The following is a 144,179-nucleotide window of genomic DNA, read 5'->3' as shown; positions in this document are numbered from 1 at the left end:
GGTTCCTTTTTCAAAATGAGGAGGAAAACAAATGAACTGGGGACAAGGGAACAGAAGTTCATATCAAAGAAAAAGACACATCAGTATATAGCCAACATACAAACAACCTGCAACTAGTGACCCAGGACATCAGTTTCTTCCTCTTTAAAATGAGGAGGTTGACAAGATAACCTCTGGAGTTATCTGATAGCACCAGATTTAGGATCCTATAATGCCATTCTGTGGGAAGAACCCTGAATCACCTGGGTGTGGTCAGAAGGGTAAAAGGGTCATTAGTCAGTCAATGAATATTTATTAAGCACCTACTATGTGCCAGACACTGCTAAGAGCTGAGGATACAAAATGAAGGGAAAGACATTTCCTGCCCTCAAGGAGTTCACAATTTAATTGGGGGAAGGAAGGGGGAAAACCACAGCATCACACAAACTCAGCTAGATACAAATGAACTACATATGAGATAAATAAGATAAATAGTAAAGGTAAATAAAAAGTAAAAGAGAAGCAAGGCACTGGAATATTATGATTATAGTGACTAGAATAAATTATTTGGTCTATCAGTGTGTCTATCCATAGGCTCAGTATAAATGAGAGCAATTGAAGCAGATTGACAAAGTATTAATGATACATTTGGTGGGACTTAAGAAATAGAGGGTTATGTCAAGGATTATTCAAGCAAGCAACCACTCAACAGGCATTTGTTAATTGCTTCCTATTTGCCAGACCTATAGTGGTAGAGCAAACAAAGATAGACACAATTCCACCTTCAAGGTAATGAAAACAACTCAAAGACGCGTAAATATGCACAAAATATCTAAAAAGAAAATTCAATGGATAGAAAGTTAAAAGAGGACTTACTATGTGCTTAGTACTGTGCTAAACTCTGGAGTTAGAAAGAAAGGCTAACATAGTCCCTGCCCCTCAAGAAGCTCTTATTCCAATGGGAGAGAGAACGTGCATTATTATGTATCTATAAGATACACATAGAGTAGATGGAAAGAAGGAAATAAATATTAAGTACCTACTATGTGCTGAATACCTTACAAATGTTATCACATTTGATTCTCACAACAACCCTCCCTTTTTTTCAAATTAATATTTTATTTTTTCCAAATACATGCAAAGGTAGTTTTCAACATTCATCTTGCAAACCTTGTATTTCAAATTTTTCTTCTCTCTCCCCTCACCAAGACAGCAAGCAGATAGAGGTTAATAAACATGTGCAATTTTTCTAAACATATTTTCATATTCATCATTCTGTGCAAGAAAAATCATAGCAAAAGGGGAAAAACACGAAAGGAAAAAAAAAACCAAGCAAAATAACAAAAAGGTGAAAATACTGTGCTTTGATCCACATTTGGTCTCCACAGTTCTCTCTATGAAAATGGATAGCACTTTTTATCCCAAGTCTGTTGGAATTGCCTTGAATCACCACATTGTTGAAAGAGCTAAGTCCATCACAGTTGATCATCCCAGAATCTTGTTTTACCCTCACAGCAACCCTCTGAGAGAAGTGCTCTCTGTTTTACAAAGGAGGAAACGAGATTTGTCCAGTCACACAGCTAGCCAGTATCTGAAGCCGACTTTGAACCCAGACCTTCCTGACTTCAGGCCCAGTACTCTGTCTACTTAATTGCCTACGGTGCTTTCTGGAAATATAGCCAGAGAGGGAAGGCAGCAGCTGGGGTGGACGGCTCTGGTGATCATGGATGAGAATTAAAGGGGATGGGCTGGCATTTATGGGTTGCAATTTTCATTGTTGGAAGAAATTCCAGCTCCATTTTGATATTTTGAGAGTAGCTACAGAAGAGTGTGGAAAAATAACAGAAAAGTGCTGAGGATGTCTTTTGTTTTATCATTCTCTTCCTTTTCTCTCTTCCTTTCCCCCCTCTAAAATTATTGCTTAGCATAGTGCCTGGCTGGGCAATACAGTACATGCTTACTAAATATTTGTTGATTGATTGATGATTGAAAAGAAAGAGAAAAGGTACAATCAAACAAAGGTAATTAATGCATTAAATAAATCCAATCTTATAAATAATTTTTAGCTTCCTTAGGCATTTATCTCTGCAAACAAGGAAGACATATCTGCCTCTTCTTTGGGTCAAGCTTAGTCATTATTATTACCCAGCATTCAGTTTTGATTTTTGTTGTTCTTTCCATCTACATTGTTGTAGTCATCATATATATTATTTTCCTGATTCTGTTCACTTCACTTTACATCAACTCATATAAATCTTTCCATAAAATTTATTTAGAAGAATTGTATATATTTAACCTATAACACATTATTTATTGCCTCGGGGAGGGAAGAGTAGAGGAAAGAGGGAGAAAAATTTGGAACACAAGGTTTCGTAAAGGTGAATGTTGAAAATTATCTTTGCATATATTTGGAAAAATAAAATACTATTTTAAAATAAGGTATTCAATCTTTACAAACTGTTAAGCCATCAGAGTTGATAGAGACAATAATTATCTAATTTGGCATGGTTCAATATGATTGATTTGATCTTAGAAGGAGATATTTTGGGCCAGAATTTGAAACAAGGTACTAAGTACAACTGATAGAAATGATGCTTGTGTTCACACCTTTAGAGAGCTCATAGAAGCAAGAAATATTTAAGTACTCATTGGAGTTCACATGTTTGGAGATTTCAGGGTTTAGAAAAAGATATCTGAATTCACACCTTCCTTGAAGTTCTTAGGGCCAGAGAGCACTCTGGGAGATAACCCAGAATCCCATTCTCTCCAGAAGGAGGAGTTAACCTTTGGGAGATCATATATATGGAGGAAGCTCTTAGAGCTTGGAAGAATTTCTCCGGAACATTGACTGGGGTCAGAGAGGAGCACTCTGGGAAGAAGCCTACAAGCCCTCTCTTCAAGGCAAGAGAGATTCATTGCATCTTCCAACTTGGTGCTGGCTGGAGACTAAAGAAAGCAGAAGCAGAAGCCAAGGACAAAGCTGCAAGATCTCTTGGAACCAAGCAGAGAGATAGGCCTGAGCAAACCGGGCTATATTGAAGGACACAGTAAAAGATCTGAACTTTTACCAGCTGGCTGCGATTTTGGAGTAATTATTTATTTCAACTGAAACTAAAGCTGCCTCCAGAAAACCTCCTCGAGAAACCTGCTTTCTTCCAGAGAGAACGATCATCTTATTATATTTAAAGAAGAAAAACATCCAACAATAAGGGGAAAACTTTCTATATTTCTCTGTATTCTCCATATTCATTGATTCTTAGGAGCCAGTAAAAGGTCATTACTTTCCAGTACTTTTATAAGATTCCAAAAAGCTCAGGCAGAGATTCTGACTTGGTTTGAAGCATAACTGCTCAGGTGCTAGGGGAAAAAGCGGTAAATGAGATCACTTGGTGGCAACTCAATCAAGAGGGAGAAACCAAGGTTTTGGGCTCCTGGGGAAACCTTTTATGTGGAGAATGAGGCTGTAGGACCTGATTTAGAGTGTATAAAATAACCTAAAAATATTGTATCCTTGGGAGGGAAAGAGTTGGAAAACTACAGAGTTGTTCTTTCAATTACTGTTTCATTCTGAAAGGGCCGTAGTTCTCAAGACCGAGGGCCATTTCCTGGGACAATGTGAGGGGAACTCAGTTAACTGTGCTTAATTGAGGAGGACCTCAAAAGCGATGAGAAAGACCTTAGGACTCTGCCCTTTGAAGGTAGAGTCATGATGGTAAGCACCTGTAAAGAGTGATGAAGAAAACTGAAGCACCAGGGATGATGTCAGGAAGCCACACTTGAGTAAACATTGATGGGATTGGCAAACCCCTAGCATTTGGATCAGAAAATAAACCTTCAGAACCAATCAGTGACAATACAAAGACCAGCAGAAAAACAATGAGGTGAAGAGCCAAAGTGGAGGAGAGGTTAATGAAGATAGAACTAAAAGGGAGCAGCAAGCGGAGTCATTTATCAAGAGTCAAGGCAGAAGAGTTTCAATGTAGAGGAGGGAACTCAAAGTCACTTTTCCTTATGTGGACAGGCCGATCCAGGATACTACTCAAATGTCATGGGGACTGTTCAGATTTGTTAGAGGGAAATAAATAGCTGGCCCATCAGATAGAAAGGACCACTTGGCTCTTTAGCAAACCCTGAGTTATTTTCCCTTCCTGGGGGTACCACCCAGTCAGGACCATAAGTCAAAAGGACTCTACAAGTTTTTCAGATGAGTCAGGGGTCCACTGGCAAGGGAAAGAGGATTTACTGAGTCTTCAGTGAACTCCAAATTATTTTTCCTTACTAAGGTCATTATGTAGGATCATCCTTTAAGTTGTGAAGACTATATAATTAAAGGGCTAGATAGACAACCAACAGAAAAGGAAAGAAGTCTTGATCTTCTATAGGCTTGTGGATTTCCTTTTTCAAATATGGGTTGGACTCTATTAGATGAGATCCCTTTCAACTTTCAAATGTTTCTGTTCTCTGCTTAGATCGTATCACTGAAATATCTGAAGAGTTTCCAATAATAATGTCTACACTTTAATAGCATGTAAAAGTTTTTGAAATACTTTACAGACATGACTTCATTCCATTTTTACAACCACTCCAAAAGATAGGTGTTGGATGCACTAGGATCTCCATTTACTCATGAAGACATCGAGGGTCAGAGAGTTTGAACGATTTGTCCAGAGTCACTCAGCAGTGTCAGAGGTAAGATGGATAGGAACAGATCTTATGGGCAGATCTCATAATTTAGCACTCTTTCACTCCTCTGTGAAGCTTCTCAATTAGATCCAAAGGATTCTTTCAAGAGGTGGCTCAATGCTATTTCTATGCTATAGGAATCATAGATAGGGTTGGCCCTGATGACTTTTATCTCTTGAGCAAGTCACTAAAACTCCCCAGACCTCAGTTTCCTCACCTGTAAATTGAGAGATTTGGACAAGATGGCTCCTGAGGTTCTTTCCAACCCTAGATCTAGGGTCTATGGAGTCTGTCACCCCTACAGAGATCGAGTGACCTCCCCTAAGTCACAAAAAGAGGAAGTAGCTGAACTGAGATTGAAAGCCAACACTTTGATCCCAGGTCTGGAGTCATGATACTCAAGCATAACAGTTGTGTCATATTGATTATTTGTCCAACAAATACCAGGAACCCTGACTTTCCAAAACATGCTCATTCTTCTTTTCTTTTTCTTTTATACCAAATTAATAGGCATCTATTTTCTTGCCCACTCTCCTCCTTCTCCATTAGGAAACAACAACAGAATAAACTCAAACAAAAAATGAAACCCTTACAATAAATGTGAAGTTAAGCAAAATTCCTGCATTGGCCATGGCCAAATATATAGATCTTGTTCTGCATCTTGAGTTCATTCCCTCTCTTCTTTCATTCAAACAGGCAAATTAAAAAGAAAAATCCCCAAATCCCCCCCCAAAATCTATATAGTCCAGCAAAATAAAATTCCTGTATTAGTCACATGAACAGCTCCTTCTGCATCTCATGTTCTTCACTTCTTTTGTCAGGAGGTCTCCATCCTTTTGGATTCAATTTATAATTGCATCACAGTATTTCAAAGTCTTTCAAAGTTGTTTTTCTCTATAACATTGTCATTGTATAAATTATTCTCTTGGGTCCGCTCATTTTACTTTGTGTCAGTATAGAGAGCTCCCTCTAAAATTGTCCATTCTGTCATTTTTTATGTTATAGTAAAATCTTTTTTGTTTATTTATTTATTCATTTATTATAGCTTTTTATTTACAAAACATATGCATGGGTAATTTTTCATTGACCCTTGTGAAACCTTCTGTTCCAACTTTTCCCTTCCCCTCACCCCTTCCCTTAGGTGGCAGGCAGACCAATACATGTTAGTATGTTAAAGTATATGTTAAATACAATATATGTGGTATAATAAAATCTTATTTCATTTACAAATAACAATATGTTTAGCCAGTCCTCAATAGACAGGTTTTAACAGATTGAGCTCCATTCATTTAGGCCCTTTCCCATCACCCTTCACTTCTGCTCTGGTCCTCATATATATTCCTTGAAAGCATTTTTCAGGAGAAGCCTGGAAGAGCTTTACAGAATCAATATTTTTTTTTCTTTATTGTGAAACACTTGCTTTCATTTTTTTGTTTTGGAAGTCAGAAAGCACATCTAGATTTCTGGAATGAAGCGCACTTGGCTCACTCCGTTTTCCCCAAGAAGACAAGATTTTCAGATCTCTACATCCCCAGTGAGCATGCCTTTTATATTTCTACAGCTGGCAATGGTGGGATGGGGAGGAAGTAAAAAGTGTCTTTGTGTGTATGTGGGTATGGGGGTGAGTGTATGTGTAAGTTAGTATGTTTGTGCATATGTGTGCTCCCCTGTGTAAATGGGGGAAGGGTCATGTCAATCTAAGGGAGCCATTTATATTGGGCAAGGAAAACTCAAAATCAAATTGGGGACCTTTGGCCTTAATACTCACTTGGTGCTTAATAAAAACAAAACAAAACAAAACAAAACAAAAAACAAACCTTGACATTTATACAATAGTTGAAGGGTTGTAAAGCACATTTTTTTGAACTGGGCAAAATATATTTGTGTTCTCTAAATTTAAAAGTCCTAGCAAAAAGACTCAATCGCTTTGCCTCAGTCATATCTATAACTATCCTCCTACTTACACGTGAGGAAACTGAGGCTCACCAAGGTTAATTGACTTGCCCAGGATCAAACACCTAAGTGTCAATGGTGGGAGTCAAACCCTCTCCTGACTCTGGGTTCAGCCTACATTAATTGATTGATTTAATTAATAATTTAATTGTCAAATAATCTAGAAAATTGTAATTTCAGAAAAATGTACAGTCAGAGAAGATTGTAAAACACTCTAGTTCTGCTTTGTTTGAGAATAAGATAGTTTAGGGCAGGGCAGTTTAGTTTCAAAATAAAAAAAGAATCCAACCCCAGATACCTATTTATAGTTTAAATTCATTCCCCATCCCCATCACTTAATAGTGTTTTTTTTTTCTAATTACTTGTAGAGATAGTTTTCAACATTCATTTTAATAAGATTTTTGAGTTCCAGATTTTTCTCCCTTCTTCCTTTCCCTTCCCTCTCCCCAAGATAACAAGCAATCTAATGTAAGTTATACATATACAAAGGTTGTAATATGATTTTGTGATCCCCTGATTTTAGGGGGGCTTCAGCCTCAGGAAACTCCCATGCCCAATCTGTCTGATTCTGAATAGACCACTCCTCAATTCATTGCTGACTGCTAATCTGGTCAGTGACAATCTCTCAACGAGAACCAAATTTCAGAGACCATTCCTCCATCTTACCTATGGGCCATAGAAATATAAATGTGTCTCCTTGCTTCTGTTTCTCTGCTGACTTCCCTTAGAATTCAGTCTGCTTGTAATGGTATTACAATTACAATAAAACTTTGCCCCTTGACTTGGAATGGCTTCAAGCCTGCAAATTCTTTTGAGACACTTTGTGACATCAGTCTGTGATTCCAAACTTTTGGGGTCCCCTTCCCAACCTCAACACAATCATCTTAAACATGATTTCCTTATTAATCAGGTTGTGAAAGCAGAATCAGAACAAAAGTAGAAAATGAAGAAAAAGAAAAAAAAATCCCCAAAATAAAAAGAGTCTGTTTCGATCCACATTCAGACTCCATAGTTCTTTCTCCGGATGTGGATTTTCCATCATGAGTCTTTTGGAATTGTCTTAGATCATCATATTGCTGAGAAGAGCTAAATCTATCACAGGTGACCATCATATCATCTTGCTGTTATTTGTGTACAATATTCTCCTGGGTCTGCTCACTTCACTTAGCATCGGTTCATGTAAGTCTCTCCAGATTTTTTTGAAACCCACCCGCTCATCATTTCTTTAATATAAATGTATTCATTTACATTCATTTACCACAACTTGTCCAGCCATTCTCCAAATGATGGATTTCCCTGAAATTTCCAACTCTTTGCTACCACAAAAAAAGGTGCTATAAATATTTTTTACTTGTGGGTCCTTTCCCTTTTTTTTTTTTTTTATGAGAATTAGAAGTGGTATTGCTGGGTGAAAGGGTATGCACAATTTTATAGCCCTTTACGTATAGTTCGGGTAAAATTAGAAAAGTTCCTTATTTCAATAAGTGCCCATCTTTTCCCCTGAAAATTTCACTGGGTAGTTGATTCTTAGTTGTAAATCCAAGCTCCTTTGCCTTCTGGACTATCATAGTCCAAACTCACCAATCCTTTAATGTGGGAGCTGCTAAATCCTGGGTAATCCTGGTAACTTGATTTGAATTACTTCTTTCTGACTGTTTGCCGTATTTTCTCCTTGACCTGACAATTCTGGAATTTGGCTACAATATTCCTTATTTTCATTTTGGGATCTCTTTCAGAAGGTGATTAGTAAATTCTTCAAATGACTATTTTACTCTTAGGTTCTAGGATATCAGGCCAGTTTTCCTTGAAAATTTCTTGGAAGATACTGTGCAGGTTCCTTTTTTTGTTTGTTTGTTTTTGATCATAGTTTTCAAGTGATCCAATAATTTTTTTGTTTTTACAATGCACACTTTAACTTTTATTTTTATTTTTTTAAAATAATTATAACTTTTTATTGACAGAGCCCATGCCTGGGTAATTTTTTACAACATTATCCCTTGTACTTCTGTTCCTTTTCCCTTCCCTCCACCCCCTCCCCTAGATGTCAGGCAGTCTTATATGTTATAGTATATCCTAGTTACAATATATGTGTGCAGAACCGAACAGTTCTCTTGTTGCACAGCAAGAATTGAATTCAGAAGGTAAAAATAATCTGAGAAGAAAAACAAAAATGCAAACAGCTTACACTCATTTCCCAGTGTTCCTTCTCTGGGTATAGCTGCTTCTGTCCATCATTGGTGATCCAATAATTTTTTTTTTTGATCCAATAATTCTTAAGTGATTTCTTTTCTAGGTCATTTGTTTTTGTAATGCTGGAGAAACTGAACAAGATAGAGATTAGAGTATTTAATAATTTATTAAATGGAGAGATATACTGGGACCAAATGGATCCATGGTTTGGTCCCAGGGCTGAATGAGACTATCGTCTCCAAGAATCCAGCAAACAATGAGGGTTCTTAATGACATATATATATATATATATATTGCTCTGACTCAGGGTAGACTGAGGTGGGGGCAGAGTCAGGGTGCTGAGAGCAGGAACTGGACTCTGACAATCCAGTTCTGACAGGGCATGGGGGATGGGATGACCTAATGGGGAGAGGAACCCCGGAGATGGGGAGAGGCATTCTGATATTCTAAAACAAAAGATCTTTTATCCTTGTTAAATATTCTGATAAAGAGGGAGGGAAGGTTTTGCAGGACTGAGAAGCAGGGAAACTGAGTCAGGACTGGGTCAGGATAATTATGGAAACTGAGAACTGTAGCATAACATTTTTCCAATAAAGTATTTTACATTTTGTTTTATTTTTTCATTCTTTTAATTTTGTTGACTGATTCTTGATGTCTAATAGAATAGTTTCCACTTGCTCAATTCTGATTTTTAAGGAATTATTTTCTTCAGTTAGTTTTTTGTACTTCCTTTTCCCTTTAGCTAATTCAGCTTTTTAAAATTGTTTTCTTCAGTGGATTTTTTTCCCCCATTTGACCAACTGTATTTTTAATGAATTGTTTTCTTCAGTTAATTTTTGTCCTTCTGTAATGCCAGAGAAACTGAGGCAAGATAGAGATTAGAGAGTTTTGATATTTTATTTATTGGAGAGCTTAATTGATTGACTGGAAAGGACTTTTGTTTCAAAGTATACAGCGGTGAATGTGCAACTCCAAGGTTTTTTTTAATAGGACTCTAGTAAGAAAAGAAACAAAGGCAGGAAGCAAAGAGTGGGAATTTTCAGGGATGGACCATAAATTCGGTTCTAGCAGGATGGGGGTGAAAATTATAAATTCTTATTAACTGGGAGGCCAAAGTCAGGATGTCTGAACAAACAGAAGTAAAGATGTCAATTAGGTATCTGAGATAGTCTTATCTTTTGGAATATTTAGATTGGATAGTACAGCCCTAATGGACAGGAAAAAAGGTGGGGGTTGCACACTAACTCAGGGAAATGGAGATATAATTCAGGGAAACTAATTCAGGGAAACTGAGGTAAAACAGTTCGAGACTGTGGCATAATACTTCCTATTCTTTCCCCTTGCAGAACACATTTCCCACTCCCTACTCCAATTTTTCTGCCTCTCTTATTTGATTTTTAAAATTCTTTTGAGAAAGAAAACTTTTTGGCCTTGAGACCAATTTATATTCCCTTCTGAAGCTTTGCATGTAGGGATTTTGACATTATTGTCCTCTTCTGAGTTGGTGTTTTTGTTGAGGTGGAAGACACCCCAATGATATTAGGGTCCCAGGTGGGAATGACAAAAGGGTTCACAAACTCAGTTTGTCTCCAAGTTTAAGGGCAAAGATTTATTATGACAGTAGGCTGAGTTCCAAGGGAATTTAGGGAAGAATCAGGAGCAAGAAAATAATTTGATAGAAAAAAAAAAAAGAAACAGATCAAGTTCTTCAAATCATTGATGTGCTAATTTTATGGCTGAAATAAAATTGAGGAGTGTTAAGGGTGGAGTACCTCTAAGCCCTAGAGTCACACCCATCTTTTCATAAAAGTGAAGCCGCACCTCATTATTGAACTCTCAGAAACTTAGTACTGACCAACAGATTGTTATCTAACCTCCAGCTTTGTTTGTGGTACTCCCAAGGCCTGGTAGCCTTAGGGTTATTGCTAATCCTCCTTAGGAACTACTCTACTTCATTTTGATCTCTCTTGTCACGGTAATAGCTTTCTATGGTCAGGGATGGATTTTACTTATTTTTAAGTAATTTTCTGATTTTCAAAGTTGAGTTCTGCTTCTGGGACTGAGGAGACACTATCCCAGGCTTCCTGCACTGGGTGGGTGGAGAAAGTGTCAAAGTCAATTGCTTTCTGAACTGGGAACGTGGGTGCTAACTGATTCCCATCATGCTTGAATGAGCTAGTTATGCTTGTTGTGCTGGGGTTCCAGGACTGGCAGTTTGCTGGAAGCCCCATAGCTGGCCTGCTGTGCCAATGGCAGACTGAGCTAGGACAGAGGGACTTTATTTGCTAACTTATGTTGTGGCTAAGGGTTTACTCTGGCTTTTTAGGGCACTGTCTGAGCTGTGCTGGGCTCCTCTTTTACCCAAGTGAGACAGACCATTCTTGAAGTCCTAAATTATCCTAAGCTAGAAATTTGTTTCACTTGTCTTTTTGTGGATTCTGTCACTCTAGAATCCATTTATTTATTTGTTTGTTTAGTTATTTATTCATTTTCCTGATAGTGTTTTTTTCCTCCAAATACATGTGAAGATAGTTTTCAGCATTATTTTTGTAAAACGTTGTGTTCCAAATTTATTTCCCTCCCTCCCTTACCTGCCCCGTCCCCAAGACACCAAACAATCTGATATAGGTTAAATATGAGTTATCCTTTTAAACATATTTCCATATTTGTCATGTTGTGCAAGAAAACAAACAAAAGGTGAAAATACTCTGCTTCACCTTTCCACATTTAATCTCCATGGTTCACTCTCTGGATGTAATTGGCAGTTTCCATCAAGTCTACTGGAATTGCCTTAAATCACTTCATTGTTGAAAAGAGTCAAGTCCATCACAGTTGATCGTCACCTAGTCTTGTTTCTGTGTACAGTGTTCTCCTGGTCCTGCTCATTTCACTCAGCATCAATTCCTTTAAGTCTCTCCAGGCTTTTCTGAAATCAACCTGTTCATCATTTCTTGTAGAAAAATAATATTCCATAACATTCATAGACCAGAACTTATTTAGCCATTCCCTACTGATGAGTATCCACTCAATTTCCAGTTCCAGCCAAAAAGAGCTGCTACAAACATTTACAAACTTTTCCTAGAAAGTTTTTTTAATGTTGTTTCCAAGGGAAACTAGGGAGAGCTCAGGCAACTTCCTGGTTTCCCTCCACCATCTTGACTCTGTTCCCCCCTAGTCCAAAGATTCTTAACCTGCCTCATCGTTTAGGTTTTGATGACTTAGAATGAATGCAAAAAGCAATTGTTTCCTGTTCTGACCAGAAACCCCGTTGATCTTCCCCTCCCAGATGAATATATTTGGGATGGTAAACTACACCATCTTTTGTCTCAATTCTTACCTAGCCCATTGAATGGACATTGCCTCAGACAAACTGAGACCTGGGAAAGGTCTTAACTTAGAAAGACCTAAGTTACCCATTTCATCCTGGGTTATATCTAGGCCATAAATGACTTTTATTCTGCCTATTGAACTTGGATAATTCTAGAGAAAAGAATGAGGCTGATGACTGTGCACTTCTGCCCATCTTAAATCCAGTTCATTTGAAAGTCAAGAAATCACCTCATATCATTGGTCCTCTTCAAAATGAAGGATACACATCACTTACTCTTAAAGTGAAAACCTTTCCTAGACAAGGGATATTGGATGGGAAGGAACCAGAAAGGGGGGTGGGGATTGCAGAAGGGAAAGAAAGAGAAACTAGCCAAATGGGATCCAGAAGTTGGGTGGACAAGACTGATGCTAACAAATTGGATGAAGTGCTAGGGAGATCCAGCACTGGAGGTGGGAAAAGGATCAGATGAGTTACTGAGCCTTGACATTAAGCAATCTAGACTGGGCAGGATGATCCTGCATCTGGAACTAAGCATCATTTGGTTCCCTCCATAGATAGGGAGTTAGGGTTATGCCCCTGGGCCAAATGTGACCTCATTCTCACCCTCTCCTTTCTAAAGCACCATTCAGAGCTGGAGGGCTCATGGGGTTGCCATCAATGCTACCCTTTGACTGATACTGGGGGTGGAGTCAGTAAGTTCTCACACCTCCCCCAGCCTCCAACATTTCCTGAGGTACCAGGCAATTTCTCTGGTCCTTAAGGAATGGAATAAACCTGCTCTGGGGGAAGAAACAGGCACGGCAAGAGCTTTTGTGCTGCCAAAATCAGACTGCTTGAATTTTTAGTTATGTTGTTCAATCATTTCAGTCATGTCTGACTCTTCATGACTCCATTTGGGTTTTCTTGGCAGAGATGCTGGAGGGATTGGCTATTCCCTTCTCCAACTCATTTTATAATTAAGGAAACTGAGTCAGACAGAGCTAAATGATTTGCCCAGAGTCGCACAGCTGAGTATCTGAGATAGTATTTGAATTCTGGTCTTCTAGATTCTAAGCCCAGCATTCTATCCACTTTACAGCCTCACTTCTTCAGGAAACCTTATTATTTGATAATTTTCCATTTTAACCATTAAATGTTTGCAAACTAGGAGCTAAGCTCAGTTATTTCTACTTGTTTGAAAGAGTATAGTACAATCTATATTCTCTAGATTTGGGAGCCTGAGGGAAAAGCTCTGATCACCTTGTTTAATTTTATCTCCAAGTAGCCTCATACTTACAGATGAGGAACCTGAGGCTCTCGCAGATTAATTGACTTGCCCAGGGTCACACAGTGAAGCATCAGTGGGGGGATTCAGATTCAGGTCTCTCAAGACTCTAGACTCGGCCTTTTTCCACTTGTTCATTACTCTAGAAAACTGCAATCTCGTGGTGAATCAGAGTATCCCTTTTATTCTGCTTTGTTTGAGGATAGGGCAAGATAAGGCAGGGCATTTAAAGACTGTGACAGGCACTGACTTGAACATTAACAGGGCACTTCACTCTGGTACTGAAGCTCAATAAGGGAAGATCTTCTCACAGACAGTCCTTCCATTGATTGCCACCAGGCTCAGAAACATGGGAAGCAAGAAAGTCATCGTTGTGTTTGGGGCAACAGGTAACAAGAATTCCCTTTTTCCAGTGGGAGGAAGGCTGTCTGAAGAGTTTGTTCACACTTTCTTCCAGTGTGAGCAGCACAGGCTGTCTATCGATGAACAACTGTAGGAGCATGGTGATGAGATTGAGAGAGAGAGATACCTAGTTTAAAATAACCATGTGGCCATTCTCTTTGTCAAAAGAAAGGTTTGTGTAGGAGAAGAGTTTACAGGCAAAAATCGGAGGTAAAATAGGTACCAGGAATGGCAAATATAAAATAGAGTTGGGAGAGCTTAGAGTGACTAAGGAAAAAGACAAGTTCCCCTGGGAAACTACAATTCACCAAGAGAAAGGAACAACTCCATGGGGTAGGAGAAAGCATTGACTGGCAGGTTAGAGCCATAAGGAGCTTGGCAGGTTAACCAGAGTTAGCCAGAGTAAGGAGAAAGGTGCCTTTAGAGGGAAGGCACAATGAGGAGAGAGAGAGAGATGACTTCATAATAGGCTTAGTCCTGAAAGAAACTTAGCAAAGATCTTCAGTATAAACAGATCTTTTATAGGGAAATGTAGTCTTGGAGTTTTGAGGCCTAAAGGCTCATAATGAAGAGGGAGGGTCAGAGAGCTAAGAAGAATACTCCTGGCAGACCAGGTCCCAGACCTCCCCTAAAGATAAGCCAAAAAAAATGAGTCTGGGAAAATTAACTTCCTTTTCAGTTCCTTCCTTTGAAGTTATGGTTGATAGAGTTTATATTATGACTGTCTTAAGTTATACTAAGTCTGAGAAAGCCAAGTTCTATCAAGGTTGTCCTAAAGGTTGTTGTGAAGGTCTTTAAAGATATAAACTAGATTGGAGACAGAGTGAACAAATCAATAATAGACTCTGACTTTGCAGTATTCTATACCAACAGGATTTGGGGAAGAGATTAAGTCTTTTGTGGAAAGAACTGAGGCATAGGAGGCATAGGAGGCACAGGACTTGGATTCAAATCTTTCCTCTTCTACTTAATACTTGTATGATCTTGGGCAGTCTCCTAATCTCTGTGCTTCTAATATTTCACATGTAAAATGGGAATGGTTGGACTCAGTGTCCCTCTTCAACAGTGGGCAAGTGTTTAAATCTTCTTAGTCCTCAGTTTCCTCATTTGTCAAGTGAGAGGGGTTGAGCTTATTGATCTCTAAGTTCCTTTTCAGTTTTCAATCTGTGATTCTTCCAGGGACCTTTAACAAAAGAATCCACTGAAATTCCTTGTGTTAGCAGCAAGAAGGAGAATTTAATTTGATTTGATTTCAGGAAATGTTCTCTGAAAGAGTTTTCTGTTCTATTTTCCTCCTTTGTTTATTGTTTTTGAGGGTCATGTCTTGATTTGTGTAAGTCTGTGCTTTATTTAGCAATGTCTTCGGTTTTCTCCTTCTCTTCATTTTCTTAATTGGAAGAGGAATAAGAAAGGCATATGTGGGGGGTTGGGATGAATGGAAAGAGCTAGGAAATGTATTCTTCGGACAAGGAGCCACAAGAGACAGTGTGGAGTAGTGGATAGGGTTTTGACTTTAGAGTCAGAAAGATCTGGATTTAAAGTCCACCTCAGACATTACTGGTCTCTTGGAAAAGTCACAACCTTTCCAAGCCTCAGTTTCCTCATCTGTAAAATAGAAATGACCATAGTAGTGTCTTCTTCAAGAGATGATCACTTTTTATAGTAGAAAGGGAACTTAAAGGATATTTAACAGTGGAGGAAACTAAGGCAAACAAAGCAAAGTAACTTATCCAGGATCACTCCGCTAATAAGTACCTAATGCCAGGTGAAACTTGGTCTTCCTGACTGCAGGCCCCGCTGGATGGATTCCACAAATGATAAGCCTAATGAGCCTTGCTTTTCTCTCCTGGTTTTAAACCTGCTTGGGTTTAAGCAGGGATGGTCTGTGAGTATTTGGCGAAGGAAATGGGGATAGCTAAGACCTAGCAATCCTGCTTCTATGAGTCCTGCAAGATGGCAAGAAGCCTCTGCTCCAGCTGGAAAAGTTCAAGGACTTTAGATAGGGGAACAAGTAGTATCATGTGTGAGGGCAAGAAGTGCCAGAACAACATGAGAAAGGAGCCCTTTCACTATCACAGCATCAACAATTTACGGCTTGATCCCATTGCAGGGCCAAGTTTTTAATTTTGGAGTCTCCAATTTAAATACAGACCCTGCCCTCCTGCCTCCCAGTTGTCCTGTCTCAACAACTAACACCTAGTGGCTTCACAGTTTAGCAGATTTAGTAGGAGTTTTATCCTGGAGCAGAAGATATTATTAAATTTTCATTGTCAATGATTATGCCTCAGAAATCAGTGACTGCTCCAAATCAGGGCTTGGCTTAATTGTTTTGTTATTGTTCTAGCTTTAAGAAAGTGGTAGGAAAGATGCCAAAAAGGCAGATTAAGGTTAAAAGTGTGTGGTATAGATGGTTCTCACCCACCCCACCCAGTCCGGTTGTTAACATTTCTCAATATACTCCTGTATGGCTCTATAAACACTGCTGGAGCTTAGCAGGAGGCTGATAGAAGATCCAGGGAATGGAGTCATTGCCATAATGTGGACTGTTTGGTAGGCTGCTGCTGCTAAGAAAAAGAACTGGCATTTGGGTAGGGACTTACACCTGTGCCCATTCAGGCCCCATGACGCCCCTGGGAACTACTCCCTCCAGGAGGACAGAGCCGAGGAGGCGTGGGGACCAGAGAGGAGTGGGGTCCACAAAAGAGGACCAATACTTATTTGTTCTGTTCCCCATTGTCAGTTGCTTCCCGGCAATTTTTTTTAGATGTAGGGTGGGTAGGGTAGGGTAGGGTAGATGTAGGGTAGATGTAATAGGTGCTTTGGGTAAGCCAAGAGAACGATGTCTCATAGTGGGTTTCTCTGGCCTAAGTGACGGTAATCACTGGGGCTCTGGGAGATGAGGGTGGGATGGGAAGAGTTGGGATCATAATATTTCAATCTAACTCTTAGTAATGTTGGTATTATTAACTCCATTTTATAGATAAGGAAATGGAGGATCAGGAAAATGGAATAGTTTAATCCAAGTAGCAATTATGGGTACAAACACACTAATCCAAGGCTTTCTGACCCTAAACCAAGGGTTCTCAGAGCATTTCTTTCTGATCTCTCTTACTCACACATTATATGCACATACGCACTCATGCACATTCATTCATCAAGTCATTTATTTATTTTAAAATTTATTTTTTCCTCACCAGGTTCTCAGGGTGGTTCGGTTGCCAGGGCCCTTTTGAAGTGCCAAGACTTTGCTGTGAGGGCACTGACTCGGGATGTGACCAAACCTGCGGCTGTGGCCCTGCGAGACCTGGGAGCCGAGGTCATGAAGTGTGACCTGAATGATCAGGAGGCTATGAAGAGGGTGTTCAAAGGGGCCTACGGTGCCTTCGTGGTGACCACCTACTGGGACGACTTTAACATGGAGAAGGAAGTGCAGCAGGTAGGGAACAGGGCTAAGGATGGCTAGAGCTTGAGCAGGCTCTGTCCAGTGCTGAGGAGTAGATGGCCTTAGGGGCCAACAAAAGCACAACCTACTCTCCTAAACTCTCCGACTTCATCTATTGGTACCCAAAGTTCTATCAGCACAAGGAAGTGTTGATGAGGCCGGGGTCCTCTATCTGGTTAAGTATCTCTCTCTCTCATGGAGAATTCATGTATACTGGACTTTGAAAGGACAACCTCTAAGTCCTGATTGGTTCCCAATGAGTGGGGCTTCTCCCAAGATGTTGGCTGGCTGGGACTCATGAGAATGGTCCTCTTCAGGCCTGTAAGTGAGAGTGCCAGAAAGACTTTTCTCGTCCCTTTTGCCTTTTTCTTGGATGGCAGATTTTCAGTATATGGTATGGGAGAAAAGAGTTCTCTCCTATCCCACCAGGAGATTCATGGGACTTTCAGTATATAACCATGGCTGGAATTAATAGGTGCTTTGGGTAAGCCAAGAGAACGATGTCTCATAGTGGGTTTCTCTGGCCTAAGTGACAGTAATCACTGGGGCTCTGGGAGAGTTTCCCCAAGAGCCCATGGTGGGAGCAGTACTGCCTTCTGGGCCTGGGAAAGGAGCTAATTTGCTCTTGAGCAGCCCAACCTCCTGTGTAGAAGAGGAGGGACTTTAAATCATGGTGTCATGGTCCCAGAATCTGCCTTCTACCCAGAGATGGAAGATTTCTTGGCACCATCAGCCAGGAGTGTTGTCTTATGGGTGAGCCCAAGCTCACGTGTTCAGGGTATTGATCTTTTAGAGAAGGGAGCATAACTCCTGGACAACTTTGCTTCTGGGAAAGAAGAATCGGTTTACTCTTGTGATCTCTTTGGCTGGAAGATCAATGAAGGGGGCTCATGTTCTGGGGAAGCAAGAGAAAGGACCTGGTCATCCTGCTGTTATAGACAATGCAAATCTAATAGGAAAATAATCTTTTGGATCTAGAAGATCCAAAAAATATTTTCTTCTTAGAAAAGTCTAACCTCTATAGTGACAGCACAAGTTGTGTGTGTGTGTGTGTGTGTGTGTGTGTGTGTGTGTGTGTGTGAGAGAGAGAGAGAGAGAGAGAGAGAGAGAGAGAGAGAGAGAGAGAGAGAGAGAGAGAGAAAGAGAGAGAGAGAGAGAGGGGGGAAGGGAGAGGAGAGGAAGAGGAGAGGGAGGGAAGGAGGGAGAGAAAGACTATGTAGAACTTTGGGGAAGGGAGACATTTTACTTGGGTGAGATTAAGGCTTGATGTAAATTTATTACCTTGAGTTCTTGTGACAGAATTGTTGATGCTACCACCCATATTTAGGGAAAGTTGGACCTTAGCTGTGTCTAAACTATTTTTGGATCCCTTCAAGCAAATTTCAGGTGGAAGTCTAATAAATAAAAAGTAAGAAAAAGAAAATATACGCGGGTCAGTTCCCAGGTTTGGGATGTATAAGCCTGGAGGGTTTGAGGGGACTGTAGGTCAAGAATTACATGCATGTCATTACCTATGGAACAAAGAGCATATGAAAAGTTTGTTTCCATAGCATTTTAGTAGACCCAGCTGTAGCATCTCATACCAGAACACTTCCTTTTACTTATACAGCTGCCACCTTAATTTAGCCTTCATCGCCAAGTCTTCCCTCCAATCCAATTCATCCTACTCAGATGCCAAAACGATTTTCCTTAAACACACATCTGCCCATGTCCCTGCCCTATTTTAAAATTTAGTGACTCCATCTACTCCAAAATAAAATATAAACTCTTCTGTCTAATTCTTAAAGGCTTTTATACTTTGGTTCTAACCTCTCTTTCCAGCCTGATTATATATTATCCCCTCAAAAAAAAAGAAACAAAAAAAGAAAAAAGAATTGTGTGAATGATTAGAAATATCCCATAGGAGTTTGCTAGCATCCTTTTGGGATCCAGCCCCTTTCCAAATCCTGTGTCGCTTGTGGTTATATGGAAAAGAGGGCAACCAAAGACTTAGTGAGCCTCTATTCATTTAGAACCCAGAATAACAAGTCCTGGCTTGAGTGAAGGAATCAGAAAATGGAGTAAAATAATATCTCATTCATACAGAACAGAAGGGGGAAAAGCCACCTTTATTTTCATTAGCTTTCAATTGAAATGTAGCATACCCTTTTATTATTTTCAACATAATTCTGAGAAAGGATCCCAAGGCTCTACCAGCTTTTCCAAGGGGTCAAAGATACACCAAAAAGAGAAGGAACTCCCCAGTCATTTATCTGGCAACCTTAGTTACCTTGAATAGCTTTTAAAAAATCTTTAGGTAGCTAAAGGCTGCCCTGTTGTAGTGGATAGAGAAGTGTGACCTCACAGTCAAGAAGACCGGGGTCTCTCCAAGCTCAAGGAAACTCCCTAAGATTATAAATTGCAGAGAAAGTGCCAATTTGCATGGGTGGGGAAGATGGCCTGTCATCAACATCTTCACTGGTCAATCCTTGTCTTTCTTATTAGTAGTGATGGGGAAGTTGAGGAATCCATACTATCAAGTTTGTGCCTGTATTCAGTGGGAAAGCCCTCAGTCTTGCTCAAAGTCTGTCTGACTGAAGGCAGGGAGCTGTCCCTGAAGAAAGATGTAGATTCCCCTGCTCAGATGCTCCAGATCTGCATGGTCCTCCTAACTTCAGGGCTGGGGCTCTATCCACTGCGCCACCTAGCTGCCCCGGATGTGACTCTTTTCAATAGAGAAATGATTCCGGCTAGTCCCAATGGTCTTGTGATGGAGAGAGCCATCTGTACCCAGAGACTGTGGGGACTGAATGTGGATCACAACACAGCATTTTCCCTTTTTCAATTGTCATTTGCTTGCATTTTGTTTTCTTTATCACTTTTCTCCTTTTTGAGCGGATTTTTCTTGTGTAGCATGGTCATTGTGGAAATTTATAGAGAGGAATTGCACATGTTTAACATATATTGGATTATTTGCCATTTAGGGAAGGGTATTGGGGGAAAGGAGGGAAAAATTTGGAACACAAGATTTTTCAGGGGTCAATGTTGAAAAATTATCTATGCATATGTTTTGAAAATAAAAACTTCAATAAAAAAGAAAATAAAAAAAACATTTTCCAAGCACTTAAAAAAAAGAAATAGTTACATATATTCAAATTCATAGTGTGGGAAGTTATTAGTATGTAAAATATAGCCATTGGTTCCAGCCCAATTGAATTATAAAGGACGAATTCAAATAATGCAATTCATTTTCATATTTGTTGACTGGAACTTTTTCTTAGGCTTTCAGTTATCTGTTCCTTCCTGCCTCCCTTCATTTCTTCCATCTCTTCTGTTATGTTTCTCATGGTCCATTAAGATAGACCTCAGACCTGACATTTCATTGGCCCAGAGAATGACTCGGAGGAGGAACTCTCCACCAATGCGGATCATACCTGGCACCTGCTCTGAAGTTTTTAGTCAACTTCCTGGGACAATGAGAAGTAAAAACCACACTATCCAACCGCCTCATCATTGTTGCTTTTATTTAGTTATTACGCTTATTCTCTCTCTGATTTTGTGGGTTTCGTGAAAATGATAACAACCAGGGAACAGAGGAGAAAGCAATGACTTTAGAAAAGAAAAAATGAAAGAAAATAGAATAAAAATAATGAATTTTTTTTCTTTTTACATTTTTGGTAAACAGGGAAAAATGGTAGCTGATGTCAGTAAACAGGTGGGCTTGAAGCACGTGGTATACAGTGGTCTGGAGAATGTCAAGAAGTTGACCAAAGGGAAACTGGAGGTGCCCCACTTTGACGGGAAAGGCAAAGTGGAAGAATACTTCTGGGAGCTCGGAGTGCCCATGACCAGTGTCAGGATAGCGCCATACTTTGAAAACTTCCTAAGCCTCTGGAAGCCTGTGAAGGCGTCTGATGGCGACTACTACAACTTGGGTATGGTAGAAAAGGACTGTGAGAGTTAGCAGGGAACAGTGCTGTGCATTCATCATTCCTTCATCTGGTCATTCCTTCATTTCTTCATATGGTCATCCATTCATTCATTTCTTCATATGGTCATCCATTCCTTCACATGGTCTTTCATTCATTCGTTCAGATGGTCATTTATTCATTTGTTCATATGGTCATTCATTCATTCATACAGTCATTCATTTATTCTGTAGTCATTTATTCATTTGTTCATATGGTCATTCATTCCTTTATATGGTCTTTCATTCCTTCCTTCATATGGTCATTCACTCATTTATTCCTTTATACAGTCATTCATTCATTTCTTCATATAATCTTTCATTCATTCTTTCATATGGTCTCTCATCCATTTTACAGTCATTCATTCATTTCTTCACATGGTCATTCATTCATTCATTCATAGTCATTCATTTATTTGTTCATGTGGTTAATCCTTCCTTTATTCCTTCATATGATCATTCCTTCCTTCCTTCATATGATCATTCATTCATTCATAATCATTTATTCATTTGTTCATATGGTCAGTTATTTTTTCATTCTGTCATTTATTCATTTGTTCATTCATTCATGTATATCCAGAGAGGCGGGGTGAATGTTAGTGGATAGAGGGCTGGATCTGGACTCAGACTTGGATTCTGATTTTATCTTTGACACTTTCTGGCTGTGTGACCTTGGGCAAGTCTCATCACCTCTCTAGCCCCAGTTTCTTCATCTGTAAAACAGGGATGAAGGAATTGGACTAGACACCCCCTGGGGCCCCTTCTGGATCCCTTCGAGTCTGTTGCCATGCAAGGCCCCTGTGGAATGAGGAACAGATGTGCAAAGATGAATAAGACACTTGGGAAGCAATGTGCGGTAGTAGAAAGAGCCTGGATGTGGAGTCTGAGGACCTAGATTCAAATCCTGCCTCTGAGACCTTCTATCCACGTGATCGTGGAAGGTTACTTAACCTCCTGGGTCTCATAGGATGAGGGAATTAGACTGGAGGACTGCTGAGGTCCTTTCCAACTCTAAAGCTGCGATCTTCGGAGTCCCTTAAGCTCCATTTCCTCCTCTGTAAAATGAGAGGTGTTGGCCCGAGTCCCCTTCAGGTCTAGATCTGGGATCCTTAGATTCCATGTAACTTAATGGTCCCAGAGTGAAGCCAGAGCCAGACCAGGGCACTCAACACTTTGCTTAGGAAATAGTTTTGGATGAATGAATAAGAGGATGATCTGCTAGAGCTTTTTGAGTTACCCAGGACTTTGGGAACTTCCAGACTGTGGAGATTCCAAAGCCAGTCTCTAATCATTCAATCAACAAGAATTTCTTTTAAGTGGGCACTGTGTCGATCAATTTATAAATGCTAATAAGCCAGCATCTATTAAGCCTATTATGCTTCTATTAAGACATTAAGTATCTGCCGGACACTGTGCTGAGTCCTAAAGACAAAAGCGTTACCATAAAAATCATTGCCCTGTAGGGGCGGATGTTCTCATGGAGAGGACATGAACAATAGCTTCTGTCCCAAATGTGCCTCGGTATTATTTGATTAGGTCTCACTCAAGATGATGTAATGAGTTTCCCACCTCTGATGTCATGGGAGGGGCAGGTGGGGGTACCAATAAGCAAGGAAGATTCCCAAGATGGGAGTTTCAAAGAAAGAACTGGTTGGAGGAACTAGACAGGAACTAAAGTTGAGAGTAATCCCAGAGGCCATCCGGTCCTCCCCTCTCCCATTTTACATGGCAGGAAATTTAGCCTCAAGATGCTAAAGGGACTTGTCCAATGTCCTACAGATGGTCAATGTCAGAGGTGAAGACTTGAACCCAGGTCCTCTGTCTCCAGAGGCTGGATCCTTTCCCCTTTACCACAATGCCACCCTGAAGCTACTTGAGAGACTAGACAAGCTGTGGCCAGAAGGATTGGACCCAGAAAAATCAGGTTTCTTGGGGGTATTTTCCCTCTGCATAGGCTCTCCCTCCCCCTGCACTGGAATATATTCCCTTCTTCTCTCTATCATTCGTTTTAAAGCTTGGCTCAGGGACTACTTCCTCAGGTTCTCCTCATTAGCACTTGTGCCCCAACGTTCCCCATCAATCACCTCACATTTATTTTGTACAGATGTTGTCTCTTCCTCTGGAGGGCGATGTCCTTGGAGACAGAGACTTCATGCAGTCACAGGGCCTAGCACAGCCCCTGAACTAGAATAGTGATTAACAAGTACTCATTGATGGACTCTGGTCTCCCCCTGGTATGTGGCCTTTGGCCACTTATGGTGATGCCCGAGAAGCATTTGAACAGCCAAGGATTCTGGGAGGAGCCCTGGGAGGGTCGGTTTTAATTGCTTGTTCTGCCCTGTTGGTCAGTGTTGCCTATGAAGGACATCCCCATGGACGGCATCTCCGTGGCTGACCTTGGACCAGTGGTCGTCAGCATCTTTCGGTCCCCAGGGGAGTTCCTGGGCAAGGCCGTGGGTCTCAGCGCGGAGGCCCTGACAATTCAGCAGTATGCAGACGTTCTCTCCGAGACACTGGGCAAAGTGTTTAAAGACTCCAAGGTGAGTCTTGGTAGGGCAGAAATGACAGTGACTGTGGAGGCCTTTTCTGATACTTCGAGGAAGGCATCTGCTTCACCTGGGAATTCTGGGAAAATCCTTGAGGCTGGGGACAAGTCAATGGCAGTTGGTGGTTGAAAATGGGATTTCATCAGTAACGGGGAGGGATCCTTGCGCTTCAAAAATTAATAATGTTTACATCATAATTTAAGATCTACTAAGCATTTTACACATGTGATCTCATCTGAGCCAGACACTATTATAGTCCCCATTTTACAGATGAGGAAAATGAGGGAACTGGGTGGCTTGGCCCACCCTTCTACCTTTCTAGTCTTCTTACACCTTATGACTCCACCCTATGTACCTCTTATGCACTTTATTTATCCTGCACACAGCTTATTTGTATATTTTTATTTGCTCATTTTCTACCCCATTGGCTTGGGGGCTCCTTGAGAGCAGGAACTTTTTGTTTTTTACTTTTGTTTGTATTTCCAGAGTGTAACATAATGCTTGGCACATAGTGGGCATTTAATGACATTCATTAACTCATGTACTTTTTCATTCCTTCATTCATATATTCCTTTCTTCACCCTCCATTCCTTCATTTATTCATTGGCTCATGCATTTATGCATTTATTCATTCTTCCAGACCTAGGATTCAGCACCTACTAGGGAGCTAGGATGTTCCAAAGAAGTAGCCCCATTTGGCTAGAATACAGAAAGGTAGAGGGTAGAGCCAGAGCGTGAAGGACTTTTGTTACTTCAAGCACCAATGAGTGAGGCTGTGAGGGAGATTCCCATTATGGGAACGAGACAGGAATCAGAGTTGAGAGTGATCCCAGAGGCCACCTGCTCCTCCCCTTCCCCATTTCACATGTAACAACAAGTAACAAACAGGGGGACGTTTATTTGATTTTAGGGGCTCATCGGGATAGGACAGGACTCTGATGTTGGCAAAGAGTGAAGGCAAAAGGAGAAGGGGATGGCGGAGGATGAGATGGATGGAGGGGATCAGGAAGGACTTTGGGAGATGGTGGAGGCCGGAAGGACCTGGTGTTCTGTGGTCCCTGAGTCATAGAGAGTTGGTTATTACTGAACGACAGAACAAAGGCAGCCGGTGAAGGGATAAGAGGGGGACCACTGACCGCTTCGGAGCCTCCCAGGAGGCCATTACCTGACACAGGCGTTTGTGGATGGCTCTGAGGGGGCTGGACTCCAGTATCTCCAAACCCTTCCAGTTCTATGATCCCACAAGGACCCCAAGGGCTGAATTGTCCGTTTTTGTTTCTTTTGAATCAGAACTAACATTAGTTTCACAAGCTTGGATGTGGCCACAGGGTGGCAGCCCAGCCCCAGCAGTGAGCCGGCCTCAGGTCTGCCATTTAATGCTCCTTCTGGTGCCCGAGCTCCTCCGCTGGCCCAGAAATGGCGGGGAAGGATGTGCCGGCTTTCAGGCCTTCCCGCTGAGCCGGGCCAGGGGGCCAGCCTTGCCTGGGCAGAGCCTGTGTGTGGACAAGGGAGGCTGGGGGCCCGGCCCTGACTTCTTTAGGGCCCCCATTAGTCAGAGCAGGGCATTGTAGCTGACGGATTTAAGTATGGGGAAGACCACAGGTCACAGCCACAGCAAATAGAAAGAACATGTGACAGAGCGCTGAGAACATCAAATCCCTCTTTTGTCATTTAACTCTTTGAGACCTGGGAAAAGTAAGTTCACCTTTCGGGGTCTCAGTTTACTCCTCTGTAAAATGAGGAGGTTGAACTAAATGGTCTCTAAAGTATCTTGTCGGGCAGGATAAAATGCACGGCCTGCAGTCCGGAAGATTCATCTTTCTGAGTTCAAATCTGACCCTGGCCAAGTCATTGACCTATTTGCCTCAGTTTCCTCATCTGTAAAAATGAGAAGGAAATGGCAAATACTCCAGAATCTTTGCCAAGAAAACCCATAAAGGGGTCACAAAGTCAGACGTGGCTGATCCACAACAAAGAGCTCACCAGCTCTGGCTTTATGAGCCTATGAAACAGCTCCCCGTTTCCTCTTTTCTAACATGAGGAGGTTGAACTGGACACTACAGGCCCTGGGAGCTCAAGCTCTTGGATCCCAGTGTTCCGTGTCATTCAACCTTCTGGGCCATAAAATGGGAGCGAGTTAGACTCTGGCTTTTGAGCTCTCTTCCAGCTCCAGCTTTGGGGTCATCAGCATTAGGGTAAAATTCAAACCCAGGTCTTCTGCTGCCAAGGAAAGGTCCTTCCCTCTCTGTAAGTTGCCTCTTCTGGGCACAAACCTGGAAAGAGAATCTCACATTTTGATGTCAAGGGTGGGTGTTTACCCATTGACAGAGCACCAGGGGCCTGGCTCCCATCTTGCCCACAGGGCTGCCCTCTAATCTTTGACCTTCCATGACCCTGTTCCTCCTTCCATCCTCCAGGGTTCTTTAGCAACTTAAGCCTTTAGCCCACAGCTCTTCCAGTCTTGCCCTGCCCAGCTCTCCTTTCTCTGAAGGATCAGTTTCCCATCATCTTTTCTCTTCAGTCTTCATATATTGTCAATACATGCAGGGACTGGGTCCTCCCTAGGGTCTCTTCACTCCCTAGTACTGGGCACCCAGAAACCCCTCTGGCCATTGGCTAATTTGGTTGTGATCTGGAGAAGAGACCGATGGTCTTATTATTAATAAGCAACTGGAGCCACTGCAAAACTGGATTTTTAAGGGATGGCAAGTCAATGGTATTTGAACCCTTTCCCTTGCTTTGTAAAAGGATCTCTAATAGTAGAGCTCTAGATCTGGAAAGGGATCTCAAAGGCCTTCTAGCCAACCCTCTTGTTGTATAGATGGGGAAACTGAGACCTTGGGAGAAGAAGAAGAGATCTGAATCATGGAGGCAGAGCCGGAAGGGACCTTAGAGTCCATGTAGTCCATCCCTCCCATTCTACAGATGGGGAAACTGAAGCCCATGGTCATTAAGTGACTTTTCTGAGGTCATATGAAAAGTGTTGAAGGAAGGGATAGCGCCTTTCCAGACCAAGTCTGCAAAATGAGGGGGTTTGTTAGATCACTTCTAAATCTCCTTCTGGTTTTGGCTCTAGGACCCTTAGCAATGAATGGAGGATGCTGGATTTAGAGACTAGAGAGTCACTGGAGACCTCAGAGAGTGGTGAGGGCAGAGGCTGGATCACAAGTGGGTGATGTGGGAGCGCAGGGTGCCTGGGGAACAATTTTGCCAGAAGTTTATCAGGGAAGAAGAAGGGCGAGATGGGAGGAGAGGTAGACAGCTGGAAGGACTGGAGAGCCGGCCTGTGTATGTTTGCAGCTAGATGGGAAGGAGACAGAAGAGAGGGAGGAACTAAAGATGCAGGAGGAGAAAGGGATGGATTCTGGGAAAGATTCTAGAGGAAGCAGGAGGGGGGAGGAGCAGGAGCCAGGCAGAAGGACGGCCTTATAGAGGAGGAGCTGACACCTGTTCCTGCTTCCCATTATGTCCTGCCTCCCCTTATTACAGTGTAATCTCTGAGGATTGGTTTGTTCCTTAGCACTCAGTGCTAAGTAAATGCCGGCTTTCTCCTTCCCTCCTTCCTTCCTCTTTCTCTTTTCCTCCTTTCTCTCTCTCCTTCCTCTCTCTCTCTTTCCCTTCTTTCTGTCTTCCTCTGTTTTTCTCTGTCTTCCTCCCTTCCCTTCTTGTAAATAGTATTTTATTTTTTCCAGTGGCATGTAGAGATAGTTTTTTATTTGTTTTTTTAAATAAGACTTTTGAATTCCAAAGTTTTCTTTTCCCTGCCCAAGACAGCAAGCAATTTGATATGTTACATATTATACATGTACAATCCTCCCCTTCTTTCTCCCTCCACCTCCTCCCTCCCTCCTTCCCTCTCTCTCCCTTTCCCTCTCTCTCTTCCTCCTTCCTTCTCTCTCTCTTACTCTCTCCCCCCTCTTTCCTCCCTTTCTCTTTTTCTCCTTCTGTCTCTTTCTCTCTTTCCCTTCTTTCTCTCTCCATCTCATTCCTCCCTCCATCTCTCCTCTCTTTCTGTTTCTGTCTCTGTCTTTCTCTCCTTCTGTCTCTTTTCCCCTCTTTTTTCTCTCTCTCTTTCTTTCCTTCGGTCTCTCCCTCTTTCCTCCCCCCCTCTCCTTCGGTCTCTCCCTCTTTTTTCCTTCTCTCTTCCTCTCCTGTCTCTCTCTCCCTCTTTCCCCCCTCTCTCTCTTTCTGTCACTCCCTTTTTTCCCTCTCTCTTTCTCTTCTTCTTCTGTCTCTCTCCCTCTTTCCCCCCTCTCTCTCTTTCTGTCGCTCCCTTTTTTCCCTCTCTCTTTCTCTCCTTCTGTCTCTTTCTCTCCTTTTCTTTTTTCTCTAACTCCTTTCTTTTTCTCTCTTTCTGCCTGTTTCTGTTTCTCTTTGCCTCTGCCTGCCTGTTGGCTGAACAACAATCCTGTGTGTGAATGCTGAGTTGATGCACTGGAACCTGGCCAATAATGTTTCTAAAATTTTCTTTTTTAAAAAATATGTCTACCTGGGCAAGTCGCTTCTGGGCTTAGTTTTTCCAAGTATAAAACGAAGGGGTTGGAATAGATGGCGTCCCTTCTAAATCCCTTTAAAGGTATGATCTTGTGATCCCTAACTTAGTAATTAGGCATTTTTGGGCAAGGCAATGTAACCACTCTATGCCTCAGTTTCCCCAACTGAAAAATGCAGAAGTGGATTTCATGTCTTCTAAGGTCCTCTTCAGCCGTAAATCTGTTCTATGATCTTATCAACCAACACTGACATAGATGAACATTTCCATAGACAAAGAACAGAAAAAGAAAATTATATGAAACTCTAAATCTTGATTATATACAGCTTATTTTTTTAAAAAAGTGTATCTTAAATTTAAAAAAAAGTGTAACCTAAATTTGACATGATAGTAGGATAATAACATTTCCTTCCCCTCCCTCCCCCCTCCCTTTCTCTTTTCCTTTCTTTCTTTTTCTTCGAAGATCACGGCAGAAGCTTATGAGAAGCTGGGCTTCCCCGGAGCCAAGGAGCTGGCTGACATGATGCGTTTCTATTACTTGAGGCCGGACAGAGACGTGAAGCTCACGCACAAGCTCAACCCCGAAGTCAAGAGTTTCTCCCAGTTTGTCTTAGAGAACAAAGAGGCCTTCCAGAAGCTCTAGGGAGTGTTGGAGCTCCTCCGTCTGGCCAGCGGTTTGGCAACTTCCACCATGAGCGCAGTGGTCAGCGGCGTTTCCACGGAGCGCTGGGTTCAAATCTTAGCTTTGCTACTTATAACCTCTGTGACCTTAGGCCATTTCTTGACCTCTCTGGGCCTCAGTTTCCCCACTGTAAAGTGAAGGGTTTGGACTAACTGGTTCTTTCTAGCTCTAAATCATCCTACAATTCTCTTCTAGGTAAGACGGGCAAAACCTTGAGCTGACTTAAACCAATCCGGTGGAAAGCGATTTCTTTACGTTACAGAAAAATTTCTAGAAGCCTTCTCGTCAATGGCGAATATTGTTATAATCTGCATATATTTACCCAGTTACCCAGGGCCAGTGGGGCAGGATGGATGGATAAAGGGCTAGTTCTGTCATCAGGGGCTCATTGATTTAGACTTAGAAAGGATTTAGAGCTTGTCAGTCTGAGGCCCACAAATGTGGAAGGGCCGGCCCAAAGTCATACCGGAAATAAGTAGCAAAGCTGAGACCTGAACCCAGGTCTGAGTCCAAATTGGGCACTTCCCAGTGCTCCATGGCAGGAGGATTTGAGTTCGAATCCTGTCCCTGAGATCACACGTGGCTTCGCCTTTTTGAGCATCAGTTTGCTTTTTTGTAATAGGGGAATGATTATACTTGTAGTCCCTCACAGCTTTGCTGTGAGGCTTAGATGAGATTCATGTCTGTAGAATTCTTATTAAAATGTTTTGCAAACATTAAAGAACATATAGTTGGTTATTAGTCCTCTTCCTGTTTCTCCTTTTCTCTTTCATCTTCCTCCTTCTCCTTTTCTTCCTCCTCCTCCTCTTTCTTCTTCTTCTTCCCCTCTTCCTCCTCCTCCTTTCCCTCCTCCTCTTCCTTCTTCCCCTCTTGTTCTTCCTCCTCTACCTCCTCTTTCTTCTCTTCCTCATTCTTCTTCTCCTCCTCCTCCCTTTCTTCCTCTTCCTCCTCCTCTTCCCCTCCTCCTCCTTTTTCCTCTCCTCCTCTTGTTCTTCCCCCTCCTCCTCCTCTTCTGCTAGCTTTTACCTCACCTAACATTCAACTGCAACATGATTTGGACCTTGGAGATCTTCTGATTTTGATTTTGAGAAAGGTGAAACATGCTGTGTTGGCAAAAAAGGCCTGCATGTCCTTCCTCGAAGCACTCTGACCTTTCAGGAAAGATCTGCTAATTAATTAAGTCACCCTTTCATTCAACAACTATTTCACAAGTGTGGTTCTTAAGACTCGGTAAATGTTTAATAAAGGTATTTTCATTCATTTATTAAACCCTGTGCTATACTGGATTCTTGGAGAGAAGGGATCTTCCCAAGACAGCAGCAGGCCTGGAACAGATGTTTCTCAATATCATGGATATAGTTTTCCTAATCCTATATTTCCCTAAAGGTGGTTTTCTTTAACACTTGTGACATTGTGGCGCAGCCAGGTGGTACATGGATAGAGCCCCAGCCCTGAAGTCAGGAGAACCTGGGTTCAAATCTGTTCTCAGACACTTAACATTTCCTGGCTGTGTGACCCCGAGCAAGTCACTTAACCCCAATTGCCTCAGCAAAAACAAACAAAAAACACTTGTGACCTTGCTAAGTATAAAGACATGACAGGGTCCTTTTCAAGAACACACCTAAAAATACTTCTCTGCTATTTCCTGATGTTCTGACCACAGAAAAAGCGCTCCCTGATCGGGGATCTCCTTCTGCTCCTGCATCTGCTTCTTACAAACTGTCTGACGTTTAGTGTGTCATTTCTTTTTTCTAAGCCTCTGTTTTCCCATCTTTTAAATGAAAACAAAAGTGTTACCATAACATGGTTTTTGTGAGCATCAAACCTGAAGATGGATCTGAAAGTTTTTTGTCTTTTTAAAGCTTCAGTTGTGCCCCCCAAACCAATTTCTTTTACCTGTTCCCTAGGCAGGGTGAGAGGCATCCCTACCCTCCCTCTGATCTGCTGCCTGCTGGGCACATCTGCCTGCCCCATGGGCACATCTGCCTGCCCCATAGGTACATCTACCTATCCATCTCCCTCTTGTTCCTTACCTGGGTAGACTGCATCACTGTCGTGGCTCTCTGCTGCCCTCTGCTGTCACTGGTAGAATCCAGAAGGCCACCCCTTGGCTTTTCCTTCCCCTTAGAAGAAGCCACAGAATAAAGGGACCACAATCCTCCTCCAAAGTGAATGCTGACACCCAGAATGTGCCCCGGGGGGAAAAGCAGGAGGCACCCTCCTGTACACAGCCAATGGCCAAAGATTTAGCTCTCGCCTTCCATGTTGCTGGGTGTGGGATCCTCGGAATCCTGGGCTCCTCTCTATTACTTTGGGGCGGCCCAAGGTGGGAATTTCTGGGGGGAGTCAGCCCAGGGAGGCCTTTCGGAAGTTTTTCCTCAGAGGCCCAAGGTGGCCTTGAACCTGACCCCACATCAGGAAGGAAAGCATATTCCTCTTCACCATTATCTATCTCCTTAGACTCTTAAAGAGACTCCCAGATTGAGAGCTAAAGGGACCACAAAGGCCATTTGGTCCAACTCATGGATTTTACACATGAGAAAACTGAGGCCCAGGAGGTGGAATGGTTTAGGATCCTAGAACCACAGACTGAGTGGGAAGGAACCTCAGAGACCCGAATGTGAATCCTGCCTCAGATACCAGCTGTGCAACTTTGGGTAAGTCACTCATCTTACCATCTGTAAAATGGGGATAATAGCAGCACCTACCCCCCAGGGTAGCTGTGAGGGCCAAATGGATTCTATTTGTAAAGTACTTTGCAAAACTAGAAGTGCTCCATGAATGCTACCTTTTACCATACTATATCATATAATGTTATGTTTGTTATGATGTAGGAGAAAGCAAACCCAGGGAAGTTGAGGCAAAGGAGGGTAGCACTAGGGCTAGAAGGGACCTCCTGACTCCTCTTGGCCAGCCCCTTCCTTTTACAGATGAAGAAACCAAGGCTGGGGCGGGGAGGGGAATCATGGGATAGCAGTTCTAGCTACAGGAGGTTTTAGAAATTATCTAATTCAGTCCTTTTTAAAAGATTTATACTATTTTATTTTTCTAAATACATGGAAAGATACTTCTCAACATTCACCTTTGTAAAAACTTGTGTTCCAAAATTTTCTCCCTCTCCTCTCCCCTTCCCAAAACAGCAAGCAGTCCGCTTTAGGTAAACACATGCAATTCTTCTAAACATATTTCCATATTCATCATTTTGTACACACAAAAAAATCAAAAGAGGAAAAAGCATGAGCATTTTACAGATAAGGAAATTGAGGCCTGAGAGGTCAAAAACTTTCCCAGAGTCCTATAAGAAAACAGTATCACTTCAACAACAATACTATATGATGACCAGTTCTGATGGACCAGGCCATCCTCAGCAATGAGATCAACCAAATCATTTTCAATGGAGCAGTAATGTACTGAACCAGCTATGCCCAGAAAAAGAACTCTGGGAGATGACTAAAAACCATTACATTGAATTCCCAATCCCTATATTTATGCCCACCTGCATTTTTGATTTCCTTCACAAGCTAATTGTACAATATTTCAGAGTCTGATTCTTTTTGTACAGCAAAATAACGTTTTGGTCATGTATACTTATTGTGTATCTAATTTATATTTTAATATATTTAACATCTACTGGTCATCCTGCCATCTAGGGGAGGGGGTGGGGGGGGTAAGAGGTGAAAAATTGGAACAAGAGGTTTGGCAATTGTTAATGCTGTAAAGTTACCCATGCATATATCCTGTAAATAAATGGCTATTAAATTAAAAAAAAAAAAAAAAAAGAAAACAGTATCAGAGATGGGATTTGAACCCAGATCCTTTGATGTTGAAGCCAGTGCTCTGTGGGCTCCCTTTGCTTTGTGCTGGGGCCAAGGACACTGGGTACTCCTCTCCAGTCTTTTGCTAATGTAGAAGTTGCACATGCTGCTGGTCACGGATCAGAGCTCTAGCAGGATTTTATTTATAATAATGTCTGCAAGTGAGCTCTGGCTACTAAGCAAGCAAAGATCTTATCATGAATATTTCACAAAACATCACGTATTAGAGCTGGAAAGGAAATTGAGATCATCTTTTCTAGTTGCCTCATTGGAAGTCCTCTTATAATCATCACAGCCGTTGATCTGTTGCTGTAACAATTTCAAGGGGCTTTCCACAGCAACCTTGTGACAGCCAAGATAATTTATTATTATCCCCATTTCTCTGGAGAACCTCTTGTTAAATATTTTACCAGCACCTTCCTACATAAGTGGCAAAACTGGCCTTAGGACTCAGATCTCCCTGCTGCTGGTTATACTATACTGTGCTCTCTCTGATGTGGTTTGTGACAGAGACAAAAACAAGACCCCAACATTGGAGTTAAGAAAAAACAAGACCCCAACATTAGAGTTAAGAAAAAACAAGACCCCAACATTGGGGTTAAGAAAAAACAAGACCCCAACATTGGGGTTAAGGAAAGTTTCCCTACAAAGCAGATCCAACATTTCCCCAGCAATTTAGAGAGTTGTCCAGGACAATGAGAAGTGGAATCATGTGCCAAAGCTCACACCTATAAAATGTGCCAGGTGTTCTGAATCCTTAGCCAAATCACTTTCCCCTTCCCCATGTTGCCTTTCAGTTCCACCATTATTTTATTTTGGTTATATATGTTCATTCTTTTTTTTTTTTTTTTTTTTTACATATTTCCATATATATCATGTCGGGAGAGAAAAATCAGAACAAAAGGGAAAAACCACGAGAGAAAAAAAAAACAGAAGAAAAAAAAAGTGAACATAGCATGTGTTCATTTATATTCAATCTCCATAGCTCTCTCTGGATGCGGAAAGCATTTCCATTCAAAGTTGATTGGGATTGCCTTGGGATCACTGCATCACTGAGAAGAACCATAATCCTGCTGTTGCTGTGTACAGTGTTTTCCTGATTCTGCTCGTTTCATGCAGCATCAGTTCATGTAAGTCTTTCCAAGCCTTTCTATAATCAGCTTGTTCATTATTTTTTACAGAAAAATGATATACTATTAGTTTCATATAATATAACCTGTTCAGCCATTCTCCATGATGGGCAGCCACTCGGTTTTCAGTTCTTTGCCACCACAAAAAGAGCTGCTGCAAACATTTTTGCACGTGTGGGTTCTTTCCCCTCGTTTATGATTTCTTTGGGATACAGACCCAGTAGTGGTACTGCTAGATCAAATGTATGCACAGTTTTACACTCCTTTCCCCCATTATTTTTTTTAACATATTTTTGATCCCTATCCTTTGTTTTGTTATCTCTTATATTTCTCAAAGTACTCTTCCCAGAGAGCTTCCAGTGAGATCCCAGGGATCTGAACCTTATAATGAAGAAGAAAAAAGAGGAAAAAGAAAAAGATTCGGCAAAAGGAACAAACCATATTGGGAAAAAAATTGACTTCATATGTTCTGTACCCATAGTTCCTTGTTTCTGAAAAAAAGCCTTTGAGTGGAGTATTTTTCCTGCCTCTCCAAAGATCCTCGTTATTTTTATGAATGTTTTATTTCTTTTGGCTCCAGCCCCACCTGGAAACCCTGGAAACATTTTACTGGACAGCCCCAGTATTTCCTCACTTACAAGTAAGTACTTTGATCCACGAGATTAAAAAAAATAAAACTCAGCCCTTTTTCTTATTATGGGTAGATTTTAGCTGTTATCACTTGATGTCTGTTTGAAGTATTCTTGATGTTATGAAATTGCGGTCATCACATTCTGAAAAAGTCCCTGATGGAGGAGGGATGAGTCATCAAAGAGCAGTGAGTGGGTCTGATAACCCCAGCTGGGAAAGAGCTCACAGCTAGTTGGTCATTTTAGCATCTTAGTTCTGTGATTGAGTGCCCTTGAATTTCCCCCTTCTCTCCCCTCCCTGAAGAGAAAACCCACTAAGGAGTTTGGAAACAGAAAGAAGTAGTCTCTCCTTAGAGATGGGAGGTGGAGGGGGATTATGGGGTGGGGGGAGATTTGACATCAATTTGACATCTATAGGGTCCTTCTCTCAAGGCTATAAGGCTTTTTGAGAGATTCTCCACAGTTCACTTTTGGATCACACTTTAAGATTTACAAAGTTACCTGCTTCACTGCAGGGAGCACAAATTTCATGGTCCCATTTTACAGAGGAGAAAACTGAGGCTCTTTGAGGGAAAATGACTTGCTCATGCATTACTGGCCCAATTTGAACCAGGGTCTTGAGACTCTAGACTCAATTTTTCCACCATATCATATCCTCACTTAATTAAAGATTAAATATTACTTATTTCTCTGCTTTCAAAAGGAGAAGAAATATTCCTTATTTCTGGGGAGGGCACCACCATCCTTTCAGTCACCCAGATTTGCCACCTCCGAATCATCCCTGACTCTTCTTTCCTCTTCTTCCTCCCCCCAGGTCCAATCATTGTCAAATCTCAATGGTTCTTCAGCATTGTTGGCTTCCATCCCATTCTCTCCACCCGATTCAGGTCCTCATGGCATCTTATGGACCATTGCATTCACTCCCGATTGATTTCCTTATCTACACTCTCCCAAATTGTCCTTTGGCTAGTCAACTAGCATTTATAAAACACTATGGGCCAGGTGCTCTGCTGATTGTTGGAAATTAAAAAAGAGACAGTAGACAAGAAGCTCTGCTGTCAAGAAACTCATAGTTTATTACGAACAAGAAGAATCAAGTCTGTCAAAAGTGATCATCACAGGATCACTTGGGGGCAGTCTTAATGGGAAGAAACTAAGAAATTAAGGAGGATTGGGAAAAGTTTCTTTTAGAAGAGGAGACTTTAGTTCTCCAAGACTGGATGGAGTCAGGAAAGCTGTGGACAAAGATGAGAGAGAACTTTAGGTGTAGGGGACAATCAATAAGAGAAAATACTTGGAAGTAGGAGGAATGCTAGTATTCGTACTACTTGGACATGCACTCAAGAACTTTTAGCGGTTCCCAAAGGCAAATTCTATTTATCACTCATAAACCTTCATAATTTGTGTCCAAATCCTCTTTCCAGATGGATTTTCCAGGACTTTCCTTTGCACATTCTAGTTGACATGATTTCTTGCTTTTCTTCCTAAAAGCACATCCCACCTCTCTGGCATTGTCCATGGTGTTTCCCATGCCTGGAATCTGCTTGCTCCTCATTTCTGCCTAGTGCACCTCCCAGAACAGCTCTGGTCCAGCCTCCTAAGGAGTCTTCAATCCTATGGTAAATTAAGTGATGTCTACCCCACTTATGTCAAGACTTCCCCTGGTGAAATGGGCAGATGCTAAAGTTCATCCACTGAATCTTGAGTCATCGCTAGTCACTTCGATTTTGTCCTAGCATTGGAGACTCATGGCTCTGGAAGAAAGAGTAAGGCCGAGGATTTTGTGCAACTCTGCCTCCTTTAAATTCAATTTACCCAGAAATTAAAAGACAAAAAAAAGACATTCAATACTCCTAAAACTAAAACTCTCCCCAGGGAGAGACCTGGGGGAGGCAGATATCCTGCAGCAATGGCAGCAATCCAAAGAGGAGGTGATGAGTGGGGGAAGCAGAGTCTGAGGAGAAAGAAAAAGGGTACATTTATGAGATGTAGCAAAGGTGAAAGCAATGTGTCTTGGTTATTGGTTGGGTATGGTGGGGTGTGAGTGACAACACTGCAAGGAGTCCAGGATGACTCTTTTGTTGTGAACCTGAGGGACTGGGAAAATAGTAGTGCCCTCTGTAAGAGTGAAGGAGGAGTGGGGGGGGGGGTTTGGGCAATGAGTTCTATTTTGGACATGATGTCTACTGGATGTCCCATTTGGAATGTCTGAAAGACCGGTGGAGATGTGAGATTGGAGGTCAGCTGAAAGCTCGATTCAAGAATCTAGATCATCGAGTCATAGTTAGAAAGGAACTTAAGAGGTCAGCTGGTCTACCCCCCTCCCCCATTTTACAGAGGAGGAAACTGAAGTCCAGAGAAGTGAATGGCTTGCTCAGGATCGCATAGGTGGTAAAGGACAGAGCAGGATTCCAAAATGGAATTAATAGTATTTGTTCTCCATTCTCCTTGACTAACAGACAAACGGTAGATACAGATGTTTGGGTTATATGAGGGGAAGAAAGGGAGGAGGGTGTTTGGAGCTAAATAGGAAAGTGCCATCCTTATCTAGAGTTGAGATGATAAAGAGAAACTCACAAGGTGACCCCATTACAGCTGGGTTGTCAAGTCAAGTTAAGCCAAGCTAAACTAAGCCAAGTTGCATCTTGACTGTATTCCAATTAAGGCAAGGTCGCTGTGTGCTGCAAACTCATTGGTATGGACTATGTCTCTATATTTTGTTTTATTTTACTTTTTCTTTAGTCACTAATCTCTTTTCAAAGATGTCTGAACCTTGTTTTAGACAACTTAAGGGAAGTGATTAGCCAGTCTCTTCTAGAAATCAGATGTCTGAAGTAGGGCCAAAGACATGGCCCAGTTGTTTGGTATTTGACCAAGAAGTCCTTAACCTGAAAAAAAAATGGAGGGGAATGAGACAGGGAAACCTGCCAACAAATATCTGCAAACTGCAACCGTGGAGAGGAGTAAGTACAATGTAGAAAAAATAGCAAAAGACAAGAAGGAGCTGAGCCTATTTAGCCTGGAGAAGAGAAGGCTTATGGGTACTCTAAGAACTGACCTCAAATATTTGAAGAGCTGTCAAGGAAGGAAGTGATTAAACTTGCTCCACCCGGCCTCAGAAATGGGAGCAATGGGTGGAAGTGTTTGGATGGGCAAGTTTGAGCTTGATGAAAGGAAACTCTTAGCAACGATTTAGTAAAAGTATTCCAAAGCAAAAGAGATTGCCTCAGGAAATAGTGTCTTCAAGTAAACAGGGGATAGCAACATGTTTGGGCTGTCTTTTGGGGGAATTCTCTTTTGGGTAGAGATTGAGCTGCTGTGGCTGGCAATGAGGGATGGAGGTTCCCATTTTCAGTCAATGGATTACTGAGTTGTATTAGACGGCCAGGACCTATCCTTGGTCCTGGTGGGGGTACAACAAAGAGTCACAGAGTCATAATTCTAGATCTGGAAGGGGACTTCAAAGGCCATCTAATATCTATTAACTGATGTAGAGGAAGTAAATAGAATAGATTGGTTGGGTTTTGGTGAAAGGGGGCATGGAGAGTTGATAAGAGATTATAGAAGCTTGAGAGTCACAAGAGTCTTGTTGGAATGGTTGGGGGCAGGATCCACTATGTGCATCAAAAGGAAGCTGTGGTTCGCGCCTCCTTTATGGTCTTCCAACAGAGGCTGCATAATAACTTTTCTGATATATGGCTGTGGGAAGCATGAATCAGATTAGTCATCTGCTGAGCCTGGAGTTCTCTTCCCTCTCTGGAAATCTGGGATTCTTCCACTGAGCTTTTGGGGAGATGGATTGAGCTATTTAATAAAAAGTGCTCAGTTGCTCAGGATTCATGTCATTGATTTCCTTTCCTAGTAGGGATTTCCTTGTTTGAATCTCTCTGTTCTGAGCATGGATTTTCCACTGTCTCAGTGGAATAGAAAGTTGGACTTGGAATCAAGAAGATCACTGGCTTTCCATTTTATCCATGTTTCCCTCCTACCTCATTTCCCAGGCAGGAATTTCCTTTTCCCTGCTCACAATTTTGACTTCTACATAAGGTTTGCCTGGAGGAGAACACAACAGTCCTGCTCCTTCTCTCCCCTCTTCCCAAATCCAGGTAATCTTGGACCACTGAGAACTTAGTAGCAGGTTTTCGGACCAGCCGAAGACTTGACATCGCCTGGGGCACTCTCCATAGTCCTCTTGTTCCTTAGCATCTAGGGCCCCTCCAATTCGTGCTTGAGCTTAAACTCTGGAAATCACTTTTTACAAAGCCCCATCCTTCCACCTTCCCCCATCTCCACCCCTCTTTCTTTGTTTTTGTTCAAACAAACAATGGTTTTGGTAACAAAGGAGAAAATGAGATGCAGGTGAAAGTTTATTTTTAACACTAGGGCCAGTCTGGTATTTAAAATGAAAATCAGAATGCTTGTGAAGCATTGGTTGGGACTAGTCTCACTTGGGCTCCTTCCAAAAGCAGCCAGAATCTGATTTGGGGAAAGACTTCAAAGTCTTCCTGTCTTGAGGGATTTAGCTCTTCTTTTGGGGCAGGAAACAAGTCCTGACATCGCTGGGTGGAGGTGGGGTCCCATGGGTCAGGCGGATGGAGCAGCGGAATCGGGAAGAGGGGGGAAATTTGTCTACTGGTGACTCAGCTTACTATTCAAACTTCACTTTGGATTAGTCTGTTTTATATTTTATTTCAACAGCGTCTCACCCAGCAAGAAAAGCCCTGAATAAATAAATTATTAACTATCAATAGGAGGCAGGGAGAAGTGGCTCTGTGGACAGAGTGCTGGCGATGGAAGACCCAAGGACAAACCCTGCTTCGGTTACTTGCTGGCTGTGGGCAAGTCACTTAACTCTCAGGCTCATCAGTTTCCTCATCTGCCAGATGGGGAGACAATAAATAGGATGGTGGCCCTACCTCACAGGGTTACGAGAATCAAGAAAATTGCAAAGCTCACAATGCCAGCTCCTGGGATTCTCGTGCTGCCTTTGAAGCTCTGCACAGGGGCTTAGGTGATCCGTGGCCGTCCTGCAGCAGAGCCTCCGAGCTCGTGCTGGTCCGATCAGTCACCAGCCGGACGCACTGGTCCTTGACCCAATGGAGGGATGTCGGTTTAGTCTTCTTCAAGCACGAGGGACAACCACCGTCCGCAGAGTCCAGTACCATGTTCCGCAACTGGCTTGGGAAACATACTGAAGAGGTGAGCACTCCCTCCTGCCCCACAGCTCTTCATCAGTGAGGAACCTGAAGGTAGTAGCATTGGCACACTACCCAGAATCCCTGTCTCATGCAGCAGTCCTTAGGTGATCTCTTACTTGTTGCAGGGGGCTGCAGAGTCCAGGGTGGAGGAGGCATAAGGACCTCAAGACCCTAGAGCTATAGGGAAGGGCCCTCAGTAGCCATCTCATCCCATTCTCCTATTTTACAGATGAGAACACAGAGACCCGAAGGCAGTGAAGTCCCTTGCCTAATAGAGTCCCAGATAGTGTAATCCTCACATGTAGGGTTCTAACTCTCCACCACTGACTCCCAACTTGGGGCTTTTTCTGCTGCTCAGGCATGGTGCTGTCCAGGGAGCACTTGTCCCTAGCCTCCTGATGTAACCTTTCTCACTCCCCAGCCATTTCATGCTAACTCCTATTTCTATGGGACTCCGAAGTTTGCCAAGTGCTTGTCTTCTCAACAAGCCGATGAGGTGGGTGAGATTTTGCCCACGGATGAGGAGACTGATGAGCTGAAAGGTTATGTGACTTAGTGTCACCCTGAAAAATGGCAGAGGGCAGATTTGAACTCGAGTCCTCCTGACTCCAAGTCCCCCAGTACTACCTCTGCACAGCAGCCGGTAAAGCCCTTGACTTTATTCAGGGTCATGTATAACGCCAGGAAACACAACGGGCAGGGAGAAGAGCCATTTAAACAACCAACTTCCCCAGAACCGGATTGTTCTGCCCCACAAAGGTCTGGGTTTCTTTCTTTTCTGATAATAGTTCTGCAAGAAAAGAAACAATAAGTCCGTGCTAGCCTTGATTATTTTATTGGGAAAAGGGAGAGAGAGACAGAGACAGAGACACAAAGAGACACACACACACACAAAGATAGAGACAGAGAGACAGAGAGGGGGAAGGACCCGTGGCCGTTGGGTCAAGGGCCAGTGCGTCCGACTGGTGACTGATCAGACCAGCTCAAGTTCGGCAGGCTCTGCTGCAGGACGGCCACGGATCACCTAAGCCCCTGTGGAAAGCTTATATATATATAAGAGAGAGAGACAGAGAGAGACAGAGAGACAGAGACAGAGAGACAGAGACAGACAGAGACAGAGAGAGACACACAGACATAGACACACAGAGAGGAGGGAGACACAAAGACAGATATCTATATCTGTCTATCTATATACATATACATATAGGAAAGAGAAAGAGAGAGAGACAGAGATACACACAGAAAGAGAGATTTAGAGAAAGAGAGAGAGGAGAGGGGGAGAGAGGTAGGGAGAGGGAAAGATGGAGACAGAGAGGGAAAGAAGGAGGGACAGAGACAAAGAAAAAAGGAAGAGAGGAGCAGAGGGAGAAGAGTTCATACCCTTATCAGGGTTATCTGAAACAGCTGCTGCCTTTCTGTTTCACAGATTAATTGCCCTGCATTTTGGACTGTGGTATCACAGCTTGGGCTTTATAATAGGAAATGGTTTGGCAAAAATAAAGATAAAAAGAAAAAAAAAGGCTTCGCTTTCCCTTCAGTTAACTTTAAGCTAACCTCCTTTTGGGGTTAACCTGACTTCCTTTTCTGCTTTTTGGTTCTTTAGTTCTTAGAAAGTGAGATTTTGCTGAATTCTAAAAAAGTGTAGTGACAGTGCTGAATTTCAGGCTCTTAGAAGAGCTTTTTTATATGATAATTTCAGCCTTTTGCACTTTTCATTAAATTTTGGGGCACAAAAGTAAGCCACTGTGAAGAAATTGGTCTGAATGGGCTGAAAAAAAGAGAGGAAAAAAGTAGCTTGGATGGGTGGGGGGTTGATTGACTCCATAATACTTATAAATTTATTCTCTTAATCAGACGAGAATACCTGTATCAAGTGATCCAACAGTGGTACTAAACTAGGTGTGAAAAATCCCTAAACAATTTAGAAAGAATGAAAACCATTGGATAAAATGAAATGATGCTCTATGGGAAATGCAGTGAGAGTCTGAAGTGACACAATCAAGCCCTGGGGACATGGAGAAAATAGTAAAACCATTCAGGACCTCGGGCCTTCAGATGTTGAGGAAGTCCAGTTTCTGCCAGTTTTGCCAAGCCCAAGCCTGGGACTTTCTTGGAGTGAAGGAGAAGAGCCTCTGACTCCTCACATAAATATAACTCAAAATGCCAGAGTTTGAACTTTCCAAGGGCCTCCTAATAGTGACTCTAGAACATCAAGGACTGATGGCACTATCCTCACTGGGAGCAGAGGACAAACTAGATTCTGAAGAAAGGCTCTCTAGGACTGAGCAGTTGTACTGTACATAAGGGGAACTTGATGAAAGTGTGATGAAGGAAAGAAAAAGACTTTTAGCTCGAGGATTCTGAAAGACTGCTCTAATCTTGAATATTCTTCTCATGGAGTCTACATTTATTGGAAGTGTGCTCGCTGATTTAGGAATGTTTTGTGTCCATTTTTCTTGTTTTACTGCCTAAATAAATCTGTTTCTAAAAGTTAATTAATAATATTTAACATGTACTGGTCATCCTACCATCTAGGGGAGGGGGCGGGGGGAAGGAGGGGAAAAATTGAAACAAATGGTTTGGCAATTGTCAATGCTGTAAAATTACCCATGCATAGAACTTGTAAATAAAAAAGCTATAATAAAAAAATTAATTAAGTACAGCTAGATAATTGATAATGATGTTTTTTATAATTGACATTCATTGATAAGGAATAGGGAGGAACACTGATGGGGGCTCATGATCTGTAACATTAGAAAGATAAGAGCCCAAGAAAAAACTCCCCAGAGGAGAAATAGCCATTGTTCTCTGGGTACTCAATCTGTCAGTGTGCATGGGAGTATGGGATAGTACTCCTGGAGCATATTCTACAAGCAGATGAATAGATGGTAGGCTCTGAAGATAGTTCTTGATAAGTAAGGTTTTTGAGATAGCTCACCCTGAAATTTTCTCTCCTCCAGATTAATGTTACATCCATACGTCTTTCTTGATTATCATGTGGTATAGATACAAAGCCTTTCCTTATTCTGGTGGTCTTCTGGATCTTCTCCCCCAAAGCTCTTTTTGAATAAGACTTTAAGGAGCATATTCCCAACAGTGGTATTGTTGAATCAAAGGGTATGATTATTTTTTTATAACGTTTACTGAATATTGCCGGCTAGTTCTCCAGAAAGACTATAAATTTGCAATTTCACTAGCAATGAATAAGTCTATCTGTTTTTCCACAGCCCCACTAGAATTATTTAAATGGTCTTTATTATTTTTGACAATTTGATGGGGAATGATGGACCAAAGTTACAAAAAGGCTAATTTTAGCTCGATGTCAGCCCAGGTTTCCTAATAACCACAGCTCTCTCTAAATGCAATGGCCAGCTTGGTCAGGAAGTAGCAGATTCCCTTTCACTGGAGGTATTTCAGCAGAGGCAGGATGACCAGTGATCTGATATATTGAAGTGGGGTTTCTTGGTGTGGGTTGGCTCTGACAGCTGCTGAAATCCCTTCCAACCCAGAGACTCATTCATTCTGTTCCAAGATCTTCAGTGTCGGACTATTTGTAATCTCAACCTGGAAGCAATCTCCATGTCCAATAATGGAGGAATGATTAAAAGAGACCAAGACCTTTTATATGTAACGGGATATTATAATGTAATGAAAGTATTGAGCAGCACAAGGAAGAATATGAAGAAATTTGGAGAGAACTTTGGGAAGTTATTCAAGGTGAAAGACAAGCAGGATGAGAACAGAATACTGATCCAGAGCGTAGAGGGAAAAATGAATGGGGTGAAGAATCCTGATAGAAACTTGATTGTTTATTCCGCCTAATTGTGTGTGTGTGTGTGTGTGTGTGTGTGTGTGTGTGTGTGAATCACACACATATTGCAAAGTTAGGGAGTCCACTCCAAATGCTCATAGGAACTATTTCTATCTGACCTGGGGCAGAGCATTCTGAGCTCCTGTCGGTCTGATCAGCCACAGTAAGTCACCTGATAATTCAACTCTAACAGAGTGATGTCATTTTGGTGCTCTTTGAGAACAAAGGAGAATAATCAAAATATCTACAATCTATAGTTACATGTGTATGTATATGAAGGTAACTGGGGTTAAGTGACTTGCTCAGAATGACCCAGCTAGTGTCTAAGGCCGGATTTGAACTCAGGTTCTCCTGATTTCAGGATATGTGCTTTCTCACTACCTAGATGCCGTTTAATTATAGTGACAAAGATATATATATATATACATATATATGTATGTATTATAGTATATATTAAGTAGTTATGGTAATGTTTATCATCAACCATGATTATAGCCTCTATTCCTACCTCCACTATATCAGCTCATTCTTATTGTTGTTACTGTTGTTTTTATCAGTTCATTCTTTAATCCTTCACAATTTAAGTCCTTTCCTGCAATGGCTCCCACTGAGGTTGCCAATGACCGAATTAATAAAGTAATGACCTTTTCTAATTCTCCAGATCTTAAGCTAAAATACACCTTAGAGGTCATCCCTAATTTTTCTTCTTTATTTCTTCTTTGTTCCTCTGGCCCCGGGATCTCATAGCGGGCAAGGAAATCTCATGATGGAACTCCCTCTGAAAAGCATCTTGACCATCTTTCTGCCAGTTTGAGTCTTAGAGAAGCTTAGGACTGTGTGTTAGGTGATCCAACCCAAATATGTCAGGTTTGAATCCATGTCTTCCCAATTGCCAAGGCCAACTCTTGTTATAGAATGTTGTGGTTCCCTCTCATTTTATAGATGAGGAAATTGATTCCTAGAGAGTCTATTAATTCACCCCAGGACACCCTGGTACCAGGAATTAAAAGTGGGATTTGAACCTGGATCTCTCACTCCAGATCCAGGACTATTTCTACTGCACTGGCTCCATCTATATGACCCCCATTGCTCAAACATGACTGATGTTAAAGAGAGGAGCATGGTGGCAAAGAGCTGGAAAGTGCAGGGATGGCTAAACAAGCTGTGGTGTGGGATTGTGATGGAATATTACCAAGCTATAAGAAATGATGAGCTCCTCTTCAACAATGGGATGATTCAAACGAGTTCCACTTGTTCAGTGATGAAGAGAGCCATCTACGCCCAGAGAGGACTGTGGGAACTGAATGTGGACCACAACATAGCATTTTCACTCTTTTTGTTGTTGTTCTCTTGCATTTTATTTTGCTTCTCTTTTTTTGTGTGTAGATAATTGTATAAATATGTATGCATATATTGGATTTAACATATACTTTAACATATTTAACTTATATTAGACTATTTGCCATCTAGGGGAGGGTTTGGGGGAAGAGGGAGAAAACTGGAACACAAGGTTTTGCAAGGACTAATGTTAAAGAATTGTCCACGCATGTTTTGAAAAATAAAAAGCATTAATAAAAAAAAAAGAAATGATGAGCTCATTGAGTTTTCTGAATGAAAAATGAAAATGCCTTCAGTCTATGTTAAGTCTCAACCATTCTCTCATACTACTTAGGGCTTTAATTTAAAGTTGTAGGCATCCAAACAAAAAGAAAAATCCCCCTTATCTCTAAATTGAAAAAAAAAAAGCTAGTTGTGCAGTGGAGAGGAGACTCCTTGTTAAAGCAGAACTACAGGAACTTTCTGTCTAGTCCTTCATTGTGTTCCATCTAGACCAGTACCAAACTCTTTCTGGGAGAAAAGTGTTCAGGGACAGATCAATCCTCCTAGAGCCTCCACAGCTGTGGATCATAACATAGGAAAGGTTTGCAAGGAAGCTTTTGCTGACACAAATGTTACGGACTGGGAATGAGATAAATTGGAAGTAGAGGGAAGAGGAGAGAAGTCAGATAACACAACAGCCTCAGTCAGAGAGGTCAGAGAACAGCAACGGTCTCTCAGTCTCTTGCACCATCCTCTCACAAGAGGAGATCCCTTCTGGGTTGGATCTCCAGCAGCCACTGTCAGGTGGCTCCCATGTTTTCCAGCAGAACAGTTCTGGGATTCAGTGAATTTTCCAGTCAGAATCACTACAGAAGCTTCTCAGCCTCTGCCAAGCTCATTGCTGGGGAACTGGATCGACCAGAATGAATCCCAAGCAGGCTGGTTGAGGGAGGGTCCCTTCAGCCCATGAACATCTATTAAATGTTGGCCATATTCAAACCATTGTGCTAAGTGCTGGGGATACAAAGAAAGGCCAAAAATTGGGGGTGGGGGTGGAGAAAAAACTGACTAGAAAATGGGTAAACATCTTTGGATTACCCAGAAGGATGTGAGTTCCTTGAGGGCAGGACTTTTTTTTTTTATCTTTATTCTCCATCCTCATGGCTAGCACAGTGCCTTACACATAGTGGGTGCTTTATAAATAAGTGTTCCTTCTTTCCCCAATAGTATTTTATTTTCCTAAATGCATGTAGACAGAGTTTTCAACATTCATTTTTTGGTGAGACTTTGTGTTCCCCAATTTTTCTTCTTTTCTCCTTCCCTCCCTCTCCCAGCAAGAAATCAGATGTAGGTTAAATATGTGCAGTTCTTTTAAATATAAATAAAAGTGTTTAATTTGAACTGAACCCTGTCCTTGACTGGACTTATTCCTTACTTGGGTCCTCCTTGCCACTCATCCCCAGCTGGCTGCCCCATACTCAGTTTCCCCACCTCTATCTGGACACTGCACCGTTCTCTTGGGGGATCTCCCTTCTCAACTCTGCCTTGCCCACAGCAAGAGACTGTCCAAATGCAGCCGGACTCTGCCACTCACGGCCAAGAGCACCCTGTTGTGTCTGGGGTCAAACGCAGACTCCTCTTTGCCATTTGGAGACTTGCCCTTGCTACCTCTTCAGTCTCCCTTCACGTTGCTCCTCCCCACTTTCTCTAGGGCCCGTCTGTCCTGGGATGCTCCCCGCGCGTGGGGGTCAGCTTTCCATGCCTCTGCTTTTGCTGCCCCCCCAGGGGGACCTCTTCAATCTAACGCCCGGGGCCCAGGAGACCCAGCGCACAAAGGGAAGCTTTGGCAGCATGGCCGCCCCCTGGCAGCCATTTTGCTGAGACATGGACTCTGAAGAAAGCTCTTCCCCGAGCAGGAGCCCTGGGCAACCTGATGGAAACTGAGGTAGGACCTGGGCCAACACAAGGGGAAAAGGGGGTCTGCCAGGGTGTGGGAGCTGAGGAAAGCTGCACGAAGTCACCTGTGAACAACAAAGATGGCAACAGGGATGAGGGGGACAGAGCTGCGAGCGAGAACCTTAGTCAGAGAAGCCTGAGGAAGAGGTAGAGCCAGGGAGGGACAAACAAGCTCTGGCCGGGAGCTCTCCCCTGGGCAGTGCTGAAAGCCACTCAGGGAGTGCAGGAGGCGCGGCAGCTAGGGGCACCACAGTGCACAGAGCGCCGGTCCCGAGTCAGGAAGCCCTGAGTTCGAGGATGACCCCCAGAGGAGGATTGGTTGGGTGACTCCAGACAATCACGTCATCCTGTGTGTGCCTCAGTTTCCTCATCTGTGTGTTGTGTGTGAGATGTAGACGAGGTGAGAGTTTTGTATGTGGGGGGTGTTGTGGGGGTTTGTGTGTTTTGTGTGTGTGTGTCTGTGTATGTGTCGGTGTGTGTGTCTGTATTGTGTGAGTGTGTGAGTATGTGTATATGTGAAAGAGAGGCAGAGAAAGGGGGGTCAGAACTACTTGTCCCACCTGCATATATCAGGGAACAAGCAGATATTGTCAGTCAACCAACCAACCAACCAACAAACGTCCATCAGATACCTGCTGTCAGTCATTGAACTTAGTTGTTGCTCAGCTGGAGCGATTCGCCCTTTTCTTCACCGGCACATTTTACAGATGAGGAAACTGAGGCAAATGGGGTCACACAGCTGGAAAGTGTCTGAGGTCAGACTTGAATTCAGGGGGACTCGAAGCCCACTGCCCTGTCCACTCCAGCGTCACCCACTGCCGCTGTCCTTAGAGCAGACCCAGTCTGGATGGAGCTTACATTTCCCTAGGGAGATACGGCCTGGCCAAGGAAAGGAGCGTCACTCCGGGCAATCACGGGGAACTATAGATTGCCATGTTCTTCCAATAGCAATGGTCATATTGGTGTGTGTGTGTGTGTGTGTGTGTGTGTGTGTGTGTAATTTTGCTCTTATGGTTCTTGTGGTTAACCCTCTTATGGCTCCCTTAAAATGGGGGAGGGCAAGGACAGGAGAGCAAGGGGACAACCGCAGGGCAGATGGCAAGATTCCTAACTAGCCCCTGTAACTTTCTTTCTTGGTAGAAGAAAAACAAGCCCATAGGGGCAGCTAGATGGCACTATTATGGACAGAGTACTGGCCCTGCACTCAGAAGGACCTGAGTTCAAATCCAGCCTCAGACAATTAATACTTCCTAGCTGTGTGACCCTGAATAAGTCATTTAGCCCCAATTGCCTCACTAAAAAAACAAAGCAAAATAAAAAAAAACAAAAAAACGACAAAAAAGTAAGCAAGCCTGTAGAAGCCAAAGTACTAAAATAAATGTCAGTAAGTAGAAAAAAATAGAAAAGAAAATCCAAGAACGAGCACAGCAGTGACTTATAGCAGCTGAGGGTAAAGAAAGTACTAATTTGTGCCAAAGTGTTTATATATATATGTCTGTGTGTGTGTAAGATATATATATATATATCTTTAAATTTTGCTCCAAATGTGATTCCCCCTTAATGTCAACATGTACAAGAAGGAAAACTCCTACTTGGTCAGTGTTCAGGCTATTATTAAAATGAATTGTCATGTTTCTATGGAAAAACTGCTCGGCCAGCTCACTTTTTATTGGGCTCAGTCTCAGCCTGTGGTCAGGACGCTTAAGAACAAGCAGAGCTCAGAGGAAACCAGGCCCGGGACATCTGTTGCCTTAAGGCCTTTGGAAGCAGGAGGCAATCGCATAGATTCTGAAAGAGGCCTGCACACCCAGAGACCCTCATTCAGAAGCCCACGGCACTTCTCTTCTGCAGGGGCCACCCAGATCCACATGGCCCTAACAACCATTTGTAAGGCACTTAATAGATAGCATGAGAGAGGTCAGGGCTGGACAAATAGATCTGAGAATCATCTGCATAGAGAGGAGGTAGGGACCATGCAAATTCTTATTCCCATTTTTACAGATGAGAACCTGAGGCTCAGAGAGGTACAGGGACTTGCTCAGAGTCACCTAGAACTTCATGATTCCCAGATCAGTGTTCTAGCCTCCATGTCAATAATTACTCTCTACTCACCATGATACTGTCCAGTGCAGAGGAAACAAAAGAGATCATTGTTCTAAGGTCAAGAGACCTTGGATCTGGAACTGGAATATCATATACAGGTCATCTTAGAGGTCAACTAGTCCAAACCCCTCATTTTACAGATGAGGAAACTGAGGCCCAAAGAAGCCAAATAATCTGACCTTGGACAGACCTTGCTGCTGGCAAGTATTTGAGGCAGGATTCAGATACATGTCTTCTGACCACCAGCCTGGCTCCTTGCTCAGGATGTGAGAATTGTGATTATTAGTGACAGATCTAGGAAGGAAGAAAGGAAAGAGGGAAGAAAAGAAGAAAGGGAGGAAGGAAGGAAGAAAGGAAGGAAGGAAGGAAGGAAGGAAGGAAGGAAGGAAGGAAGGAAGGAAGGAAGGGAGAAGGAAGGAAGAAAGGAAGGAAGGGAAAAGGAAGAAAGGAAGGAAGGAAGGAAATAGGAAGAAAGGAAGGGAGAAGGAAGGAAGGGGAGAAGGAAGGAAGGAAGGGAGAAGGAAGAAAGGAAGGAAGGAAGGAAGGAAGGAAGGAAGGAAGGAAGGAAGGAAGGAAGGAAGGAAGGAAGAAAGGAAGGAAAGAAGAAAAGGGAGAAGGAGGGAAAGAAAGAAAAAAGCAAGGAGGTAAAGAAGGAAAGAAGGAAAAAAAGAAAGGAACTGAGGGAGACAAAAGGGGGCTGAAAGAGGGAGGGGATTGGAGGAAATGAAGATACTTCAGGGGAGAACGTGGTTCTGAAGTCTGGAAGCCAGAAGCAAGGGATTCTGGGATTCTGAACCAGGACCCCCTAATGTCAATACCCAATCACCTTCCCTCTACTCTGCTGGATGCTCCATCCCTCTTGATTCAGTTGTCACAATGGCCACTCTCTCTGGCAAAAGGAGAAGAGATTTCAGAGAAAATAAAAGAGATACAAGAGATACCAGGAAGAGTAAATATGAAAATAAAGTTGGGAGAGCATCTAGTTAGCAAGGAAAGATTGGGTTTTTTTGTTTTATTTTGTTTTGTTTGTAAATAAAGCTTTTTATTTTCAGAACACATGCATGGATAATTTGACAAGACTGACTCTTGCATAGCCTCGTGTTTCAGATTTTCTCCTCCTCCCCCCCTCCCCTAGATGGCAAGCAATCCAATATATGCTATACATGTTAAATATGTTAAATCCAATATGTATAAATATATTTATACAATTCTCTTGCTGCACAAGAGAAACCAGATCAAAAAAAGAAAGTAAATGAGGAAGAAAACAAAATACAAACAAATGACATCAAAAAGAGTGAAGATGCTATGTTGTGATCCCCACTCAGTTCCCACAGTCCTCTCTGGGTGTAGATGGCTCTCTAAGGAGAGGGGTTTTTAACAATCAGTGATAGAAAAGACAAGTTCCCTAGTGCAACCCACAATTACCCTGGAAAAGGGGAACCTGCCATGAGGTTGGCATATGCCCTTAGCTGGTAGGCTTAGGCCCCCAAAAGAGTTGGGTAGCTATAAAAAGGAGAAAGAATAGAGGCATGGTGGGGGATGAGAGGAGAGACATCCCATGGCATGGAGGAGGGGTGAAGAGAAAGGTCCCATGAGGCAATGGGGGTTATAACCCAAAGGGGTTCAGCAAAAATGGATAGATTTATAGGGGAAGTTTTACCTCAGGGGTTTCTGGCTGGACGTTGCAAGATGGGGCTACCCACGACCTCCACAGAAGGTGGGGCTATAAGGTTAAATGGATACCCATCAGTGCCCTTCCCTACCTTGCCTCAGAGTAATTTCATCAGTACTTCAGATTCTCTCCCAATCTCATCTAGAAACCCAGCTCCTCATCATGGCCAGATGACCTTAAGACAGTCTCCTAAGACAGTTCAAATGAAAGTAACTCAGTTTCCTCCCACAGTGCTGGTAATCTGTACAGGTTCCATTGGCACAGAATAATGGGGTGTCTGCAGACCTTCGTTTTGGTGGGCACTCTAATACCCTCCTCTCCCACTCTTTCTTTTGGAGCAATGAGCAATGTCTGCATCAACTTCCCCATCCCAGGACTGTAAACTGCCAAGGTAAGGGAACTTATCCACAGCATCCAAAATTAGTCCCCAGACTTGGGGGTGCTGGGTATTGAATCTATTTGAATCTAAATCAAATTGAATTTGATTTAAGGGGGAGGGAGGTGAGGGGAGAAGGGTAGAAAATACAGGGCTGTCAGTCCAATTTACAGGGGAATTGAATCCTGATTGTAGATAATTATAAGACAATATAATTTTTTTTGACTTTTTTCTTTTTACTTGAGTTTTTTAAGTAATCGAAACAAAAAGACTAAAGAGACATCATCATTATTACCATCACTACCATCCTCATCCTCATCCTCCTTACATCAGTTCTAGGATTCATGGCGCAGGGAACTCTACCAAAAGAGATCAGCACCCACTCAATGTCCTAGAGAGTTTCATGAGGCCATGAGAGCGAAGTGATGAGCTCAGTCCCAAAGCCGTATGGACCAGATAGTGATTTGAATGCAGGATTTTCTGTATTTGCAGTCAACTCTCTAACCATTACCCCACACAGTTCCTCTCTCCTGCCCTCATTTGACAACAGAGGAAACGGAGGTCCAGAGAAATAAAAAACTTGATCACGGTCACACAAGTAAGACAGCTAGGAGGTGCTGACTCTGAAGACAGATTCATTCATCTTCCTGAGTTCAAATCCCGTCTCAGACACTTACTAGCTGGGTAATCCTCTATTTTCCTCATGTGTCAAATGAGCTGGAGAAGGAAATGGCAAATGACCCCAGTATCTCTGCCAAGAAAACCCCAAATAAGAGTCGAACTCAAGCGAAAACAGCTGAACGACTGAACGGCCACACAAGTAGTTGAGGCAGAGACGGGAATCAGAGCTGCTGCCTGAGGTCTATTCCCAGGCTCCGAGATCTGGAGCTGGAAGGGATTTCCGAGGCCATCTAATTCAAACTCCTCATTCTACAGAAAGGAACCAAGTGTGATGGTATTAGGACTCTAATTCTAGAAACCAGAGCTACTTCCATGGTGCCATTTCACAATCTTCACACAGCTAGAATTCTTAAAAGAAGGAAACGAGGGTTTAAGAGGCTTTCACCATTTGAATATTCAGTTTGGGCTTCTTCCTAATGAAGTGTATATCATAAACAGATCTATGGGGTAGCAAAATGGGACAACAAGGGAAAAAAACAAATGGATGGATGGGGCTTCTACCTTATTTTTACATCTCTTCTCAAGCAATGAGTCAGATCCAATCAGACTGGATGATTCAGAAGGCAACTGTACATACAATGAGTGGAAATTGCAAAGAGACCATTTTAGACTTGATGTCAAGAGAAATTTCCTAACAATGAAAGTTGTCCAAGAGGGAAATGTGCTGCTTCGGGAGGGGATAGGTTCCCCTCCCTGGAGGTCTTTCAGCCAAGGACGACACAGGTTGGGGATAATAGTATGGCTACTTACCCACGTTATGGGTCACACTCAGATCCTGTGAGACAGAGGTGATACTGAACAGATCTACTCAAATTTCCAAGTGGGTCTATTCTTGCTGACAGCCATGGAGCCAGACACCGACTGTGAGCCCAAACGGCTCAGGTTCTGCTGTGACACGGGAAGAAATGAAAATGGCATTCATGAAAATGATATCAGAAAAAGCAGTCTCTGGATCTAACATATGTATCCAGAGGAAAGCTATACTGTAGATAGGTACTTCAAATTTAACAGTATCCAGGAATAAATTTTCAAGGGATTTCAAAGGGAAAAGATTACAAAAAAGTAGAAAAGAATACAGAGTTCAAACAGAAGAATATAAAGACACCAATGACTGTCACCTCTCTCATGCCTACTTTTAAAAATCTTTATAAAGTTTTTACGAAAATAGTTTATGTTTGCATTAAGGATTGCCTTGATGAAAATATGAGAAGGGAATAATTGAGTTTTTGGAGATCATTTTATAGAGCAGATTATATCTTCCTGGTTACATACATGATTAAAAAGTGTAAAGAATATAACATTGTACTGGTTTATTTATTTTTGTTGATTTCTTTTTTCTTCCTTCCTTCCTTTCTTTTTCTTTCTTTCTTTCTCTTTCTCTCTCTCTTTCTTTCTTTCTCTCTCTCTTTCTTTTCTTTTCTTTCTTTCTTTCTTTCTTTCTTTCTTTCTTTCTTTCTTTCTTTCTTTCTTTGCTAAGCAATTGGGAGTAAGTGACTTGCCGAGGGTCACACAGCTAGGAAGTGTTGTGTCTGTGGCAGAATTTGAACTCAGGTCTTCCTGACTTGAGGATTGGTGCTCCATCCATTGCACCACCAAGGTGCCCCTTTTTGTCAATTTCTAAGTGGGAAAAAACCACATTTGTCTTGGTAAAGATTATACAGCTTCAAAAGCTACATTCCAACAAAACATGCATATTGTTATTACCATACAAGATTCCTTGGTAGATATGACCTTGTTAGAAAATGTCATGTTCAATGATGCTCTGAGTATTAATATTAAAATTAAATAAATATTAAATTACAAAATAGGAGATTTATGTTCACCAAAGGTATTCATCACTCTTATGGAATATGTCCAATGATGGGGAAATTCTTCAGATCCTTCTGCTTGTAGAGAACATTGTCCTAATTGCATCCAGCCACAATCTCCTTAATGGCTTCCATGGCCATTCAAAACAAATCATCTTAACTATCCACACGGGGAAAATCAAGTGGATGAAAAATACATATTTTTGATTGTATGCATTTAAAAGGCACAGCCTACTGAGATAATCTATCAATAGATCTTTCTTGATTAGATATACAGCAGATGAATAATCATGTAGGTCTAGAATTGAACAGGGTAGTCGGGTGGCACAGTGGATAGAGATCAGGAAGACTCATCTTCCTCAGTTCAAATCTGGCCTCAGACATTTATTAGCTACGTGATTTTAGGCAAGTCATTTCAACGTTTCCCTCAGTTTTCTTTCTGTAAAATGAGTTAAAGAAGGAAATGACAAACCACTCCAGTATTTTTGCCAAGAAAATCTCAGATGGGGTCATGAAGAGTCACACATGACTGAAAAAGACTGAACAATAACAACCACAAATTTGGACACAAGAGGAGAGCAGGATGGATTTAATAAAAAAAATTAAAATTAAAAAATATTTCAAGCTGCTCCTTGATAACAAAGCATATGCATTTAGTATCAGCATTTCTCCATTCATGCTCTATGCCAGTTTATCATGCAATATTATAATCTCAAGTAGACCCAAGGTAGATTATTCCAGGTAGCCCCAAGACCAGTGCTGTGGGGGGATCCAGCCTGGATCCTACAATGATTTGCACAGTCCTAGTGGTCAGCTCCACAGGAGAGAAGAAGGAATCTCTGTTCTCTGCATTCTCTACATCTTTATGACAAAGAGAAAGAAGTTCAGAGTTGAATAGTCCTGAGCATTTTTTATTTTTTTATTAAAGCTTTTTATTTTCAAAACATATGCATGGATAATTTTTCAAAACTGACCCTTACAAAACCTTGTATTCTAATTTTCCCCTCCTTGCCCCCACTCCCTCCCTTAGATGGCAAATAATCCAATATATGTTAAACATGGTCAAAATATGTCAAATCCAATATAGGCACACATATTTATACAATTATCTTGCTGCATAAGAAAAATCAGATCAAAGAGAAAAAAATTAGAAAAAATAAAATGCAAACAACAACAAAAAAAGTAAAAATGCTGTGTTGTGATCCACACTCAGTTCCCACAGTCTCTCTCTGGGTGCAGATGGCTCTGTTCATCACAAGATCATTGGAACTGGCCTGGATCATCTCACTGTTGAAAAGAGCCACGTCCATCAGAATTGATCATCCTATAATCATGTTGCCATGTACAATGACCTCCTGGTCCTGCTCATTTCACTCAGCATCAGTTCATGTCAATCTCTCCAGGCCCCTCTGAAATCATCCTGTTGGTCATTTCTTCCAGAACAATAATATTCCATAACATCCATATACCATAACTTGTTTAGCCATTCCCCAACTGATGGGCATCCTCTCAGTGTCCAGTTTCTTGCCACTACAAAAAGGGCTGCCACGAACATTTTTGCACATGTGGGTCCTTTTTTGTCCTTTAAGATCTCCTTGGGATACAGTAGAGATACTGTTGGATCAAAGCACATTTTGATAGCCCTTTGGATATAGTTCCAAATTGCTTTCCAGAATGGTTCCCAACTCCACCAACAATGCATCAGTGTCCCAGTTTTCTCACATCCCCTCCAACATTTGTCATTATCTTTTCCTGTCATCTTAGCTAATCTGAGAGGTGAGTCATGGTATCTCAGAGTTGTATTAATTTGCATTTCTCTGATCAATAGTGACTTAGAGCTCCTTTCCTGAGATTACTCTAAAGAGAAATGACAGAGATATTTTATTCAATGGCTAAACGTTTATTTCATTTATTTATTTTGAATTGGCTGAATGTTTAAAAGGAGATACATGATGCCTTGTCCCTCTGCTTCTCTCCCTCCTTCCCTCCCTCCTCTTTTTTGTCTCTGCCTCTCTCCTTCTGGTCAATACTGCTGGCTGCAACACCAGGAAAATACGTCAAGAAGGCATCAAATTGCACGAGGCTCAGGCTTCCTACGGCTATCATGTGAAGATCTTTGATCAGTGAGTTACCTGGTGAATGGGCAGCAATTCAAGGGTTTGCTAAAGGATTATCCAGATATTGGGAGCCAGTGAGGGTGAGATCTCCTCTCTCCACTTCTGATTTTAGGACCAGGCAATAATGGGAAAAAATGGTCTTTGGATGTCTGTAAAAGATAGAAGACAGGGTGAGAGGATTTGAAGCCCATCATAAAGAGAGCCTATTTATAGCCCCCAGAGATTTGTTGTCATTCCCTTTTCCATCCATAATCCACATTGATCATTAAGACTGAAATCCTCAGAGATTCCCATCAATAACTCAGGATCCACATCCAGGCATTTGCTTCTTTGTTGACATTGTTGCTTGATGTCATGGAGATATCCACCCATGGAAGGCACCCAACAGCACAAACTTAACCACAACCCCCTTCTCCCCCCCCCCCCCACTAAGCTAATCCAAGATGCTCCTTCAGAATCCCAGGCTGCCTTGGGAAGGGTCTCACTCTGCAGGATTTAAAAGAGTAACAAGAGAGTCTCAGGGGAAGCCCTCCTGCCATGGATGCATTTTATCCTAAAACTATCTGTTCTCACTAGAAGTCAAATCCCGGTCCCCACAGGGGCTGCTGGCTCTGAGTGGTTACCGCTCTTCCCTTTGAGCGATGTTGCTTTTATTTCAGAGGGTCCATCTTCACCGTACACACACCTGCTTTATTATTGACACCATGAGACTCCTTGACAGACTCCAAGGACCCAGAAAATCATGTTACTAAGTGAGAAAAAGAGGGGGAAAGCCTCTTGACTTACAGAAAAGCCCCTTCTTGGGGCTATTTTTACAAGGCAAAGGGATTATGACTTTTAGGCATAGAATACGTCATAAATGTTGATATAATTAGAAATAAATAACATCAGAGTTTCCACTGAAGCCCTGGTAAATACAATTACATTTCGCCAGAGAGGTGTTACATAATAGCTCACAAAACTTGTTTTATTTTCTCCTTGCTAATAGGGAAAATTTAAACTCTCCTTGGCATTTAAGGCCTTTTACCATCTGGTTCCCACTTACTCATTTATTCATCTAATTAACAAACATTTATCAACTACTTTTTATGTTCCAGGCACCGTGGGAAGTACTAGGAATGGAAAAACCAAGACAGGGCCCACCCTCAGGGAGCATACATTCTACTGGGGAGTGAGAGTGGGCATTATGCTCCAGTGGAAATACAGCAAGTTGTCAATGAGGCAGAGAGTCTGGGCTCAGACCGGCAGCTAGGTGGTGCTGTAATGGATAAAGTGCCAGACCTGACTTCAAATTTCACTCAAGGATGCCCAACAGTTGGGGAATGGCTGAATAAGTTATGATATATGAAGGTTATGGGATATTATTATTCTGTGAGAAACAATCAGCAGGAGGATTTCAGAGAGACCTGGGGAGACTGACAGGAACTGATGCTGAGTAAAATGAGCAGGACCAGGAGATCATGGTACAAAGTAACAACAAGATTATACAATGATCAATTCTGATGGATGTGGCTCTTATCAAATGATCCAGGTTAGTCCCAATGATCTTGTGATGAAGAGAGCCATCTGCACCCAGAGAGAGACTGTGGGAACTGAGGGTGGATCACAACATAGAATTTCCACTCTTTTTGTTGTGGTTTGCATGAATTTTATTTTCTTTCTTGTTTTTGTTTTTGTTTTTGTTTTTGTTTTTTACTTTTTGATCTGATTTTTCTTATGCAGCAAAATAATTGTATAAATATGTACGCTTATATTGGATTTAATATATATTTTTACCATTTTTAACATATATTGGATTGTATGCCATCTAGAGGAGGGGGGAGGGGGAAGAGGGAGAAAAATTGGAACATAAGATTTTTCAAGGGTCAATATTGAAAAATTATCTTTGTATATGGTTTAAAAATACAAACTTCAATTTAAAAAAGAAACAAAAAAAACCAAATTTCACTCAAACACTTATAGTTGTATGACTTTGGGCAAGTCACTTAACCCTTTTTACTTCAGTCTCCTCATTTGTAAATTGAACTGGAGAAGGAAACGGCCAACTTTTTCAGCAATTTGGCTGAGAAAACCCCAAATGAAGTCACAGGATCATATAAACTGAAACAACTGGGCAGCAACAACAAGTTATAACTTCTGTTGCACTCTTCATGCAGATGGTGACAGACATTACTCACTGCCAATAGTTGATGGGACTCACTGCTGAAGAGGCAGTTCCACACTGTCCAGGTGCTTCCATGTCTTGTGGGATACTTTGTCAGGCGTGGCTTCTCCTTGTGATTATGCTCCACAAGGAGCATGGATGGAGCTGCGGGGTAGCGTAGTTGGAGGCTGAGAATCAGGATATCTAGACCAACTGAATGCATGAGGTTCCCTCTCAGGCTAGAAATACGTAGCTCAGGATCACTGGTCAGTCACCTTTTCTCAGGAAAGAATCAAGACAGAAAAAAATAAAGCCTGAAATCCAGGGTCAGGCTGCCTAGGGAGGATATGGGCTTCAGTTGTTGTGTGTTCTAAGCTACCATTGCTGCTGGGGTGGGAGAAGGACTTCTGTCCCCTTGTCTACTCTTTCAGGGAGAGGTTCAAGAAGATAAGAAGCAGAGAAGAGAAAAGACAGAGAGAAGATAGGAGAGAGGAAAATGAAGGAAAGAGAAAGAAAGAGGAAGGGGAAGAGTGAGGGAGAGGGAGAGAGGGAGACAGAGATAGAGACACAGAGAGAGAGGAAGAGAGGAAAAGAAGAGGAGGGAGGAAGAGGGAGACAGAAAACACAGGCAGAGACAGACGAGAGGAGAAAGAGAGAGAGACAGAGAGAGAGGAGAGGGAGAAATAGAGAAAAACAGAGACAGACAGAGACAGAGAGACAGACAGGAGAGAGAAAGGAAGAGAAGAGAAAGAGGGAGAAAGAGACATAGACAGAGAGGGAGAGGGAGAGAGAGAAAGAGAGAGAGAGAGAGAAAATTGTTCTTTGTTAAGGCCCACTGAATTAGCAGCTTTTTCTTACTCATCTTAAAGTGAAGAGCATACTATGGGATGGCTGCTAAAAGTGTGTTCCATAGGTTAAACCTCCCTGTACCATACTTACTGGTATATTGTGCGTATTGTATCCCATACTCAATAGGATGTAATAGGATCCATACTCAATAGGATCCTCATACTCATGAGGGCAGGACCCATGTGCTTGTGTCCTTGTGTCCCCAGAGCTGCCACAGAGAGGACAGCTGCTAAGTGTTTATTGAGTTGAGGCCAAAAAAGCGTATTAACTGTAAGACGTCATCGCGAGGTCCCAAAGTTAAAGTTACAACAAAGGAGCCCTTAATTTCTTGAGCTTGTGGTTTAAAACATTACTGACTGTAGACTAATTTACCTTTCCTTATGAAACAGTGAAGATCTGGGAGGGAAGTAGTTCTTGTCAGGTTTTTACTCAGTGTGGATCAGGCAGACTAGGGCTGCATCCTGGCAGATTCAGAACAAGTGGGATTCAAATGAGTCAGATTGGATTACAAATCACCCCGGATTTGGGAGCCCAAACGGCCTAAGCAGGTTTGCCATAAAAAAGCCAGAAGAAAGCTACTCTTTTGCCAGCTCAGAAATTCTCCCTTTCTTGGGCAGAAGTGGAGCCAGAGATGGTTCCCGCTTTCGGAATCAATGATTTCCCAGAAATTACATTTAGAAAGCAGCTCTTACAGCACCGAGGCTGCTAGCTTTGTCTATTTGGTCATCATCTAATAAACGGCATTTCGTGGGCACTGCTTTATCTCTCCAGGAAGCTGAGAGGCCCCGGCAAAAATTCTGATAAGAGGAAATAGGACTGTGAGACACTGAGAAATAAGATTGCCAAAACCCTCCCAAGGGGGGGGACAGAAAGCATGGCAGAGATGGACTCTGGGAATGGAGGTAGAGGTCTCACTTTCTCTTTTCTTCCATTGCCTTTGAGAGAAATCCCCTGGTTCCCATGCAGGGCGTGGAAGGAGGCAGCTGTTATGATCAGTGAGATTTGGGATCATCTGCTTGACGGGTGGAGAACCGAGACATTTCCACCGTCCACATGATGAAAATGACCCACATCTATCCGACATGTGGAATCTTGTCGGTGGGCAGCAAGTGACTTGGGGGTTGGGGGAACTGGGCTGGGAGGGCCACAAGCTATCCTGGTCCTTCTTCCTGTTCAGGGTTGGGATCATCAAAGGACGAGCCAGGGGCACAACGGGTGATTTGCCAATCTATGTTTCCCAGAGACCTGGCCAGGAAGTGGTGGCTCCTGAAAATTGCCTTGGCTATTGATGAGATGCCAGAGAAGACAATTTTCTCCTCCTAATTCAGTCAAAGTGGATGAGCAGCCCTGAAAAGGCTCAACAGCCTTCACGCTCGTCCACTTTGACCAAGCTCTAACCAGTGACTCTAGGAAGCTATAACACGAACAGATGCCAGACTCTGGTAAACATGTCTGCAAGATGGGATAAACTGGGGTAACTGGCAGGCTTCAGGGAGTTAGGAGATTGTCTTCCCCAAGTGTGTGAAAACTTCCCAAATGTGTGAAAACAGAGAGACAGACAGGAGAGAGAGACAAAGATAGAAAGACAGTGGGGGGCGGGGAGAGAAACAGAGACAGAGACAGAAAAGAGAAAGAGAATAGAGACAGAGAAACAGACAAGAGAGAGAGACAGAGACAAAGACAGAAAGACAGAGGGGGGAGAGACAGAGACAGAGACAAAGACACTGAGACAGAGAAGAGAGACAGAGACAGAGACAGAGAGGGGGGAGAGGAAGAGACAGAAAAAAAAAACAGAGAGAGACAGAGAGAGAAAGATAGAGACAGAGACAGAGAGAGACAAAGAAGAGAGAGAGAGAGAGAGAGACAGGAGAGAAGAGAAATGGTCAGATGGGAACAATTTGTTCCAATGGCCATGAGACTGGCCGAAGCAGGCAATGTGGAACGATTAGAATTTGGTCAGACATTGGAGGGGCACCCACTGCATCCAGGGCCATTGCCATTCACCTTGACTCTTGTTCTGTCTCTGGGCTTCAATGACTCTGGGAGAGCCAACAATGGCTGTTGACGTTGTACAACTCTCTCTTACTTCACTCCAGTTCATCCCCAAGTCAAGACATCACCCATGATGACATTGGGACAAAGAAAAAGAACTGTGACCTACAGAAAGAGGTAGTTTAAGATATTGGAGGGGGAGTGGGATGAGTTTCAGGATATGCTTGGAGGAGGTGGACCCTATTTTTCCTTTTCCTTTTCACTCTGTTCAATAAACCATGACACAATTATTGCGTTCCTATGCCCTCTGAGTGTGGGGAGTCATGGGGTTGAGAGAAGAGGTTCTGGGTGGGAAACTGCAGCCACAGATTTTCCATTTTTCCTATTTTCAGCAATATTTCCTATCATCCCCTAGTTTATATTCCAAACCCATCCAGCGCTACTGCTGGAAACCATTCGCCTTGGCTGGGGTGGGCTGGGTACCAAGTTGGCAGGCTGAGCACACTCTGGCAGCCACCGAGAATACTAAGTAGCCTTTTGGGAGGCTGAGCCATGCTTCCTCCGGGGAGGAACTGAGGTAGCTCCCGCGCTGGTGGGCAGGGGGAGAGGTTTATTTGCTTGATGATTCAGATACCATATGCACACAAAGTGACCCATGTCACCCACAAATACTGGTCTGTCACTGTCAGATAAGCAGGGAAAGGCGGTGTGAAAAATGAAACAAACCCTCCTTCTGAAGCAATATGAAATGGCTGGTGCAGCGACAGTCACCCGTTCGTTCACCTCTCATCCAATGGGCATCTCGTTAAAATAACGCGCAAATATGGCTAAGGTGGAAAGGTTTTGTATAGCTGTCCATGTATGATCCATATCAAATTGCTTGCCTTCTTAAAGAAGGGACAGGGAGAGAGGGGGAGAATTTGGGACTCAAAATTTTAGAAAAAAAATCTTTAGATTTTTCTTTATATGTGAGAACAAAATTATATGCAAGATTTTGAGTAGGCATTGAGGGACAGAGACGCAGTCTATGTTCCTTCCAATGTTCAGAAAATCTATGATTCTATTATCTGTCCTTATTTAACTTACAATTTAGGGGTGATATAGACAGCAAGCAGGGAGATTACATGTACCCCACAGCAAGCACATCTATCTATATGTTCTAAGCCAAAAATGAGGATGTGATATCTAACAAAAGTTTTCCCTCATTTGTGAATTTGCTTTTGTGAATCTTTTTTGTGCTCAGCTCTAGGAAGGATCTGTGATTTTGCCAGCATTGGGAACTTCTAGTGTGAGAATTCCCTCTACCAGTACAGATCACAACCCAGCTTGAGCAGCTAAATGAGTGCCCAGAGATACATAAGCTTAAGTGATTTGCACAGGCACAGAGTTAGTAGGATTTGAACCCAGGATTTTATGACTATCCCTTATACTAGGTTCATGTATAAAAATATTTTCACTATTACTATTTAATTATACATTTAAAAAATCTTTTTTAATCAAAAAGTATAATTATATGAAAAGAAATGCTATTTATAAAAAGAAGTATCTATTAGGGAATATAGTTTCTGAGTTGTCATCTTTATTCATTGTTGAAATCAATAATGGTCTGCTCTGCTCTTTTTTTGAATAACAGAGCTTCCTCGCTCAATAATTGATTATTCTTTAGTTTTTAAAATGTCTCCTGGCAAGTCTCTGAGTAATCCATTTGTATTGTCAAACTGGGATGTTACTGTTTCTGCAGCTGTCAATGATTTTTCTGATATTGAAATCAGCCAAGTGATTGTCTCTGTCACAGAGTTCCTAATGGGCAGTGAGAAGAAGAATTAGACTCCTTTCCTTTATGTTTTCAGGAGAACATAAACTCCCCAAGAGCAGGCCAGTTTCATCCTGTCTCTGTCCCCAGTGCCTTGCCCAAAGGAGGCACAACTGTTGTTGAACTGGATTTGGAGTCATGATCTTTTCACAACTAACACCTTTAAATACATTCAAACATGTCCGATCTGCAAATACTTTCATCTCATTCGGCTTTTACATCCTCAAGAGCCCAGGACCCACCCATTAAATCATTGTATGAACACTCAGTTTACGGAACAGTGGTTAGAAAAATCATCTGTTCTCCCAGAAGAGAGGTGGGTAACTACAAGTGCAGAATGTAGCATAGGTTGTTGGACCTAGTAGTTGCGATCATTAATTATACAAAACTGTTTTTCTTTATTATAAAGGGGTGTGTATGTGTGTATGTGTGTATGTGTGTGTGTGTGTGTGTGTGTGTGTGTGTGTGATATGCAAGGAAAGGAATATGGTATAAAGGAAAAATAAAAGGTATTAAACAATGAAATAATTTTTTTGAGGCAATTGGAATTGAGTGACTTGCCCAGACTATTAGTAAATGGTGTCTGAGGCCGGATTTGAACTGAGACTCTACACACTGTGCCATCTAGCTGCCCCAGTGAAAGAAAATTAAAAAAAAATAGGAAAAGCATTTTCGAAAAGAGTGCAGAGTCATAGAATTTGAGATTTGGAAAGGATCTCCATGACTCCTATGTGAAAGAAGTTGGGGCTATAATCCTTCAACAAGTTGTCATACATGTTCTGTTGGAAGATTTCAAGGCATGGGAGCCAGTCACTGCAGTCACTTTGGGAAAATCTTCCTAAATCTACCTTGGTGATTTGGTCACTCAATCTACCTCAAGCTTTTGGCTTCAGATTCTGTCCTTGGGGCCAAAACAAGTGGAGTCTTTCCTTTACATAATACCTTCAAAAAAACTGAATGTTTCCATTCAGGGCTATTGCCCTACTCCCAACTTGGATGAGTACGTGATATTTGATATAAAGGATCGAGATCTACTTCCCAGATGTCCAGATCTATCCTTTCTCTGTGTCCTGGCGCCTTTTGATAGCTATCTGCCGAAGACCGCGGACCCTTTCTTAGAATCATGTTTTTTAAATGTATAACATAAAATCCACAAAGATGTAATTTCCCCCGTATCTAAGCTTTGGAAACTCTCTACAGACCCCTAGATGGATTAAGAACTCCATCTAAATCCTGTGAATCATTAACAAGGAACTCTTCCATTTCCTATTGAACCAGATTCAAATAATAGTAAATGCTACCATTAGCCATCTTCCCATTTCTTTTAATTCTATAATAATCTTAGATTTTTTTTCCTTTTTTGAGATTCTCCCACTATTATAAATATGGTGTGTTCTCATTTCTGAGGAGCTGCTGTGACGTATCCATTTGGCTTCTCCTTTTTGGAAAGAACATCATGGAAAGCAGTGGAGACATTTTATAAGGCCCAGGGCCAGATTCTTGACTTTGGTTCTTTGAAAAAGCGTTTTAAACATCAGGGGGACATTTTCACCCGATAAGATGGAAAGATAGTTGCTATTTTTCCCAGAGTGGGCATCAGTCTCACAAATCTTAGATTGAGACATGATGGTTTCTCTGGGTCACACATTTTGGCAAAATCGCAAAATGTGAATATTTACAGTAACAGCTGTCATGTCAAATAGAGGAACATCGGATGTGTTATTAATACAACTGCTGCGATTGTGTCATCACAAATGTTGCAACTATCTGACCTCTTTCAGAAAAAGTTCTTAGAAGCTGGACTCTTTGTCCCTCTGAAGTTAGTGCCAGTTTTCTTGGAGGCTGTTGTGACTCAATGGAAAAAGGCACTGGACTTGGAAGCAATAGACTGGCTTTGCCGCTTAGAAACTGTGTGACTTTGGGCCTGTCACTTAAAAACAAAAGGAAAAAAATTAAAAATATTAAGCAAATATTTGTGAAGTGTTGGACATTGTGTTAAACTTAACCTCATTAAATCTCAATTTCCTCATCTGTAAAAGAAAGGAATTGCACTAGATGATCTTGGAGATTGCTCTCCGCTACATGTCTGTGATCCTAAGATTCTGTTTTGACATTGCCAATCCATACTTGTGCGATCCTGAGTAAGTCACTCTGTGGAGCTTAGTTTCTCATCTGTAAAATAAGATTGGTCTGGAGGGGGTGATTTGAAAGTCCCTTCTTTGAACAGAGAAATTATAATCATTTAATTGTCTCATCTTGCAGGATGTTAAGTTTATTTCCATTTATTTCCATTTACTCAAATCCAGGGGTTCTTAATGTTTCCTAATGTCACGGAGCCCTTTGGCAGTCTGTTAAAGTCTGGGACCCTTTTCCAGAATTGTTTTTAAACGTTTAAAGGAAATACACTTAGAGGTTAACGAGAGTAAAAATATAATTTTTCTTATCCAAATTCACTGACCTCTTGAAATCTATCCATGGACCTCTTGGTGGAGAGTAGAGAGTGGAGAATCTTTTATCTGTAGACACCAGATTAAAACCCCTGCTCTGGTACTTTCAAGAATATGTCTTATTAAGATAGGAAAAGTTTTCTGATCTTTGTGGCTTAAAGATTCTGACATAAACAGCAAGACGGGGAAACTGAGACCCAGAGAGATTTAATGAGTTGTCTGAGTTCACAAAGTTAATAAAAGACCAAACCAGAATTGGAACCCAGGGCCAAAATCAGCATTCTTTCCGCTTGCCATATTGCTTTTCCATACAAAATAACTCAAATTTCTATAGTGACTTAGCAAGAATATCTTACATTTCTTTACTAGGTAACTTTATTTAAGACTTAGAGTTGCTCAGGCAGTGTCATCCTGCCTGGTTCGAGGGTATTTTCTATACTAGTGAATTCACAAATCTAGTCCCTATTGGTCCTCATCTCAAATTCCTACGGCACAATACCTAGCCCATAGTAGGTGCTTAATAAATACTTGTTGATTGATTGGAGGTTTGAAACTCAGAAGGCCTGTCAGAGAAGCAACACAAATATTATTATCCTTACTTTACAGTCAAGGAAACTGAGGTACAGAAGGTTCAGTGATTCTCCCATGATATTACAGCAAGTAGGATTCAAAGCCAGGTCTTCCAAAGAGAACCTGAAACCAACAAGAAAAGCAAAACTCCCCTGAATTCCAATGAGCAGACTGGGAAGAATCAAAGCCAGACTCTGTTACATTTATAAATTCTTCTTTACAGGAAAAAATAGAAGGGGGAAAAAACTATCCAAAATATAATCCTATAAACCCAGCAAAGCCAAGGAGATAAGCTCAAATGGCTAACTGGGACCCTAAGGAGAGCAAAAAAAGATTTTAATTCAGATAAATGATCTCAGAAGGGATGATAAAATTTATGAAAATGGAAAATAACACAGAAAGACGTGATTGAATCAGCAAAAAACCAGATGCGATGCAAGAGATAGGGGAGCTACAGACAGTTCGGATCAAACCAAAGAGTAGACCCAGACTGTACAGGAATTGAAAAGAATTACAAGAACAAGGACAGACAATTCAGGGGAAAATGACTGACCCAGACAATAGATTGAACAGATCCTATCTTAGAATTACTGCTGGGCTTCAGGACTCAGAATTGAAAAGAAGGGGGATGTAATGTTTCAAGAAATTAAATTTTATATATATATATATATATATATATATATATATGTGGGATTCCACAATATATAGTTTCTGAGGAGAAATCCACACATGAAACTGCCAAGTCCATAATCATCCCATTTCAAAATGTAGGAGATTAAGAAGGCAAATCCATTAAGGCACAAGAAAGTTGGGGGGGGGGAGGAGGGAATCCTCTATCAAAATGAACCGATATATTGTTCAGCCAAAGCCAGAGAACAAGGAAGTTGGACAGGGAATGCATACAAGTCTACAAGATGTGAGCTTTGATCGGTCATAAATCCATTCTTCAACCAATCCAAGAAATCTGTCTGAAGACAGATGATGGACATTTCAAAGCCAAGAAGCCTTCAGAGAATTTGCAGAGAAAAATCCTCCATCAAAAAATCTTTTAAAGCAGAGGAGCTAGCATTCTGGAAAAGATAAGTAACTACTAAAAAGAGGGGGTATTTAAAGTCTGTGAATTGTCACAAGCTGAGCTAACAAAAAACCAAACGAGAGGTCACCAAAAATACTTTCTTGTAATGGATAAATCAACACATTATGGTTTTGTAGTTGAGGTGGAGCATCCCATGGAGTATGTGGGGGATTAGGTCTGGACTGTGTGGGTTTTTTCTCCCTGAAAAATAATTTTATGAAGTAACCCATTGGTAATTTGTTATATCCATAAATTATCTTCAGTAGTTTTACATAATCTTCCATTTATTTTATTCATCCTTTTTTACATTGCCTATATTCTGTATTTCTTTATGTATGTATATGCTAAGAACACTTAGATGGCAGTGGATTGAGGGCCAGTTCAAATGCAGTCTCAGATACTTACTAGCTCTCTAATATATAAAATGAGCTGGAGAAATGGCAAACCACTCCAGTACCTTTGCCATAAAACTCCAAATGGAGCCATAAAGAGTTGAACACAATTGAAAAATGATTAAACAACAAAAAAATATACATATCATCTCCCCAAGAGAATGTAAGCCCCTTGAAGGCAGGATCTGTTTCATTTTTACCTTTGTATTATCAATTCCTAGCACAGTGCCTGGATCATAATAGATAATCAGTAAATGCTTGTGGATTGGTTGATTGACATTTCCGTAAAAAATGTTTTTTCAATTCAATTCATTGTTCAGTCATTTCAGTAATTCCAACTCTTTGTGATCCCATGTGGGATTTTCTTGCCAAACACAGCCAACTTCTTTTCCACTTTGTTTTATAGATGGAAAACGTGAGGCAAAGAGGGTGAAATGACTTGCCCACAGTCACACAGCTACTATCTGAGGCAGGATTGGAACTCAAGAAAAGGAGTTTTCTTGATTCCAAGCCAAGCACTCTACCCACCGTGCCATCCACCCCAATTCCAATGTTAAGAAACACAGTTTCTGTGTTTCAAAAAACCTTTCTAAAGTTTTTGGCAAAACTTTGGAAAACAAACATTTATTGCGGGCCTTCAAGATTCATAGTACGACTATGGTTACAAAGATAGAAAAATAAGCAGTGTCTTTCCCCTCAAGGAATATACATTGCATTAGTAATCTAACATATACCTGGTATACCATAAGTGCTTAATAAATGTTTATTGACTGACATGTAAACAAATAAAACCAAAATATAATATGTTGTATTTTTGTGAATCTTGCAAAAATCTTGGCCTATTAGTTGATTCAATTTGTTACGTAACTAGTAGATTTTAAACTATCAAGCATTTCCTGGTTTCTGTTAGTGATACAGTATAGGAAAACGAGATGATTTTTATGGGTTTATCTTCTATCCCACTATCTTGATTTATATATTTATATATTATATATTATAGACTTATATATTATACATAATATATATATTTATATAATATAATTTATTACTTTAATGGGGGGATGATCTGGTTTTCCAAATATACTATCATATTATCTACAAATAGAGACATCACAACCTCTTCTTTGTCACTGCTTATTATCCTATTACCTTTTTTTTTTGCCTTAGCATTACATTGAACTAATTCTGTGCTAAATATTCATGTAGAGTGGAACCTTTTCTCATTTTAATGGAAACAACTATTCCCACTGCATAGGAGGCTAGCACTTGGGTTCAAGGAAATGCTTTCTATTACTCCAGATTTTCCTGAACATACCACAGCGTGTTAAATTTTATCCTGCCTCATAAGGTCAAGTCCATCGTTATGTTCTTTGACATTAGATATATTTTCTGTTGGCAACATATTTTTTATAGTTCATTTTATAGAAAATTTCATCCAGTCACACTTACATATATAATTATTTGACTTATTCTCAATTATTGTTAATTTATTTACTTTGTCCAAGGTGAGCAAAATCTCCCTTACTACAAAAATTCTAATCATTCCCAAATTCAATTTTAAAAATTGCTGAAAATTCTTATATTTTTATCATATTAACTTTGACACTTTTACCAAAACCCAACCTCTTTTTTTTTTTTTGGCTGGAGGCAATTGGTGTTAAGTGGCTTGCCTAGGGTCACACAGCTAGGAAGTGTTAAATGTCTGAGGTCAAAATTTGAACTCAGGTCCTCCTGACTTCAGGGCTGATGCTGCCCTGAACCACTTTTACTAAAAATAGGAATTTCAAAAAAGAAAACTAAAAAAAAAAAATAGGAGTTTCACTATAGATTTTTTCTTCCTTTTTTAAACCTTCTTGCCTTAAAAATTAACATCTTATTCTTTTTCATTATTTTTAGTTTCACATTCACCTCTTTAAAAAAATACTCAATAGTCTCATTCATTAGTTAACTTAAACAATACAACTGTTCTTTTTTCTTTCTTTGAGACTACATTGAGAAAGCCTTTAGTTAATTATAGTTATAAAATAGCCAGTGTTCAAACTACTTAGCTCAGGGTGTGTCTTAGATCTTTTCCAAGAATTCTTCTATCTGTTCTCTTAAACTTTTAAGCTATTCAAATATTTATTATTTACTTCTGCTGTTTCTCTAAGTCATAAAACTATTCTGAGGCTGGGCTTTTTTTTTTCTTTCAGGATTTGCTTAAAGTCTTTGCATGTTTATTAAAAAAAAAAAAAAAAAAGCTTAACTTTGCTCAAAAGACAAGTCTGAGACCTCTTCCTAAACTCTGGGCTATGTATCATACTTCAGGTTCTTCTGTTCTTTCTCATTCATGTAGAACAATTGAAGCTATCTTTCTTCCTAGCTTTCCTGTTCTTATATGAGATAGTACCATTCTTCTGCTTAATCAGGTTCATGATTAGAATTATCTTTGACTCTTCATTTTCCTTCACCTTTGATACTGAGCTATGAAATTGTGTGAATTTTCCCACCTAATCTTCCTCCTGAAGAATATTCCATGTTCTTCATATAGCAGCACCCCCCCTCAGGGTTATTTATTATAAATTTATTTATTATAAGAACCTCCTAATTAGTGTCCCCTAGGATGTAAGCTCTCTGAGGGCAGGGACTATCCTAATCTGGGTCTTTATACCTCCAGTGCATTTATAATTCCCCCGGACACAGAGGGAGCTGACTTGTTTGAAATGAAGTGAATCTGAATTGGTCTGCTTTGGCAGGTTATAGCTTTCCTCTTGGATGCTTGCAGGCTTTTTTTATTTTTTGTTTTTAATCATTATCAAATTGATCACAGTGCTGGACGGTGCAGTAGGGATAAAGTCATGGACTTGGAGACAGGAAGACTTACATTTAAATTCAACCTCAGACATTCAATGTCTGTGTTATCTTGAGCAAGTCATTTAACCTGTCTGCCATAGTTTTTTCAATTGTAAAATAGGAATCATATCACCTGATATGAATGAGATGTTCATAAAATCAGGTGAGAACTGAATGAGATGTTCATAAAACGTTCAGCATGGGGCCTGACATATAGTAGGTACTTAATAAGTATTTGTTCTTTTCTCCCTAAATTTTGATTCTTTCCAAGTTCATGACTTGTGGACTTTTCCTATTGTCACATCTATCTTGTTTTTTGAAATTTCTTTTAATTTTTTTGTTATCTTTCAAATTCTGAATAGTTTCTCTTCCCCCTCCCTCCAGGCTACCATTTAATATACATATATCTATATTAATTTATCTATATATATGTATATATACATATACATATAAAGACATATCTAGGGGCAATTAGGTGGCACAGTGGATAGAGCACCAGTCCTGAAATCAGGAGGACCTGAGTTCAAATCTGATCTCAGACACAACACTTCCTAGCTGTGTGACCCTGAGCAAGTCACTTGACCCAATTGCCTCAGGAAAAACAAAAGACATATCTATGAAAACCATACTATACATATTTCTATTTATCAGTTCTTTCTCTGGAGGTAGATAACCTCTTCCTTTCTAGGTCCATGGTAGTTGATTTGGATATTTTTAATATTCAGAATAACCTATGTTGTACAGAGTTATTCTTTAAACAATATTGTCATTACTGCACGCAGTGTTTTCTTAGTTCTACTTATTTTAATCTTTGCAAGTCTTTCCATGTTTTTCTAAAATTAATCTGCTCCTCATTTCTTATATTACAATAGTAATCCATAACACTCAAAATCATAACTTCTTTAGTCATTCCCCAATTGATAGGCATCCTCTCAATTTTCAATTCTTTGCCATCACAAAGACAGGGGCTATAAAGATTTTAGAACATGTAGGGTTTTTTTTTTCCTTTTTCCCTGATCCCTTTGGGAAACAGACAATAATCCTTGCTGGGTCAAAGGGTATACACATTTTTTAATAACTCTTTGGGCATAATACCAGATTGTTTTTCAAAATGATTAAATTAATTCAGTTCCACTAACAGTGTATTAATGTTCCAGTTTTTTCACATCTCTTCCAACATTTGACATTTTCCCCAGTTTTTTTTTTTTTTTGTCTTAGAAATATTCTTGTATATGTATCTGATATATAATGGGTTGATTTATTCCTTCTCCAATTTTTAGACTTCTACATAATCCTCAAATTTTCCTTTCTTGATCTGCTTTCTAGAGCAAACTCTGGACCTTCCAACCTGGGGTTCCATTATTTAGATTGTCAGGATTGGATCTTATATGGCCCACTATATCTCAGCAGACTCCATTTTATATCTCAACTTGCCCATCCCCAATCAAAATTTTCTTTCTTTTTTAAATTTTTTAAAATTATAGCTTTTTATTTACAAGACATATGCATGGTTAATTTTTCAGCATTGACCCTTGTAAAACCTTCTGTTCCAACTTTTCCCCTCCTTCCTCCCACCCCCTCCCCCAGATGGCAGGTAGACCAATACATGTTAAATATGTTAAAGTATATGCTAAATACAATATATGTATACATATCCATACAGTTATTTTGCTGCACAGGAAAAATCGGATTTAGAAATAAGGTAAAAATAACCTGAGAAGGAAATCAAAAATGCAATCGGACAAAAACAGAAAGAGTAGAAATGCTATGTTGTGGTCCAATCGAAATTTTCCTGTCAACTGACTTACAGTAATGCGTAGAGCCTTTCTACCTGCATCCCCATTTACAAATTCTAGGACTATAATAAAAATGAATACTGTCATTGCTACTAGAAAGGGTGTATTAATCTATTCCTTGTAATTTTCTAGACCAAAATAGGCCCACCACTTCCTGATAATGTATCTCCTCCCCAAGAGAATGTAAGAATGCCATCATGGGTACATAGAAAGCTGGCCTTTTGAACAGGGAGTCTTAGATTCGAGTCTTACCTGACACATCTTAGGCTCTGGGGATCCTTGGCATGTGCCATCAATTTTCTCAAATGACAAGACTGCATCAGAGAGCCAGCCTGCAGTGTTAAAGGACTAAGCAGACTGACATATGTTCACCTGAAACGTTTGCCACTGCCACGGAGAATTCCTACTCAGAGTCTAAATGGAAGGTGAACACCTCAGCTGATGAGTGAGCAAGTGCTCGGGGTGCTCCTTTGTTTGGGTGATGGTGCCAAATGGCAGCCGGGTTGTACACTGAATAGTGAGGTGAGTGAAAGAGGAAATGACTGAAGAAAAGAAAGTTTGAGTCTTTGAACAAATCGATTTATCCAATTGCATAAAAAATCGGGATCAACACTCCTCAACTTGGTACTGAACCCTGAACACCAAAAGAGACATTTTATGCATTAAAAACAATTAATCAAATAACGAGTAAACTAAGATCAATTAATTAAAGGAAACAAAATTATGAATTTAAACATTTTTAATTAGAGGAGAGATAAGGGACTTTGTAAGTTGGGATGGGGAGAATGTACAGATATAATCCCCTGAAATCAGAAGTAGAGTTGTTCCACTCCCTGTGTCTATAAGCATTCAAAGGAACATGGAAAAATAACTTTTTGATCAGTATGGGGCCACTTTTCAGGTAAGACATATGGGTTGCTTTAATCTTAAGAAAACTCCTCGCATCAATCTTCAGATCGGATTGGGATTTTGTCAGCATCACCTAGGTCCTTAGTTAAGGATCTATAAGCAACAGGTAGAGGTGGTCCAGTTTTCCAGCCCCAGAAGTCTAGGTTCAAATAATTCAGTAGAGTTTTCTCACAGTTAAATAGTCTTGTCACAATGAAGAAATTGGACTAGATACATAATTGAATAAAAAGAGAACCGAGCTAGCTTCAGAATTGAGTCATAAGATGGAGTCAGTGTGATTAACTCAATTCCCACAATTCTCCTTTTGATTCATGGGGGAAGGGCCAGATCTTTCCCCTCTGCCTTCCACGGATCTCTTCTCAATAAGCCAAATCCATAAGCTTTTCAATATATTCATAATCAGAATTACTTGTCAGGTAACAAATCAAATGACTGAGACTAATTTTGAGAGGGGAGCTTTATGTCACCAAGGCAACCAAAAATACTTAGCAGAGTAAACACCATGAAACAAAAGGCCTCAGTAATGCAATGATAATCATCAATATTAAATAACATCAAGTCTTCTTGTATCCTAGTAACCCACCCTCCATGTCCATTTAATCATTCCAGTTTGTCTTGAGTCCCAGGTGTTAGTCATCCAGTCTCTGGAGATATCTTCTCTGGGACATTCTGGCAGCGGGTTTCATTCTCGGGAGAGCTCTGCAGGGGGCTCTGCTTCCCTGCTTTCAAATCACTTGTAGAAATTCCCAGATAATTCTGCTAGAATCTGCCAGGAACAGGACTTAATACAATTTAGTACAATCTCTGTACAATCTTTCACTCACCGTCATAGAATGTTGAACCTGATACAGTCTGAAGATCAGAGAACAAATCCGGCCTCGGGCACTCATTAGTTAGATGAACCTGGGCAAGCCACTTCCCTCCTGTCTCAGTTTTGTCATCTATAAAATGGACAGCCTATCTTCTCAATATTTCTTCCCTGGATACTTCTCTTTCTTTCTTCCCAAGAATATTGTAAGACTCAAATGAGCTCATGGTTGTCAAAATCTTTGCAAAACAATGCGTTATAGAAATACCAACAATTATTACTGTTATTATTAAGCCTGAAAGTGCTATGGGGCCTTCTCAAGCAGATTCACTCAAGAGACTGGTTAATAGTCCATGCAAGAAAAAAAAAATCAAACGCCTAAGAATGCCCTCTATCTGGATTATGACATGTCCTTTGATGAAAGAAGTAAGCATTTATTAAGTGCCTACTATATGCTAGGCACTGTGTTAAGTGTTTTACAGATATTATCTCATTTAATCTTCACTACAACCCTAGGAGGAAGGGCTATTATTATCCTTATTTTATAGTTAGGGAAAGTAAGGCACACACAATTTAAGTCACTTGCCTATGTTCATACAGCTAGTAAGTGTCTGGGGTCAGAGTTGAACCCAGATATTCCTGACTCCATGCCCAGTACTCCATCCACTGTACAACCTAGCTACTTTGGCTATGAGGAAGTCCATGTCTAGGATATTATAAAGTCTCCCTATCACATGGAGAAAACATAGCTGAAAAAGCAAAGGCACACCTATCCTAAGAAGAGTGGAGGTATGAGAGAGTTGGACGACAATAGAATTTAAAAGAATATTATCATCTGGTTGGTGATCTTGAAAAGATATTTCCTATTCTGATTCCTAAAAGGAAGAAACTTTATTACATTTCCAAAAGCACTTTAGGAAAACAACAAGGTTACTAGACTGGTAGATTGAGGAATGCTGTCATTACATCTGGATTTTGGCAGCAAGTGACCAAGTATCTCAAGGAGATATATTTGGGGAGAAGATGGAGCTAGGAAATATATGCCAATGCAGTTAAGTGGATTCTCAATTATTGAATTACTAGATTTGAGCTGAGTAATTGGAGATCTCAGCATGAGAGTCACATCATTCTCCTTGGTCTCGTACCATTTCACATTTTTATCCATGGCGGGGATGAAGGCAAAGAAAACATGTCTTATTGGGATCCAAAAAGACCACAAGAAATCTGAATGATGGGCCAAATGCAACAGAATTTCATAAGGATAAATGCAAAACTTTTATGTGCAAATTAATCATCAATTGCATTCAGTAGAGATTAACTGATATGGAAAAGACTAGCACATATCGTTGGCCTGTTGGCTACACGTGAGTCAATGGTGTAAGTGGGAAGCCCCAAAATGGGTTTTTTCAGGGAAATATTTGCTTGTCCTCTGTACTGAAGAGGACCAAAGACCTGACTCATGGGTGAATTGGATATAAGTGAGACTCAGTTGCACAAAGTCTTCTGCCTCACTCTTTCCTCCAGTCATTAAGTCCAATGACAAAAAGTCAAGTAGTGATGGTCCAGGATGCAGTGGATGACTTCATGCTTTTGATGTCTGATCCACGGTGTCTGCTCCAGCTACCTTGCTGGCCATTGGAACAAATTATTCTCACCTGGCCACTGTGCTGAAGTAGACATCCCTCTAATTCACAAACAGGTTTGTCAGTTACCTTCAACCTGCTGAGATGATTTACTAGGGTGTGGCCACTGTGGAGCGACAGGTGAGAGTCGAGTGCCAGGTAAACACCACAAGTGGATGAGCACCCTGAAAAGGGCTTTGCCAGCCCTCACACAAGAGGTACTAGTGTTCCTGGAATACCCTATTCATCCAGAAAAATACTGTAAGCAAAAAGTTTTTAAAAATTGGAAAGTATTGGGCAGTTCTATGAAAAAAGGCAGAGTGGGAATATCTCAAAAAAAAAAAAAAAACTTGACAGTGGAAGGGGATGTGGAGAGAAAAACAGCTGAGAAATTTCATCAGAGCAATTAGAGGCAATTCCCAAAGAGCAATTAGGTTTTCTTCCATGCCAAGCACAGATTATTCTCAACAATGTATTTTCCAGGGCTCCTTTTTTCCAGTCCTGTTTTAAACGATGCACCATTTCCCTCGAAAGGTTTCATCTGACAGTTTTTACTTGGTGGGTCTGATCAAGGCAAACTGTCCCTCCATCCCTTTATCTTCCTTGCTGCCTAAGATGCCGGAGCACCTCATTTTAGTTTGTTCAGATCCTCCAAGGAGATGGCATAGGGGTCTCTGGATCTTGGGGGGGAGTCAGGTGGAAAGTATTTTTGATTTTCTTTCCCAGCTATATTCTTTCCACTGACAAGAAGAGTAGCTTGTATTAAGCCAATAAAGACATCCCCTCTATCCTTGTAGGATATAAATACTTTGAGGGCAGAGACTATTGAAGGGTACCCTGGTATCTTCACCACTTAGTCCAGTGACTTGCAGAAAGAGTAGGTGTGGAAAGTTTGTTGAATGAATTGAACAGCTGTTAGAGCTCAGCAGTTATAGCCACAGGACTTGATTCCCCCATATTCTTTAGCTATGGTAATAAGACTATCCTTCTGCCAGTTCAGCTTGGGAACTTAATTCCAATGTTTATGCAAGGCAGCAATACACTAGACAATCCAATCAAATAAGCATTTATTATGTGCAAGGCCCTGTGCATACAAAGACAAAACAACAACAAAGTTCTTAGCCTGTGCTTGCAATCCTCTGGTAGGAGGAGATACAGGCACTGGGGGGGGAATCATTGAGCAGGGAGTAAACTTTAAGCAAAGATTTTCCTTTCGAATGAGGCTTGAAAGGAGGAAGGGAGGAAGGGAGAAAGGAAGGAGGGGCACAGGAGACTGCGTGTGAAAAGCAGAGCAGAAGGTCGAGTACCGGGTATACAGAATGGATAAAGGGGAGTGATGTGCAATAAGCCTCAAAAGATAGGCTGAAGCCAGATCATGTAGCACTTTAAATAACAGACACAGGACAAAGTTTACCCTTTTTAGTGCCTGTTGGCTCAACTGAGCTCCTTCATTGTGACTGATCCGGGGAAAGGTCAGAAGTCGTTGGTGTTATTGACAAAGAATACATTACATTATCCTTTCCCAGATTTTAAATATCTAATTTCTCTGCGCTAATAGAACCAACAAATATTGATATGATCAATCCTGGACCTGGTGGATTTGAAGGCAATCGATTTTCTTCACTTTTGTCTCAAGAGCCACACGCAAAGTCCTAAGAAGCCCCGACACAAACTCAGAACCCATTGATGGCCATGCTAAATTTCTGCTACTGCCCATGATCAATTATTCTGCTACATGAGAACCATTTTGATTTTCATTCTGCATTAATTCTTAAATCTATTAATAGGACATAATGCCTTTGCCTCCTCTTCCTAATTTAGTTATCAAAAAAACTGAACATTATATCCCATTTGGCTCATTAAGGATAAGGCAGCCAGGCACAGTACAGTGGTCTCCAGGCTGGGGGTCCTGCCTATGGTAAGATCCCAAAGGCGTATGATCAACTAATCAGAGTGGGAAGATAGGTACCATTTTCTTTAGGAAAGCCACTCACTAACTTATTTCCAACACTCACCCTATTCTCATAATTATAACAGCTCAAAAACCCATTTGCCCTTCCTCTTCCCAATTAGGTGTTAGCCTCTGGAGGCAATTATAGCTTAATCCTAACTCAGACATCCATAGTGTGATACCCCTGAGGAAATGTATCTCTCTCCTCCCCTGCTGAATATCCCTACAAAGTTTTATATAAATTTGGGGGTATGATCAAAAACCATGATGTGACCCGGAACAAGTCCTAGTCAACCTGTGTTCCAAGCAACTTTCTAAGACTAAATTGTGGGAAAATGCTGACTTGATATGAATGCAATGGGATATGATTGCTCTATAAAAAAGGATGAGCAGGCTGATTTCAGAAAAGCCTGTAAAGACTTACATGAATTGATTCTAAGCGAAGTGAGCAGAACCAAGAGTGCATCGTACATAGTAACAAGATTACATGATAATAAACTGTGTTAGGCTTAACTCTCTTCAATAGTGAGGTGATTCAAGGCCATTCCAATAAGACTTGTGATGGAAAGTGCCATCTACCTTGAGAGAGAACTAAGGAGACTGACTGAGGATCAAAGCATAGTGTTTTCACTTTTTAATTGTTTTTTCTTTCTCATGGTTTTTTTTCCACTTTTGATCTATTTCTTGTACAACAGGCTGAAAATGGAATTAATGTTTGGAATTGCACGTTTAACTGATATCAGATTGCTTGCTAATTTGGGGAGAGGGAGAAAAATTCCGAACTCAAGATTTCGCAAAGGTGAATATTGAAACTATCTTTTCATATATTTGGGGAAAGAAAATACTATTAAAAGAAAAAAGCAAACTGCTGACCTGCATTGCATGGGAGTTTTCTCCTCCAGAAATTCTCTAAATCAATGAAATCACAGGTCAGACCACATCCCTAGGCTCATGAAAGGAGAAACCAATTTTGACTACACAGCCCATTTTCTCTATGCCCTTGTCCTAGTTCAGAAGTTTGTAAGGGAGGTGATATATTGAGAGACATCATTAGATTAAAGTTTGATACAGGGCATGAACTGGAGAACCAGCCCTTGAATAACAGGAGTTGTTGGACAAGCTGTTATTATGCCCAGAGCCAAGAAAGCCAAGTGCGGGCATTGTCAGTCTTGCCAGCTCCCTCTTTCCTTCCCTTCAATGCACCTTTTCTTCATCAAATGAAGCCATTCGATTTTTCTGACAGAGAAACACATTCATTCTTCAGGAGCCTTTATTCTAGTGGGTCTATCGGCCATCTCCGGGCTCCTACAGTCACACGCTTTCTCACATTGCTTACTGAGCCCTTTAGATAGCTGGGAGGTTCACGGGCAGCACAGTGCCATAGGTCGTGATATTGTTTCCATTGTAACAGGAGCTCTGAAAGCCCGAATTCACTGAAATCCATGAAGCCAGGATAAGAAGGCACTAGAAGGCAAAACGTCCAAGTCCCTTCGTTAGTCTCTGCTGGAAAGAGTGGACAGGTTGGTGCTGCGGCCAAGGATTTCTTTTACAGTTAGGGAAAATTAAATAAACTTTTAGAACATATTTTAAAAAACCAATTGCTAAAAAAAAAAAAAAAAAAAAAGAAATGTAAAGAAATTTTAAAATGATTATTGGAAAATACAATCATCATGGTGGCCCTTTCCCCACTGGCTCTCCAGTAGGCCATTCCACACTAATTCTGGTTATTTGCTTGGGTCTTATATTCCCTTTAACCTCAAAGGTGGGTAGAAGGGGGTCTCCTCTAGAGTTTGGGTGGTGGTGTGTCACCGGGCCAGGCGTCAGCTCTTGCCACTCATGTTACCACGATCAAGTCCCAGAACATTTCTAAGTCTCGGATTCCCCCTCTATTACATAAACGTGTGACATTTAAAATGTAGAGGAAGTTGCTCCCATTTTGCAGATTGTGGGGTCCTGGGCTAGAGTAAAGAAGTTACCCTGAGGGTCCCTGAAGGGGAGGACCAGGGACCTTAAGGATACAAATCAAGGGAAGGTGAATTGACACACAGTCCCAGAAGCCCTAAGTAGCAGAGCTGGGATTCGACCTGAGATCCCAATCACAAATTCAGGGCTCTTTGCCATGATGCTTCCCAGAGGGAGGACTTGGATCTACCTCCAGGTCCCACAGCTGGTAGATATCCATCCCTTGAACTCATGTTCCCTGCTTCCTGGATCTGAGACAACATGGCTGCTCTGCATGTTCTAGAAATGGCTTCCTCTGCCATAGGATGGTTTTTCTTTGGATTGTGGAGGAGGGAAAAGGCTCAGCCAGACTCAAGGCTCTTCTCCAATGCTTTGGAGACAAGGAGAAGGAAACCGAGTCTCTTCACACAGTCCCGTGGGCTCGTCAAGAGCCGAGCCTGTTCTACTGCAACATTGGGGAGGGAGGGGCCCCCGACTCACTACCCTCCAAATGGACCGGACCCTATGTGGCTCCTGCCAACATGCCCTTTGACCCAGGCCCCCAGCGCCCAATCATAGGTCGCTTGTGTTTGCTAACTGAAATCGATGCTGGAAGAAAAAAAGAGGCAGCTTTGCAGAGGAAGGAGAACTGAAAGCAAACGTCTTTATTGTACACAGTACAGAATGTAATGCAGCTTGGCAGGATGCAAATGGCCCTGCTCAGGGGAAAGGCTTCCAAACCAACTCCCAAATTAAACCCTTTCTGCCCTGGAGACTTTCTCCACCTTGAAAAGAACCGAAAGCCATCCAGGAGGTCGGCGAGTCTGGTTCCCAGGAAGGCCACACCTTGGCCACCATTCTATGCCTTGTGACAGACAGGACCGGGGAGGAGAGCTCAGGCTACAAAGAATTAGCGTCACCCTGACTAAAACAGAATAAACCCATCCAAATAAATCCCAAACCAGTGAAAGGAAAAAGAAAGGAAGAAAATCCTATACAGCATTTACAACAAATAAATTTTTAGCCATTTTTTTTGGGGGGGAAGAGAAGAATAAAATATGCATATATGTATAGAATATGTGTAGGTTAGAAAGCTATAATTACATTGTCTGGAACAGTTATCTTGATTACAGTATGGCGCTAATTAGGCCAAGGTCACAGGTTGCATTTATATAGGCTAATTAGCTTTACACAGAGAAACGCTCTATTCCATAGCCAGTCTGCGGCCCTCACCCCAATTGCCGAGCCAGCTCCCAATGTGCTCTCGGGCAGAAGGGAGACTCTAAAACAGGGTGACTGGGCAGCCGTGGCCCATCGCCCGTCAATAGAAAAATAACTCAGAGCACATTTTATCGAAAAGGGGTCAAAAGCATCACCTTCACAGACCGAGACCGGTCTGTTCCCTTTTGCTCTCTTAAGTGGCCAAGGGAGTCGAGCCTCACCCCTCAGGTTACGGCAGGGGAGCCCGTCTGAAAACCGAGCCTCTCCTCGGCAGACTCCAGCGTCTTCTGAGCCTTGATCAGTTGTTGACACACTGACCGAGAAAAAAGAAAAACCCATGAATGGACCGGAACAATAGAAGAGGGAAAGATGGCAGGGGATGGTATTTTTTTACCCGTAGGCATCACACGCGTGTCTCAAACCCCATGAATTCTATATGCAGGGTTGCTAGACCAAGGTAAGGAAAAAGGATGAAATGGAAGTCGTCAGCCATCTCCACAGAAATAACCTCCAAGGCTCCCACACCGTGACCAGGTTCCAACTGAACATGAAATGCGTTATGTACATAGACTTTGCAGAAAGAGTATGTCAGTGATATGGGGAAATATACACAGAAGAGCTAGGAAGAGGATCCATGCTGTCCCAGAAGCTTCCAAAATGTACAACACGGGTGCGAATGTTCCATCGGGTTATCGGGGGCAGAAAGCAGAAAGCAGACGGGCTTCAGGCCCGGCTCGGGGGGCGTCCGGAGCAAAGCCCATTTTCAAGCTGCAGCATCTCGGGAAGGTCGGCACGGCCCCGCGGGGAGAGCGGCGCTGAGCTTCCCACAGGATTTTTGCTTTAGATACCAAAACTACAAAAACCAGTTTTTAGAAATGGCTTCGCCAAAACCATCATCCCCCCACCCCGTTCCCAAAATTCCAAATCGAAAGCAAAACCAAATACTGTCGAGTGTTAATCACCCTTCTCCTAAAAGCAAAGCCATCGCCAGAGAGCCCGGCGCGGGGGAAGAGGGCAGCTTGTCCCAGGGGTGCCAGGAGAGGCGAGGTTCTAGCCAGAACAGGCTCCCACCGTCCTGAGGCCGCGTCCTCAGCCCAGAGAAAAGGGGCCGAGTCTTCATTTCAGAGGGAAATCCGAGACCGCAGTTCTGGGGGACTCGGGCCTCCCTCCCCAACTGGGCCCAGCTAGTTTTCGGTCATGTAGAATTTTTTTTCAGTTCACTGTTTGTGCAAATTAGAGCTGCTCAAACGGAATACGGAGGTACCTCGGAGCCTCGACCAAAGCGAGCAATTGTCACGACCGCTTTGTCCCGACACAGTCCCGAGTCCCCAAGGGCCACGTGTTCCTGAGGTCTTGCTCTGCACACACTGTCCGGTGGAAGGTGGCGGGCACGAACGCCGGCTCCGCTGACCTCCTCTTCCCCCCGGCTTCTTCCAGATGACAGCTGGGGTTCCTGCCACACTTGGGGGCCCCCTTCCTGCTCCCACTTCCCTGGCTAGGGTGCCAATGCAGGCCGAGGCCCACCAGAATAATCAGGGGCAAGCTTTGAGAATGGCGGAAAAAACCCCAAAACAACCAATAATAATAATAATAATAACAATAACAATAATAATCATAATCATAATCAAAGAAAATCACTGCCTTCATTTGCCTGAATGGGAACTGCTAAATCTGGCACTGGAGCTGCCAACTCAGCCCCTCAGTAAGCAAAGCCCTCTGCGTAGGGGAGGCTGGGGCAGCGATCCATGTCGAGGAGGTAAGCGGGGTTGTCCTCAAAGTGGGTCAGGGGTAAGGTCTCCTCCTCGTTCAGGGGGCACTCGGACTCAGCCTTCAGGAAAGGACGCTGATTGTCTGGAAAGGCCATGGAAAAGAGAGCATCCGGATCGCAGACAAATTTGTAGACGTACCGCTCGCCAGCCACCTGGAGGAAGAGACAGAGGTCTGTCTTTGGTCTGACCGGCATGAAGGCAGGAAAGTGAGGCTGGGGGAGGGAGATCTCTCTGGGAGCCCCCTGGAAAGGGCAGCGTCCACCCCGTCTAGGCTGACCCCATGTTTTGCCTTCTGCTCGTGGTTGACATCTTCCCCCCAGCCTTCATGCTTGGAATAAAGACCATCTCTTTTTCTTGTCATTGTTTACCATTAAAGATCTGAGCCCACCCATTCCCTCTGGAAGATACTTTCTTCCCCTGTTCATCAAAGAATGGGCCATGTATAACTTTCTCAGAATGGTCTCGCTTCAACTGCAGCCCCCCATCTTTCCAGAATGGAAGGGACTCAGGGGGCCAAGAGGGAGACATAGGACACTTTTCAAGTTGACCTTAAATTCCACATTAAAAGGCTTAGGATTTTGAAATGCTCTGAACCCCCCAATCTGAGTGCCTGTGCCCAGTGGAAGCACTAGGCCAGATTCCAATGCAAAGGAGAAATTACTTTGTGACCGCCGGACATTGTGCATTTACCAGGCCATTACCGCCCCACACTAAAGTTAGAAACAGAAATTATCGTAGATTTCTGGGTAACACACTAGCGTCCCAAACTCTTGCTTATTCAGATTGGACAACGGATGAGCTACAACCTCAAGGTTACCCCCTCCATTCTCTCCTTAGCAGGAGTGTGTACAGTCTTTTGACTCAGCTGGAAGCTTAGACAAGACAATTCTGACAGATGGGAGGCTAAAACCATAAAACTGACATATTTTGTTATCTCTGGACATTAGTCACTCAGCCTAACCATCACGGGTGGCTCCATTGCACTGACTCACATTCCAGCAAGCGCTCGCTCTGTGAAAATTTCCATCTGCTCCAAGAGTCTCGACTTAAGAAGTCTGTTTTTTACAGTGTCGGCACAGAAACAGGATTCTGACCATTCCAAAAACGCCTGATGTAAAGGAAAGGACCACAGCCCCCGTTCCGTAAGATAAGTTGGATCTATGAACATGGCCGGCTATGCCCAGTACTCTCTGGGGCGCCAGACCTTGAGAGTGTGACACTTGCAATGGGTTCCCCTAAGATACTGAGTCTTTAACAGAGTCGGAAGGAATGAAGGCAGAAATAAATGACCAGCTCCATCTGTCCTGCATCCATACTTCCATTTTCCCTCATCACCTCTAATCTGAATGGTTCTGATGCACGTACACCAGCTCTCGGGCCTTAGCTACCTGTTTAAAGTGTCAATTTATTCCTGGGTCACCTCAGTTCTGGTCTCTAAGACTGCCGTGGGACATTCTGGATTTTCTAGGAAATCTCGGCCTTCCTGCCTTGTTCTTAATCCCTGAGCCGGTACTTCCTCTCTCCTTCCCTCCCAAGCTCTTGCTCTGGCTATCCTGAGCACTTCCATTTCAGAGAGGCCATTTTTCAATGAGTCCTTTGTCTTCTCCCATGATCCTCTAGGGCCCGGGGGCCATCCAGGTCCCTTACCTTCTGCATGATGCCCTTCTCATAATAGTAGCGCAGGGAGCGGCTAAGCTTGTCATAATTCATCGCTGGTCGGTTCTTCTGGATGCCCCATCGCCGAGCAACCTGAGGACAGAGAAAAGCAGGTGACCAAAAGACCCTGGTCTTGTGTCAGTGACACACCTTCCTGTCGGGAAACAAAGGGCTCCGTCCCCGCAGCCTGACCCCAAGAGGGGCCCTGAGGCACAACGAGTACAAGGGCTTCAAGACGGCCGCGGGTTCGCTTAATGTCTCGGCGGAAGCCAACATGTTTCTGTTCTTCCACGTATGAATTATTGACCAATGCCCAGAGCCCATTAGCATGTTGCTGTTAAGTGCTATGGTTTCTGTAGCAGTCAATAAGGAATAATTAGAACGGTCATCCCTGAAACATTAGAAACACACTAGTGAGTTGCTAATGGGCTAAGAGAACAAAAGTTCAATTCTAATACGATTGGAGAGGGGCCGGGAGACGTTCACTTATTGCAGCTCCCATCGTGAAGGGGAATCAGATGGTTTGAGTCTGCAGCCATCCAATCCTACGCTCCCGGGAGACTTTCTGAATGAGCCCATAAGCTTGGAGCACCATTATCCATCTAATGAAAAATTAACAGGGCTTCCCAAAGAGTGTGGAAGTGCATTAAATCCCACCCAGTCCACCTGAGGTACAATGATGGAGAGATGTAATCTGAGGCCCGAGCAGACAAAGCGAACCCAACGGCCAGGAAGCCTCTCCACTGGCCGTGATGGATTAGTGGGCCGATCCATTTTTTTATCTCGTACGTGTACTAATACATGGCTAGATACCCACAAACACTCAGCGTTTCAGCCTTTGCTTAAAAGGATCTCCCCCTAGAAGAGTCATGGAGCATAAACCCTTCCGAAAACATCCACTGGCAGAGCTCCTCAAGGCAGTGCACCAGGAGTTTTCACTATTTTAGGTACGTTCACGTACGACTCCTGAGAAATGTTAGTCTTCACTGTTGAATTTGAACTTGGAGACAGTTTCTTTTTCAAATATGTAGAGGTATGAGCCCAAACTGACTTCTAAGACACTGTCTGAGGTGCTGGGGCCGTGGAGATTTAAAGGACATTAAGTTAAGTCACACATAAGTGATTTCATTTTAGGTGAAGAAATAATATCACCCTAACCTTGGCCCTAGTTGCCTGCCATGTCCTGCGGTGTTTCACTCAGGTATGAATTTAACATAAAAATGGTTTAAGAAAAGTTGAAAAAAATCAAATGCTACAAAACGAAAATCTTCATGACATTGATAATGACATCATTAACACGGGAGCTTGCTCCTGCGTTGTCCCCGTCCCAATACTTCCCATTTTTTCTCACCCCACCATTCCTCCAGGAGATCTTCTCACTGGGCCGGAGCAGTCTCTGCCCTAATTATGGTCTCAGGGAGTCCTAAGCTTGGTGGCTCATGACACACATGGCTGCTCTCCCTCCTTTTCTGATCACCCATTTCCGGACGGTAGCTCCTCTACAAGCTTCTTGTGCTCCCGCCTGCTCCCACCCCTTGGGGGTCTCCAGAGCCTGTTCCTGGCAGCCCCAGACCCCTCCTGTACAGGAGGTACCAGCATACTGAGAGGCCTTCCCTCAGGGGCTGGCCACTATGAGATGAAGTCTTTGCTCAAAGCAACCCAAGGAGAAGAAAGAAAGAAATCCAAGAGAAATCGGGACAGTGACCAGGGAAGAAAACGCCCACCCCCCGTCCGGCGGAGCATAATTGTCGGCCTAGCCCCCAGGTCCTGGTGGGAGCATGCGCTCTCTGCACATCCTGCAGCTCTCCCAGATGCAGAGCTCTGGGCCCTGCTCTCAGACTGCTGGGGTAGCCATAGTGACGAGTGCTCCTTCCACACCCACCCGCGCCTGGCTGAGCCCACTCAAGAGCTCCTTGTTTCTCGGTGCCGCCTGGCACCACAGCCCAGCCCACACAATGAGGCCGTGGCTCGGCTGCTGGGGAGCCCCGGGGAGCCGGGTTAAGAGTCGGAGGCTCAGTCAGGACCTCAGGGCCACAATGTCTTCTGTAAAACTGGGGAGGGCTGCAGCCAAAAAGGTTTCTCCCAGTTCTAAGTCTGTGACCCCGGAGGGGTGGGTTATTCAGGCTCTCCAGGATCAGACGTGTGAACAGGTCCTTGTCACCATGACACAAAGACCAGTTCTTGCTAAGGAAAGCTCCCCTGAAAAACTGCCTTTGCCCAGGGAGAGCGCGGACCTGAGCCCCAGACAGGACAAATTCTCCCTGTAACCTTGGCCAGATCACCGAAGCTGGGTTTCCTCATCTGTCACATGGAGGCTGGACAGGGGGGTGGCTAAGGTCCCTTCCGGCTCTCCACTCTGCGAATCAAACCAGTGATCGGCCACGTGTTCTACCAACTCCCCCCCTCCCCAAATATTCATTAATGCAGATTCACAGCTAAAATGGTTCCAGATTAAAGCAGTGTCATAATTGAGAGGGGGCTAAGCTGGATGACTATCAAAAGACATTTGATTAGGGGGACTGCCAAAACGCAGTTTTAAAACCTCCATTTTCCTGCGCAGTGTAATGGATATTGTGGCTAATTACCCAGCATGCACCACTCGGTTCCACAGCTGCCTACAATTACGCCCCAAACAGCTTTTTCCTCAGCTTCACCCTCCAAACTCCTCAGAGCCGCCTCCGAGGTGTTACTTATGAGACCTGGCTTTGTCCCGGGACTATGAAGGGCGGGACCCCCAAACCACATGGAGAATTTACAAAAAAATGTTCAAGAAGTCACCAGCTGAACCCAAGCCGGATATGGACAAAGGGGAAAGGACACAAAGAAGCCTCAGTGAGTTGGGGGCAGATGTAAGAAGAAGAGAAGCTTAGTTAAGGTCCAGCACTGTGGGCTGCACACAGCAGGGGCTTATGACCCCTGCACACTTACTCAGGCCCTCAGGTCCGGCCGGGCCGTGTGGGACCATCCCCGCCTCTGTCCACCATCTTCCTAGCTGACCAGAGGGCTGGCGGAGGGAGGCTCCGGCCTCCAGGGTGGCCCCGTTTACCTGCGCAGCCCTGTCTGAGTCTGAGTCTGAGCTGTTGTAACAGAAGCTCATCCCTCAGGAAGGGCCGTCCACAGGACAAGGCCGCGGGCTCTCCCCGCTCGGCTGAGGTGACACAGGACACGCGGTCTCAGAACTAAGTCAGGCGTCTGGGAGGAGTTGGCCTTCCCCATTTTCCTCTCCCCCCACCTGAACCCTAGTGCATCTTATGTAACACAATGAACGTACTGGAATCATCCCTGTGGCTCTGGAGCCAACAACATGACTCATCCCGTCTCAGGATAACAGGTTAGGGTAACCAGGAGCCTCCTTTAGACCCGGGGCTTTCCAGGGGGCTCGCTGTGGAGCCCCTAACAAGACTCTGAATGACTTGTTTCCAATGTCCTGTAGTTAGTTACAGACCCAAGAACTTGGTCCGCAGTGTGTGCAAGTGGGTATTCCTCTGGCCTCAGTCCCTGTTCTTTACAGCGTGGGCCCTAAACACTCCAGAGAGATCGCACCTTCCTCCTCCTCCCCCCCTCCAACCTACCTCACACGTGACGACCACGAAGGCCTTTGTTCCTGCCCTCGCTTCCCTTAGAATGCCCTCCTCCCTCTTATATGAAGCCTTCCCTGAGCACTGACAGTAAAGGGGTTCCCTCTGTCCCTCCTCAGGAAACGTGGGTCATACAGTGTGGGGGTGACCTGCTTGGGAGCATTCCTTATTCTCAAGGCTCCTCAACTTGCTCTGAGCTCCAAGAAGTCAGGGATTATATTTTACCGAAATTTTCTAAGTCTCCAAGTGCCTAACACAGCATCCTACACACAGCAGGTGCTCAGTATTTGCTGCATTGAATTAATTTGCATGCCAGATTTTCCCATAAAGGTGCTAAAATTGTGTTCTATCTTTCTGCTCTTCCAGCCCGGCCTAGCGAATGGTAATTTTACACTTCAGGCCACAGAGCCCCCAGGCAGAGCGGAGAACGCTTCCATTTCTTCGGCCTACCAGCCCAATTTCTTCCTCCTCTTCTACCTAAACTTTTCTATGGTTCAGAATAACTGGGAGACAAAAGCTGGCTTTTCTGGATAGAGTTGGATGCTCTGAGGCCCGGTCTGACTGCTTGGTTCATGCAGCACGCAGGGAAGGGGAGCAGAGCTGCAAGTCCTTTCCTTCCTCACTGAGAAGTCAGAGTCTATTTTGGGGGCAAGAGGAAATGGGAGCGGTTCCACGGGGAGGCCTTCATGGCCAGAGTTTGAGTAAACAGGGAAAAGAATGTGTTATTTACAATGGAGGTTGGTGCTATCTACGGCCCCTGTGGAGGCCACAAACTGCCCCAAGGTTGAAGTTCACACAACTGACCAGACAGTTTTGTTGTCCGCTGCCTCTGTGGGCCAGGCTTGCCCCCGACAAGCAGGAGCAGAGCTTCCCAGCAGGACAGACAGGGTGCCACAGCCCACAGTCACACCTCAGAAGGGAGGCTGCCGGGGAAGAGGAATGGGGCAAAGATGGGCTTCTAGCACCCAAACACCTGACACGGGCATCTCAACAGGAAGAGTAGGGCCAGAGCAAAACCCGGCACTTAGCTGAAGCTCGCCAAGAACTCTCCAGGAAAGTGGTCTATGAGCACCCCAAGGTTTCTGCTAGGAAGGTCAGGAAGGGTCAGCAGGGCTCCCAACGTAGAAACGACAGAACGAACTCAACAACCCACAGGGCTGGCTAATGAAACCCGTACCTCTTCTGGTTCTATCAGCTTGAACTCCATGCCTCTGCCTGTCCAGGCAATGAAGTGGGCATTGGCTGGGTCATCGAGGAGCGTGACCAGGAACTGCCACAGCTGGAGGGAACCTCGTCTCTGGTAAGGGGGCCCTTCGCGGTACATGGTGGGTTCCTGTTTGACTTTGCCTGCTTGGACAGAGAGATTTGTGTAAATCTGCTGTCCAATGCATTAGGACGATTTGGGAGAAGGTTCATCAGCTTGTTTGGATTCCCTCCCTCCCTCCCTCCTTCCCCTTACCGACTTACCCTCCAGTCTTTCTGGTACAACACATGTGTCATCGAAGTACAATCGAGGATCTTTGTCACATGAAAAACCTGGTGGGGAGAGCCAAGAAAAAGAAAATGAAGGTAGAACGTTTGCTTTGTAAAGGTCTCAATGTACTTCCTCATTAAACTCTTATTAAACAATCTCCTGAAACGTTCCTGGCGCACCGAGACCCAGCCCGACTTTGAGGGATTCTGAATACTTCTGCCTTTGTGTTCTGAAAGAGCGGCTTTGGTCCCAGTCCTCGGATGAAATCCGTTTTTGCTCTAAGACTGTAGACTTATGGGAGGGTGAGAGAGGAACAAGCACACATTTCCTCACACCTTGCTACGAAATTCAGCAGGGATCAAGCGTGACTGCCTCTCCCACACTGTGACTCAGCCTGAAGCTAGTGAACAGACACATATTACCCATCCTCTTCCTCAGCAAGTGAGAGCTTCAAACTTTCTTAGAACTTTCCATGAAGAAAACCACCGTCACAAAGCTCACGCCTTGGGCTTGTCGGACAAAATCTTTTTGCATGGCCCACCCAAAAATGAGGATCAAGCAAAGAGTCACCAAGAGGGCTGAAGGCCTGTAGCAAAGCACCTGGGATTGAGTATGAACGAGCTGGGGGACCCTGTAGACCATCTACAGCTGTGGAACAGGAGGCTCAGACAGGTAAATGACTTGTCCAGGATCTCATATCTCTAGCGAAAAGGGGCAGCTGGGGGCATTGTAGAGACAGCACCAGCCCTGGGAGTCAGGTGCACTGGTCTCTCTCACATACTACTTGTGTGACTGTGGGAAAGTCACTTAACCCCTATTGCCTCCAGAGAGAGAGACAGAGACAGAGATAGACAGAGAAACAGACAAAGAACCAAAAAGACACAGAAACAGAAAAGACAGAGATACACTCAGAGAAAGAGAAAGATGAAGAGAGAGAGACACACACACACACATACAGAATGAAAATACTTTCCAAGAAAGATGGAAAATCATGGGTTGGGGGAAAGGAGAGGTTCAGGAAGAAGGTGGAAAATTTCAGGGCTTTGGAATTCTCTTTGGGGACACAATGGGACACCCCAACTTGTCCCAGCATTTCTAGATAAGATCAGAAGCTCAAATATGCAAGATCAGAGGCTCAAATACACAAAGGACAGTCCCTAGATGTGAGAAGCTCCCAGGGTGGGAACTCTCTCCCTGATGAAGACTGCGATCCTCTTACATTTTGAAACCCCAAGCCTGGGTGACCTTCAGAAGGCACACAGGGAAAAGATGTGAAATGTTCACATTTTCACAGGGCTGCTAAGTGTCACAAGTAGAGTGTGAACACTGCAGATGCTTTTGGCTCCAGGCGTAACTTAATTCCATCCCCCCTGACAGGATCAAAGGCAGAAAAGAATCAGTGGACACATCCAAGGGAACCCATGGTTCCTTGTGGACAATCTCTGCCCGGAGGGAAGGGAACATCCAAGAAGCATAGTAGGGGCAGCTAGGTGGCGCAGTGGCTAGAGCACCAACCCTGAAGTCAGGAGGACCCGTGTGCAAAACTGGTCTCAGACACTTAACACTTCTTGGCTGTGTGACCCTGGGCAAGTCACTTAACCCCAAATACCTCAGCAAAAAAGCAAAAACAAACAAACAAACAAGCAAACAAAAACACAGGATGCAGCAGCTCCCTCTTTTTGTGTAATGAGCACCATGGGCCTGGGACCAAATCAGCCCTGGAAGAACTAAGGTCAGAACTGATGGAGGAGAACAGGGCAGTCAATCCACTGAAGCATTGTTTAAAAAAAAACAAAAACCAGGCAAAACAGAGGGAAGAGCAAAAGAAAGGCAAACAAGAGGAGAGCTTGAACTTAGTATCTAATAGAAAGAAATGCCAGTTGTTTATAAGGGTCTATAAAATAGCTTCAGGTGCAACCCTCTTTTTCCGCTCTACTGTGTACGTGAAATATCCATCCTACTGAGTTTCAGATTAAAAACATTAAATCCAAAGTCCAGCTGTCCTTTAAAGCAAAGAAGCATTTTAAGAAAAGCCCGTTCTGATGTCTGAAGCTGTTTCACCAGAGGTTAAGATCACTCTCAATTTTGGTCAATGAAGCAACTTCTTGTCCAGAAAAGCAATTGGAAACACTCTTTTGCTTCATCCCATCAACCACTTAGCATGAGCAATACAGAGCTTCTGGAATTCCTTGGAGCACTAGGAATACAGGAGCAATCCTCAAATGTGGAGTCCATACAAGTCCACAGCAGAAATGCCCTGCTCTCCTGTGGGACTCTTTTAGCTTTTGTTTTTTGTTTGTTTGTTTTGAATCATTCTTTGAATTGTTTTTTAAATTGTTCTGGCCATTTAAATTGTTCAGGCCACCTCTGGCCTGGTGGACCAGAGGAACCACCAGGTCCTCTGAAGATGCTATTGTTTGGCCTAAGACTCCAATTTTCATTGGAGAGAAACTCAAGAAGGACTTTGCTAAAAATGACATCCCTACCATTGCTCAGGATTTACCAGCTTTGTAATCTTTCAAAAAAGGAAACAAGTCCTGCCACAACTTGGCTTTTGATGAGCTCCTTCTGGAGGAAGGGACCTTCCCTTCCTCTTCTGCACGTTCACTAATCATCTCTTAAATACCCTATTTCAGAATTTCTCCATGAATCCAGGTCAACCCCACCGTAAGACTCTCATCTTCCTCTCCTTTTTCTGAACCCCGGGAGCTCTGCCAGCACTTTTCTTGCTTTTCACAACCTTTTATCTATCAGTGACAACACTTGACGTTCCATCCGGCGCAGGGACGTAGTTCATCTGGTCAGGTGACCCAAATTTCTCAATGACAGCGAGGGAAGTCACTATCTGCATTGTTGGGGGAATTGCCTCACCGAGAAGCTCCCTACGTCAACAAAACCAGAGCTTCAGCCTGGATCACTCTCCCTCCCCATTTGCTTTCTGTTTTGCCCCTTCCAGTCCTTCATGGGCAAGAAAACAGAGGGAGCCCAGGAGCGAGCAGCTCAGCCCTTTTTCCATTTTTGGGGACAGGCCCCCTCGCCCTTCTCTGGACCTTTCTTCTCCTCCCCTGAACCCCTTCTGGTAGCACCACCATGTGCTTACTTCTGATTTCATTCGTTATCCACCTTTGCTTCCATCTGCTGCAGGCTCAGGGCCTAGAGCTGAGAGTACAGTAGCAATGAACACTCCCTGGAAAGGAAACTCCACCCACCAATGCAGGTCAGCATCTTCTCTGCGTGGTCTCTGAGAGGGCCTGGAGGGTTCTATGACCTTCCTCTGGGACACATATCCAGGGTGGGTAACGAGGAACTTGAGCCAAGTGCTCGGGCCGTCGGGACCTTTCCTTCTTTTGGGCCAATTGGCGGATGAGTTCTCTGGGCATTCACGTCAGACTCTTGAGACAATTTTCCTGTTTATTCCTCAGTGGGATTGTTCCCTTTGGGTCCTCCCTTGTGATCTGACTTTCCCTCTGAAATCTGTGCTCTCTAAGCCAGGGAGGGATCTCAGACCTCGCAAAGCTCTCCTTTTCGACTCTATCACAGACTCTGTGATGGCGCCTTGGCCCTTTCCCCACCAAGCTCCCTTTTTTCACTTCCTTTGCTCTAGTTTGAGATTAAACCTCCCAAAGAGCATCCCGAGCGGCCACTGGGCTGGGAAACTAGAACCCGTTCCCATATTCAGTCCATTATTAGTTTCTATCTAGACACCTCTAACAGTTTCTTAAACTGCTCCTCCCCTGTCCCAGCTCCAATGTCCCAACTCCCCTGTTCCATTCCTCTTCCCCATCATGGCTCCATAGAATTTTTCCAATTTCAGCAACATCCACAGGGTCCCCTAAATGAGACTCAGCATTCAAGGCCCTCCACAGCCTGACCCAAACTACTCTATTTGTCTTGGAGGACAACAGAGCTTATCAGTGCCTTTTATATCTCAAACCATCTCAACCCTTGTGGCCTTCCTCCCTGATCCTCGCCCTCCCCACTTCTCCGTCTACTGTCCCTTTTAAGGTAATCCAAAGCTGCTTCTTTCTCGGCCTCTTCCCTAATGGAAGGGATGCTCTTCTGCGAGTTCCTGGAGTGCTTCCTCTAGGCCTTTCACACAGCCATTGTCACACCCTGACTCTTAGTGAGGTCCTTGGGCACTTTCTCCCTCTCCATTAGCTTGTGAGCTTTCTGAAGATAGGGACAGGGCAACTGGTACCTCTTAATATCCTTCACGTCTGGCACACACTGGTCACTACACACTGATTGGATTAATGTTAAGTGAACAAGAGAGACGTACAATTTCTTAGCCTTTCGGAATATAAAGGAATTGTGTCAGAGATGTAGGCAGCTGGTGGTGCTGCAGGGGACAGAGGGCTGGGCCTGGAGTCAGGAAGACTCGTCTTCTGGAGTTCAAAACTGGCCTCTGACACCTAGCAGCTGTCTGCCTCAATTTCCTCATTTTTAAAATGAGCTAGAGAAGGAAATGTCGAACCAGTCCAGTATCTTTGCCAAGAAAACCTCAAATGGGATCATGAAGAGTCAGATACAACTGAACAACAAATCAGAGATACGTAGTGGAATATGACCGGAGTTGAGTAAGGAAGGGCCTAAACTGTCCAAGCAGGGAAAGTCACCAACCCCTATGAACTTCAGCTTCCTTATCTATGAAAGGGAATTTTGGGGATGGTTCTGAGGATTAAACGATCTCTTTTCCTCCCAGGTTATTTTTACCTTCAGAATCCGATTTTTCTTGTGCAACAAGAGAACTGCATAAATATGTATACATGGATTGTATTTAAGATATATTTTAACATGTTTACCATGTATAGGACTGCCTGCCATCTAGGGGAGGCAGTGGAGGGAAGGAAGGGAAAAGTTGGAACAGAAGTGAGTGGAAGGGATAATGTTGAAAAATTACCCAGGCATGGGTTCTGTCAATAAAAAGCTATAATAATAATAATAATAAAAGATCTTTCTCACACAGACAGACACACACACACACAGAAATGTCTCAAAAGTCATTAAGCTACCAAAGCTTAAGACCGCACTAAGACTTTGGGGACACCCTGTATATATATTAAGTGCTTGGAAACTCTTAACGTGTTATATAAATGTCAGTTATTTGGTCTTATTTTTGTAGTCTAAAGCCACAGGTAGAATGCCAAATTACATATTCTCTCAAAATCTGTTCCCATCCACTAATTTTATGTTTCAGCTCTGAAAACACATCCTCGGATCTAAGTTGGAGAGTCCGATGCCATATTTCAAAGTGTACAGGCCTGCTTAAATTAGCGGGTTATTTTTAGGGTCTTCCTTTCTTTCTCAAAGACTAAAATATGCACAGTATAGAAAGGAAAAGGAGGGAGACTAAATTAAACGCTAGGTATGGCTTCCTGAACTCCTCCGAGGCGGGCCTGCCTCTGCCCGTGCAGGTGGTTTCGTGCTTCCTTCTGAAACATCTGGCGGTTGCCATGAGTTTGGGGGAAAAGGCAGTTAGATCTGCATCTGTACTTGCCCCGGTTGTGGACAGGAAGAAGGTACTTGTTTTAGGGAGGAGGCGGGGAAGTGAAAGGCTGATGGGAAACATTAAAGGGCTCAGAGGGGCTGCCAGGAGGAAAGGGTATCTCTGAGCTCAATCGCAGATGCAATCACGGACACTTGTTTCTCTCGCTGCCTCTATAGCTACCATCCAAGGATGGAAAATTGAAGGTGGTAGATTAGACTGGCCTCTAAGAACACACCTGACTTCTGAAGTCTGCTGGGAATGGAAGCAAGAGGAGACAGAAAGAAAGCAACCAGACAGAGCAACCCAACAACTCTCCAAAAGCACTGTCTTTAGGTCCGGGTTCTTGCTGTGAAAGCCTTCCAAGACCTTCCCATCCTCCTTTTCTGCTCGTGGCTGCATTCTGCCAACACCAGCTGATGGAGCTTGGAAGCGAGGCAGGGGCCAGTGGGCAGCTTTTCCTGGCCAGTGACTGGCGCTCTCAGAATATCACATGGTCCCCAATATGACCGTATGTGGGGCCTGCAAAATGACACTGTTCTGAACTAGTGGCTCCCATAAAACTCAGTCCCTTCTTGGAACTTTTAGAATCTCTTTCACTCGAATTTTTTCCAATTCTCTGGAAAGGAGGTTCATGTGAGGGGATACTGTGATCCTACTTGAAGGACACTCCTGAAACAGAGCTGGTTTTCTGTTCAGAAAGGGGAGCCTGAGACAAGAAGCTGAGTTGGATGCGAATACAGCGGCCATTCTCCTCAGGAGACCATCGTCTCAGCCTGGTGAGGAAGTGACCCTTAACCTGACAGACAATAGCAATGATACCCAAGTTAGAAAGTCTTCACTAGTATTGGCCGTCAAGGGCTCCAGCTACGGTCAAGGCCCTCATTACCTTAAGATCAAGTCCTAAATCAGATATTTTACATTTGAGTCACAGTAATTCATGAAAGCAACCCAAAGAGAGATGTGCAAAGGCCATGGGCCTCATTAGCGGAGAAAAAGCTCGCACTTGATGAAATTGTGGACTCTTCAAGGATTAAGGCATGTGATTAACTGACAGTAGATTAGCAGTAAAATCTTCATATAGGAACGACAAGACATTCTGTTCTCTGCTGTTTTATCTCATGTTCTACGTGTAGGCTCCTCTCCCCTCACTAAGACAAATTATAAATGGTTTGCTCATCAGCACGTGGCCTCCTTCAGGGTGACAGCTACTTAACAAGGCAGCAATAAATGCAATTAATTTTTGTTATCCTTAGCCCTGCCTCTGCTCTCAGATAAAGCTAAGTCAGGGTCCTAACTCCAAACTTGATTCCCAGGCTTTCCTTTGTCTGCATAAAACTATTTACAGCGACATAATCCCAACTCTCTTCAGTTACACTAAAAAAGGTGATGTCATCTTCATCTTCTCCTAATGTCTTAAGTCCTGCTCAGATGCTTAATGATGGCTTCTGAAGCCATATCACAGTGGAATACAAATCCAGAGGTCCCATCCCAAGCCAGAAGGGCTCTGTATACAACGATGATTCAATTTAGTTCAACTTAATATAAACGTATTAGGCACTTACTAAGTGACCCAAACTCAGGGACACAAAGACAAAAGCCAGCCCCCCCCCCCTTTTTTTTTTAAGGAATCAACATCTAAAGCCCAATGTTATGTCTGGAGAAGTTTGTTAGACAAGAGTTGGCTCCCACGTGAAGTGCTCTGAAGCTCCAGCTACCCAGGAAGGCCACTGACTAGTGGGCTGTGCTGAGTGTGGCGAGAATTGGCCTCCAGGGACATGAGCATGGGCCCTTTGGAGAAGAGAGGAGGTCTCCGGTCATGTGAGAGATGAACAAACCGACCATCAATATGACCTCCTCGTGGACCCGTGTCCAAAGAAAGTTCAGAAACCTACTCAGAGCTTCCTGCGGCCAACCTTGCCCCCATTATGTGCACGCGGTTTAGCCTGTGGTGAGAAACGCTCGCCCCCGACACGTGGGGGCCACACAGACCACAGGGTACATGCTTACTTACCATCGTGGCTGCTGGAGAAATAGCCTCCTCTCATGTAGGATGACTGGCAGTTAGGCACTTCTGAAAGCAAAGCACAAAGCAGGGTCAGCGCCGGGGGACAGAAAGGATCCCCTGACAGCTGAAGCCGACGGACACCATGGGCTGGCCTCGGACCACCTGCCACCCACTAGGACGGGCCTCTGCAGTCCCATGAGGGGAAGGCAGCAAGCACGGAGCCAAGGAACGACACGGGAAACGGGAGCAAGAAGGGCCGAGAAAAGCTAAAATCGTCCGTTTGGACTTGGACTTCACCGTGTCCTCTCCATCTGATGGAGCAACATCCTATTAGTACCTTTTATTGTTAAAGTGCCTGACTGAGAGTAAGAAAAAGAAGCAGGCTCGGCAATCCCAGGCGCATTCGCTCCCAGAGGCCACCAGGCTTGGGAGGGAGGGACAGCGGCCTGAGAAGGTTTCCCATCTGCTCCATTTGACTAACCATGTTCACATTCAGAGGTCAGAGTATTTTTAGACCTAAAGAGATTAGGGGATTTAAAGCAGGCCTAAAGCCCACAGTTCTGGGAGATTTGTAGAGTTTGGCCGGGATAGTCCACCCATCTTCTAAGAGTATTAAATTGAACCAAGAGCTTGCTTGAGGGCCACCTTTCTGGACAGCTCCCGGCCACCCCGTCCATCAGCAACACAGGTGGATGAACCCACCCACTGTCAAGACCACCACAATCTGACTCAGATCTGAGGAGCTTGGGTACATAACCTGCCTGGTTCACTTTAAACTGTCTGAAAATCCACCTGAGAAACAAGAGTAGCTGCAAACAGCTCCTTTCCAGGTCTCGGGAGGAGCTACTCTGAATATGAGAACTTGGTCCCGTGAGCTACAAGAGGCTGGAGGAGAGTGTCCTGGAAATCTGAGAGTGACAAGTGTCCCCTGCCCGGCTTCTGTGTTTTTCTGGCCTGAAGCAACCAGCAATCAAGGTGATTCATTGAGCTTTCCTCCTTTCTGTTCCCCCCTAACAGCTACCTGATACATGCTGACCTTGATCTCAGGGAGGATGGCGGAAAGTTCTAGTTTTCCCTCCATAATAAATGAGGTTCTTATGGACCAGGTCCCTCAAGGAGAAGCCACCCCACTGTGCTTTGGGCAGCCTGGGCCAGGGGCGGGTGCAATATTCCCATCCTCCAGCTCCCCGTGACATGGTCTGGATACAAAGCAATGGATCATCCTCCACCCACACCCGGTTAACTGAGGTAGAAGGGGAAAAGTCACGGATAAAATGCAAATTCCAATTCCCTTCATCCCTAAAGGTCTCTCTTACTGCCACTTGCCGAAGGGGCCACTTGGCTTCATTTTTAGACTTGGGACGGTGCTAAAATGCTTGTTTAAGCTGAAGGTTTAACGAGACTTCCTGTAACGCGACACCAATGTTTCAATTGCCTTCCCAGGCCGTGTTTCTGAGGCCATATTGGGACCGAATCATTCTGAGCCCCGATCACTAGAATTTTCTTCCAGGTAGGGAGCATCACGATAGTCTGAACAGGGGCACTGAAAACCAACCCACAAAGAGCCAGGAGCGGGCAGCTCTGAGTTACAGATTCCTCTCATTAGAAAAAGGAGAGCGAAACATCGGATCTGTCTCCTGTAAAGCTCTTTTGAGACCCTTGAGAGTCTGGTGGGTTCCTGGAGATGGCCACCACCCCAGGGACAAGGCTGCAAACAATAATGATACACATCGTTCGGCTGCTCCCAGGCCTAATCAATTTGGGAGACGGGAAATAAAAATTAGATTCTCTGTGAGCTTTTATTTGGGAACACAGTCTGTCACCATGGCATCCAGCAGGAAGGTCCCCGCAGGCCCTGGCGGAGCCTTCTGGGATGATCCCGAGCTGCTTCTTGCCATTTCCTTGCCTGCCGTCTGTCATCACATAACCAGGGGATAGGAGGGTGGGGCAGGGGGAACAACCTGGATCGGAAGCAAGCCCGCAGGCCCGGCTGCAATCTCCGCATCTGCCTGTGAACCTGGCGGGTGTCGGGTCAAGAACCCGGAGACACCTGATTTAGAATTGAGGGTTCTCCATTTTCTGAACTCCTCTGCAAGGCCTGATTAGAATATTTCTTTTTTTTTTTTTAATGACAGATGCTGTTTCTCTCCCTCCCTTCCCATCTACTAAGGAGACCGAAGGAGGGATTCTTGCTCTCGTGGGAATATGGATTAGCCTATCACCAAGCTCTCTACCAGCCCCCTAGACCATCTCCTCCTGTAAGTCGGGGCTCCATCCTTATTCCTCCAATAATCCTGTCTCCCCCCTAGATTATAACCCCCTTGAGGTGATCAGATCTCATCTCTATCTCCTCCATAAGCCCTGTGAGATCTCTGGTCCTCTTGGAGAAGGAAGGACCACCACCCCTGCCACCAGCAACGGTTCAGTGTCTGGCACCCAGCTGGCGCTTGGGAGCTGTTCTTGGGATGAAAGGACGCACACAAACCTGAATCGATGCAGTAATCCCTGGGCTCCTGCTTGATGCCCATTGGCGACTGGTAGCCATGCGTTGGCACTCCAGGGATGCCCGGAACGCCGTGCTCGTACAGAGGGTCAGGATACTCTTGTTTGAATCCCTGAGGTGGTGGGGGAGCTGCAGGGACGATAGGCTCTGACATCTGTCGGTGGTAGCCTGGACGATTGTCACCAGGAGGAAAGGGGTGGCAGGGCTCAGACATCTGTCTCTGAAACCTGGAGGAAGAAGGGAGAGTCATTTGGCTCAATCAGAGCCACCATCAAAGGACCCGGTGGTCCAGGCATAGGAGAGAGCAGACTCTAACCCCTCAGACTGCTGAGCTTCAGCACAGGAATACTTAAGTTGGGGGTTTGCCTCGATCCCTTACAAACATGACGTGAAGTCAAATTTTCAATCACTTACGCCTTGAGAAGGAAGGATAAAAGATTTCTTGACAACCTTGTAGTAACCTCCCAACTTTCCAGGAAAGATTTTTTCCCATCTGGCACCCTGCTCTATAACAGGCCCCCACTCCCCAAATCAGATGTGCCTTCGCATCTGATAAATTCATAAATTCATAAATTCAGGCTTGGGGCCTTCCAGCAGCTACTGACTAAATAGCCAAAACCCAGAGTTTCCTAAAACCAGAGAATATGAACGAGCTGCTGACCTACTGTGTGCAAAACACTGATGTATACTGTGTACTTAAAGGAAAATGGGTGTGAACACGTGCACAGGGACTAGAGAGGTGTTGGGATGCACAAGATTTGGAAAAGATAAAGCAATTAATTTTGAAAAAGGTTTAAGAAATTACAGAGAGTCTCAGGAAAAGCTGTTACAAGTTTAAGGAGGAAAGCCATTAAGCAAATTGAATCAAATCAATCAGAGGCAGTTAGTGGCAGTTGCATGAGCACCAGGCCCTAGAGTGAGGCAGACCTATTTGACTTCAGACACTTACTGGTAGTGTGTCCTTGGGCTAATCTCCTGGCTTAGTTTCCCTAATGGTTAAATTGGGATAAATTCGGTACTTCCCAGAGTTGCTACAGAGATAACATTTGGGGGAAAAAAAGTTCATCAGTGCTTGGGACATAGTAGACAGTATATAAATGAATATTCCTCTCCTCCCTTTCTGGGGCTCTGATATGGTCAACATTTTTTCCCCAATATCTTTAACTGAAAAAAAAAATTTTTTTTTTGAGGCAACTGGAGTCAAGTAACTTGCTCAGGGTCACACAGCTAGCTCTACCCACTGCACTACCCTAGCTGCCCTCGTCCCAACGGCCTTAAGGTCTAGATGGTATGATTGACAGATTGGCAATTGCTAAGACACTGGAGGATGGACTTTTGCAGGCTTGGTAAAAGAATAGACTGAAGAGAAGACCTTACATTTAAAAGGGACAAATCGGAAAGTCTACCCTTGCGTTCAGATGGCGAGACGACCCCTCTAGACCTGGGGGACCAACTTTTTTTTCCATCTTTTATACAATAAAATATTTAAACACATAAAAACCATCATAGAGCCATTTTGTTTGGGGAGTGCCCTGGATTGGACAATTTTGTCACAAAAAAGACTTGTAGTTTGGAGCTGACTGATGCAGTAAGTGTGGGGTAAAAATATAAAGCAAGATGGCCCTTGCTCCCAAAGGCCTTCCGTTCTCTGGGGGAGATAAGGCAGAAGGAAGGTTCCAGCTGCGAGCCAGACAGCGGACGGTCCCTGGATCCTGAGGGGCAGCAGGATGCAGATGGGGATGTCTTTCAGCAGCTTCTCTTCTGACAAAGCTATGGCAGTTTCTAAGAGTGACTCACATGATGGTGGCAAGGTCTCCCTTCTCTGAGGGTTTAGATCAGGAGTTCTGAGCCCAAGGGCTAGGGCCATGTTTTTAGAAATGTCTTGAGAACTGCACTTTCCTGTGTAATCCTCCAGATTTCATTCATTTGAAAAAGTGACTTGGAGAAGGGGGTGGGGTTCATGCCCCAGAAAAAGTGATGAATCTCTGCTCCAGAGCATGACAGCAGAGAAGGGGAGGAGAAGTGAAAGCCTCCCCAGTGAGGAGGCCCAGTGAAGGAATAGGGAGCACAAAGTCCCCCCTTTGTTGAGGGGGCAAAGAAGGCTCGACCTGCCAGGTTCCAGGCAGTGGGCCTAGAAGCAATGGATGGAAAACACAGAGGATCAGACTTTGGAACAACAGAGGGAAAATTCTAGAAAAAGGGGACTAATAAGAGCTAATACTATTAGTTAACATAATACTAGTTTTTATGTTGTGAGGTAAGTTATTCCCATTTTATAGACAAGAAAACTGAGGCAGACAGGAGTAAAGTTGCCGGGTTCAGGATCACACAGCTAATAAATGTCTGACAGACTAGAGCTCATGAAGGAGCCTTCCTAACTCTATGCCTCCTGGCCACCTCAAGATCTAGAACCTGAAGGAGCCTCAGGGGCCCCTGGTCCAACCCCCCATTTTGACAGACGGGGAAACTTTGGTCCAGGGAAGTCAAGGACCGTGTCCGATGTCATTCAGGGGATGAGCATCCGAGGTACTTTTGATTCCGGTGCCAGCCTGCCTCCCCCCTGAGCTGTCCCAAACGGACCCATCCGTCCCGGGAGGAGCCCCACCACTGAGGACTGAGCCGGTGAATCTGTCTCTGCCGACCCCTAAGCACCAGAGAAGCCTGGGGTCATCCCCCTCGGCTGGACAGCCCCGTGCTGGGGGCCAAGGGGAAGGAGGCCCTCTGCCCCTCCAGATCTGGCCAACGACCTTCCAATTCCAAAGAGCTAAAATCTCGCTTTTTAAAACCGCGTAGGGCCGTGTGACAGGGTTACTTGCTGTTCCCCGTCAGCTCTAAATGCGCATTTACCAAAAGCTGAGGGCGGCACTTCTCCAGAAACTTCTCCAGAACACGGACAGGCCCAGTGGGTCACACACACGTCAGTGGGGATCCATGCAGAGGGTCCCGTGTGACCACACCTCCCTCTGGAGGTCCACGCCCAAGGGCTGAAAGGGTTGCCCGGGGTGGGATAAGGACCCACAGGCCTTTCTCCAGGTTGGCCATGGCCGTCTCCACTTCCATTTATGGCAGTGTCTCGACAGATTCGTGGGGCACATTCGTCTGAAATCCGAGTTTCGAATGTCTGCCACTGACAGTGTGCCCTGGCACAGTGGGCTCGCAGGGGATTTTCCATCCCTCCCTGGGCCCTTTGCCCCTTTGGAGGCAAGGACGTGCCTTTCCCCTCTCTCCCACCCGTCCTACCCTCTCCCTGTCCTTCCCCTCCCTCCTCCCAACACCCTCAAAGGCAGTTTCTATCCATCAATTGCTCCTGATAGCAGGGAGATGGTCCCGGGCCCCTGTGGCCTGTAACCGGAGTCTCTGCAGCTGGCAGGCCCGGATTACTCCACTTCCGCTCCGCGTCCATCTCCCCTTCCAGGATGAAACCCTAGAGCCGGGCTGGTACGGCCCCTTCAGGAAAAGGCATCTGCGGATGGCCAGCAGCCAGAAACCCCAGAGCACGGCTTGGAGGTGGCTCCGAGATCAGCTGCCTCGTAACTACGGCCCCGACGCCACAGCTTGGGCACTAAGGAACGGCATCTTTGGGGAGGGACGGGGAGATGAGGCAGGGCTGGCTGCCAAGTGCAAGGAGAGCAGGGAACACCGCCATATTCGGGAGCGAGCTTGACGCCGCCTTTCTTCATGCTCATCCCTGAGCTGGCAGACCGCACCCTGACCTTCATCTGAGCTCTCCCCGTCCCCACAGTCCCGGGAAGGACCTCCAATGTGCCCTGTACACCACACAATGGGGCAGGGACTCCTTTCCGGCCTCAGGCCCTTCCTGCAGCCCCCCCCCCCCCAGCCGAGCCCCCACGAGGCAATCTCAGACTACCCAGCAGGCCCAGATACAGCAAGTGGCAGCCGAAGGCTCCTCGGGTGCCCGTTTATTTAAGGAACCAGTTATTTGTTTGTCATATTTCTATGGTGCCTCCCCTCCCAAGAGCTCACCCACGCTACCAACATTTGGTTTACATTATGAAAGCCGCCAGATGCTTTTTCTGCATTTCCTTTACTCTTATTGCTGCCAATACACACAGTCAACACAATGCTTATGGCAAGAGGGAGAGAAGCGTGCATCAGATGGAACTGTCTCGGGACACACGAGGGCCTGGGGGCCACAGGAAGCAAAAAAGAGCCAGAGGCCACTTCCAAGATGGAGTCCACCAAGAAACAACAGCACTTAATGCTTTCATTAGGGTCACAAAGCAAGGAGTTTAAGGGGGTGGGGGTGGGGGTGGGCAAACTTCAAAGCTTGGCAAAAAATAAGGAAATGGAAAGAAAATAATGTGTGTAACTAATATATCGACTGCAAGGAAGGATTAAAATTATAGGCACAGGAACGGCAAACTGCCTGCTCCAGAAAAGAGAAGATGTTCTAGTGGATGACAGACGCCAATGGAGACTTTCTAATATTGTTTATTTTTCTCCTGTCCTATGACTTAAAGATAAATTATGATAAAAACAAAAGAAAAAACACAACCCCCCCCCCCCCAGAAAACACAAACCTCAGGCTTGAACGCCAAAAAGTCTCTTATGTACAGCTTGCCAATCCCACCTAGATTCAATTTTGCCTTCCCATAAAATATTAAAAGGTTCTGCAAAGAAAACATCCTCCTAAGGCTTAAGAAATGTTTAATCGATTTCTGTAGCTCAAACAAGGGAGCAGCAAGGTGATCAAGGGTATAGATATGTTGACATGATATTTGAAGGCTTGGACATACAATGCGCGCCTATTGATAAAGGTTGAATAGCAACAGGAAAGAGTAGGGTTTGTTTGAGTTTAAAAAAAAAAACCCACAAAAAACAAATTTCTGCTCTCTAGAGAAAATGGAAATATCAGGTCGGTTAACAGCAATAAAGCAAATTTAAGCTTCTAAAAGGGAAGCCTATTCATCATTTCAAGGCACAAATGCAAAATATTAGCCGTCTTCTGCAGAGTAAATCAAAGTTTTTTTTTTTTAACTTTGAACATTTAAATCAGATTTGCAAAAATGCTTTGCAAAACATTTGAAAATCTCTCGACACTCAGAATGAATTTCTTAATATGTTGCATTTGAGAAACAATACTGAGATACATTTAAGATACAATATTCATGCATTTTTGTTTGAGAGGTCACAAAAGGTTCCGAGAGGTCTGATTTTAGGGAGTTCCCTTTGATTTCTCTAAAGGTTAATTTATACATGTACGTATTTGCTGATTTCTTATCCACTATTTTCATATCTTCCAATAACCTAAATGAAATTGGGTAACACTGTTACCCAAGACCATATTTAAAGAATATAAAGAACCATATTTAAAGATGTGTCCATCAAAGAGGCTTCTAAAGAAAGGAGAAGACTTGGAATCATACCAAGTCATAATTTGTTGAAGGAGGAACTGGGATTCTTCTCCCAGAGAAGAGAAGGCTTAGGTGGGATTATGGATCCTGTTTTAAAGGTCCTTACCACGGAGAAGGATCAGCAATAATTATCATCAAAACGATCTAATATTGGCTAAGGAACAGAGTGGTAGATCAGTAGAATAGCTTAGATCTACAAGAAACAGTAAATTAACAAAGTAACCTAGTGTTTAATACACATAAACACTCCTAGCCTTTGGGATAAGAACGTACCATCTGACAAAAACTGCTGGGAAAACTGGAAAGCAACTGGAAGACACAAGCTAGGCACAGCGTTTCACATTCTATACCAAGATAAGGTCAAAATGGATGCATGATTTAGACACCAAGAATGACAATATAAGCACATCAGAAGAGCAAGGAAATACTCGGTCAGATCTTTGAAGGGAAGAAGTCTTGACCAAAGAAGAAATAGGGAGAGTTACAAAATGTAAAATAGATGATTTGATTACATTAAATTAAAAAGCTTTAGCACAAACAAAACCAATGCAACCAAGGTTAGATGAAAAGCAGAAAGCTGGGAAGCAATCTTTATAGTAAGTATCTCTGATAAAGACAACATTTCTCAAATAGATGGAGAACTGAACCAAATTCATAAGAAACAAGGATCCCAACTGATAAATAGTCAAAGAATATGAAGAGACAGGTTTCAGAAGAAATCAAAGTTACCTAAAGACATATGAAACAGTTTTCTAATATCTTTTGACTAGAAATGCAAATTAAAACAACTTTGCTATCATCTCATACCTATCAGATCAGCAAATCTGACAAAAATGGAAAATAATAAATGCTGGAGAAAATGTGGGAAAACTGGGACACTAATGCACTGTTGGTGGAGTTGTGAACTGATCGGATCATTCTGGAGAACAATTTGGAACTACATCCAAAGGGCGACCAAATTGTGTATCTTTTGATCTGGCAATATCCTTAGTAGGTCTGAATCCTAAAGAGATTATTAAAAAAAGGAAAAGGACCCTTATGAATAAAAAACATTTTTAGCAGCCCTTTTTTGTGGACGCAAAATATTAGAAACTGAGGGAAAGCAGCTGTGGTATATGAATTTAATGGAATAAATACTATTGTGCTATAAGAAAGGGAAAGACACTAACTGATGCAAAGTGAAATGAGCAAAACCAGAAAAACGTACACATTATCAGCAACATTGTATAATAATCAATTATGAATGGCTCGGCTCTTCTCACAACACAATGATCCAAGACAAGTACAAAAGACTCATCCAGATAAAAAACTGATGGACTCAGAAGGTTTTTCCACTTACTTTATTCTTTTTTGTGATTTTTTTTCTTTTGATTTGTTTCTTCTTTCACAACTGTGACTAATATAGAAATATGTTCTACGTGATAGCACATGTATAAGCTATATCAAGTTGCCTACCATTTTAGAAAGAGGGGAGGGAGAAAAAATAGAACTCAAAATCTTGTAAAATTGAATCCTAAAAATTGTCTTGACATGTAATGGGGGGGGGGGGGGAATGCTATTTTTTAAAAAGCTGCAATAATCCATGTGAAAGCTGTGTAATAAGCATTTATTACTCATTTAAAAAGGAAAAAAGAACCAGACTTGCTTTATGAGGTTTCCAAGGCAGAAAACACTCCCCACCCCAACAGACCAGAGAATGGGGAGGAATTTCTGACAGGCAGGATTCACCCTAAGAATGAAACATTCTTACTTGGAACTTACATTCTTCTATCGAGGATGTGTATAAATACATGTAAAATAAAGAGGCAAATGAATACAAAGTCGTGTAGGAAAGGAGAGCAGTAATCGTGGAGGGGATTAGGCCAGGTTTCTTGTACAAAGTGCCATGACCTGTGTCTCAAAGGAAGAGAGGAGGTTTCAATGAGATTGGGCTGAGGAAGGGATGCATTCCAGGCATGGGGAACAGCCAGTGCCAGGGCTTGGCAACAGAAGATGGATGTTGCGTCTGAAGAAGAGTTATGGTCCATTTGGCAGAATTGTAAGAGTACAAAAGGGGACAAGAAGGGAAAGATAGTTCAGGGCAAGGTTTAAAAGCTAAACCGAGAGAAAGGGAGGAGTGGCGCAGAGAAGATTAAGCCTCCACTCTGCTGGAGAAAATGACAGGGGATGGAGTCAAGACTACATGTAAAAAGATTGGTTTGGGCAAAGAAAATGGGCTCCTTTTTCTCAGGCTGGGAGAGAGGAAGAGAGAGTGGGAGATCATGTCAAAGGATTTTGAGAAGAGGGAGCTCAGGGCAAATGGCCACAACTCTTTTAGTAATGTAAGAGGCAAGATCTTCAATGGGGAGGGATGGGAGGAGGGAGAGGCGTAGGTGGTGGGCTTGAGAGGAAATTTGGAAAAGCTTTTGTGGGAAGCTGCTGTTTGTCCTTCCATTAGCCAAGAGGACCATGACATCAGAGAAGGGATGCCATAACATGCAAGTGAATTAGTTTAAATGAAATAGGGCTGGCCAAGGTCACCTGCCTCACTTTGCCCACCAGAGCCATCTGGGTCCAGCGGCCAGATAGAGATAAGGATGGCGGGAGATGGCCTTGGATGATATGGGAGACCTTGTCCTTTTTAAATTAAGATCTTCAACAGGTCTCAGTTTACCTGAGGCAACACCCATTCAGGGATTCAGGGTAGGTAGCAATGGAGTGCCTCCCCCAAAATCTAAATAAATATATCTGGGAGGAAAGGACTCAGAGTTTCTGATCAAAGCCATTAAGGAATCAATTAAAGAATGAAAGCACGGCTTTGCCACAGTGAGGGCCCAGTCGAAGTAGTAGTAAATGAATTTAGATTGGAAGGTATAGTTAGTTGATTTCCTCAAACTCTATTCAATAGTGAGTAGAATAGAGGAGGGAGGAGGAAGTAATTTATCAAGGAATGACCAGCAATAGGACAAGGAGGGATTCAAGAGCAGGGGGCAGAGCCGACTTGAATTTGCTAAAAATAGGGTGAAGATATGAGAGAGAGAAAAGTCAAAACAGGAGCAATAAATGGCTAGGAAAGAGACATGAAAATAAGCAACACTATCCATCAGAAGCTAGTATTCAGGTAACCTCTGATCCTGACTTCTCTCTTCCAAAAGCCTGTTGGAGGCTCTCATCAGAATCAATCAGCCCCACTGTCTCTCTGCCTGTATGATCAAGCTCTTTCTTCTAAGACTTAAAGAATGAAAAATAATTTGGGGAAGTAGAATAGAGTTGACAAGGTAAGCAACCTAAAATAAAAGCAAGAAGAAAGGAATAGGCAAATAGCTTTAAACACAATACAGCTCAGTTACCCAGTTTGACGAGACAGTCCATATAAGTGAATTTTCCATATTCTGGAGACTTAGCCTTGCCGGGTATTTTTGTTGTTGCTGTTGCAGATTAGGTGGGAAGAAGATTTTAATCATTTGGAATGGAAATCTTTTTTAAAAATGCATTTAACTATACTTTGCTTTCATAAACAGGATTATGTGCACCATGATTCCGGCAGCACGTGGCAGAATCAGGATTCAAATTCACGGCCGGCACTTTTCCCTTCACATCAGGGGCTTCAGGTACTATCCCTAGAGACGTATAAGGTTACAGGCTTAGAGCTAGAAGAGACCTCAGAGGTCAACTAGTATGAGCCCCTCATTTACAGAGAAAACTGAGGTCTCACTAGAGTAAATGGTGTGCCTAAGGTCACACGGGTGGCAGGTGGCAGGCCCTCTGACTAAATCCATCATTCCCTGCAGTGTTAGTGAGTCCATAAGCCCCCCAAGGGCAGGGGCGATCTTCTGTCCCAGGCACCAGCCCAGTCCTACAAGCTCTAAGCATCGAACAAATGCTTGCCGAATTGTTTAAGAAGACAAGAGTTGGGTCTTCTCTCTTTCTGGCCCATAAGGGGACTTACTCTCTCTGGATCCCAAAAGCCTTGAGATGGAGGAAGGTTTACTTTGGACTTAGATTTCACAGATCTGAAATCTAATGTGAGAAGAAAAAAAATTGGACCCAAGAGCAGGTTGGAAAGCACAAAGCAATGAGCTGAACTGTGAACCAAGAGTAAGACCCCGACAAATGCAGAGCGGGAGGCGGGGGGATGGACGGGAAGAAGCAAGGAGAGCAGTTAGAGGGCCAGTGAATACCCATGTTTAGCCAAAGACCCGGCTGCAGCATGCTTGAGCACTACAGGGGCTTAACAAATTGCTTGGGGCAGTTAAGGCAATAAAAACCAGACTGTGGGGGACCTGAGACCTGAACAAAAGAACCTGACCTCGATTTACAGCCGGAGGGGCCAATGGGAGGGTTCTGAGTGGGTGAGAAAGGATGGACAAAATGGTGTTTTAAGAAGATGAGCCACTGCAGACCAACCGAGCCACCGAGCCAAAAACAAGGCTGAGAAGCGAGCCCACACTGGGAGATGGGGGAGGAAGGAGGACAGCCAGAGGACACAGGGGAGTAACCAGAGGAGGTCAGAGGAGAACCACAGCAGGCTAACATTCCGGATACCAAGAGAGAAGAGAATTTCCCACTGGACATAGAGTTAGCCATGTCACACTAAAGAATGTGGACCAAAGGGTCCCCGATCTGGTGACCAGCAGCTTCTGGGTGGCCTCGTGCAATAGAAGGCTGAGGGCTGGGAGCCAGACTGCAAGGGGTGGAGAATGAGGGGTGAAAATGCAGGGATCCTTTGGAGATCATCTCATCTCAGCTGTCCATTGCACAGGCCCAGAGGGATGAAGGAGGTGGGACGTGGCAGAGTCCATTGTTAGAATCTACCACCTCCTCTCCTAAGCCTGGAAAGGATCCTTCAGATCCTCCAGGCAGGGCTGGTTGTGCACCACAAAGCATTCTTCCAGCTCCCAGAGTCCACTGGGGAAAATGGGGCCAGTCAGCACATCCACAACAGGCAAACTGATGAAAGGGAAAAAACCAAACCAGACTGGGTCTGAGACCTTGGGAACCTCACTGTCCATCCCCAATCTGAATCCCAAAATGGTATCCTCCCACCAAGTTCATCATTTCCAAAATAAAACTCCAAAATGAAAAAGACAATCTAAATGCTCAGTATTATCTACTTAGAAAGAGAGGACCACATTGCTGGGTACAAATACCCTGAATTTTCCCAGCTTTTCTACGTGGGGGATAACAAGTTGGAGCTGGTCCACCCTGAAGATCCGATGCCAACCCAAAGGGGCAGCAAGGGGCTGACCCAGCGCCAGGAACAGCTGTCTGCAGCTTCCTTTGGCACTCGCTTCTGAAGGGGCTGGGAAACTGCAATCTTGGCTAAATTTGAGAAAGTTTAAAATAGATGATCTCTAGACATTCGGGCCTCCCCCCCCACTGGGACATCCTGTTTCTTTTGATTTCACACTCTCAAATCCACTTGTCCTATCCCCCCGGGGTAAAATTTTCCTGCTGACCTGGGCATATCCCTACTGAGTCACCTCCCGGTATTTCTTGCTAAGTCTATGTGTGTCCTTTTCCTTTAGGAATATCGGAGCTATACTTTAGAGCTAGAGAACCAAAATATTGCAAACATGAACAAAGGTGCGTTATTTTCAGTGAGCTTACTCAAGCAGACAATCATTTTAATGGCAGGTGGCCTTTGATGAATCATTGGCCATTGTGGCAGCTGTCTTTTCTTTATCTTGCAGAAACAGTGTCTTGGACTTTAAGAGGGACCAATATTAATATGAATAAGGGAAGGAAAGAGTATTTCTTACTGTGTGCCAGAGCAGTAACCAAGATAGTCCTTGCTCTCCAGCGGGTTTCCATTCTCATATGGGAAGATAACATGAAGGAGAGCTTGAGCACACATACATGGAGGGGGGTGGTCAGGGTGTGAATAGCAGAGCCCAGGGTCCCAGGATCCTAAAGTTTCCACAGGGAGGAGGGTTTTTTTGGCCACCTTTTCAAAGCCAGGTAAAGGCCTGCTCTGGGGCCCTGTACCCTCCCTATACCAGGCATGGGAGTCGGAGTTGTTATTTCCTCTTCCCTATTTTCCTAAGTAAAGTCAGAACTAGTAGGGCCCATGAGCCAGGCTCCTATGTATATTCCATAGAGTATACTCCCTTAAGAAGTTAAATTTGAAAGGTAAGATAGTAGATTTATAAACTAGCATGAGCCAGATGTGATCAAACAGGAGATGGAAAGATTAACAGTCGATGTTATTGACTATCTTGGGGGTTAATGAACTTAAATGGATGGGAATGAGTGAATTTAAATATAGATGATCATTAATCTACTACAATGGGCAAGAATCAATCCTATTACTTGGCAAACAGAGGGAGAAGAATGAAAGCAATGTCAGATTTTATATTCTCGGCTCAAAGATCACTGTAGATGGTGATTGCAGGTGTGGAATTGAAAGACGCTTGCTTCTTAGAAGGAAAGCTATGGCCAATCTGGACCACATATTAAAAAGAAGAGACCTCTCCCTGTCTTGACAAAGGTCTGTATCATCAAAACTATGGTTTTTCCATTGGTGATATATGGCCGCGAGAGTTGAACAACGAGGAAAGCTGAGTGCTGCAGGATGGATACTTTTGTACTGTGGTGCTGGAGAAGACTTTTGAATCCCTTGGATAACAAGGAAATCAAATCCATCAACACTTAAAGAAATGAATTCAGATTACTCATTGGAAGGCCAAATACTGAATATAAATTTCAATACTTCACAGTCACACAATGAGATGATGGGACACACTGGAAAAGACTCCCATGGTGGGAAAGATTGAGGACAAAAGGAAAACAAGATGATGGAGGATGAGACAGATGGACAGTGTCATGGAAGCATGGAACAGGAACCTGGATAGACTGGTTGGGAACTGGTGAGCTGAGGTGATGCTGTTTGTGCCTTTATGGGAACAGGAAGAGAGACAGTGGCCACAGAGCAGCTTCTGATCACAGCAGAATGAAAAGGAGGGAAGGAAGACCCGAGAGCTTCATTTAAAGCCAAAGGTGGCAGCGTCCCTCCCAGTGCACTATGGGTCCAGGCTGGCCAGGCTCTTCCCTCCTCAAGCCCAGGGGGAGAAGGCTGCCGGCTGTGACCTCACTGGGCAGGGCCAGGATGGCGGAGCCCAAAGTTACCGCTGCTCCAGCACCTGTCTCTGAAATGACCTTGTTTCTGACCTTACTCTCACTGACCTTCCTATCAGCCAGGGAAAGGGAAGGGGGAGGGGAGAGTTACTAGAGATGGTGCTGGTTGGGAGGAAACTGAGCCTAGAGGCTCGTAAGGGAGCTGCCCACATCACATATGGCGGGGGGACCCCCGGTGGGGCACGTACGGCTCTGTGCCCGCCTCCCAGCCCCAGCCGACTTCAGGAGGTGGCTGGAACATTTGTCCTAGGGCAGGGGGAAGGAGAGGGAGACCCGTGGGGGGGCCGAGCGCAGCCTACCTTGCTTCCGACTGATACTGGTTTTCAGGCATCATCTTTGGCATCGGCATGGGTGGGTGTGGTGGCCGAGGGATGGCGAAGGTTTGCTGCTGTTGTCTGGGTTCATGGAGAGAATGAGGAGCGGGGACGGGAGTGGGGGTGGGGACAGAGACGGGGGTGGGGACAGCAGCGGGGGCGGGGGCCGGTCCTACACCTTGCACGGGGCCTGCGGCCGGAGCATGGGCCGAAGCCTGCACTGAAGCGGGAGGGGGCAGCAAGGAGTTCTGGTGGGTCGGGGACAAGGGGGTGGTGGGAGGGGTTAATGGCTTGAACCCAGAGGGGGGCTTCCTGTCGTAGGCACTGAAACAGAAGAAAAAGAAAGAGGCCACGGTGGGGCAGGTGGGCCACTGACATGGCCGCCCTGCCCCGCGCCGTCCGCCCGCATCTCATTGTTGTCAGGAAGCGAGAGCATTAACACAGTGAAACTGCTGGCAGCCCCAAGGGAATGTTTGTACCTCGGAAAAGTGGCTGCGTCATAGACTTAACACTTGGAGTGATTTTCTCAAAGATAATTTTAGCTCCTGCTTCCGGTTTTTTCTTTTAAATAATCATTAGGGCTTGTTTTTGGAGGATGGGGAAACACAGATATGCCCCCCTGGCTTCTCTTTAATATCTCATATGCTGCGTGATGCCTTATGTTATAATTACCTGGAATCGGGCAGGCTCGCTCCCCAAGAGCCGCTTTCGGCTGGAACATTACTAGAAATAACCCCACTCCTCTCCTCCCCTTCCCACCCCCCTCCGCCAGGCGGATCGACATCCACTGTATTTAGAGCAAAGGATGATTTCAAGTAACCCCCGTTCCCAGAGGCCCGGATATTCCTTAAGTAAAGGGCAGCCGCAAGGCCGGGGCGTCCCCTCCCTCCCCCAGATCACGTCTCGGGTGTTTAAAGTTCACATTAACATAGTTCGGAGAACTCTGGCAGGGGGAGGGCCAGGGCCGGGGAGGAGACGGGACCCAAGCTGCCTGTGGCTTTTAGGCGGCCCAAGCTCCTCAGCAGCGGGAGTTCTGGATCCTTCTCCAAGGGGTCCCGGGGGAGGGCCTGCCCACGCTCCCCGGCTACCTACCAATAGTTGTAGAGGCACTTCTCTCCATAGTTAGCACCGAGGCCTTGCTCACGGCTACAGGAGGACAGCTCGGCAGAAGGGCTGTGAAGCTCGCGCTTGATCTTGGCGGGAGGCGGGGCGTGAAACACCACTGAGGGCAGAGAAAAGCAGAGAAGGTTAAGGGAGCCCTGGGGGGGCGAGTCCTCTCGGAACCGGTCCCGGGATCCAGAGCCAAGCCCCGCACGGGAACTTTCTGCCTTAAACCAACTAAGAGAGGTCTAAACTGGCCCCATCCCTGCCTCCCACGAGCCATGTCCACGGCCCACGGTCCCTGTTGAGAGGCTGAGTTCTGAAGGGGCTCAGCTCAGACCCCGCTGCCAGGGTGGGCCTTCCTAGGTCCTGCCTGTGCCCTTCCCTCGATGCCTCCCAGGAGCCCGGACACCCCAGAATGGGCCAACGGTGCCGTGCTGGACTCCGAGCGCTCGGTGCGGAGGCAGGGGGGCCCATTGTGTTCCTTAACCCGTTACTGGCACATGCAGTTGATCAATACTGGAACCCTCTGAATGACCTTGTTCCTCACCGTCTCAAACAAGCTGGTGGCAGATTCACGCAGCCAGGCGGCTTTAAAGGACGAGAGAACGCATCCCGCTACCTGTTCTGATTTTAATGCTGAAATTTCTACCGTATTTTCTAATGCTAACTTTACACTTCCTAAGGTAACTAGGAGAGCTTCTGCACCATTGGAAGAACTTTAAAAGTAACAGACAATAAGTATTTGGATAAACACAAGTGTTCAGAAATCAGGAGAAAAAATGGATTTTTCTCTCACTACTTGGGTCAGCTACAATTGGAAATATTCCCCCTTTCTTCCGAGATCTGGGTCCCAAGACAAAGAGACCATACGGGGTCACCAGGAGAACGAGACTCTTGGCAACAAAGACTGGTCCCAGGCTGCTGAAAGCCTTACGAGGGCAGGTCACTCTGCTCGCTCTTCAATAAAATTCTGGGCCCAGGAGTGGGATCTGTCCAAGGGACAGGTACTGATGGAACAGTTCAAGCACCTAACCCATCCAACAGCCTCACAGGCCTTGGCACACGGCACCTTCTCCAGCCACTGGCTCTACTGCAACGGGCAGAGGGCTTGGGCCAGACTCTTCTGAGGGGAAGCGGATCTCATTAAGTATTCCCCGTTAGCTCTCTCTTATGCTACGCAGTGGGGGAGGGGGGAGGGAGCAGGTGTGAACCAAAGCAAAAAGGGATCCCAAAGGTGGCGGTAAGGTGAGAACGAATTCCAGACCTAGGGTGACAACTGGGGAAAAGGCCAGAAGGCGGAAGATAGACTGGAAGGGGGAGGAAAGCAGGAAGTTCAGTTGGTTCAATCACAGGGAAAGGGAAAGGAAGCAGTGATGTAGTAGTAGAGAAAGTTAGGCCGGCACCAAGCTCTGAGGAGCTTCAAAGCTGATCAAGCCGCTATCACCTGGGAGTGACTAGTTTTCTGAGTAGGAAGTACCCACGAGGCAGAACCCACTAGCTACTAAAGCAGGCTTTTCTACTTTGAGAAAGCTCCAATTTTAAGGCAGCTTTTCCTTATTTCAACCCTACACTTGCCTCTAGGACTCCCACACAGTGTTCCCAATTCCGCCTTCTGGAGCCAAGCAGAATGGGTCCCTTTGCCATGAGCCAGCCCTTCAAATAGTTGAAGGTAGCCTCCCTACTTCTTGTCTAGGCTCACCATCCTCAATTCCTCCGACTGTTACCCAGCATGAACTTCAAGGCCTTGGTCAACCCGACACCCTTCCTCTGGATATTCCTCAGCTTATCCATTTCCCAGTCATCCAAAATTGCCTCGATGCTCCAGATGCGACTGGCTCAAGGAGGATGCACAGCCCCTCTCCATCCCTTCCTCATCCTTGGGCCTCCTGAACCTCCTAATGCCATCTAGGACTGCAAGTGCGCCTGGGACTGCCAATTAAGCAGAGCTATTCAATCTTTATTTGGCTTGGTTTCTCTGCCAGGGAGAATGACCTCTATGGAGGAATGGAAATGAGAGGAGGAAAATGAGTCCTTGGGCTTTGAGAGCTAAAGCAAGTAAGATGAGTAAGAAAGCGCCTTGCTGCCCTTGATGGAATCAAATTCTGGGGCCCAAACAGACCATTTCTTCCAGTACTGAACCAGCACACAGCCCTGCTGGGCCATGTGTGAAAAACCATAGGAAAGGGGAGAGACCATAAGGCCACAGAAGAATAAATGTGACTCCCCTTTTCTAAGAAGGTAAGAGGGCAGCATCTGCAAGTGAGCTTGCCCGTGAGCAAGCCAGCTCACAAGCCAGTGAGCTTCACTTGGATTTCTGAGAAAATCCTGGTTTAGATATCAAAAAGATTTAACTCTGAAGGGGATAGCAAAGAGGTAGCAGCCTGGCTTCAGCAATAACAGGTGCTGCCAGACTAACTTTATTTCCTTTTTTTGACAGAGTTATTAGACTTGTAAATGAGAGAAATGCAGTCCGTACAGTTGACCTAGACTTCAAAAAGTAACTTGATTAAGTATCCCATATTATCCAGTAAGACAGATAGATATGAACTAGTCAACACAATGAGATAGGGAAAAATGGTCATCTAAGGGACCGAATGACAGCACTCAGCATGCAGTTGTTAAGGACATTCAGCATCACTATGGCAGGGCCCACTGCGTTGAAGAGGCCCAGGGAGCTGTCCTTGGCCCTTGAATGGCTTTTACCAGTGCCCGGGATAAAGGCAGAGTGAGACGCTCATTTTTATAGGCCACAAAGTTGGGAGGGTTGGCTAAGAAACTGGAGGAGACTCAGGATTCCAAGAGGAGCACGAGTACTGAGCTCAATCTAGGAAGATGAGATTCATTAGTGATAATCGTAAGGTCTTATATGTGGGGCTTTAGCTGACAAGTACAAGGGGGTAAGCAGGTGCGTGAAGTTCATTGAAAAAAAGAATTGAGGACCGAAGGCACCACAAGCTCAGTCTGAGTCAGCACTTCAACGTGGAGAGCTTATGGGCCCTGTGGCCGTACGGCCTGGCGCACACTTCTCCCCAATCCTCTGCTCTGGCTGGGCTTATCGGGAACACTGCTCAATTCACAGTTGGGGAGGGCAATGATAAGCTGAAAAACAGCCACAAGAAGGCAACAAGGATTGGGATGCTCCAAGTTAACTGAGAACCAGGCCATGGAACTGGGAAAGAGAAGACCCCGAAAGGATTTCTTAGCTGCCTTTAATTATCTGGAAAACCATGGAAGAATGTTTGTTCTGTCTACTTCCCCCATCACAAACCAAGCAAAGACACAGATATAGGTGAAAACTTCCCATCAATCAGTGCTGCCAAAGGGAATAGGTTTCCTCCTGAAGGTCTGCAGGCTACAACTTGACCATCACTTCTTAGGAGAATTCCCTGTAGATGGGGATTACTTAAGTGTCCCTGGGGACCATTCCAACTCTCAAATTCTGCCATTCCACCATGGAATTCTAGGGCCAATAAAGCCAGCTAGAAGAGAATGGGAAGGTAAAATTGGAGAGCACTGCGTTTAGGAACCCGGGTCGCATCGACAACGCTTAAGCTGCTTGCTGCCTGAAAAGCCCATCTTTCAAACTCCAATAATGCTCTTAATAGCTCTCTCTGGCTGTGGATCATAAACGAGCAACTACCAAAAGATTTTTTAAAAATCAATTTAACTCTTAGTGAGCCTGTGGAACACACCAAATGTTTTCGAGTGCAGTCCAACCATAAGGAAGAATCTTAACATCTACATGGCTGAACTTTTGTGGGAGAAGAGGCTCATTTAGGCCTTGTTTTAGACCACTCATCCATATGACTATCAAGAGATGAACTATTATAAGACACTACTCCCTTTCCATAGCCGTATCAGAGATGTCATAGGGACATACATATACCATTCTCAAAAAACTTGAAATACAAGCAAAGTTGACATTTAGATCTTTTCCACTCTTTTAGAGTTAAAAGATCCTGCTTTGATACATGCTAAAATGACGCTCACATGTATTTCTCCTTTATATTTTTATGAGATCACAAAAGAAATCTCAGAGGCCTTCTTTTATTACAGATGAGCAAACTGAAGCCAGAAAGGTGATGTCCAAGGCCACACAGACAAAAAAGTATCAGAGGAACCCCGTTCCTCCAGATTTAGAGCCACACAAGTTCTTTAGATCCCCCAACTCTTCCTTAAATTCTTTCTTACCTGTTATTTCCACCCCACCTGAATCCTACAAAAGTTTATTAGGTGCTAGCTGAGGAGGCAACACTGCTAGGCAAGCTACAAATATAAAAACCTACCCTCTCCTGCCCTCAAGGATCTTATGTTCTATTACAGGGTTGCAACATGTACCCAAGCAAGGAAACACAAAATCATCTGAGTGGAGAGAAAACATTTCTTTCAAGGAAGGCTTCTGCACTGGACCTGAGCCCTGAAGAATACCAAGGACTCCAAGAGAGGAGAGATGCATTCTAGGCATCGGGAGGGCTCATGCAAAGGCACACAGCACATCAATTACTTAAATGCTAAGAGTTCAGCGTGAATCAATGATGGCTGACGTTATGGTATTGCTATTCAGTTGTATTGATCATGTTCAACTCTTTGTGACCCAGTTTATGGTTTTCAGGACAGAGAAACTGGCATGATTTGTCATTTCCTTTTCTAGTTCATTTGACAGATGAGGAAACTGAGACAAACTGGGTGAAGTGACTTGCCCAGAGTCACACATTAAGTGTCCTGAGGCCATATTTTAACTCAAATCCTCCTGATGCAAATGCTGCTACATCTGTTCCCCTTCCTGTCTATCTGTTGTCTTCCATCTCCTTTTACCTATAAGTTCTTCTGTCTCAGTTGTTATCATGACAAACTTCCTGGAGACTAATTTCCCCTGCACTGCTTTTCAATGTTTAATAAGGCAATATTTCTTGTAATTTTCCAATATCTTTCTCTGTTGGTTTTTAACGAATGAGCTTGTATTATAAACCAATTTTCTGGCAATACTCTCGTTACTCACCAAAATTTTCTTCCCCCGACTCACTGCTTACTTCCAAAAGAGTTTCAGGGATTTATTTAATTCGCCATCTCAGCAATGAGCAGAACTAGCCAGGGGAAAATTCTAGTACACAATCTGTCTCTCAACTAGACTTTAGAGATGTTATGTAAAACTCCCAAATCAGAAGAATTCTGTGGCGAAGTCCTGAAAGCCTCGCTCGCCTTTTAAATGGTAACATCTGTTTGGCATTCCCAGATCCGGTTGATTATAGGATCACCGATTTAGAGCTGGAATGGACCTCAGTCTAACCCCCTCATTTTGGCGATGAGAATTCCAAAGCTCCGATATTAAGTGTTTTTCATGAACCTAAAATACCGACATTATAATCTACTCAAGTTATTCCAGGTGATCACTCCGCCATTGTACAAAGTAATAATGTTAACTCGGCCCCCAGGAAATTCAGCCTTCTACCAGAAGGGCCCCTGAAGTCTTTCACGGTAACCAAAGAGCAAACAAGTATTTGGTCTAGTGCTCCATAGGGGCAAATCACTGTACTGGGGCTGTAGTGTGAGAAAAATGAATGGGACTTGCTTCCTATCCTCCGGGAGTTTGTAATCTAGCAAGGGAGAGAAGGTGAACTGACAAAATAATTATAATACATATCCAATGTGGTATGAAATCAAAGGAGAGTTCAGAGGCAGAGAGTTCAGAGATGCAGAGTCCCAAAGAATCAGGTCATCAGACAAGCTCACAGAGCTACATTTAAAAATAATTTAAGTAAAAAGGAAAATGGCGACTTATTTTAACATCTTTTCTAAATAAGAAAGCAAATAATACTTTTATCCAACAAATGGCCTGGAGGTTCCAAATAGCATTTATTCTGGCTGGAATGGAAAGAAGCAGAGAGAGCTTATAAAGTAAGGGAAAATGCCATTGACCTATGTTTTCTTACTTTCTCCTTCCTTTCTTCTCTCCTCTTTCTTTTCCTTCTCCCTCCTTCTTTCCTGTTGTTAGTCTGTTAACCTTTCAAATCTGAGAGGCAGAGCAGCAGAGTGGCTAGAGGGGCCAGCCTCGAAGTCAGGCCAGCCCTGAGTTCAAGCACTTTCTCTCTATCTCCTGGCTGTGTGAGCCTGGTAAGTCATTTAAATTTCTCAGTGACCCAGACAACTCTCTAAGCTCTTGGCTATACAAGGCACAGATCTTAACAGAAGAGGAAGCGTCTACGCCCAGGAATTCTCCACATTTGAAAAATCACAGATCTAGCCCCAAAAACAAATCCTACCAGTAACTCTGAGGAGAGTCATCTCTACATAATATCAACTCTCAACTCTTAAGTTTCAGACGTGAGATTTAATTATTTATTTTACTTTTTGCAAAGAGGTATGACGTACCATGAGAGGGGGCCTCATAACCAGATCTCTGCGGGAGTGCAAGTGGCTGGCTACCAAATGAACCTGCTTTAATGAGAACTTCATTTTTCATAAAGCAGAAAAAGCAACAAAAGTAAAGTACATTCTGGATCTGTTGGGTTAGTCACGCCAGGGATCTCTGGGAGGAGACAGCCATTCCATCTTAGAACTGACTGTAGAGAAGAAAAGGGAACACCAGCAGAGCCTCCTCAGGGTCTAAAGAAAAGAGATGGAAACAGAGAACTAACTGACCTACTTAGATTTCAAACAAACAAATATCGAGAGCATGGAAGCCATGGGAGGCAAGTGGGGGAAAAAGAGAAAGGCAAAGAAAGTCCTACAAAGATGATGTTGGGAATAGCAAACTGAAGGCTGGGCTGAGACCCACCAAGTTAAGCTAAGGATCCCCAATCAGCCAGAAAGGGCCTCAAAGGGCATCTCCATCCAGAGCCTTCCTCAGACCGATGAGAAAGTGGGGCCCAGGGAAATTAAGTGTCTTGGCCAAGATCCCAGAGGTGAGATTTGAAACCAAGTCCTCTGACTGCAGTCGGCCCTACTTCCCTGTGCCGCAGGAACACCTTTTTTTAAATTGCCTCGTATCTGAAGGGCTAGCATGAGTCATAGACCCATAGCCTAGAAAAATATTGTTAAAAAGATGGACCCTGATTTCAGGGAAAAGCTTGAGTCATTACAAGCCCTGAAGTCTCCCCCAGTTAGTCAAGCCCACTCGCCTTCTGTCCCATTCTGGGCTCAGTCACTCTCCACGTGCAGAGTTTGTTCGGTTTCTAGGCTGCTGCCCAAACAATTAATCAACCAACAATTACTTACCAAGTACCAGACACTTTGCCACATGTTAGTGGTATGAAGAGAAGGAAGAAGAGGAGGAGGAGAAAGAAGTAGTTCTTACCCTCAGGGAACTTACATTGGACAGGGGAGACAACACACACAGCATCAATTCAAGGCCTTGGGGGGGGGGGGGGGGGGGGGGGGGGGGGGGGGGGAGGTCTCCAGCAGCTCGGGAGATCAGGAAAGGTCTGGTGGAGGAGCTGGAAGGAATTCTGAAGATAATTGAAGGCGTCTAAGAGGCAGAAGAGAGACGGCGGTCCAGACACGGAGGTTAGCCACCAAGCCAAAGGAGAAGTGCTCTGTGTGAAGGAGAGCTCCGATACCAGGGGAGTGTATGGCAAATGCTCAAACACTTGCAAAGCAGCAATAATCAAGACTTAGACAAACACAGGCAACTGTACTTGGTTCTAGAAGTAACTTGGAGTAAGGGGAGTAACGTGCACAGGGCACCTGGGCTTTGGCAAGTGAGTGGAGGCTGCCTGGAAGGGATGAGACAAAGTAGGTTCACTAATAAGGAAACTACGGTAAGAGCCCAGGGGAGAGATGATGAGCTGGCGTAGGCCGGTGGCCATGCGAGTGTGGAGAAAGGAGAGATGTGGGAAGGGTGGTGGGGGCAGGATTTATAAACGCTAGCATATGAATGAATAGGAAGGAGCAGGAGTCAGGGGCCGATTGTGAGATTGCCAGTTTAGGTGAACAGAAGGAAGGTATCATCCTTGAAAGAGACAGGCAAGATAAGAGGGCTGGAAGTCTAGGGGCAAAGATAATGAATTCTGTTTTGGATCATTGGTTCTGAGAAGCCTGTGGAACAACCAAATAGAAATGTGCACTAAGCAGGTGTTGACGGAGAACTGGAGCTCTAGATGGACAGTTCTGGAGGTGGACTTAAGAAGGGAACTGAATTCATGGGAGCTGAGGGAGAGGAAGAGGGAGCCGGCCCAAAACAGCTTTCAGAAACTCCTGGTAAATGTGGATGATGTTTCAAAAGCAAAGGAGATGGAAAGGAACAGTCTCATGGGCAGGAGGAACAATGGAAGGCAATGTCACAAAAATCCAGCATATATTCAGGAAGGAAGTGCCCCATGTCACAAAAAGGCCCAGAAATGGGAAAACAACTAAGAAAAGGCCATTAAGTTTGGCCAAGAGATGACCCGTCTTCAGCTGAGTGAAGAGCAAGAGGCTCCTGAAGGGCCTAAGAAGTGAGTAAGCCCCAAAGTGACAGAGTTGAAAGCTTGCCCCCCAGGAGCCCTGCTTTTGGAGGGAAAACTGCTGTTCGTCCTTCATACTCCAAGAGAACCTCATCGAGTTCAGCATGACTGACTGTGGCCAACACAAGGTTGGGACAGATTGGGCACAAAAAGTCTGCCTTGGGATGGAGATGTCCCTAGATTTGCGCAGCTCGTGCTTCCTTTCTGCTCTAGGATTCGGCTTCATTTGTGGAGAATACTGTTCCTAATGCAGATGCGCCATGCTTGGTGGTCCTGGGCCAGTATCTCCCATTTCTTGTTCCCCCATGTCTCACAATCTATTCTTAAGTTTTTCAGAGAGACCTTGAGATATCCCTGTATCCCTTCTTCTGACCTTGGTGTAAGCTCACACCTAGGTTGGAAGAGGTAGAAATGGAAGAGAGATGTAGCATGCATTTACTTAATAGGCATTTTTGATATGCTTTGGTTTTTTTAGTGGACAGGTCATTATTTTTAACTTTTTATTATCCTATCTACAAAAATCCTATTCATCCTAGGTTGGGGAGTAGGGGGCAAAGATCCAGAAAGAGTTCATTATTCGAAAATAAGGACTCTCCTGGGAAAACAATAGTGATGTTGGGCCACTCTACTCTTGCCTTTTCCTAAAATTTCCTACCTCTTTTTAAAAACTAATTTATTTAATATTTTCCCCAAGTTATATTCAAAATAAGTTTGTAAACAGTTGTTTTTAAGATTTTTGAGTTCTAGGTTCTCTCTTATCCCCACCCACAATTTTAAAAAATCACATGAAGTTATGTAAAACATTTCCAGAAAAGTCAAGTTGTGAAAGAAAGACATAAGATCTCCTGCCCTAATGAAAATAAAAATCCTCAAGAAAAATTAAGTTCAAAATAAAGAGATAGAGAAATAGAGAATGCTTTGCTCTGTATTCTAACTTAATCAGTTCTTTCTCTGGATACTGATAGGATTTTTCATCTTAAGTCCCTCAGAGAAGTTGCCCCAGCTCGTTCTGCTGATCACTTATGTCCTGACTAATTCACACAGTAGAAGCAGGAATTCTAGATGTTCTGAGATGTCTTTCTACAATGTACTTGGGGAAAAAGGCGTCCACAAACCCACCTGAGAAGCAACGTAGCTATTTTAAATAGAAAAGAATAAGCCAGTCGGCCCATTTGGAGAAACAATCATTCCTCCTGCCGACAATGTGCCGCCTGCCCCCAGTCTGAGCCTGTGAACTCGCTGACAAGCTGTTGGCCCCCAGTCCCCAGGCCAAGCCTGCCAGCAAGCTCCCTCTGCCACCAATCTGATCAAAACCAGGAGAGCTTTTTTAAAGATGAGCAACAGTTTAATTTGAGGGGAAAGTTTTTTAAAAAGACAAAACAACCTTGTGTGCAAAGCTTCACCTTTGGTTTTTTACATGCAGAAAGCTTTCCCTCTGTCCTAGAGTCACACATACAGAATCACTTGTGTATGCGCTGCAGAGAAGGCCATTCTTTTTGTCTGTATGTTTACCTACCTTGGCTCTGTTTCTCTTTAGTTTAACTTCTTAGTTCCCTTTGTGAACGTCCCTCAGTTTTCCAAATTATTAGTCTTGCCCTCGCCATCATTCAACCAGCCAAGTTCTCCCTGGCTTCCATGGAAGGAAGTCTGAGGGTTAGAGCTGGACAGAAAATGGTCTCCGGCTTCTCTGATCTAGCAGGGCTTCCATTACTGAAGCTCTGGGACCACATTAGGCCTCTGGGCTTTGGACAAGGAGTTCCAAGAAACTCTTACAATGAAAGACCCAACCCCTGGAGCTGGACACTTGTGTCCTATTCTAGAATTGTGGTTCTGAGTGGGCCAAAGGAGACAGGAGGCAGAGATGGCAGAGAGTGAGCCTCGAGCCTTATCCCACTCTAGATCCCTTTAGATGAGGCGCAATCTCTAGCTGGGAAGTGACAGCTGCCCATTCCCCCCCACGGGCGTGGGACAGAGGAAGAGCACAGCTAAGCAGAGGCAGGGGGACAAACCAATAAAGGAGTCAAGGAAACAAAGGGAACAAAAGAGGGAAAAAAAGCAGAGGTTGGTCCAGACCATTGAGTCGGATTCAGACGAAAGCAGGCCCAAGAACCGCGACAAGCATCCCACAGGTCGCCCGTGCGCAGGGTTTTCATTTATTTTGCGAACTACTTCCCACTGATGTTTCAGTCCGGTGCTTGGAGGCGCAGCCCACATTGTCACTAGTGGGCAGTGGGTGCACCCCAAATGGGCCATGGGAGGCCGGGAGATCCTACCTGTGGCGGTCGGGAAGTCACTTCGCTACTTCCTGCCTCAGTTTCCTCCTATGTAAGGTGAGGTCCTTTCCAGCTCTAAATGGAAGTGATGGGAAGAGTGCCGGTGGTCTGAGAGCCCAAAGCAATAAGGGGGTTGGGAGTTAGACCTGCAGGAGCCTTGCTTGCTTATGAGGGAGGAGGCAGGGCTGGCAGTGGACGGTGAGCTCGGGCCACCATTTTCCATTTCTGAGACTCAGTTTGCTTTTCGGTAAAATGAGGATGACCTCTGAACTTCCCATCTTGTCAGGTTTATTGCAAGACCATGCCGTAGTCTCAACATGCAACATAAAACTGAGCACTTTCTAAACGTGCTCTTAACTCGTCGAAGGTTTTCAGTTGGCAGGAACCATGTGTCGGTGGTAAACAGCTCATTAAGCCTTTGAGATGTGGTCACTGTGCACTACACTGCCCCGGGAAACAAACAAAGCACAGGGTCCACTCGGGGCTAACCCGCCCAGGCTCCCTCTCACCGTGCACACAAGGGCCTGGGGGCAGCCTCGGGGAGGCCTCCAGAGGAAAGGCTTTCCCTAAATCTGTGAGGAAGGTGCCAGGCGCCACACAGACACTACAGAGAAACAGCCCTTAAGGATGCAAGTTTTACACAGTGCTTCCTAAATGCCGGTCTCACCCTGTAAGGGAGGGACAGGTTTAAGCAAAACAGATATGACTTTACAACTCTGGCCGGAAAAGTCTCATCCATGGAAATGGTTCCCAGGCCATAAGTATGTCCCTGGGAGCTCCTCAGTGACCCCTACCCATCCTCGCTGAGCACATGTGCCCATGGTGCTCGTGAAGGGCCACAGAGGGCGGCTGCCTGACCCGGAGGGGCCGGGCGCTGGCAAGGAGAGCCAGCTCTCTGCTCTGGCACTTCAAAGCCAGGAGATGTGCTGAGATGCCTCCTGAATCTCCAAACAAAACATCACAGGGCATGCACAAACTTGTTTGGATGGTTAACGTTGACTCTGCCTGGCAACAGTTTCCAAAAATAAAGCTTTGAAATTTTACCAAATTTAGTTAGGGAGCATAAATTCTAAAAACGGAATTGGTGCAGGTTTGGGGAATATGCTGCTTCCTTGAATACCTGCTCTACCGAGACTCTTCCAAAAGAGAATTTTTAAAGTAATATTGGGAATATCCCTGAGAATTGTCAGATCATTAGGATGCACCATGTTGACATCTTCATCTTTTAAAAACCTTCCACTAAATTTCAATTGCTTCCCCCAGATGTTCCACTTTTCCACTAACGTTTCCTTCTAGCAAACGGCCAACTACTCCCGCCCTGTGCTACAAAGGCCATTTTGGAAAAGCAGGAGGCAGGCCCGAACGAGAATGGCAAGACAATGGGCCAACAGGGAACTTGGTTCCAGGGATACTATTTTAAATGTCTGCATTCAATTTTAAAAATACACTTAAAACAGTCAATAAGGAAGGAATTCTGTCTTCGCTCCCAGTTCCACTTTTAATGACTTCCTATATGGGAAGCCATGTGGTTTTTCTATGGATCAATGTCTTGTGGCTGACTGTCCGAGGCCAGCAACTGCGCCCAAGAGCTCCAAAACAAACTCAACATACGGACAAAGGAGTCTGTATTTTAATCCCGGTGACATTAAGTCAGGGGGTGACGTGGCCAACTATGGCTGACAGAAGGACGTCAGCACGTCGTACCCCGTCCCCTCTGCAACCCTGCAGATTTCAGAGCTATTTCTAAGTTAGGAAAATGCATGACGGGCAATAGGAGTAAAGTTTTGTTTTTGCCCCAATGAACTAACTTCACTTGGTTGACTTTAGTCCTGCGCGCTTCCGCCATTGTGGTGTTATTCTCCTCAAAGCTTAGACCAATATGGTTTCTCTCCTTCTATGTTAAGGCTGCGATTCTTTTATTCTCAAACACCTCTGTGACAACAGATCTTTGGGGGTCTCCAATCTTTACTCATAGAATGGGGGCTCAGCCTAGGCTTACTGAGAGACAAAAGCTCGGGGTCTTTGTGGGGAGTGTCCTTAGAGATTCATCTGGGCCTTGGTTAAGGGTTAGGGCAGTGAAGGAAGGTGATCTGAGAGAGGGGACGGTGGACAACAATTGGGGGATGGGGGGAAGAAAGTACAAAAAAGATCACGGGGAGAGGCTGAGTCTGGGGGCTTGAGCCTGGAGACAGTAGTAGCCAAAATCATGGAGGGCCTAAATGAGCTCTAGAAATGGGGCCCAGCATTCCTGAGCTCCAAGGGCTGCAGACTGCAGGTCCGGCTCCCCACTGGGAGTTCCCTACCCAAGCAAAGGACTCTCCAGTGTCTGGCTGATCCTGGTCTAGCAGAGCGTCAGAGTGGGATGGAGGGTGACAGGAGAAGCAGGGATGCCCAAGAGAATCTGAAGCAAAGACTCGATTCTTACCCTAAAGCAACGTCCCCCTAAGTGCAACCTCAAGCATTTCATGACTCCATGGGCCTCCCTGTCCCCTCACATGCTAAAGTGGCTCCTCCACTAGTCTCCGCACTCCTGGGGCAGGGAGTAAGAGCTGGGGACCGGAGAGTTCCTGCCTTCAACCTAAAAAGAGATGAGTTTTCTGGGTGCTTTCTAAAACACACTCTGTTCTACTTTTCCCAGGATGCTCCCGGGCGGCCGTGCTTTCCTTACAGAGGAGGCAGCCATGTTCCCGGAGTGACAGCCACGGTGCAGACATGTCTCTGCTTTTAGGAAATCACCATTTCACATTTTGATAATCAGCGCGCTTTTATAGGGGGATGTTCGTCCCAACAGCCTTAAGGGCAGCTGGAGACAAGCAGACCTAAAGACCTTCTACCCGAAGCCCCAGAGAAGCCTGGCCCAGCGACGGCCGATGCCTCTGCCGAGAAAGGCTGGCTCTGGGTGCGCCTCAGAGCTCAGGACGCAGTAATAAGCCCGGAGTGTGTGATGTGCACATGGGACTGTACAGAAGCACAGACGGGTCCTGCGGCTGCGAAAGCCTAAGCTCGGGGACCACTTTCCATCCATACACGGATTTGGTTTGGTCATTTTTCAGTCACGAAATCTGCATGGGCCTCCTGGATTTTTAAGGACACATGGGAGCAGTTTGTCCTTCTTGCTCCAGCTCCTTTGAGAGATGAGGAAACTGAGACAGAGTGAAGTGACGATCCAGGGTCGCACAGTGAGGAAGTGTCCCAGGTCCCATTTGAACTCAGGTCCTCAGCTCCAGGCCCTCAGGCTATCCACTGGGTGCCACCTAGCTGCAAATGTATTTATGGAAGGGGTGTGTGTGTGTGTGTGTGTGTGCACACATACCCCTACACATAGACCAGGTCTGGGAGGAGAAATAAAGTCAGCTGTTTCCCCATAAGTGACTTTGTGATCCTGGGAAAAGGCTCCTCAGCTTCCTGGGCCGGCGGGCAGAGACCAACATTGGTGAAGCTCTCCCAGCACCCGGTGGAAAAGTGTCTATATGGCCTCAAGCCTCTCTCTCTGTCCTTTTGGGCTGAAAAATATCAGCTTCTGACCCGTCCGATGGCTGGCACCGCCTCCTGAGGCTCCGGACTCTGAACACCCAAGGACTCGTTTTTCCTAATGAGGAAGTGAGAACCATCTTGCTTCGGACCAAATTTAACAGGGGAGACATTATTTCAGACACGGAGAGCCAGATCTGCGGGGGAGGGGGGGCACAGGAGCAGGTGGGGGGCCTTCCCCATGAGGAGGCCCGAGAGCTCGGCCCACTGACACGGGACGATTCCTGCTGCGGGTTTTGTCACCAGAGGTAACCCGGCTAAAAGGTCTTTACCCAATGGCCAGGTGTGCATTTCCCCAGTTGCAATAGGTTCTAGAGGTTCTAGAATAGGTCTGCTCCTCACTCCTCAAAGGGCACAGAACCTCACATCCATTATGCGACCGAAGCCAACAGCAAACAGAAACCTACAGGCCCAGGGGCCCTCCCACACACTGGCTGCCCCGGGTAGGCAGGAGCGTCACATGTTTGCCCCGAGGACTTTCTTCAGCTACAAGATGAGGACAGTGGCCGCACCACCCTCTTATTACTGTGTTATCGGAAGAAAAGAAATGGTAAAAAACAAAGCCCAGCCCCCTCTATCCTCCTCTGGCAAGTCTAGCACTTTGCAGTGTGAGAAGGAAGGGGGGTTCACAACACAACAAGTGGACTTCCCAAATAGATGAGAGCTGTAGAAATCATTACTCCCATTTCACAGATGAAGAAACCGAGGCCAGAAAGACAAAGCCCTTGAGGGGGAATTGGAAGCTAGATCTAGCCCGACTCCTACCCGCGGCCCTTCTCCCATTAATCCACCTTAGCTGAGTTAGTGCATGAAGAAGATGCCTGGGGCCCGTCCCAGGGAGGCAGCCTATGCTGTGCCTCCTGGTGACCAATCGGCACCTCCCAAGTACCTGAATTCCAGAATCTGTCCCTAGAACTCCCGCTTCGCAGCTACAGAGACAGGGCTTGTCTCCCCGTTTCCTTGGGATTTCTTGTTGGGAACTGCTGCATTTCCTAGGCCCTGGAGAAGGGTTTTAGTAGCAAAGGTGTAGAGGTCATGTTTGAGAGGAGGATCACAGATTATCACTGGAAGGAGCCTCGGGACCCACTGAGCCCAGTCCCCTCATTTTGCAGATGGGAGCAGAAGCCCAGAAGGTCCGAGCCCGGCCACGGTCGCCGCAGCACATCTGCAGCCGGGTCTCTGCCTTTGCAGCCCGTGGGACCTTTGGATGGAGTCTATGGAAACACCGGAGAAAGCCGAGCCTGCAGGCTCGCACCTGGGCCCTGTGCACAGTGGTACAGGCTGCTGAGACGGGCAGGGCAGGTCCAAGAGGAAAAGAACCAAAAAACCCATGGGCAAACACGTCAGGTAAGGTGGCCCAAGGGCGGGCGGCGTCCGTGAGTGACCAGAGCAGAGTCAGGGGGCAGGGCTGGAGAATTCAGGCTGGCACCGGAGAGGAGCAGTTCAAAGGTCCGGTTCATCCTTCGGTGCCCAACCAGAGAACCCTCTTCCCCCCTTAAAGCGGCATTGCCATGGAGACGCAGAAACTTTCCCTGGAAGGGAGGGGGCGGGGAGCAGGAGCAGCCACAGCTCCCCTCGGCCCCTTCAGGCCTCCTCCGAGCCCAGCCTGGCTGAGCAACAGCAGCAGGGAAGCCAAAGAGCCGAATGCTGGAGCTCCTCCAGCTGCCAATCACAAGCAGATTTCCTTCTAACAGTCTCCGTGTTGTTCAAGTTAGTTGTTTTTCCAGGGGGAGCACAATGGGGTCTGGTTATTCATTGAAAAAGTCTGTAAGTGGGCACCGCCCTCCATTCACAACCAATTTGGAATGCTCCCCTCCCGGGGGAGGGGAGGGCGGGGGGAGGGGGGCCTCTGCTGTTGCAGGCCAAGAAATGGGAAATGACACTTAAGATCATAACAGAGACCAGCTGTCTGTGAGGGGAAGCTCACCCTGCATGCGGCGTTTATATAAGCAACTCAAACACTGCAGGAAGGGCCCGCTCCGCTCCCTAGGACGCGGCCGCCCCGCTACTCGCCGCCGAGATCAGGAACGATTGGGCCAGGCAGCTCCCGGGGAGCTCCGGAAGTGCCCTCTGGCCAAGGAAGAGGGCCAAAGAAAAGCCAACTTGGGCAGCTTTGTTCAAAAGAAGTTGTTTAAATCCGACTGTCGGCTACCGGCAGGGAGAAGCCTTCGGCACCGGTCTGCTCCCCGCCCGAGGCCTAGTTTCCAGCCAACACTGTCCCCCACAAGGATTGTGGGGAAGGGCCCTTCAGCCAGGTCTCCGCAGGCTGGGCTCCCAGCAGTCACTGCCTCCTGGATGCTCCTTCTCCAAGGCCCTTGGGCAGCAAGTCAGCCCCAGTCCCCTCTTTGAGCTTCAGATTGGTCAAGGGGTTCCTGAATCCAGAGCCCAGTTTGGGCGTGGAGAGTCAGGGAGGGGGCGACTCTGACAAGGGCCACTTAAGACCAACGGTCTTAGGCTTCTGAGACAAGTAAAGCCGGGATCCTTTCTGGAGGAGGGCAGGTGGCCTGTCCCACTGGTGACCCAGTGTCAGCAGAGGGGAGGGGTGTCCACTAGCTGCTGGCCCTTCTTTCCTGATGGGCTCTTAAACGCACCTTTCTGTCTCGGCCCTCCTGTCACTGAAGCTCTGACCACTGGGCCTGACTGCCCCAAATCCCCTCTAATGCTCCCATCAAAGCATCTCTCTGGGACAGTCTGTGCTTGCCCCCAGGAGCCCAGCCCACGTCTGAAGGCCGCCCACACCCTACACTCTGGCCCACCCCGTGCCGCCTGCCAGGTCCCCTCCTTTCCGTCTACACGATCTTCCCTCCGTGTCTGGGGTCGTCGGAAGCTATGCCCGAAAGGTTCTGCTGTGGCTGGTCCCCCCCACAGCCGCCTCCTCCCCGTCTTTATCTTTAATTACGGCTACGGGCTGAACTACGGAAAAAGCCGTGGCCACGTGTCAACACCCACATCAACAGTTGGGCTCAGCCTGTGGCCCAGCGAGGGGCTCGGCCTGGGGAGTCTGGCGGCCATCGGGGCCGGGATATGGCCCTGCGTCCCTTCGGAGTGCACCGGCACCGGGCTCCCGTCAAGGAGCCCAAGGAGTTCATGAAAAGGAAATTTCCAAATGCAGCCCGTCTGGTCCTGGCAGCAGCGGCGCTGGCACTCCACCACGAGATGGGAGCTGCGAACACGGCGAGACGCTGCTCTCCCGGATGCCAAGTGGGGAACGCTTGGTGCCAGGTCACAGATGGGAGCTCTAACCGCCTCAAGGGCACGCCGTGGGCGAGAAGGGGCGCTGCCCTCTCACTGCTCTACCCGGGGGTGCTTTACATTAAAAAAATAGCTGAGTGAATGCTCTCACTACAGAAAGACTAAAAAAAGGCTTTAATATAATCTTTTAGGGATTGGAATCAAGAAAGTGATAAGGGGGAATGAAAGTGGCAGAGATTTTTGGTGGCCAGATCACAGGACAATATCCATTCCTTCCTTTTGGAATGGTGTAAAAGAAATGTGTCAACTGCTCCAGAACCCTGTGCCCTTTGGCACCTGCCCTTTGGACTTGTCTGGCGGACCCAAAGGCCTGCTTCCCCTTCCCAAGCCCACTCCCCAAATACAGGGAGGCTTGGAAGAAGTCCACTGGATTTTGGGGGGGAGTAAGAACAAAGAGAGGGGTGAACATTTCTTGTTTCTACTAGACAGGAGATGCCATTCTCTGCCTGAAGTCTTACCTATTAGTCTCCCCTCCCCCCCAGGCAATTGGGGTTAAGAGACTTGCCCAGGGTCACACAGCTAGGGAGGGTTAAGTGTCTGAGGCCACATTTGAACTCAGTTCCTCCTAATTTCCAAGGCTGGCACTCTATCCACAGCGCCACCTAGCTGCCCCAGCCAGTCTTAATCACTGAATGGGGGGCAGCCTCAGCCCAACTGAGACCCGGTGAAGACCTTTGCCCACAAAGGCCTCCTGCTTCCAGGGCCGTCCCCATCCTCCTGATCTCTATCTGGCCACTGGGCCCAGATGGTCTGGGGGGGGAAAGTGAGGCAGGTGACCCTGCCCAGCCCGCCCCGGCTTAAATCCAATTCATCTGCGTCATAGCATCACCTCCCAGATGTCAAGGTCCTCTTTGAGAACAAAGAACAAACACAACAATTTTACGACAACAAATTAACTAGAATTTGAAGAAAGAGAATTTTGCTAAAGAACCGGTTCACTTAAGGAAGGAGAAACTCAGATCCTAGAAACCAGGAGTTAAAAGCCCACCAGACTAACCAAACCCGGACAGCAAAGGACCTCACCGGTCGGCCCGCAGTAACTTCGGCATTTCGTAAGGCAAGAACACAAAGACAGAGCAGGTACAGGAGAAAGATCGTCTTGCTTCTAATCCCTGGTCCTTTCCATAGCTCTTCCTTCCCTTCTCCTCTGACTCCACAACAACTCATTGTGTGGAAAAGCATTCATTTTTGAACAGGAATAAGAGTCCCTCTCATTTAAATGATCCATGGCGATGGACATTCTCCCCTAATCTTTCAATAGCAGGAGCCTTGGGCATGGGCCTTCAGATAAAGCTAAGAACAAGTTTTACAAGTGTCTCCCACAGATAAGAGCGGATTCAAATCTGCTAGATCCGAATTCTGGGAGGAAAAGGCACTGTATCAGATTGCACAAATCCCACAGGCTACTGCACAACTCAAATCAAGGCCAGTGAAAAATCAATGGAAATTCACATAGGTTTTAAAAACCCTGCTTTACATTTCAGCATTCATACCACAATTAACAGAACACGCCAGTCCCGTTCCTTCCACCACACTTTCTCTACTGAACGCCATTCAGGCCACGGGATTTGTCAGCTACCTACCTGCAGCAAGTAGTTATGATTCTGGTCATCTCCACTTGTTCCCTGAGATTCAGATTGCAGAAAAATGAGTCATCTACGACTGTGGTCCAAATTAAATGTTCTAACAACGCCACTATTAAACCCAATAACGGGAAAAACCTCTAAGACACAATCCTCACAATGCTCTGTGAAGGAGTATATCCCATGGTCTCCATTTTATAGATGAGAAAATCTGGGTTCAATAACCTTCCCAGAACCCCAAAGCTCCCCACTTTTCGGATGATCGGTCCAATGAATTATTTAGATCATAGCAAGTGATTGTTTAACCTTCCACTGCAAAACTCAGCCTTCATTCAAGAACTTTTGATAACATCCAGTGACTTTATAAATGGTTGGGAAGACACTATTTATATAATTTTAAAATTCTCATTAAAAATAGCCATAACATCTTTCCTTTTTGCAAAATGAAATCTAATTAATTTTCTTATATGTCAAAGGGATTGCTTAGGAAAAATTCACATTAATTTATCTCTCCATTTACAGAGCACATTCTGTGCAAGAAATCTATGGGATAAGTAACACAGATACTCCATTCCTTTGTAGAGGAGGAAACAGAGAGGCTGACTGATATCCCATGTCACACAGCAAGAATCAGTAAATGTCAGCCCCCTGAATCCAAATCTGGCTAGCATCCTTCCCCCATCTCAGACAGCTTCATATCACAGGATCTTTATTAGTTAATCTTTCAAGCACCCCAGGTAAGTGGCTTCCATTTCCAGCTCATCAGTGAAAAATGGGCAGGAACCTCTACAGATCTTCCAAGTCTCTGTGTTCTGTGACTTCAAAAATAGTCAAAATGGCCCGAAATACAAGAGATTTTTCTTTGAAGATAACTTTCCATATCAATTTGAAAAGCTTTTCTGTGAAACCTTAAGATAAAATGACTATACTGCATTTTTACAGGGTAGTCGGCATTTTACAAAGTTCTTTCCTCCCAACATCTTCATGCTATGTAAGTGAAAATAGTATTACAGGAATTTTTACAGATGGAGAAACTGAGGCTCGGGGTAAATATCATGTCCCTGATCACAGAGGGAGCTAGCGCCAAACCTAGGTAGCCTAGACCAGACCAGAGACATCATTTCCTGATCCTCTGCTTTGGGGGCAAAGACCAGATGATGGCATCTACCTAGTTAGAAAGGTTTCAGGTAAAGGCCCAGGGTCGGGTTGTGTATTTCTGTAATTCAAGGAACAACCCAAGTGGAGAGAGATTCACCAGCAAGAAAGAGTCATAGCAACAACTCAAGAAACCAGTGTTTAAATACGGATGGGGTGCACTATGACTCTGTGGAATAAATACACACTCATGAAAACAGGGGCCTTTTGATATATTCAATATCAAAGTCAACATTCCCTTACTCCATAGGTATAGAAATGGAGAAATAATTTCTATAAAGTTGCAGAATAAGCCAAGATTAGAACTCCCGACATGAGGACGCCACCTGGGGCTGTATCCACATATTTGGAACAATTAAGGGCATCGGCATGAACTAGACAGATCCTATTCTCTGGCAGTTTGCAAATTAATTTTTTAAAAGCATTTGCTTCTCTTCCTAGAAGAAAAGACCTTTTCCAGCTAACAGTCTACAGTTCTTTAAGAAGACCCCAAGAGGCCAGAGGCCAGGGTCTGGCTTGACAAGGAATAGTGATATTCACCAGAAATCACTGATGCCTCATTAATATCTCAAGGAAATAAGAACATCAAGTCTGATCACAAAGTTTCTAGGTGGGGGAACTGTGTGCTAGTAGAACTAGATTTCTTGAATCTAGGTGGGAAAAAGCACAGAAGAGGATGTATTTATTTAAACCATAGTTTAAAAGCAGAATATGAAATATTCTATCAAGAGGCAGAAAAAAAGGGCAGAAATACATTTATCCTAACTAGTTATTCTTTGGAGAATGATGATTTGTCATGTTTCCATAATGAAATGCTTCCTCATTGATTAATTTTCCTACTTTTTTTGGTGAACTAATTAATGTACTAGGGAATCACAGGAAATTTAGCAATGATGGGTCAGATAAACAACAGTTAAAATTTCTCATCTTTCTATAATTGCAGCGATGATGACTGTGGGGAGAGATTTAATTGACACTGTAAAATATAGCACTTCTGACCAACCACAGTCAGGTTTCATTAAACTTAAATGAGTCCCTCCCTCACCTCTGGCAAAATCATGTGATCTTCTAAAAAGCTAATTCAAGAAGAGGAAGGAAAATCCTGCTCAGACTTTCAGAGAAAAGCTAGCCTGTGGGCCAGGAGTTGAGCTTGCCAGGCTTTTGTGCTTCTGCAATGCTAATGTGAATTGCAATCAAAGTGAATAGCGAAAACTAAAAGGATCCAGAGGGCAAATGTATAATTTTGCTCCACTCCTTGGCAAATATGTGCCCCTTAGCTGCCCTACTTCAAAGGCTAATTCCTAGAAATGGGCCAGAAAAGGGTACATTATAGTTAAGTGGGCTTCAAGGCAAAATTCTAAAATGAATTATTAAAAAGATAATATGTACATGGAAAGGAAACCGGTAATCTCTATGAACCAACATGGGTTCATTATTAACAAGTTAAGCCAAATTCGGCTCATTTTTCCTTTCTGAATAGGTCTCAAGTGACCAGAAACTGTTGTGAGCAAAGGCTGCCCAGATTTTAGGGAAGCATTTGCCAGATGACATCATGTTGGTCAAAAGAGAGAAATGTGAACTAAGGGCTGGGACAATCAGGCAGACTGGGGACTGTTGAAAAATAAAACTCCGGAAGTATTCATTCAGGGCCCAATTTAAAGCACTTGGCCATCTAAAGCCAACCTATCATTCCAGACTACCAGCAAACAACAACAACAAAAGCCTTTTAAAAATTCCCCTCAAGCATTTGGTTTCCCAACTAAAACAGCCACCTTGCAATTCTCAGCCATGTCAGTTCATTTCCCACCTTTGTGCCTTTGCAGAGGCTGCCTCCAGACCTCAAATCCTTTCTCTCTTTATCACCACCTCTTGGGATTCATAACTCTCTTTGAGCCTCAGCTCAAGTATTCTTATAGACAAAGATGCCTTTCATAATTATCCCAGTTCTTAGTGCCCCGCACTCTGGAAAATTACTTCATTTTTATTTTCAACAATCAACAATCAATAAACATTTACTAACTACCTACCACGTGCCAGACACTTAAGAAAAAGACAATCCCTAACCCCAAGGAACTTCCAGTCTAAGGGGAGTCGGTGATACACAATATTTATTGACTAAAGACTTTTAATGTCACATACATCTCATATTTACTTCTCTGAGAATACATTGCTCCCCTCTACTCCTGCCTGGGAATATAAATCCCTGGGAGGAAGGAACCATTTCATTTTTTTCTTCATACCCAGTGTTAGCACAGTATCTGGTAGACATTAGACACGTAATAAATGTCAAACTGAATTGAAATTAAATACCCTGTGCAGGGAAGTGTGGCTGGTGGGAAGCTAGAGTTGTGTCTTTAAGTCTATCCTGTTCAATATTCCCACTCACTCTAGACTTAAATGAAGAAAAGAGGAGGCTTATCAAGTTCATCGATCAGGAAGTGAAAATCAGAGGGAAGTCAATTTCAGTGCACCATGAAAGAAATTCCTAGGAATTAAGAGTTTTCCATAAACAGATGGACTTTCTCCAGTCTCCTATCAAGGGAGGTCTCCAAGAAGAAGCTGAATGACCAATTCTTGAGAATATTATGAGGAGCTTTGTGGTTTAGATAGTGGATGCTCTAGCCGACCTCAAAGGTTCCCTTCATCTCTATGATCCTACAGAGTTAGAGTCTAATGCTTAATGATAAGCCTCATGCTAAACACAAAGTCCTACTTAAAAAATAAAGAGAAAAATGAGTATTCAAAAGGCTTCATTAACAGGAAAGCTGCCCTGTAATGCTCTTGGATTTTGGGAAAGGTATCTAAGTGCTTAAAACTTATTAACCAAACCTACATAGAATCAAAACTAATTGATTTTTTTCTTTGTAATTTTCTTCAATCGTGACTGACCCCTTGTGACCCCATTTGGGGTTTTCTTGGCAAAGGTACTGGAGCGGTTTGCCATTTTCTCCTCTAACTCATTTTATAGATGAGGAAACGGAGGCAATCAGACTTAAGTGACTTGTCCAGCCTCTTGTAGCTGGTAAGTATCTGAGGCTGGATTTGAACTCAGGGAGATGAAGCTTCAGGAACTCTATCTGCTGCTGCGCCACCTAGCTGCCCTTCACTGTAATATAAACTCATGAACATTTTTCCAAATATAAACTGAGCATTTGCTAGCAAGCACCTGAAAGTCTGTTTCCCTATGTTTCCAAATGTGAAATTAATCCAAAGCCAGCCCCCTCTAACTTCTCCCTAGACTTCTTTAGGTTACAGAGAAACACAGTGTCATGAAGGCATTTCAAAGAGTCTCTGCCAAAAAAATAATAATAATAAAATAAAATAAAGGCGCCTCCCACACAGTCTGCAGTTTGGAAAGGCTGAGCCACATCACCAGCACAGAACAAAGTTGGATACAAATCCCCTGCCTTTCATCTTGGAAGAAAACAGAAAATGTGAGTGGTCTTTAGCCATTTAGTGGCAAACTTCCCAATCACTTTAAAGCAATCAAAGAGCAATAATTAACACATATTTACTTTAATAGAGCAAGCTGTGACCAAGCCGAGGAAGCCATTCACCTATGGGCTGGCTCCATTTCCTTTTCAAGTTCCATGGCACCGTGCCTCGGAGATGAGGCCTGTTATTAAAGAATATTTCACTGGTACCTCTGTTCTGACAATTAGTGATTCAGAATATCCCTCCTGAGGGCACGCTGCGGAGACACTGCTTCTGTGAGAAGGGCTCCAGCCCCCCAACACACACACACACACATACACACTCTCTCTCTCTCTCACACACACACACACAATCCCAAACTGTGAACCGTTTCCTGGGGAGACAGAGAACTCGTCCCTGCCTGGCTCAGGTGTTTGCTATCACAAATGATGACTAAGAGACTCGATTTTCTCCATGATGCAACTCTCCAGAGGGACACCATTTTCGACCATTTTCTCCCAGCCGTGCTCACTTGCTGGTGACTAATGCTCTCTCGAGCAGCTCTGCACTGCTCAAATTTCATCAGCAAGCTCCGGCCCTGCCGGCCTCTTGGCCCGTAAAAGCCACCAAACCTGTTGAGGGCAGCACTGAAAGACAGATCATCTCACTGTGGACACCAAGAGTGACCTTGGGCTCTCATCATTAGGCTTTACTGCCCCTAAAGTAATGAGCAATCCGTGTCCCTTTTAAGGGAAAAACTGCAAATGAGAAAACTGGAAAACCCTGCATCTGACAGAGGGAGGGGGGCAGGGTCAGGAGCAAACGCCCACCCGATGTTGGGTCCTGCACCACAAGACTGGTTTTCCTTTGATTTTGAGATAGAAACAAGATCCAGTGGCCTGCACAATCACAAAATGAAACACTGATAACACAGATCCTTCATTAACCAGAATTTCAGGGGAGGGGAAGGCATGGGCATTTGTCGGAGAGAGCCATACCTAAATAAAGAACTCAGGGCAGACCCAATAACGCCCTCAAGCCCGGCAGCTGCCGTGCCAAATGGGCACTTGTATATTCCATCGGCACTACCTGTCTACAGTTCTAAGCAACCTAAGCAAGGTTCAACCAAGGCCTAAAGCCTTCACAACAAGATTCTCAACAGTTTAGGTACCTGACTCCAGGGTACATGCTTTAGAAACAACTTCAATAAGATCACCTTATTAATTCCCGACCCCTCTGAAATTCGATTGCATCTTTAAGGACTGCTAGGGCTCCAAACCTTCATTTCCCCAGCTTAGCTAAGCTGTCCTCTGACAACACTTGGGTTTGGCCCCCAAGCTCATCCTTGAAAGCCTTTCTTCCTCCGCAGGCTGGGAAAACCCATAAGGGCCCCATTGGCTCGGAGGATACAACTTTGCCGCCACATTACACGGAAACATCAGAGCATGGCTAAGGTAGTCGTTTCAGTCAGCAATGAAACCATAAGTGTGGGGGGAAAAACAAAACCCAAGTGTGGTCTGTGTTAAGCAAAAAATATTCAACCAACTCCATTCCCCAAATACTCCAGTTCTGTTATTTTACTAGCGATTCCAGCTGTAGCCGAAATAAGTGCTATTCAGAACGCCTAGAAAATGAATGGTGCTTTGTCAACAGTGAAGGACTATACAAAGGTCAGCTAGGATTATTTTTTTTTATCACTGAGAGTTCAGATGAGATCAACGAACAATAACAAGGAAGGTGCTTACGGTTATCGGACTGAAAATCTGGGACAAACTGTTCATCGTCCGGAACTTGTGCTGGGGGGAGAGAAAGAGACATTTTAGAACTTTTTGGATAAATGAATGTGTGCCGTTAATAATTTTGCATGCAAAAAAAAGTAGACAGCTGAGAAACTTGCCTTCAGCTAACCAGGCCTCCTGGAGTTGGCTGAGATCCTGAAACAACTCTGGAATTGAAAATAACAATAAAACAAAAGAAGTTACGGGCTACTTGGGGAAAAAGAGAAGTCTCTGTTGTTGCTCGATTTAAGTGACTCTGTAACACAGTCCAGCACACTACCTTCGGAGTCGTGAGCCAGATCCGTGTCCAAGAACTTTCTCTTTCTGTCAATCACAGGCCTTGCTCGAAAGTCTTCAGGGTGAGATTTCTGAAAGAAGCGAAAGAGTCGCAGCTGAAGGCTCCCCCTCAGCACAAGGCTTTGGAGAGACATGGCACCATTAACTACATATGGAGAAAACTCCCCAGGCAAACAAAAGGCCACATAAACTTACCCCTGGGACCATAAAAGGGACTTGCTGATCATAAAAACCATCCATTGTGCTTCGAATGTCTTTAAGATCCCTCGGAAAGGTTTCAGCATCTAGTAATTCCTAGGTGAAAGGGGTCCTGTTGTTTGGTGACTCTCGAAGATTTCAAACTGAGAAAGAAGAGGAAGACAGAAAGAAGTAAGAAGCAGCTCTAGTTTCTTTAAGCTCTCAAGAGAACATTCCCTCCTTTCCTAGTGGCACTCAAAGGTCATTTCCAGCCACTAACCGCTGGGTTTGATTAAGAGCATCAAACAGGCGACATTTAAAAGACAAATCTATTTGCTTCTCCTTCTTTTCCTAGACTGATTTTACTCAGAGGCGTGCTAGTCTTTAACAAAACAGGAATGGAGACGGGAGGGGGAGGAATAATCCACATTTCAAAAGGATTCATGGAAGGTCATCATGAAATGGTAGTGAGGGTGTTTAGAGCGGTTATTTATAGACAAGTAGCATCTTGACAGAGGCCAGTGGAGGAAGAAAGAAGCTCCGACCCGAGGATTCAATGATTACCAAAATGAGAAGCAAATATCAAGACAAAGTATCTCCCATGAACACTTAACGGGAAAATGTTTCCGCCTCATTTCTTAGTAACACAACGAGCTCACTTTATTTTTCCTCCCTCCTCACTTGCACCTTCAAAATCGACTCCCAGCCCCGGGTTTTTATGGGCAGGGGCCACACCTTCGTGATAGAAACTGCAGACTTAGTTCAAAGAAAGCTAGGGAATGGATGCCAGTGGAGAAACTTCCAAAGGCTTCCTTGCACTTCAAAAGGCTTAGGAGCTGACGTTCCCAAAAGCAAGTTGTTTCTTAAGCAGAATTTTATTTCTGGTTAAGCTTATTTCCCCCAAAAAAGGCGGTAAGGAAACTCCACTAAAGCTATTGGAGGCAATCTGAAAGAAGGGAAGATGAGCGTCGGAGAGCTATCCTCATTCGGAAAAAATAAAATAAAATTTGAAGAGGAGACTTTCTTTCCAATATATTACAGCCCATTTTCCATCCTCCCAGGCAGCAAAAACAACCGGGAATATGGCTATCACAATTTCAGCTCTCCCTAGATGAAGGAACCATTTTCCTATCCAGTTAAAATCAATTTTCCAGTAGGTGAGAACGAGGTCTAGTTATAAAAAAGCATATAAAATGTTCCTAACTGAGGAGATTCCCAAGCTTTCCACATCTCCCTGACTATTGGCGATGGGAATCGGCTATTAACACAAGCCCAGGAGAAGGAAGGCGGGAGGGGAAGGGGACAAAGCACAACGCACATTTCATAACTTTGCAAGGGAAAAAAAAAAAAGAAAAGAAACCCTCTCTCTCCAAACAGAGCGAAAACTTGCAGGCTATTCCTCCCCCCACCCCCACCACGTCTCCAAAGGCTATGCAAAAATCTCCAAGCAGAACATAAAGGCATTCGAAGGCATTTCTTTCCCACTTTGCACAATCTGCTCCAGTCTATGGTTTAAAAGTGTGTGTGTGAGTGTGTGTGCGCGCGAGGACGAGAGCGAGCGGTGAGATATTTTTAGTCTTATTATGAAATACATTACAGAATCCTTCCCCATGAAATACAAAGATCCTTCCCAGATTCAGAAGCGATCGCTCTTCAGCAGATCCTAAGAGCTGAGCGTCCAGAAAAAAAAACTCCAGTTTTTGTTTAAATTAATTCCTTAGAATGTAAGCAAGCGATCAATCGGGAGTTCCAACTACTTCCTTCTTTTTGCACCCAAGAAAAACTTACCAGGCTAGCAGTCCAATTAAGGCCCCCTCCCCCACCGCACAAATCTGGCTTTGCTTTTATGAATGGCAGAGCCAGCAGCAGCAGCAGCAGCAACAGCAGCAGCAGCAGGTAGAGACTGTAACTGGATCCCTAGCGTAGGGCCCCATTCACAAAACAAGACACACTTCCACCAAATTCCCAGCTTTCCCCATTCAAGAAAACTCCTTCCGATGTGCCCCCGCCCCCACCTCCAATTCACTAACTGCCTTAAGCCACAGCCCCTCCCCCTCCCCCTCCCGGTTTTAGGCAGAAAGCTCAAAGCTATACACACACTCACAAGGAGGGAGGAGGAGGGAGAGAGGGGGAGGGAGGGGGAGGGCGGTGTATGGCGAGCAGGAAAAAGAAACCCGCTTCATTCATAAAGTCACCCACATTCATAAAAACTTGCAGCCGCAGCCGCGGCCAATATTCTCCCACGTTCACCTTAACAATGCGGGGAGCCGGCCCCGCTGCAGCCCCACGAAAGTAGACTCTCTCCCCGCGGCACCTCCTTCCAGCTCTAATTTCATCTCGAGAGTCCCCAGAAAATGGGGCCTGATCCCCAGGCCCCTAAACTCGGCTCCCCAGCCCATGCTTTTGAATCTCTGCAGCACCCTTCTCCCGACCCCAAACTCTCTTCGCTTTCCCGAGGACTCGGCGATCGCCCCAGGCTACCCTCGCCCCGAAAGCTGCGCACCCCTAAAGCCGGACTTCAATCTCAGCTCCTTGAAGCTTTCAGGGACTGCCTCTCAAACCGCGTCTGAGACCCCAAGCCTTTTTTTGGTGTTCCCCGACGCTGCTCCCCCATCTAATTCAGGAATCCCCCCCACGTCGCCTCGGGCCGTCCGGGAGCACCCAGACTCGACCCCTGGCCCTGCAGAGGTCCCCCCAAGTCCTTCCAAGCTGGGAGAAGTCCCCAAACCATTCCCAATCCCTCCGAGAACTCCGAAGTCCTCTAACGTCGCCCAGTTCCCAGCGGGTTTCTCAGAGAGCCCTTTCAGAGCCACTCTGGGAATCCTTGAGGGACTCACAGACTATTTTCAGTCCCCCTCAAAAAGCCCCCAAGCAGGTACCCTGAGCGCCCCCAACTCTCCTGGGAGCCCCCAAACTACCGCTCGTCCCTTCCGAAGCCCCCCCGCGTCTCCCCGAACCGCTGACGCACCCCCGAACAGGAGCCAGGAGCCCTTTTCACTTTCCCGTTCCCCCCACCTTACCTGCCCCCCCAGATGCGCTGCGCGCCGCGTTCCAGTCCATGTCCGTGACCGGCAGCCGCAGACCCGTTACGGCCCCCGGCCCCGTTAGGCCCCGCCCTCTCGGGGGAGGCGCGGCCCCGCCCCCGCCCCCGCCCGCACCTGGGCGCGCGCCCGGGCCTCACCTGCGCGCGCTCCCGCCGGCTCCTGAGCGCGTTCTCGCCTGACAGGAGCGTTCGGGGCAGGGGCTCCGACCCGCCGGCTGCCCACCAACTCCGCCCCGGCCCCCGGCCCCGGCCCGGCCCGGCGCTGTCCCGAAGCCCGTCCGCGCCGCTCCGCCGCCGCTCTCGGCCGCCTCGCCGCCTAGCTCCCTCGGGCGCAGCAGCCGCCAGCCCAGCGAGCGCAGCAGCCGCCCCCGAACTGGCTGGGCCTCCGCAGCCCCCCGCCGAGCCCAGCCCGGCCCCCCCCTACTCCCGCCTCTCCGCCTCTCTCATTGGCCCGCGGCCTCGCCCGCGCCTGTCCATCAACGCTTGTTTACCCCTTCTTCGGGCCAATGGCACGGCGCCTGCTCGCTAGCCCCGCTAGGGATTGGGCCTGCTTCGCGTTGCCACCCGCCTCCTCAGCGGGGGAGAGGGGGTCGTTTTACATAATTTATGCACCGAGGGCCCAGACCAATCAGCGCGCTCTGGTTTACATAATGTGGTTCGGACGTTTTTCATTCATAAAAAAACGCGACCTGAGGGAGAAGCTTCGCTGAGTCAGTGAAGCCTTTAAAGGGGCCGACGGAAGGAAAAGAAGTCGGTGGGTGAATCGAACGCAGGTTGGCGTAGAGTAGGATAGAGACCGGGCTGAAACTGACAGACCTTTTCATCCCTGGAGCTAGGCCAGAAGATGAAGCCCTGGGAGGGATCCTAGAAATTAGTCTCCTCCGCTTTTTACAGATGGGGAAACTGAGGTTCTGGTCCGAGGTCTCAAAGACGGGCCACTGGAAAAACAAGCGCTCGAACCCCGGTTCATAATAATCCATCCATCAATCAATGAGCATTTCTTTCCCAAGTACTTCCCCCCACTCTCACCCCACTCCTCTTCTCCCGAGACCCCCTCCCCTGCTCTTGTCCAGGGACCCTCCTCGCCTCTGCTTCTTGGGGGAGTGGGGATGAGGGGGGTGGATGGAGAGGATTCTTTTAATTTTCCTCCCCTCCCCCACCTTGGAATGGGGGAAGGGAGGACAGGCTGGGGCTGTTCCCTGCTTCCTTTGCAGCCTGGCTTTCATTCACAGCTGCAGCAAACGGTGCAAAGTTATCTTCTCAGAATGGAAGAAAGAATGGAAGGATTCGTCATTCTAGCCAAAAAAGAAACTCGCTGACCGACCTGAGCTTGTGGCCGCGGAACCACACAGCGGGGAACCGAGTCACTTATCGTTAATAGCTTTTAAGTAGCCCCCTAATCGATTAACCCTCTTGGGCTGGGCAGGGAGCAGGGAAGGAGCAACCTCCAAAATCTTCCTTGTGTCTCTCTCATTAAAACGACTTCGCAGCTAGATTTTAAATCCTACTCCCCCCCCCCCCTTTAATTTAGACAGAGCTGAAGGTCAGAGTAGAGTGGGTGAGTAGGGATCCCAAAGCCCTTCCACTGTTTCTATCACCTTTTATTTAACACAGGCCCAAGGAAGGGCAAATGGAGTGGACAGGGCACTGAAACTGGAGGCCAAGGGCCATGGAATCGGGGCTAGGAGGGACCTGGAAGTCTTCCAGGCTACAAGTAGCCTCCAGAGAGGGGAAGAGAACCCATGGATCTGCCAGCAGTGTGCTGGTGGTCCAGTCACTTCCTTTCTTACCTTAGTTTCCTCCTCTATACCCCCCAAATAAATAAATAACTCGAGGACAGAGAGGGAGGGGGAGACTGCGTGCTCCCGAGGTCCCTTTGTAGCTCAGAGAGTTTACTCTGATCCTGAAATCTTTGCTCAAGTCACACCATAAAGTCAACCGAGCATGACTCCCTTGGAAAGCAGGCCCAGTAGTTAGCATTCTAGGCTGGCCGGGCTGTTTGTTTTCAATTTAAGGAGTGTGAGATGCCGCGTTTGGGAATTGGGTCCCGTACAGCTGGGGAAGGATGGAGGACGACGGGGGTCTGCCAGACAAACGGGCATTAACTGCAGTTGCTGGGATTCGCAACGCCCAGTTCCCTCAAACAAGTAAACAAATCATCCTCCCCCTCCCCCAGCTCCCTCCCCATTTGGGAGCCCACACAAGGGGGCAGAGCAAGAAGGGTACTCTTCCAGCAGCATGAGCCAGCAGCCAGGGCTGGGTGCCGCCTGCTCCCAGAGTGACTTGCCCGCCTCCCCGACTGGCTCCCCGAGAGTAAGCTAGCAAGCACCCTTGGGAGAGGAGAAGGGCCTGGGAGCCAGAAATGGGATTTCTTTATTGCTCTTGGGCACTGCACGGTCAGTCTCTCTCCTCCCTGCCCCATGACCCGGAGGCTCTGTCCCCTCAGTCCTGCCTCTTAAATCCCTGGCAGGCCCAAGTGCCACCTCCTACAGAGGTTTTCTCTTAATTCCCCTTCTCCCAGCCCGCCCCCAAATTACTTTGTACTTTGCTTTGTAGATAGATTTAGTTACTTTCGGTCATGGATCACAGACCTAAAATTAGAAAAAGATTCTGAAGTAATCTAATCTCCAATCCCTGAAGAAACGGGGCCCAAGTAGTTAAAGGGACTTGCGCAAGGTCATGCAAGCGGTAAATAGCAGAGGAGAGATTGGAACCCAGATCCAGTGACCCCAAGGCCGCTGCATTTCCCTCTGATGTAGTGTAATCTTGAAGAAAATGGTTTCATGTGTTTATAGGGTGCAGTAGAAGATCTGAATTCAAATCCAGCCTCAGAAACTTCCTTAATTGGGTGAGCTTAGGCAAGTCATTTTAGCTCTGCCAAAGGAGAAGAAAATGGCTCCAAGAAAACCCCACAGACCATGAAAAATCCAACATGACTGAACAACTGAGAAACAACAGCTACAGAA

At 44.5% G+C, this 144,179-nt stretch overlaps 2 protein-coding genes across 4 annotated transcripts; one reads left to right on the top strand and one right to left on the bottom strand.

The window, feature by feature from the left end:
- The first annotated feature begins 13,749 nt into the window (after positions 1-13,749).
- Positions 13,750-29,674, top strand: LOC100923357 (nmrA-like family domain-containing protein 1). The gene is made up of 5 exons (XM_003770179.2): positions 13,750-13,789; positions 17,000-17,238; positions 20,909-21,158; positions 23,540-23,730; positions 28,692-29,674. The coding sequence occupies exons 1-5, from the start codon at positions 13,750-13,752 to the stop codon at positions 28,869-28,871; spliced, it is 900 nt and encodes a 299-aa protein (XP_003770227.1). The 3' UTR covers positions 28,872-29,674.
- Positions 29,675-79,310: 49,636 nt separating this feature from the next.
- ETV5 (ETS variant transcription factor 5) lies at positions 79,311-141,569 on the bottom strand. Of its 3 annotated transcripts, none has more exons than XM_031968062.1 (13): positions 141,352-141,569; positions 138,189-138,334; positions 137,977-138,064; positions 137,816-137,863; positions 137,664-137,714; positions 112,258-112,387; positions 111,151-111,489; positions 98,343-98,587; positions 95,864-95,923; positions 88,358-88,426; positions 88,068-88,240; positions 83,304-83,405; positions 79,311-81,808 (listed from the first exon to the last, which is right to left on the bottom strand). In XM_031968062.1, the coding sequence occupies exons 2-13, from the start codon at positions 138,231-138,233 to the stop codon at positions 81,587-81,589; spliced, it is 1,572 nt and encodes a 523-aa protein (XP_031823922.1). In that variant the 5' UTR covers positions 138,234-138,334; positions 141,352-141,569; the 3' UTR covers positions 79,311-81,586. The 3 variants fall into 3 exon arrangements, with proteins under 3 accessions (XP_031823922.1, XP_031823924.1, XP_031823923.1); XM_031968064.1 differs by having other exon boundaries at positions 88,068-88,237; positions 141,352-141,567; XM_031968063.1 differs by lacking the exon at positions 141,352-141,569 and adding an exon at positions 141,191-141,275.
- Positions 141,570-144,179: the final 2,610 nt, after the last annotated feature.

Source organism: Sarcophilus harrisii, chromosome 4, assembly GCF_902635505.1.
Source record: "Sarcophilus harrisii chromosome 4, mSarHar1.11, whole genome shotgun sequence".
Classification (NCBI taxonomy): domain Eukaryota; kingdom Metazoa; phylum Chordata; class Mammalia; order Dasyuromorphia; family Dasyuridae; genus Sarcophilus; species Sarcophilus harrisii.
The sequence above is the reverse complement of the archived record's forward strand: the minus strand, read 5'-3'. Positions and strand labels throughout refer to the sequence as shown.

Bases quoted from the DNA above. Each gene is read 5' to 3' on its own strand.
- LOC100923357 (XM_003770179.2), top strand. From the start codon at position 13,750: ATGGGAAGCAAGAAAGTCATCGTTGTGTTTGGGGCAACAG. The intron at 21,159-23,539 runs GTATGGTAGAAA...CCTGTTGGTCAG, and splicing joins TGGCGACTACTACAACTTGG to TGTTGCCTATGAAGGACATC. The intron at 23,731-28,691 runs GTGAGTCTTGGT...TTTTCTTCGAAG, and splicing joins AAGTGTTTAAAGACTCCAAG to ATCACGGCAGAAGCTTATGA.
- ETV5 (XM_031968062.1), bottom strand. From the start codon at position 138,233: ATGGATGGTTTTTATGATCAGCAAGTCCCTTTTATGGTCCCAGGG. The intron at 112,388-137,663 runs GTAAGCACCTTC...CTCTGCCCTCAG, and splicing joins AGATTTTCAGTCCGATAACC to TGGTGTTTCACGCCCCGCCT. The intron at 111,490-112,257 runs GTAGGTAGCCGG...CTTCTGTTTCAG, and splicing joins AAGTGCCTCTACAACTATTG to TGCCTACGACAGGAAGCCCC.